This window comes from Ochlerotatus camptorhynchus, unplaced genomic scaffold, assembly GCF_037179485.1.
Source record: "Ochlerotatus camptorhynchus isolate MF236.1 unplaced genomic scaffold, CSIRO-AGI_Acam_v1.1 ptg000211l, whole genome shotgun sequence".
Taxonomy (NCBI): Eukaryota; Metazoa; Arthropoda; class Insecta; order Diptera; family Culicidae; genus Ochlerotatus; species Ochlerotatus camptorhynchus.
Window position 1 is genome coordinate 3480739 of NW_027040701.1, and position 144179 is coordinate 3624917.

The 144179-nt window shown below is 40.0% G+C and overlaps 1 protein-coding gene across 1 annotated transcript; it reads right to left on the reverse strand.

Moving 5' to 3' along the window:
* Positions 1-10738: 10738 nt before the first annotated feature.
* On the reverse strand, positions 10739-72324 carry Wnt6 (Wnt oncogene analog 6). Its single transcript, XM_065224474.1, has 4 exons — positions 71107-72324; positions 34710-34948; positions 18785-19350; positions 10739-11531 (listed from the first exon to the last, which is right to left on the reverse strand). Exons 1-4 carry the CDS (start codon positions 71166-71168, stop codon positions 11070-11072), a joined length of 1329 nt encoding a protein of 442 aa, XP_065080546.1. The 5' UTR covers positions 71169-72324; the 3' UTR covers positions 10739-11069.
* Between the last annotated feature and the right edge of the window lie 71855 nt (positions 72325-144179).

Below are 144179 nucleotides of genomic sequence, written 5' to 3' on the forward strand. Positions count from 1 at the left end.
GCAATAAATGCTCTTTGGATAAGTAAAAAAAAAACTGTTGGTATGAAATGGGGCCTAGAACCAAAAAGTACCCACTGGATTTATTTGACGAGTGTAAGACTCAGAATATCCAACGCATCATTGGTTTGTTGGCCGAAAACTAATGAAAAATCGACTTAAAGAGTGTGGGGACTGTAAAGACTTGTTATTCTCTCAATAACTGGGCCAATAAGCAGAACACCGAGTATGGCACAAGGTGCTCTACTTTATCTGCTTCCGTTGCATCAATTTATCCAATTAGAAGCTGAAAGGAGCACTTTAAGGGTTCAACGAACAAAGTACTTCCTTGAAGGTGATCTTAAAGGGCTCCTTAGTTTTCTAAAAATGTTTGATATTGATTCTCTATTGAAAAAATGAAGACTGGATGGAGAAAAAATGAAATGTCGATTGATTATACAATGCAGCAGAATTTGATCGTAATGTTTGGGAAAATGGGGACCGAACATCAGTCAGATGTTTTTTATACAGACGGTTCAAGATTGAGCAATCGTGTGGAAGTAGGGGTAACTGGTCCAGGGATAGATATCTATGGGTTACTGGCCAACCGTGTTCCAAGAAGAAATTCAAGCAATTCTTGAATGCTCTGTAATGTTCTTGCGCCGGAATTTTAAACATCCGAATATCTGCATTATGCACAGCTAAAAAAAAGTAGTGTAAATTTCCGTTACTATGATGCACATAAATGGAGCATCATATATCATACAAATTTAGATTATAGATCGTGTAAATTTATGAGACATGTCATGCAATATCATATATATTGTATGCAACTGTCCACTTTTGTTTGCAACATTTCTTGCAAGTTGCTAATTTACGTGAAAAGGAACTTTACATGTATGAATGTTTGCATGCATGGATGTTTACATCGCCAGTAAAATTCAGAATTTTTTGGTGTGTGTCTGATAGTCAAGCAGCATTAAATGCTTTAAAGTCTGCAACATGCAATTCAAAACTCGTGTGGAAATGTGCAATGTCACTTCAGAAATTGGCCTTTCAAAACCAAGTGAACCTATATTGGGTTCCTGGCCACTGTGGAATTGAAGGGAATGAAAAAGCCGACACGTTAGCCAGGCTAGGATCATCTCAACTATTTGATAGGACCAGCACCGTTCTGTGGAGTTTCTGCTTGTTGTCTTAAAATGGAGATCAAGAAATGGAAAAAATTTCCATTGCTAGGCAATCGGAACGGTTCGTAATTCCGTACATTTCAATCACTAGCAAAATTCTTGAATTATCAACGAAAGATCTCAGTGTCTATACTGGTTTGATAACAGGACATTGTCCATGTGAATATCACTTGAATTTAATAGGAAAACTTCAAGAGGATATGTGTCGATTCTGTGGCGGAAGAAAGAACCAATCACATTTGACTACGAACTTATGGGCACTGTAATCGAACGTGTAAACCATGTGAAAGGCATGGGTGTTATTCTGGATTCTCAACTTACGTACAAGCAGCACATCTCGTACGTTGGCGACAAGGCGTCTAGGATATTGGGCTTTATTGTCAGGATAGCAAAGAATTTCTCCGACATACTGTCTGAAGTCACTGTACTGTTCCTTGATGAGATCCATTCTGGAATACTGTTCTGTGGTCTGGAGTCCAACTACAACAATGGCGCTGAGAGAGTTGAGTCCGTTCAACGCCGTTTTCTTCGGTTCGCTCTCCGGAAGCTGCCTTGGATTGACCCATTTCATCTGCCCAGTCGTTGCCAGCTGATTGATCTGGAGCCTCTCCGAACTAGAAGAGATACCTCAAGGGCCCTGTTCATCGCGGACACTTTACAAGGTATAATTGATTGCATAATCTTGGAGCAAGTATGATGTATGATAATTGCCTACCACTCATTGTAGCACGGAAACTAAGTCCGATAGCAGTGGGCGCTCCTCACTGTTTGATTTGATCAAGCTTAACAACTTCTGATTGTCCTCACCATGTCACTGTGTGAAGGGCCAAAAACGGTTTTGCTGGATCGATAGGTAATTCACCTATACGCCTCCACGAGATGATAGAGAATCTCCTTCCAGCCACTTGATATTACAATTGGTCAAAAAACGAACCGTCCGACAGAGGATACCCCAATGAGTGTGGAGAAGAGCCCACCCTTTTTCCACGAGATGTTAACAACAGGGAGTTGACAATTTCACTCTCCCCATCCAAATCGCTTCAACTGGGTGCGCTGCTGGTCCCTCCCCTTCCCATCATTTATTGGTTCATATAATAATATAATGTTTTATAAGCATATTAGACTGATGCAAAATTTGAAATTTTCGCTCCACAGTGCTTAAGGGGGTATTCCCAATCTTTTGCCTTTTTTCGGCCTGTTTTTCAATTATTTTTTTTTCAAGGAAAATGAATAGTAATGCGCCTAACTCTTTGGGATTATTGTTTATTTAACATAAAAGTTTACAAATAAATTTTTTTCGACATAAAAAAGACATTATTGACGTCACAAAATGGCGGCAAACAGACCCCTGTTCGCCGCAAACGCCTGGACGGGCGAAGACTTTTCTCTGGAACGGCTTCATCTGAAACAGATTTCGTGATGAAATAATAATCTGCATAAGATTCTCTGGAGCTTCTCCCGTTGGCAGCAAATTAACAAAATGGCGGCCATATGAAAAAACAGGCGATTTTTAGCCCGCTTTTTTGCAGCTTTAAGGTGCTTCAAACAATGTTAAATGTTAATATTTTTGGCTGAAAGTGGGAGAAGCTCCAAAGAATTTAATAAGGAACAAAATGCGCAAAGATTCAAGTCAATATCTCTTATAGTTTCTGAGAAAAATCTTCGCCCGATAAAAAAAAATGTGGTTTCGAGAAAAACGCGTTTAAAGTTTTGACTTTAGTTAAAACCATTTGGGGGTTCTTACCATTAGTCAGCTATGCCTGGACACTGAATTCGCTGATCGGAAAACGGCTTGGGGGGATGAAAGTATATAGTCTAAAGTACAAAAAAACGTGAAAAAAAAAAATTTGATTTTTTGAAAAAAAAGATCGGGAATACCCCCTTAAACGGTTTCAAATTGGGTCCTTATCCATAGATTTACTATGGAAAAACTTAAGTTTTTGTTCTTATCTACCTAACAATTCACCACTTCACTATGCACTATGCACTACGCTCACTATGCTTAAAACTGATAGCAGTGATTGTAAATTTACAACTTTGTTGAAAACTACTTTTCAATCAAATGTAAGGAACAAACGTTATTAATGATTCAAGTCACTGATGTCTTATGATTATGCTCATTCAACTAATCAGCAGGCAACATTGGTGTTTCTGGTGCGAAGAATAGACTTGTGCCAAGTCAGTTTCTTACCAAATGAGTTTAAATTTTGGGGGGCTAATCAGGACCTGATTTGAAACCATTTGAGCACTGTGGAGCGAAAATTTCAAATTTTGCATCAGTCTAATGCATATGCTATCATTTTGTGAAATATACGGTGACTTACCTTTGATGATGAAGTAACTTACCCAACTGATAACCATCTTCCTTCTTGTCTTTTGTTGGCCTTCTTGTAGGTGGTTGGCCTAAGGTCTACTCTCCCCCGATGGAACTACCATCTTAGGTGTAGCTTCCGGGGAAGAGCATATCTTATTCAGCTGCTGGATGCCAGTCAGACGCTTTTTGAGCCGCACCTCCGTGGTGGACAGACGCTCGGAGGCGAAGCATTTCCTCTACCGCCGTGCTATGGTTACCGCGCCAGTGTTCGCTTATCACCTCCTCACTTTGCTATTGTCGGTTTGACAACATTGCCCAGGCTACGCCACTCAGATGTGTCCATGTTTCAACTGGTAGTCGTTTTTAATCATATGACTCGTGGAGGCGTGAGGTAGGGACTTGTTAGGACCGGAGCTAGGAATCGCTCTCCTTCCAGGTTATCAACTCACCATTTTGTAGCCCTGCAGTAGTAAGCTGAGATTGCCACTTCAGCGCACAAACTATGGCATGAACGGTGCAATTGGTGGGCTGCAACGAGTGTTCAATCGAATCTCGAGCAACTTCGACTTCCATCTGCTGCGACAGCTGCTACGAAGGCACTTCCCATCGTTCTTTTCTGGCATAGGTAACCGTGAATGATCGTGTGTTTTATTTATGTATTTTATTATTATTTTTTATTCTTTGATCTACCTATATAAGTTACTTAAATCATCATTGGGGTTATACTCAGCCTGTTGATGCAGACAAATATATAAATAAATAAATAAATATATGCGGTGGGTGGTACCGTCCAGTCACCACTATTTATCGGCTGTACCAAGAGAGCTGATTTTCTGTAGATAACTAGCTTATGGTTGACACGAGTCCGCTTGGTGACGGTTTCGCGGTCGGTTGTTGTTTTACGTGAATCCGATGTTGTTGATCTCATTTTGAGTGTTAATGTCGGAATTAAATAGTTAAATTGGCGATAAGTGATAGTTTTCCACCTAGGAATGCACAGGACGCTGAAGTTTTTGAGAAAATCAGTGCTTTCCGATCATAATTCGTGTACTTTTCTTCAGTTCGATTTACGATTCGCCATGTTTTTTTTTTTCGTTTGGTTGCGCAGGGCCTTCATTGGATCGCGTGTGGTAATGTGTGTGAGCGTCGATGTCGCAAATGCACACATTATTGAATGATCAGAGTTTTTTTGAGGACTGAAGGCAAGCATCAGAAGATTTTGCGCTATCTGCGTGGTTCGATTTTTTCTCCCGGACCAGAAATTTGTGGCATCGCGAGTGAAAATTTTTAATTTCAGTTTATTTACGCGGTGATGACAACGGCGCTGATCTATTGTTAGGGTTTTGCAATGTGCATTGCTTTTGTGCGCAGAGTGACTTGAAAAAAAAGCGAAGAAAAGTGATAGGTTGTTGTGTGGTTAGAGTCGCTGGAGAAGGAATTGTTTAGGGATGACTAGAGAAAAATATGCTTGGAAGCATCGGGAATAGGCTCCCGGGTGAAGTGATTTGGAGAGTACGTTCCAGTTGAAGATTGTTGACAAGTGTATTTGTGGTGATGCAAATTATGGTTTAGATGACGCATGGCTTCAAACATTTTGTGTATCCAAATAAAACATATTACATACTAAATATGCACAGGGCATCGTCTGCTGACCATTGCCGCGGGTATATCGTGGGAGTCCCAGGTACCCGGTTCAAGCTTTAGTTGGCGGCGGTGGCTCTTCTTGACCATCTACCCCCTGAGTAGTTAGTGCGAATAAGGGCGTCTATGTGATGTTTTGCTGTACCTGTTGTGGACATCTAGTGCATTCTGTTCCCTTAACTTGTTGAGGACACCCTGTCTTGCCTCAAAAGTTACCCTTTTTGAAGTACTAGTTTTCACAACATAAAGGGCACCATTACGGAGCATGAGATTTGATCAAATTATTCGCAGTTCTACTTGTCCAACGCCCCCGGCTGGGTGAGGAATAGAAGATGAGACACACACACACATAACTAGCTTATGGTTGACACTAATCACGTACACAAAATAAGCGTTAAAGAACAGCCGAGAAACAGCGCACAGTGGGCAAACATTTACAAAACCTCGACTAAATTGAATATCTCGGCTGCCAAACGGTTTCAGTCAATATGTTATACGTATTCTCAAAGAAAAATTCTGCTAAATCGATTGGTGGTAGTTTCATTGGCCGGAGACTTTTGCGTACTGAGATAAAGGGTCGGGATCAACCCGAGTTCCCGGTAAAGTAGGAAATGCCACTATCTATTGACAAACACTTTACTTAACTTATATTACTGGAAATTGATAGTACTAAGTATATTTGGTGAATGACACCATAGACGCCCTCAGGAAAACTCTACTGACCTAAAGGAGGATCAGGAAAGACCAATAAAGTGGCCACATTATAACAAATGTTCTAGAACCTTGCGATCTTTTGTATGTTTGTTCAGAATCATGACATCAAAGCGAAATTAATATGGAAACTATATTTTGGGGTATAGTGGCCATATTCTGGTTCTCCGGATAATGTGGATTGACCGAATAAGTGGTCACATCATAAAAATTGTCCTAGAACCTTGTGATGTTGTCTATGTTGTTCAGAATCAAGAGATCAAAGCGTACAGAATATGGCACTATACCCCAACATATAGTTTCCATATTAAATACGCTGTGATCTCTTAATTCTGAACAACATAGGAAAAATCACAAGGTTCTAGGACATTTTTTTTATAATGTGGCCACTTTATCAGTCAATCCATATTATCCAGAGAACCAGAATATGGCCACTATACCTCAAAATATAGTTTCCAAATTAATTTCACTTTGATCTCATGGTTCTGAACAAACATGGGAAAAATCGCAAGGTTCTAGGACAATTTTTATAATGTGGCCACTTTATCGGTCGTTCCGGATCCTCCTTTAGGCCAGTAGAGTTTCTTTGAGGGCGTATATGATGTCATTACACCATATATACTTAGTACTATCAATTTCCAGTAATATACGTTAAGTTAAGTGTAAAATTATGTCGATAGATTGTAGCATTTCCTACATTACAGGGAATTCGTGTTGATCCCGGCCCTCTATCTCGGTACGCAAAAGTCTCCGGCCAATGAGACCACCAACAATCGATGCAGCAGAATTTGTATGACATGTTATTCATTCCTTTATTTAACGTCGGTCTCTGTTCCGCAATCTAGTGCCAATCACCGACGGACATCGATTGCCATCCATTGCCGACAATCGAATGTGCAGGAAGGCAGCTTCCACACCTGCGTAGGATATCGCACCCATTCAACACACATGGGCCGGGACCAACGGCTTTACTTCCCTTCCGAAGGAAGACGTGACCAGAGATTTTTATGCCTCAGAAAAATCCCACCGACCTCGGCTGGGATTGAACCCAGACTCATTGGGGTGTTAGAAAGCAGTCACGCTTACCACTACACCACCAGCGCCGGTCTGTATGACATGTTGATTGAAACCGTTTGGCACCCGAGATATTCGATTTAGTCGCGGTTTTATAAATTTTTGTCCACTGTGCAGCGGTGGGTCGACGGTACTCAACACCGCATATATGAAGGGGTTACTGTAATATTTATTCATGTTTAGATTTCACCGGTCTATTTTCCAAAATCGAGTGCAAATCACCAGCGCCAGGGAGGCAACTCCATTTCTGGACCCTAGATGTTGAACTCATCAACTTATGGATCGGGACTAAGGGCAGAACGGATTGAACCCTGACCCACTGCAGTGAGTCATGCGTTCCACTCAACCAGCAGCGCTTTTTTTAAGTGGAAGCTTACCGCCAAAACAAAAAAAAAATCTGGCTCTTTCTGTTGTTTCTAAATATATTGAAAAGTATTAAAACAACAAGAAATTATATTCTAGAGAAAATTCAAATGTAAGCATATATATTCTATCTCATAAACAAACAAAAATTTGACTCTAAAGGGCCACCCACATTAGATCCGTTTGCGTTGCGTTGACGTAAATTTGACAGTTAGACAATATGAAGAGCTTTGAGTGGGTTGGTTTATTTCCTTTAAATTCCGTTATATTTGCTTATCTTTTGACAGATACGCGTATTTCGTCTACTACTTGCAGACTTCATCAGTGTCAAGTACTCAACACCACTGAAGAATCCATCTTTTATCTACGAGTTATATACTAATCAATAGGTACTAAAAATCAGCAGGTATCCACTGCCATGTCAAAATTTACCTAAACATGTACCTAAATTCAGTCTCCAACAGGTAGATGTATGCTACGATGTGTTGTTTTAGGTAGCATGCTAAAGAGTCTCGAGTATCCGGTTCCTTGATCTCTATTAAGCAATGTTGATGGATTATGTTTAAATATTTCTAGACTTTCAGCTACGTCTAGTTTCCAAGGCGAAGATACAGTCCGCAGGATATTAATGTTTTCCTTAGTCAAATTGTGCCCCTTTGTAACGATATGTTCTGCAACCTTGGATTTAAATTCATAATGAAGTCCTTTATCCATCTCTTTGTTAGTCTTTTTTACCTCTGCGATGTGTTCCTTAAACCTTGTTTCCAAAGTCCTTTTCGTCTGACCAATGTAAATTTTATTGCAATCTGGACAAGAGATTTTGTAGACTCCGGCTTTTCCTAAGACATTTTTGGAATCTTTAGTTGATCCTAACAGTGACTTCAGCTGATTTTTCCTACTGCTGAATACTAAATCTAGGCCAAAACTTCTAAACTTTGAAATCAATGGTTTGGTAATGTTTTTGTCGAAATTCACCGCTACCCGTTTTAAACCCTCATTTACTGGTGTAAGAGTGGTCGAAATACGCCTAAAATGATCCCTTGTTCTTTTATCGATTACTGCTTGAATTGTTTTTTTCTTGATACCCATTAAGTCTAGCGATTTAAAAAATGTGAGCTATTTCCTTTGATTTGCCTGTATCGCTAAGAGGAAGAGTTTGCATCCTGTGAACCATGTGGTGAAAAGCGGCCATTTTGTGTTGATGGGAATGGTTTGAAGTGCTTGGTATTACTCTCTTTGTGTTTGTTGGTTTCCTATAGATTTCGAAATTGAACGAAGACGTTTCCCTGATGATGAGAAGATCTAAGAAGGGGAGTTTGCCGTCTCCTTCTTCGTGAGTAAATTTGATGTCCTTGTGAACGTTGCTTAGAAATTACTGCGGATAATTAAAGGGGTATTTTGAAAAAGGTTTTAATAAACTCGTAGAAATGGCAAAATCTCATGGAATTGTGAGAAGAGAACTTCCAGAAACTTGAACAAGTTCATGATGAACGTTCAGAAATTCAGAGCAAACTTCAAACGCAGTTCTGATGTGAATTGCAAGGGAATTTCTGTAGAGATATTTAATACAAGGTAATACTAAAGAGTTTACCACGAAAATTCTAAGTAATGTCCCATAGGAATTTTGATGAGGATCCTAAACTATTGACGTAAACCTAACGGACGATGGACTCGAAGGTGTACAAAAAAGAGTGTCTGGAAATGCACATTCTTCTGTCCCTTAAGACTCACAATAGAACTGAAAAGTTTCTGCCATATCAGGCAAGATGCCACTACAACTGCACCCAATCAAGAAATGTTGAGTGATTAGTTATCTAACAGTAGTTGAAGAATGCTAGCACGGTTAGTTGGGATGCTGCAATGCTGCATAGATGGCCAGATGTTGGAACAAACTGACCGCTGAGATTAACCAGTAGCGACTTCAACGGATGATGGCGTGAATTTCAAACAAAGTTCGCAATTTTATCATAAACTTGTCACAAGTTCTCAGAATAATTTAGTGAAATAATTCGATTTGACTACTTCATATTTATCGGGGCCTCCCTTATCTCAGTCGGTAAAGGCACAGCTACAAAGCAAGACCATGCTGGAGGTGGCTGGGTTCAATTCCCGGTCCGGTCTAGGAATTTTTCGGGATGGAAAATTTCTCGACTTCCCTGGGCATAGATATGATTGGACTTGCCACACAATTATACCAATGCAAAAATGGTACAGGCATCGAAAACTCTCAATTAATAACTGTGGAAGTGCATCTAGAACACTAAGTTGAGAGCACGCTATAAACTAATATGCGATTTGCAATAAGCTTGAAATGTGAAGAAGAAGAAATAGAAGAAGACGAAGATATTTATCGTACGTCATAATAATTCCGTCCTAGAGCTGAGCATTAGGATTAGATACTCTTGAACTCCAGAATAAATGTCCAATAAAATCATTAATAATAAGAATAAGAATATGTTGTAGCACTGCAGGAGCTTATTATGTTTCCATTCCCCTTCTTCAAATTCTTCAAATTCGTCCCAACTAGTGGTGTAAATTGGGAATGCTCATGTCCTTTTCCGGTATGAGGCGACAACGTTCCTGACGACACAATGCAATCCAACGACATGACACAGTGTCGCGGAGGTTCACCGACTGGGTGGTGGGAAATTATTAATGATGAAAATTAAATATTGAAAGCACTTTTATTTGGCATTGATTAATTGGGTTTTGATGCTAATGACAGTGAGTGCGTAACTTCTCATGGTGGCAATCCGGTGGCCTCCTCCACGCGCTTTTGGTGCGCCACACACAAACCACACTGACTGGCTCGTATCGTGACGTGGAATTTTAATTAATAACCGCACCGCACTCCAGAGACTGAGCTGGGCGCATTCGGTGGCCAACCTTGCCCACGGGCAGAGTGGAGTGCGAGTGCGCGAGTGCAACCGCGGAGGCTTTTAAGAGTTGAAATATGATTTTCAGATAGGATTCACCTCAACGATGATGACGACGACGACGACGACGATGACGACGAGCAGCAAGCAGCAGAGTGCGGGTGGTTGCCATACGCAGAGAGAAAGAAGGAGGAATTAAACATCATTTTCCTTTGGCAAAATATTACGACCATAAATTGTGATCACGAGAGAGACGCCAGCCAACCAAACGGAAACAAGACTGGAACAAAACTGCACTGGAGAGCAGACTTACAACTAAATTAATGTTGTGCCGGTCTGAGTGAGGGAGGGGGATGCTTGGGGGGTGCAAAACTGGAACAACTTTTTTTTATGCATCGATCTTCAGGGAGGCATTTTGTGCAGCCGGGTGAAGACAGGGTCGTATAAAAACGATATTAATGGTTTGATTACACTCGAGCGTTGCTGTTATCACGCGATATTATAAATGTTCCTAGCAGAGGCGTTGATGGTTTCTTGTGTACTCTGGAAGCACATTGGAAGTTTCTTTCGAATGAAGACAATTCACGCAGCAGTTCTGTTGAAAGCACTGGTTTAACCACACTTAACAATAAATATTGCAAGCCTATTCTACTTATTAGTAAACTGGTTTTTAGTAATATTCAATTCTTACATAATGTGTTTAAAGCTTATTCAAAGATCTGGTAAGTCACACTGCGCCGAAATACAACAATTTTCTGATTCATTTAATGCATTCAATTTCAAATTCTAGATTGCTAATTTTTTACAAAACGTTACAGCCAAAATCACTTATAGAACAATACTCGTTTCTTCACTGCTTGTCACTTGGATCAGTCTTGCCGGGTTGCCACCTAAAGAGTTTCCATTCCTTCTTGCCCCATGCCATCATTTACACGTGTAGACTTCCTTCACATCGATACATGTGCTGCACGTCACCTCACAGCACCACTTGAAGCTGCACTTACAGTTTCTTTTGACCTCGACCTGCTTCCGAGTCTGTCCTCGCTCACAGCACATTAAATTGCACCCATCAACCCCGTTGGAAGTGATGTTGCACTCCCGGCCGTGTGTCCCAAGGGAACCCGTTTTCGAACTCGGTTCACAGAACTCATCCGAATCCTCGGTGTACACCAGATCCCGTTTGGTTGGGAGCTTAATCGAAGGATCATCCGGCATGAAGCTGTGACCGTCGTTTCTCGCTATCACCTTGGTAGCACCGTCAAAGTGCTCCTTGAGGCGAGCTCCGACCTCCGAGAACGGGGGCATCTTCATCCAGCAGGTTCGCATGGTACAGGAACCGGACAGTCCGTGACACTTGCACTCCATTCGCATGAACTGCTTTACGGCCTGGGAGGGCGAGAGAAAATCGGGGTTTCGGTTAAGTGAATGTATCTGAATTTAGTGTTGTAGCGATGCGTTGCATTTCATTTGAATGGTGGCATTCACTGTCGGTATTTTGTGTCTATATTTTGATACATTTTTTGATGCTTATCGTTGGCTATCTTGCTTGCGATATTGGCTGCATTGGCTTTCAGATATTTTTTTTATAAGTAAAAAAAATGGAATTCAGAGAAATAGTCCAATGAAATTCTGATGGGAATTTCAAGGTAATTTTGGACCAATACTGCGGTGAATTAGAAGGGCAGGAGAGTCTTGAGAATACTCTGATATTCTAGGGTTTTTAAATTATAAAGGGCATACCAAGAGATTTCGCAAATTCTAGCGAGAATTAAAAAAAAATACATATATTAAGTGGATTTCAAGAATTTTCATGTGGGCAACCCTGAAGTGTTCTAAACCGAATTTCAAGATTGTTGTTGAGGGGAGTTTAAGGGAATGTCCAAGATTCAGCCATTCCATAGCAAAACGATATAATGGTTTTCAAAATTTCATAAAAAAATTTATTTCTGTTCCCTATCGCATAATATTACACCCATATTTTTTATTTTGTCGTTATGGTGACCATTTCCATGATGGGGTCGTCCAAAAAATCGTTTTTTTTTCAAAAAATACAGTATTTTTAATTCAAAACTTTTGAGCCCTAGTTATATCATAGATCCAAATATCAAATGAAATATTATTAAAAATACTTTTTTAGGAAAAATATAATGATATTTAAAAATATGATTGTGTATTGATAAACATTGATTCTATTTGTTTTTATGGTCTACATGGCTAGTAGATAGAAGCCGGAAGATGTTTTTATACTTTTCTTTGAAACCTAAGGCTTTTTAAACATTATATCACAAAATGAGCGATGTGTGTGTGTGTTTTTTTTTTTCATTTTTGAGTTATATTTTTTTTAAGTTATCAAGTTTTGGGTTCTCGCTCAATACTCCTATGTGATTATACAACCATGCGTCGTGATCATGTTACAGTCGCTTTAAATCGATGGAGACGCATGGTAGTCTAGTCGCATAGGAGTATTGAGCGAGAACCCAAAACTTGATAACTTACAAAACATATAATTCAAAAATTACAGGAAGGAACATCGCTCATTGTTTTAATATTATTATTAAAAAAAAAATGGTTTTAATAACCTCTCAATTGTTATTCTGATCTTTAAAATCGGCCCAGTGGTTCACTCAAATGACAAAATAAAAAATACGGATCTAATACTAACAATTTTTACAAAATTCTGAGAACCACTTTATCGCTTTGCTATGGAATGGCCAACCCGCCAACCCGAGCGTCTGTTCACCATGGAGGTGCGGCTCAAACAGCGTCTGACTGGTATCCAGCGGCTGAATAAGAAATACTCTTCCCCGGCAGCTACACCTCAGATGGAAGCCCCATCACGGCGGATAGGAGACCTTAGGCCAACCACCTACTGTCTCTGAAACCTTTACAATTGTTACAGAAACCAACAGAGAAAGACATCGAACTGATATAACCGACACGAATTGGATCATAGAATGTATTGAATGACGTTAGCCCAGCAGGGTAAACTGGCACAACTCGCCAACGAGGCGCGACGCATGAAGCTAGAAATCCTGGGACTGAGTGAAGTTCGTTGGCCAAACTTTGGAGAACACAAACTGCCGTCAGGACAGATACTACTATACTCTGGTATTCGAGGTGAAAACGTTCCCCGCCATCGTGGAGTTGGTCTCCTATTTAGCGTCCAGGCAAGTGCTGCGCTCATCAAGTGGGAGCCTGTTAATCGTTGCCAGATTTAGAACACGGGTTCGTAACCTTACCATAATCCAATGTTATGCGCCAACCGATGCTGCCGAGCTACAGGACAAGGAGAATTTTTACAGTCAACTGAATGCCGTCGTGAATAAGGTTCCAAAGGGTGACATCAAGATCTACACTGGCGACTTCAATGCGAAGATCGGCTCCGACAACACGGACTATGAGCGTGTCATGGGACGCCATGGTTTCGGCGAAATGAGCGAGAACGGTGAGCTGTTTTCAGAATGTTGTGGCAATAACGACATGGTGATCGGGGGCTCGCTCTTCCCCCATCGGCCAGTGCACAAAGTCACGTGGGTTTCCCGTGATGGACATACCGAAAATCAGATCGACCACATCTGCATCAGCCGAAAATGGAGACGGAGCCTTCTTGATGTCCGGAATAAACGCAGCGCCAACATCGCGTCTGACCATCACCTTCTAATCGGCGAAATCCGCCTACGCATGGCGCGGATCCAGCGACGGGAGGAGAGACTCGGGCGGCGGTTCAACCTACGCCGACTTGAAGATCCAGCGGTAAAAGGTCTTCTGTTGAAGAACTTGAGACTCGAGCTGCGGACGTTCCAGAAGGTGGCAGCGTAGAAGAACAATGGACGGCCATCAAGAATGCCTTCATAGAAACAAGCGAGAACAACTTGGGTGAGCTGCGCAGTGCGCAACCAGAGCAAAGAGTGGATCACAGATGAAACCTGGCGGAAGATTGAGCAGCGTAGAGAAGCTCAGTGTTGTCGAAAGCAGGCCACTCTCGATGTGTGCTACGCGATCGTCTGTTTTCTCGGCAGCAACCATTGTGTGGTCCTCCTCATTGTTCTTCATCAGCAGTTCTTTCGGTCGATGCGTCGTCGACTTTGGAAAGCAACCGTTTCGTGATGGGTGTGTGAGTGCTGACCACGTTTTGCGTCCATTGCTGTAATGGACGCGCTCTGACCCTCGTTGGTGTACAACAATTTGCCATACAATGAAACCACTGGAAGCGGCTCCAGTTCTGATGGAGGAGGCTTTTTGGATAGCGGAAGATAAAGTGTTTATTGTGTTGTAACTTTTGACTATAGTTTTAAGATGTAGTCCTCGGCTCTGTAAAGTTAATTCGGTTGAGCCTTATCAAATAAATTAATAATAAATAAAGCGTAGAGAAGCAAAAGCCGCGATAGAGTGGGCGAGAACCAGAGGAGCCAAGAACGAAGCCCGTCAACGGTACTCGGCTCTAGAGAAGGAAGTCAAGCGCTCTTGCAGACGGGACAAGCGAGCGTGGGTGAACTCCCTGGCCGACGAAGGGGAGAAAGCCGCAAACACTGGCGATATACGCCTCCTCTACGATATCTCACGACGCCTGAGTGGAGCAAAGATGAACCCGAGGATGCCAGTGAAGGACACGGCTGGACAATTGCTTACCGACCCCACTGACCAGCTGAAACGCTGGTTTGAGCACTTCGAACAACTTCTTTAAGTTTCGACGGCCAACCAGCCAGCAACGTCTCGGCATGATCCGCCTAGGGTGCGGCGCATCACTCGCGTCAATTCCGAGGCCCCATCACTGCAGGAGATTGAAGCAGCTATCCGAAGCATGAAATCCAACAAGGGTCCATGGGTCGATCGCATATCAGCAGAGATGCTCAAAGCTGACCCCATGCTATTCGCACAAATGTTGCATCAACTATTCTGTAATATCTGGGACACCGCGACTTTTCCGGTCGACTGGATGCAGGGCATCTTAGTGAAGGTCCCAAAGAAAGGGGATCTGACTGTGTGCGACAATTGGCGAGGCATCATGTTACTGTGTATTGTTCTCGAAGTTCTGTGCAAAGTTATCCTGAATCGGATACAGGAGAAGATCGACGCGACTCTCCGACGGCAGCAGGCAGGATTCCGTACCGGAAGATCTTGTGTGGACCATATTGTCACGCTCCGCATCATCCTGGAGCAGGTCAATGAATTCCAAGAGTCCCTTTATTTGGTATTCATTGACTACGAAAAAGCTTTCGACCGTCTCAATCACGAGAATCTGTGGGGCGTCCTGAGACGCAAGGGAGTCCCGGATAAAATCGTCAATCTCATTGAAGCGCAGTATGACCCTTTTACGTGCAGAGTTCTGCATAACGGAGCCTTGTCCGACCCTATCCGGGTAGTCGCTGGTGTGAGACAAGGATGTATACTATCACCGCTACTGTTTCTCATCGTAATCGACGAGATCATGGTAGGTGCAATTGACCGTGTACCGAACCGTGGGCTGCTTTGGCAGCCTATCACCATGGAACATCTCAACGACTTCGATTTGGCTGATTATGTTGCTCTACTAGCACAACGGCGCTCTGATATGCAGAGTAAGCTCAATGACCTAGCCGAACGCTCCTCTGCGGCGGGTCTCACCATCAACGTCAACAAGACCAAATCGTTGGATATCAACACGAGCAACCCTTCCAACTTTACGGTAGCGGGGCAAGCAGTGGAGAAGGTCGAAAGTTTCCAATATCTTGGCAGCCAAATAGCGTCGGACGGCGGGACCAAGAGCGACATAGGTGCACGAATCAAGAAGGCTAGGGCTGCCTTTGCGAGTTTACGAAACGTATGGAGATCCAACCAGATAAGTCAACGCACCAAAATCCGAATTTTCAACTCGAACGTGAAATCTGTGTTGTTATACGCCAGCGAGACGTGGTGTGTATCAGCGGAGAACACTCAAAAGCTGCAGGTCTTCATCAAACGATGCCTGCGGTATATAATTCGTGCCTGGTGGCCTCACAACTGGATCTCGAATGCCGAGCTCCATTGTCAATGTCATCAGAAGCCGATAGCAACAAAAATTCGAGAGCGAAAGTGGAGGTGGGTCGGCCACACACTTCGACGGGGCGGAAACGAAATCTGCAAGCAAGCGCTGGATTAGAATCCGGCATGACATCGCAGCAGAGGCAGACCCAGGGGCTCATGGCGGCGGAGCCTCAATAAGGAAATTAAGCAAGTCGATAGGAATCTGAACTGGGCCCAGGTCTAGGCAAAAGCGAGCAGCCGCCCAGGATGGAAGTCTTTCACGTTGTCCCTTTCCACCGCTGGTGGTGCATAGGACCCTTAAGTAAGTATGGAATGGCTGCATAACATTATTGAAGCGAAACCTGAAAGTAACCTTAAAGACATTTAGGATGATTCTAATAAATCCTTGAGAAAGTTCCAAAGATATGCTGAGATAAGTTCTGAAGAAATAATTTAGTTGATTAAGACATTGAATATGACTTGAGTCAAAATCTATCATTCATGAAAAGTCAGATCTTCCGGAAGTGGAAAAATTCCACTACCTCAAGGATTGCTAAGCAGGTGAAGCTAAGGCACTAGTGGATCCGCTAAAGGTCACTAGTAACAACTATCCGATTGCTTGGGAGCTATTGCGAAACGATACAACAGCAGTAAGCTACTGAAGAAGAAGCAAGTGCAAGCGCTAGTTAAACTGCCTTCACTTGGCAAGGAATCGATCACAGATCTCCACAGACTGGCTGATGGATTCAATCGTGCGATTCAAGCGTTGCATCAAGTCATAGAACCAGCAGAATACATGGATGCTGCTGGTGGAACTGTTAAGTTCTCGTCTGGATCCAGTCACTCAACGTTGTGAGAAGAACGCTTCCGCTATGGAGAAATACACGCAAAAGGGCTTGCAGGAGTTCTTACAAATCCTCGAGCGAAACGGAAACCGTTTTCTTCGAAGGTAAGGCACAATGCCATGCAATGGAATACCAGTAAGTGCCCATCATGTACGAAGAGTCATGGGCCACACACGTGTTCTGCCTTCCTGGAAATGTCGCTGTATAGCAGGGAGTCGTTGCATTACTGGTCACATCAATAATCTTAAATCCTCTCTTAATATAGTTTAATGGGTGTTACATACAAAGAAATGAAACTAAATAGTTGCACCCAAATCGATCGAACCATCTCCTCGAGCTTAGTTGATTGGTATATGGCAATCAACCCACCGGGCCTTTTATGAGATTAGCTCAAATTTGAGTGATTATATTATTTAAATTTGGGGAATCTTAGTGTGTAGTTGAATTCGCTTTACAGAATGTGGATCTGGCTAGTCAATTTTACATAATGTGATTTGATTTGGCCCAATTCAGGTTTCAAGGACACATCATGTAGACAGTTTTGGTAGCAATTTATGACTGCAAATAATTATATAATTGAATTCTGTGATTTTATGTGTCGCATGATAGATTTGCACTCAAGTCAGATTTTGGTCACTTCCCCCAGGATTACTGAAACATGTCCGATATGGTCTTGGCTACTCAAATTGACCACCAATGATCTTGTTTTGACATCCTCATGTGATTCAATGCGTCGCATGCATGGTTTCTAATAATTTTTGGCGACTCCCCGGGGTATAAAAAAAATCCTGTTTTGTTCATATCTCCGGACCAAATGTCCGATCGGGATGATATTCAGTAGGGTTCTATTGAAACCAGATAAACATAAACTAGAACTTGTTCCACTCAAATCCGTTTAGCAATTGCCGAGAAAATCGAGTGAGTTACACACACACATACACACAGACATTTCCGAACTCGTCGAGCTGAGTCGACTGACTTGACTGTCCGGGCCTGGGATAGAAAATGTATTTTTCAAATGAAATTATAGCCTTTCAGTACAACTCGGTGTACAAGAAAGGCAAAAATGGAGTTGAGGAATTCGTGATCAGAAAAACGTGGACCTAACTTAATCTACACACTTAGAAAAAATCATGTAAATTTAGGTGCTCTGAGGCTGACATATACGAGCGTCAATTTTGACATAGAATTGAGTCATAATAGACGTGAAGTTCATCTCAATCAAACGTATTTTTCGTCGAGTAACAAACTTTCAGTTTCGGAGCACTTAATTTTACATGACATGTTTGCTTACGTCTCATCCTTTGTGTCAAAGATGAATTCTGTCACGTGTAAAATTAGGTTTTTCTAAGTGTGTATGATTGTCTCTTACTTTTCCCATCAGCAATCATAACAAGATCAACAAAGTTGATACATGCCAGCTGCAATTACGAAATTTCCGAATTACTTCGTTGCCAACACAGTTAAGCTTCAGCAAAAAAGCAAAAATGCAAAAATTTAAAATTTCACCCAATAAAACAGATATTCAAACGATCAACAAAAACACCCACACAGCAAAAAAATAATTTTGATATCACGTCAAAGTGGATGCACTACAATCATGTCGAAAATATGGTGTAATATTACTTGCTAAAAAGGACAAAATTATCATTAATACAATGCATGAACTGACACTACGCTGCTTTTACTGCATTTGTTTATTTATGTGGTCATAAAAATTACATGAAATTTTCGACATGATTGTAGTGCATCCACTTTGATGTGATATCAAAATTATTTTTTTGCTGTGCACCCAAATTCCCAATAACTCACCAATCGTCCCGCATTGTTGTTGTGCAGCTTCACCAGTGTCCGGATGTCGCTCTTCTTCCGCAGCCGTGCGTCCAAGAAATCTTTCGACTTCCTAAACCCAAAGTTCACATTATCGTCGCATCCACCCCACTCCCAGCTGCCTTCTTTCCCACCGTTCCCAGCAGGTTTAGTCGGACTCGGCACCGATTTCACAACATCCCTTTTATTGGCTCCCGGTGCGGCCAGACTATTGTAGTTGAAATTGCTATTGACGTTCCGATACGAGGTAATCAGCATGGTGTTGCGTGTGTTTACCTTTCGACCGGCGGCTGCAGCACCACCACCGCCGTTCTTACCCTTTCGGGCGCCATTTTTTCCCCCACCAGGTCCGGGCCCAGGCCCGTCGATTCCTCCGGCCAAACCGGCAACGCCTCCTACCCCGACGCCATTTGGGTAATTCTGGACGCTCTTTTTGACGTGGTTCTGGCAGGAACATTCCACTAGGTCCCCCATCGTACAGGCCTTCGTAACGGCGTACGTGATTCCGGCTGCCGTGATTGCGTGTACGAACGCGGTCTCGCGGGTATCTGCAAAGAAGGGAAACGGAGAAACCAATTCCAAATGTTAAACATTATAGCGTGTGAATTCGAAGGCCCCGAAATCCTCCGCCCGGCGATAAGAGTCGAATTGAAAGTCAATATAAATTTCCAGTTGAAGGGTACTGATAAAATAAATATCGTTTAATTAAATTATGTGCTGGCACCACTTTACGCAGCTCACAGCTCGGTGGGAGAAATCTCCGAATTTGCATAAATAAATACGGTCGATTGCGCGGGGTCTGTTCGGGTCTCGCGGGTGGCGCTAATTGATTTCAAAATACGCAACCGATGATGGCCAACATCATTTGCATTTGCTAAACGATGTTGCCACTGGACGTCTACGTCGTATTCGTCGTCGTCGTCGTCGTCCCTCTGGGTCAGTTGGCTCTAAACAGTAAATATTAGTTCGCTATCGACGACAATTTGATGTTCCTTTTTTTTTGGAAGGGAGGGGGGGGGGACCTCTGCAACGCACCCGAAGTGACAAACCATTTAACAATCTCGTCAAACAGATTGTTGAGGTTTTGTTTGTTCCTCTACCGATCCCAGTCATCATGACATTTAACGGCGAAGGGGAAACGACGGAATCTGATTAAGTCATTTTCGATGTTGTTTCGTTTCGTTTGATTTTAGAGTTTTGTAAGTTGGTTCCAATAGCACCGTTTATGTACACGACAAATCAACAGCACGGTGTTGTGTAGGTGGAGGCGCCAACGCCATCGTTTGCATCGTCGTGTGGATGGGTGAATCCAGGCAGTCAAAGACACATGAATTACTTCACTAGAAAATCAACAAACAATTACGCCCGTGGAAGGCACCGCCAAGTGTGCTGGCAATGGAAAATCGAATACATTTTAGCGAGAAGAAATGATTTATAAACACTCGGAGGCGGGATGAGCCGTAGTAGGGTGCAATGAAATGGTTCGCATTTTCAGAGGCGGTCGGTTTGTGCTAGTTTATAGCTTATTTTCATTGCCATGGTGTGTTATTGAGGGGACGACGGGGGCAGACGGCCGCCCTTTGGATCATTGAAACAATCAATTCTTGAAATGTATCTAGAGTTGTTTGTTATAGTATTGTGGGGTGAAAAACTACAATTTTCCCCTACTTCAGGTTCCCCTATTATGTAAGATAATATGTTGGTACTTGCTATTTTGCTATTATGTAAAAATACTAATTGACGTAATTGTATGCCATTTGAGTTGGTCACATGTGTCGGTTTTAGGAGACTTAAAATTTCATGAAGTCTTCGAAGAGTGTATGTAATAATAAAAGATTCAATTGATCAAGGGTTTGTTACAAATACTTGATGACATTCTGAAATGCTAACCAGGTTGGTACATTTTCTCACTGCAAAATGATTAATATCAAACAATCTAAGCGTGGATCTGGCATAGTGGCTAGCATCCAAGCCTCTCATGCTGAAGTTCACGAATTCAAATCTTATCCCAGGAAATGACACAAATGTCCTAAAACGTTTTAAAATTGCTATATTGACTCATTTAGTCAAGACTATTTTTTCACACAGATGACTCTGTTCCATTGGTAGTAAGTAATAAAAACCCCCATAAATAAATTTGGAAAAGTGAGAACAATACGACTTTGATGCATATTCAGGTCAAAACAAGTTGGGGGGAAACCAAAGAAATCATTCATGGACTTTTCCGTTCATTTTTTCTGCAAATTATTATTAAATATTCAAATTATTAATTGATTATCTAACTATCCCGTTCATTTTTTATATAAGTTATTTTAGTTTTTCTTAGTTGGTAATACCACCACTTGTGGCACGCATGATCAATTCTCTTATGTATGACGTTTACAAACCACAGTCATCTGTTGAGTGCATACGACAGATGGCGGTAGAGTTTACAATGAGAAATGTTCAATGTGTTGCGTCTGTTTGTCTGTGTTGTAATATTGAGGTATCGTTAGAATAAATTCAAAACATTCAGAAACATAGCTCATCATTTTCAGAAATACTTCACTTCGCAACCGATGAACCATTCTGACGACCATATGAATACCCAAGTAACCATATATTCGCAATAAAGTTTGTATATACTTACTTTGCTTGAGTATGGTTAGTTGGAGAATCCGATGAAACTGTCGCTTCTTGAAACTAATCCTTTTCATATTTCTTTCATTCTATTTTCGCACTTTGCATATAACACCATCTCATACTAATCTCTACATTGGACCAGCTACTTTAGACTAGATGGCCATGGCAAAGCAAGAAAATTGGTTTTCGTTGAAGGAAGTATCACAACACAGGTAGGGTAGAGAACTACTTCGGCCTAATCGCCCATTTTGGGCCTATCGAGCAGCAAACTTTAAATGAATCCTTAATTTCAGAGTTAACAAGTCAATTATGCGTTTGGTACAATACTTTAGTTAATAAGCTACCGAACGAAGTCAATGAGAACGCGTGATATGAAGGTTTGCAGCCATTATTCCCAAAAACAAAAGAAGTGTTCCGACCGAATCAATTTTTATCTTCATCCGATTGGCCGAAGTGAATTCATTGGCGTTTCAATGGCGTTTCAATGCGTTAGACCGAGTTTAGAATCCGTAGGCCGAGTTTGACGTCAAGAAGCAGTGTTAGACTTTTGACAATATCTCAACGATTGGTTTCTGTTTATCAAATCTTAAGGTACATACGGAAAGGTGAATAAATGTGGAAGCCATCAGTAATAATAACATTCCGTTTTGTGCTAAACTGCGCTAGATTAAGAAAGACTAATTTCAGGTTGAGCTTAATAAAGGGTGATACGGTCAAAATTTGGTCAAGGGAAAACGCGTGTAAATCTGTGAAATCGTTTATTTAAAAAATCAAATTAAATTTCTTTTTCAAGTTCAATTAGTATAAAATTCAGGAAAAATATTCAGTTAGGCTTCCGCTTTTCCAAATCCGAATTGCCGGGCCTTACGCTTGACCCCTGCCATCAGATTTTGTACAGCCACCTTTTCCACCTTCTTCGCCGCAGAAAGCCAGTTTGCCTTGAACTGCTGCTCGCCCTTAGCAGTTTTTTTGGTCTTCTTTAGGTTCCGCTTGACAATAGCCCAGTATTTCTCAATTGGGCGGAGCTCTGGCGTGTTGGGAGGGTTCTTGTCCTTGGGAACCACCTGCACGTTGTTGGCGGCGTACCACTCCATTGCCTTTTAACCGTAATGGCTAGATGCCAAATCCGGCCAAAACAGTACGGAACAACCGTGTTTCTTCAGGAAAGGCAGCAGACGTTTATTCAAACACTCTTTCACGTAAATTTCTTGGTTGACAGTCCCGGAAGCTATGAAAATGCTGCTTTTCAAGCCACAGGTACAGATGGCTTGCCAAACCAGATATTTCTTTGCGAACTTTGACAGTTTCATGTGCTTGAAAACATCTGCTACCTTTCCCCTTCCTTTTGCCGTATAAAACTTCTGTCCCGGAAGCTGCTTGTAGTCGGCTTTGACGTAGGTTTCGTCGTCCATTACCACGCAGTCAAACTTCGTCAGCATCGTCGTGTACAGCCTCCGGGATCGCGCTTTGGCCGTCGTATTTTGTTTATCATCGTGATTTGGAGTCACTACCTTCTTGTAAGTCGATAGTCCGGCTCGTTTTTTGGCTCGATGCACGGTTGTAGACGATACACCCAGCTTATTTGCGGCATCTCGGAGAGAGAGGTTAGGGTTTCGCTTGAAACTACCGGCAACTCTCTTTGTCGTCTCAGTGGCTTCCGGTTTTCGATTTCCCCCCGATCCAGACTTCCTGGCTGTCGACAAACGTTCCCCAAACACTTTAATTACATTTGTAACGGTTGATTTGGCAACTTTTAGCGATTTTGCCAACTTTGCGTGCGAGTAGCTCGGATTTTCGCGATGCGCGAGCAAAATTTTGATACGCTGCTCTTCTTGCTTGGACGGCATTTTGACAACTGAAGAGTGAATTCCAAAATCAAAATAGGAGCAACATTCTACACACACACACACACCTTCAAAATGAGGGGTGTTCAGGTTTTTTAAATGCAAAATTGAAAGAAATACGTCAAGTTGATATTGACCAAATTTTGACCGTATCACCCTTTAGGCCGGAAATGGGGTATTTAACCCTAATTGTTATTAGATATTATTGAGATACAGTCAGGAGTCCTTATTTCCGGATTCCTTATTGCCGGTATCCCTTATTGCCGGTATCCCTTATTGCCGGATCCTTATTGCCGGGCTATCCGCGAAAAAGGATACCCTCAGCTTATGGGATTTTCACTAATAGGGGCTGTGGTGGATTATCTCATTTGTTTCAATATATAAAGCTATACTGTCTTGGACAAATATGTTGTACAGGGATAGAACAACAAGCCTGTGTCATTGGATTCAGGTTTAATTGGGAACTACGCCGCTAGAGGCGCTTCACTTTTATGTTACTTATGACGAGCGGTATAATATATGGATCTTATAGAATATTTCGTGATCCTGGCCATATAGAAAGTTACTGTCTTTAGCAAAGTTGTTCAAGTGACCAATTCCTTTCGGATTGTGGTCATATTAGTTCAGAACTCCTTCACTGCGCAGCGCTAGTGTGCATGTGAACTTCTTATATAAGCTGTATCTCAAAATCCTGGCCATATAGAACGTTGCTGTCTTGAATAAAGTTGTTCAGGTGACCAAGTCCTTTCGGATGGTGGGCATAATAGTTAAGAACTCTATCACTACGCAGCGCTAGTGTGCATGTGAACTTCCTATATAAACTGTATCTCGAGAACCTCCCAACAAACAATTTTAGCTGCAGCTTAGCTTATACAGGCAAAAATTAGCTGCATAAGGCAAATTTTGGCTGTATAAGCTAATCTACAGCTAAAATTGTTTGTTGGGCTGGCCATATGTCTTCAGCAAAGTTGTTCAGGTGACCAGTTTATTGACAGTTTTTCTCGAACCGATTGTTTCCATCTTGGATTACAAAATGGCGTCTAGCATCGATTTACAGTCTCTACCCGTCATCCCCTATCCAGAAATACCCATATTGTAGAGTATTTGACATTTTTTTTGTACTGGTGGTCGACATCTTGGATTACACAACGCCGTCTGGCATTGATTTCTGGTCTCTACACGTCATCCCCTTTTCGAAAATACCCATATTGTAGGGTATTTGACAGTTTTTCTTGAATCGATCTTGGATTTTAAAATGGCGTCCGAAATCGATTTACAGCCTCTCTACACGTCATCACTATTCCGTTTCATGTCCTAGCATTGCACAGCGACATCTTCTATGGATACCCGAGTGGCACACTTTCATCACAATAAGTTATAGCAACTTGTTTATGACTGAAATAAGTCGTATATAAGTTTCTACAATTGATTTGTGACAAGCGTGCTACTAGGGTAAGCTTTCCAGAAATAACATATTAAGGAAGTTCATGTGCACAGTAGCGCCGCGTAGTGAGAGAGTTCTTAAATAATATGACCACCACCCGAAACGACTTGGTCACCTGAACAACTTTACTGAAGACAACAACGTTCTATATGGCCAGGTTCTCGAGATACAGTTTATATAGGAAGTTCACATGCACACAAGCGCTGCCTAGTGAGAGATTTCTGAACTAATATGCCACCATTCGAAAGGACTTGGTCGCCTGAACAACTTTGCTCAAGACAATAACCTTCTATATGGCCAGGATTTTGAGATACAGCTTATATAGGAAGCTCATGTACACACTAGCGCTGTGTAGTGAGGGAGTTCTGAACTAATATGGCCACCATCCGAAAGGACTTGGTCACTTGGTCAACTTTTCTCAAGACAGCAACTTTCTATATGGCCAGGATCACGAAATATTGTATGTTGGACCTAAGATCCATATATTATAGCGCCTGTCATAAGTAACATAAAAGTGAAGCGCCTCTAGTGGCGTAGTTCCCTATTAAACCTAAATCCAATGACAGAGGCTTGTTGGTCTATCCCTGTACAACATATTCGCCAAAGACAGTATAGCTGTATATTGAAACAAATGAGATAATCCACCACAGCCCCTATTAGTGAAAATCCCATAAGCTGAGGATATCCTTATTCGCGGTTCCTTATTCACGCCCCCGTTACCCCGGCAATAAAGATTCCTGACTGTACTCAATTTCCCTGAAGGGATCGTTTTTGCAGAAAATCATGGTCAGTACTATATTCTAATATTCTACATATGTTCTTATAAATATATAAATTCATTGGGTAGGGATGGGACCGATTTGGATGGGGAGAGTGGAATTGCCAACTCCCTGTTGTTAACATTTAGTGAATTTAAGGTGGGCTCTTCTCCCCACTCATTGTGGGAAAAAAAAACGTGATGGAAGATTGCACATGAAACTGATTTACAGTTCCTCCCAGTTTTTGGCATCACGATCTCACCAGTTATTTTTTTTTTTTCGTTTCCAGTTTTGAAGCAATGCTTCAGAGTTGGTAGTAAATGCTATACTAATATCAACATAAAGCTTTAGTGCGATAATGTATTAGCTAGAGAATATTCTGAAGAGAATAGATGATATTTCCGTTAGAGTAGAGCAGTGTACAAATTGAAAAGAAGTTGAAACATCTTTGTTTAAATCACTTGATGGGTAAGGGGATTTTGAGATATTGGCTCATTATCAAGTGAGCTAGACAAAGAAGTGCTCATTTGAATAGCATTGTCACATTATGACCCTTCGCTCAATTTCAACTTCTGTTCGATTTTCACACGGCCGTACTTTAACGGAACTATCAATCTATCCTCTTCAGCACTTTATCTAGCTAATAAATTATCGCAATAATGCTTCATGTTGGTATTAGTATAGCATTTCCCTCCAACTCTGTAATCGTAAGCTGCACGTATGAAGTAAGAAACACTTCGATTGAATTTAATACATTAGTCGACCGATTTTTGCGGAGTGAACGATGTGTGGTTCTTCCAGTAGCTTGTTCAATTCGCGGTTAATTTGCCTCCTTCACGTTTCGTCATTCATCTACACTTCACCTTAGGCCGCTGTTATTTATGTTATTGTTATTCCTTTATCGGTCAGCTTGGTCCCAGCTTTCACTCTACCAGCAGCCTTAGATGGTACGCAACACCTTTCGTTCAAAATCACCAAGGGCGTGCAGGTCCTTCACGATCATAGTTCAGGTCTCGTGGCCATAGAGAACTACGATTCTAATCAGATTCACGTTGCTGTGAACTTTATTCAACATCAGCGTCTTTTGAAGTCCAAAGCAAGCACGATTCCCTGTCAAAATGCGTGTTTGAACTTCTCTGCTGGTGTCATTATCGGTGGTCACCAGTGAGCCGAAATACGTGAACTCGTCCACCAGCTCGATTTTCTCGCCATCAAACTGATCCCGAGGTGAGCTGTATTGTATTTCAACCTACCGATATCCTTCCCGACTTTTTGGGGGTCTGGGGCCGAGAACCTGGTGCGGATATTTTGGATTTCACTCCTTTTTGATCTTTGCTTATTATTTTAATTACCTAAGCCTAATACTACTTTGATACTAAATACGAACACTTTAACTTCAATTCCAACCCAGGGAGCCGAACGTGAGAAAATACCCCGATGACCCCTGGGAACGAAGATAAATTGCATAATTTCGTTTATGTTTATTCTTCCCTTCGGTCTCCGCTCAGTCAACGACAATCGTGAAAAATGTCCAAATGTTTCATGTTAAATTACCGATAATTGACGGCCCGAGGGCACTCCGTCGAACGATCCAGATTTCCTGCAAAATGTCACCTCTGTCCTCCGGCTGTCGACTTTTCCGACGGGCTGATCGTCTTTTGAATCGAAAAATTTAAATCGAATGTAACGATATTGTCATTGCAATAAATAACATCTACCCCGGGATTCATTGAGCACTGCCTGCATTGGGGTACCATTGTAACTCTCTTCGGTTGATTTCGATGTATCTCTCCCGGGAGAATGCGGTTACTTTTTGATGGAACGTACATATAGACTCAGTCAAGCGCTACGCCAAGTCAACGATCGGATCGTGCCCTTCGTCGTCGATCAGTTCCGAAAAAAAGGAACAGACTACCGTCATGCACTTGCCCTTTATTAGCTACTCAGTTGACGGGGTGCGGGGAATGAGGAAGACGTGGCAAACACACCGGTTGGTGGTAGGTACTGTGAAATGCTCTGACTTGGCCTGTCGGAGATTTGTTCGCGATCGGATCAATAAAACAAACAAACAGCCTACCTTGTCTTGAGAGCAGAGGTCTGTTATTGTTTTTGTGTTCCACCCCTCGGTTCCTCTGGGTCTGTTCGGTCCATGTCACCATCCAGCGACTGACAGTTGTGTGTGGAGGGAGGGTAAGGGGAGCATAGTGAAGTGACAGGGAAGGACAATTTTCTCTTTTACATCAGGACCTGGCAAGATGAATGTTAGCCGTTTGTACCACGCGTAATGCGGCAGGCCTCCATCCGAGCAAGAGACACGTCACGCTGCTCCTATCAAGCCATTTTTGGTGGAACTTGAAGGTGATCTTTGTGGAGGTCAAAAAGAGACCGCATGATCATTATAATAAACGAATGTATGTATATTGAGCGCTGTGGATTATCAGCGCATTCTCACCCATCCATCTGTGCTTCCTGGAGCAGGAATGTTACCCTTTCGATACGGGAGGACGGTTGTGTTCGAATTTTGCTTCCCCTCATAGCACATTGAACAACTTGCACAGATACCCAGATCTGAAGGGGTCAACCTTCTCCCGGTAGTCAAGTTGTAACGAGAAATGTCCGTGCATGTTTGCATTTGGATCACCTATGGGTTGCAAAGCCATACTGCCAGTTCGGGCTGTAAATCACATTCCACCCCTTTCAACCGCAAGTCAAGTCATCGTTGATCCCAATTGCAGTCCGATGTGCCTTTCAGATTCCATCTCCGGTCGTCCTTTTTTTTGCCTTTCGTCGACCGCAGCTCACTATATTTGAAGATAAACAATCTCATTGAAATTGTCAAGATTACATCACTTAAATTCAATAAACATTAACCATGATCCGATCGCATAAAGTTAATTTAAGGTATTCACAAATTGACAGGTAAATTGTCCCCGCATGGTTTCAGATTGGCTAGAGTTGGAAATTGGCTAGGGGTCCCCTGAGTTGGACGGATGGTAGTGAAGAAGGTGATGGTGGTTCTGTTTGATCCTATTTCGAGTCGGACACGACACGCCAATCACCGGGCAAATAGTGACTCCCCAGACAAGCTCCTAACTACCTACATCAGCAGCTGGCACGCAGGCAGGCAAGCAGGCAAAAGGCTAAATGGTAATACGTCTCGATTCGAGGTAAGGAGGCCACAGAGCTAGAGGATCACCCCGCGCGTGATCGGTTAGGTACAATCAATTTGGTTCGACGAACGAGTGATCTCCCCAACTCCTTCTTCTCGCCACCGGACGGACGGATGGCTACGACGGATTACTGACGGGTGAATTGACTGGTTGACACGAGACTGAAACTTGATCAAATTTGTTGCGTTTTGCGTTTGCCAAGTTGACATCGATCTGCGGGTGCGGGTTCTCTAGTATGTATGTATGTTTCGTGATGGTGGTAGAACGGGGAGTGCGTAGATCGTTACCAGAACGGACGTAAATTAGTGTCTCTAGTATGTTCTACATTTGATTTTCGATTGATGTCGGCGGACGTTGAACCTATCGTAATTAGTGTCTGATTGGTTGTATGATATTGACTACATAGTTGTTTGGATTTGTTTAACAGATGTTTATAAAGCTTTTTTCATATAGTCTTGCTGGTGATAATATTTCAAAATTCGAAGCTGAGGCAAATGTTCACACATACTGGGACTTGAATTAAGGGGCAATCAAGTTGTTGATGATGAATATGAATCTTTTTTGAAACCATTCTCTGTTTGACAAAAGTGCACAATTGATCTCAATCAAGTAAATCACGACAGCGGCGCCGGTGATGTAGTGGTAAGTATGATTACCTCTCACCCCCGCAGGCCTGGGTTCAATCCCAGTCGGCGCCGCCGGGATTTTCTGAAGCTTAAAATCTCTGATCATACCTTCCTTCGAAAGGGGAGTAAAGCCGTTGGTCCCCGGTTCATGAGTTTATGGGTCGATAGGTACACGGGAAAAAAAGAGTTCCCATATTCGTGAACCACAGCCGTGAACCACAGCCGTGAACCATAGTTCACGGTGTATATTTTGAATTTTTTTGTTCTGGATAGCTGGCCGTGATTTTTAGTTCACGGTCCGTTCCCGTTTTCGGGAACGGATTTTTTTCCGAGTAGGGTCCAGGTGTGAGAGCTGCATCCCTGGCATCGGTAGAATTAGTGCTGGCACGGCAAACAAGATCGACGGAAAACAAACCAAGGAAAAAAATCACGTGAAACCCCATAGCAAATGCTATTTTAGGCATAACATTTGATAAAGGCACAACAGCTGTTGTAAACAAACTTTTAAGGGCCCTTTACACGCCAATCGAAGTACGCTCACGCAAACCAACAACATCATTGGATAGGGGCAACTCTCACCTTTTCGAAAGTGGTATTGGTTAGCGTGTTTGGAGTGTTAAGGGCCTTAAAAAGTTTGTTTAAAAATGCTTCTATGCCGTTATCAAATGGTACGCCTGATTTGTTATCCACTAATATAACTGATGTTTTTTACGTATCCGAGGCACCCGTTCTCTTTGAAAAAAAAAGTGTTCCACACTGGAATTGAATGTTCCATGAGAAACCCGCAATTTTGACAAATAATTTGTATTTTGATTTAAGCAAAGCAAACTATGAACTTATCAAAAACAAACTGAGCTGTATCAACTGGCATGCTGTTAAAGCTGCGTTTGTCAAATAATCCAACGCTATTTTCTAGTTTTTCTCTTAAGTCTCTGAACCATTTGGTAGATTATTTTAACTTTTAGTTAAAATTTGACAGATGGAAAGTTATCGATTAACCCTGCTATCCGAGCGTGGTTACTTCTTAGAAGTTAAATTTTGACAACCTTGGCTAAGTTCTTCTTGAAAACCGGTCGATCGACAGCACAGGGATTTTTGAACATAGAAAATCACTTTCGAAATGTCACTTTTCACCATGAGTTAAATTTAACTCGGCAAATGGTTCACAGCCTGAATTGGCAATAACCACACATCACATAAGATTGAACACACTCAGCACCGTACTCAGGAGGTGGAGAAGGGCAAAAATAAAATTGCTTGGATTCTACCAAACCAAATATAAATTTAGTTGTTATTAATGTCACCATTGAAAATTAATTTTAGGAACAATGACCAGTTTATGTTCGAAAATCGTTAAGCTTTAGTTTCATGTCAGTTTTTCGGTGGTAAAAGAAAGCGAAAACAAATTTTCGTGCTATAAGTGCTTAACAAGTGTTGCTTAATCGATATTACCCAAGTAACAATTCAAGCTGAACAGTAAGAACAGAAGCTGATTATTGGTTGATTTAAGGTGTACGAAGCTGATTAACACCAGGCTGAATAAAAAGTTGATTAGTAGCGCATAAAGTGAATTGTATCTCCATAATTCAACCTCAATAAGTTAGCTGAACTAAAGACTGAACAAGACTTATTTAAGCTTAACACTACTCCCAAATCATCAATGCACTATAAATATTGTAAAGCCTGATAGAATAATTTGAATATATTGCACAATATTGTTAAATGTCAGTTCTACTCGTTGCATTTCCGGAATTTTAATGCTTTTTAATTCACTATGCCTACCTTACTAATTCCAAGCAGCACCAGCAGTTAAGGGGTTACGCCTACCTGCAGACTTTCAAAAATCGATTTTTTTTTATTGTCCTAATCGAAAGTATATAAAGTCAAGAATATTTCCTCAAAAGATCAAGTTGATCCGATGAAAATTGTGAAAGTTATGCGACGTACACAAATATTCACTTATAGTGGACTAAACCCAACTTGAAACTTTAAATGCTCTTATCTCGGAATCATATTTTCAAAACCGGTGCCAAAAATTTCTCGAAATGTATGCACATGCTTAACGATTTGGCATGGTTTTTTTTTTTTTTTTTTTCAGATGATTACATCACGAACCGCAGTTGGCACCGCAAAAAGCGTTTTTTAGAACATCGTCCACGGGGAGCAGCCGTGCGGTTCACCAGGACCTCTTTTTTTACAGCATCGACTGATAAATGTACCATTTAATGTGTGTTAAATAAACGGCAGAAAACCGATTTTCAATATGTTGCGTCGTTTTCGAGAAAAAAATCCAAACTTTCGCTTTTTTTCGGTCTTGCAGGTAGACGTAACCCCTTAAGACAAGGAAGAGTAGCTTTTGATGATAATCTTCAGATAGAAGTGGACTGCAACGACGTATTCCTGTGTTTTGACTTGGTTGATACACTCACTGCACTGAATTTTCAGACCACATTCCAAAAATATAATCCAATTATGGCACTAAATCAGCATCCAAACGACAATCGAAATAAATCGCGCACTTGTTTACTGCACTTGAAATTGAGAGGAATATTTTACTGTCCTCATTTGTTGTTTACAATTTTGCACTGCTGTACAATACTCTTTCGGTTGCTATTATTCAACTTATATTTGACGACCTTCAAGTTAACGATCATACCTTCTGACACACATATGCTTAAGTGGTACAGTAGGTATGGTAGACGCCTGTAGATCAGAGACTGTCGGTTCGAATTCCGAAATGCAAAAGCAATTTTAAGACTTAGACAATATAAATATTTATGTGAATCCAATTTGTCAGCATTAAGGTAAAACAGTCTCATAACAATTAAAATATATCAAACGGCCTTGCATAATTTTTAAAAATATAAAATAGCAGGCTGAACAAGGGCTTTCAAGCTTTAAAACTATATTACTATAAAGCTTTCGGTTGATTAAAATCACCAGATTTAGATGTATAAAAGCTGAACAAAGGTTTACGTGGTATAAGTACAACAATTATTCAAACTAAGGCTGAATTAAAATCGTTGGAAGAACGCTTGTTAAGCATCGAATTGTTACCTGAGTAATTTATCCTTAGATGGAATAATTGCTATACATAGATAACGTTAACCTTTGCTCACCTTTTAATCACATAAATTTGGTGATGTTAATCAGCCAAAAGCATAACAGTAATGTATACATTATAAGCTTTTTAAGGCATTGAATAAAAGTCTTTTCCAACAAGGGTTGCAGCTTTCTAGTTTTATTTCAAAAATAATAATCGAAGGCTGCTTCAAATCTTATTTTATAAGGGGAATGCTTTAACTTTTTTTGCTGGCTAATTGGATTTACATATTGATAATATAAGTCGTAAAATTACCTTTGCATTTCGGGATTCAAACTGGCAGTCACTGATTCACAGGCGTAAACCATACCGTTCTGGACCAATTAAGAATATGTGTGGCAAAAGGTATGATCATTATCTTGAATCACGTCAAATTTAAGTTGAATAACAGCAACCGGAAGAGTATTATCAACTGGTGGTAACTAACGATTTTAAATTGACTCACTACTTGACTAGTCTATTGTCCCAAGTACATCTATAAGCGTACCCTATTTTAGTACTACACTGGGTTTGTTTTGATTCGCTATGCAAGATGGACACGTGAATTTTCCTATGTTTCGAGGGGTGCATCGATTAGCTTGGGACCGAAGATAGTTCCAGAGCTGAGTCAAAAAGTTGTACACGTTTCTTCGTGACCTTCTGGTCTTAGAGTTACCTCTATTGGTATTATACAGCAATGCAGAATTGTAAACAACAACTGGTGACAGTAAAACATTTCCCTCATTTTCAAGTACAGTTAACCCTTTGTCTGTACCTCTAAAATAAAACTGAACTTCATTACTAAATTTCTTCAAAATGGGTATTAAATGAAATTCGAAACATGTCTCAACTACGAGGAAGCCATATCAAGAAGACTTAAGCATGGAAAAATGTCAGAGAAAAAATCGTTTTGATGGATCATAAAGATAGCTAACATAGCCTGAGGTCATATTGACCCCAAGATACAGACAAAGGGTTAACACAATGTTGAAACAAGTGTGTGATTTATTTCGATGGTCATTTGGATGCTAAAACCATAACTAAGCAATATTTTTGGAATGCGGTCTGAAACTTCAGTGCAACATAACAGACAAAGCACAAGAATACAAATGTTAATTCTTCCGACGTTGTCGCAGTTCATATCTACCTGGGCCTATTCCTAAAAATCTTCTATTCCTTGTCTCAACTGCTGCCACTGCTTGTAATTAGAAAGGTACCCACGTAACATTGAAAGCTTTATAGAGGTTTTATATCATTCTACAAATCCAAATCATGGTCTACAGAACCCTCGAAAAACCAAAATTGTTACTTGGGTAGGCAGTGAATTTAGAAGAACTAAACTGCCGGAAATGCAACGAGTGACATTGACGACATTTAACAAATCAAGTTATCAAAATATGTGTAACACTTTGCTGATTTGTGGAGTTGTGGTTTGTTCAATCTTTAAATCAACTAACTTATTGAGGTTGGATTTTGGGGATACAGTTCGCTTCATGCACTACTAATCAACTATTCAGTCTGATGTTAATCAGCTTTGTACACCTTAAATCAACCAATAATCAGCTTCTGCTCTTACTGTTCAGCTTGAATTGTTACTTGGGAGAGCAGTAGAGAATGCACATGTCTGATAACCGCAACGTTCGTGGTTGGAGTCCCAATCGGCATCCTTTTTTTTCGGCATGATTAATTTCAATCACTAATACACTGCTTTCTTTCTCTATTTTATTGCATTGGACCGCAGCTCGGCATATTGCATCCTCCGTTCATGCGGTCTCCACTAATATCCTTTATCGAACGTATCCTAATATGGTTACCTTCAAACTGCTGTGACACTTATGAGAGGTCATAGAGTTCTCTGCATTCGTCCAACTAACATTCCTTCCTATCCCCAGCAGTTGCAAAGACGTGTCCAGGACAGTTCTCAATTGTAGGAGATAACTATACTTCCATCTAAAAAGCCAAGATCAATCCCAAATCTCGGTCAATACAGTAACGGATGGAGGTGGCAATACTCTCAAACTATGGACTTGAACCACTTACGAGTTTATGCAACTTACTCAAATTATTATTATCATTAATAATTATAAGGGAAGGTCCATTAATGATGTCACGCAAATTTTGCCCCTTTTTCAACCCACCTCCCCCCTTTGACGCATTTTTTATATGGACCCTATTTTTTTTTTTTTTGTATTGCTCGTCACAGTTTTCAAACAATAAAAGAGTGACATAATTAATGGACGGTCCCTAATTAGGGGATAACTAACGATAACTGATCGAGCGTTGAATTGACCTGATAACCGGTTTTCAGATTGACCATTCCTAGTACAACCAGAACAGAAAAAAAAACCGACCCCAACTCACCTCTGGTCAGTATCCGCCGCATGCTGCGCTTGATCGTCCACGAGCAGTTCCACATGTTGTTCCGGAACTGGTTCTCGCACTCCCGGAAGCCCAGACTGATGCCCCGTTTGATTTCCTTCATCAACGAGGTGTCATTTTTGCAGATTTCCGCCAGCTTTCCGGTCAACCGCTTGGCCTTCTTGTTGTTCCTATTCTCGCAGACCTGCGCAGGATCCAGCAGAATGTTACTGCCTTCGGCCCTGAAAAAAAAAGAAGAGCGAACAAAATAGGGTAATCAGAATCAATCAGTTACCTCAGCGCTACTGTACTGTGCTCATCAACAGAATGCGTTTGAAGTCAGTGTGAGATGGATTTATAAATAGACAAGTGGCAATAATCGTTAAATTGTTGTAATAAAATTTAAATTATTTGCTCTTCCACAGCAGGAGTTGCTGCTGCGAGTGCGCCGGCCAGGGCGAGAGTGAGAGAAGTAGATTATTACGAGATGTGGTGTAATTATTGATCATTAACCGGCAGTTTGCTCGTTTATTCCAGCCCAGTGATGCTATGGGATATCAGAACGGAGAGTGAAATTGAACTTGCTCTGGAATGGCGCGCTGAGTGAACAGCAATAAAATTCTATTTTTTCGTAGTTTACTATAAATAATCTCATTTTAAGAGGAATTTGTATATTTTCCAGACCCCAACGAATGGAATGAATGGTTTTTTTTGTGGGCAACGATCTGCATCGTAACTTCTTATAAAGATCGAAAACTGATGAAGCAATACGATTCAAGGGGTACATAAATAACAGATTTAGTGCATATGCAAAAGGATAATCCGGGTTAAATTGATACTGGAATAAAGTCGTACCGCAGTCCAAACGCACACCGGCGATCGCTTGAGGAATGCATTATAAAGATAGAGCATTTAAGATGAATAATTTATTAACATTTTTACGGTAACAAAATTAGATATGCAAAACAAGTCTCGGTCGTATGAATGGCTCCGGTTCTCGCACTTGACCCTTGGTGGCGGCAGCATACCCAGGGACAGACGAGCAGACGTGCGGTCCTTTGCACATATTCCGTGTTCGTATACGACGTACGCGGTTTCATAATCCAAATCTGAAACAAAGCGATGATGTTCCTGCGTTGCTGCGGAGTCGAGACCAACCTCAACATATGAATATGCTGCTGCTGCTGCTGCTTTGATCGTTTTGATCGCATCATTTTTGATCCCCCCACTTCTGCTTCCACGGTGGTGTTATTCCTTTTATTTCGTAATAAAAATAATAAAGATTTAGATAATGAAAGAGAATATCGCTGCTGCACAGCTCCCTTTAAGGTAGAATGAAACTCCCAGGGATTCAATTTCGGAGTGAAGGTTTTAAGAATCTCACTTTATGGGTCCATAAGTGTCCACCAACGTAAATTCAGCTGTAGGACAGTCTGAGAGAATGGAAAAGATCGTGTCATAAAACGTGACTGTCACGTGGCGCTTCCCAACATGCGATCGGTTAATTCTAAGAAAGACTTGGTTGCAGCCAAAAAGATACAATGTAGCGCAATTTTAAAAACCTTTAATCAAATCCAAATCTGATGGAAACAACAATTAAATGAAGCTAATCACACACTACTGATATGAAAGTGAAAATATAGCCAAGTACACAGACAATAACAGACGACTTCCAATGGAAGCAGACCCTCCTAATGGATTAGCAGCCTCCGTCTGGTTTCTTGGTTTCTGCTCTTCCGATTCGATTTGCTAAATTTATTTCGGTAAAAACCTTCTCAAACCTCTAATGCACTGAAAAACACCGCACATACAAATACAACTCACCGATTCCGTGGGAGAACCCTGATTCGTGCCTTTTGGGCAAACTTTTATTGCAAACAAGATGTGTTAATATGTTAAACAAAATGTCAATTTATTTTAATTAATATTAAATGAGTCCGCAGCAGAGGCGCGCATCTTCAGCTGACCAACAAACGGCATGCTGCATCGCACAAATCGGGTTGTTGAGTCATGTTCGTGTGTGTTTGTGTGTGTGAAGTTGAACGAACAGCAGGAGGAAAGAACGAATAAATATTATTGGTGTCAATAAAAAGCGCTGAGGTGGTTTTCCACTAATTCAAATTTGCTTCGTTAATTGATCCATTCGAAGGATGTGCGTTAGCACGCCGTTGGCTGCTGTAGTTTCACTGGTCGTAAAAAAAAGAAACAGGCAGCCGATGCAGGCTTGTGGGATATTCTCGTCCACTGGTATTTGCAGGAACTCATCGATTAGTGTAAGTTGCTAATGTTCTTTTAGAATACTGGTTTGAAACATCAGAATCATGAACATGATAAATTCAACCGTGCAAAAATATTACTTTGTTGCATTCTCATGTGATAAGGTAAATTCATATTTTCGTATTTAATTTGTTCAAAATCAAAATTAATAATCAAAAATCTTGATCAAGAGATTTGACGAAAACACGTGAAATTTGACCTACCCATACGAGAATGGCACGTGTTTCGCAATTGAGTGCCAATCACCGACGTGCGTCGATGCCAAACTAACAATTTTCACAATGTAAACTTCCTTCTTTCCTTTATTTAACGTCGATCTCTGCACCGCAATCTAGTGTCAATTACCGGCGGACATCGATTGCCATCCATTGACAACAATCGAATGTGCAAGAAGGCAACTTCCACACCTGCGTAGGATATCGCACCAATTCAAGATACGTGGGCCGGTACCAACGGCTTTACTTCACTTCCGAAGGAAGACGTGACCAGGGATTTTTATGCCTCAGAAAAATTCCACCGACCTCAGCTGGGATTGAACCCAGACCCATTGGGATGAGAAAGCAGTCACGCTTACCACTACACCACCGTCGCCGGCTTACACATTGTAAACGCTTTACTCATTTCATTTATACAGCTTCAAGCTGTGTTAAAATGCTATACGATATGAGGTAACCTTTACTCAACCTCCATACAAAGTAAATCTAGCGAACTTAGTCAGCTACTCCCAATCAGGAAAAAATAACTAATGAATACCTGATTGTGATCTGATACCAAAATTTGATATTGACCAGCATGACATAAGAGGTAAAATAGCAAAGAATAATACCAAAAAATTACATGCTAAATACTTTGTAAATATCAAAAATTGGTATTTAGATACCAAAAGAATACCTGGGTGATATTGTTTTGGTATTGTATTATCATAATTTGGTATTGGAATGGTATTGTGGGAACATTTTTTTGGTATTATTTTTTGGTATTTTACCTCTTATGTCAGGCTCATCCATACCAATTTAAGGTATCGAGATATTCGTTCCTGCTCGGGCATATGGCTGGTTGGGACAAGCTCTTATTGCATATCCATTTACGCTTCTATACAGCTGTTATGCTGCTGTTCAGTTGTGTGTGAACTTGAAAGGCCCAACCTTTTCCCGATTATTCAATAATCACTACACAGCTTTATCTTCAAGCCGGGTTGAACAATATTTACAACAATTTTACTCTTTTTAATGAGGGAATTTATTGATTTTATTTTGCTGCGAAACAAATTACTAAAAATAAGTTATAAGCACACCACTAAATTTTTACCCTGCACCGGAACCTGAACTCGAACACAAGGCGACCCTATTGGCAAACCTTGACACTGCCAACACATTGAACTGACGTAAACAAATCTACATGACCTTCTACAACAAGATCGCTGAGTAGAGACTTTGCAATAGTGCACATGAATCACTTTTCTCGACTAGTTAGTTCAGCTTTGTAAAGGAGCGGAGTAAAAGCTGTAAAACTACACAGGTCTAAAAAAATGACTTACAAAGTAGCGCCAACACAGTTTATTAGCTGAGTACAGGTTGTGAAGTTGATTTTTTTTCCTTTAGTTTGTTTTTTCCGTCGATCTTGTTTTCCGTGTTGAGCACCAATGCTACCGACGTGCCAGGAAGGCAGCTCCCACACCTGGACCCTACCCGAGCAAAGTCGATTAACAAAATGAAAGCAAATCGATATTAAAGTTTGCAGTTCCTATCATAATGAAAGCTTATTTTGATTTCAATTGTCACGACAGAAGTCTGATATCTTATTGTGCTTTCATTATGCAGACAAGACTTTTTAAATCAAAGCAACTTAACTTGAGCATTTCTTGTTTAAAATTTGATTTAAGTTCATCTGTCGTTGAACTAACCATTATTGTTTATTTGTTTTGTTTAACGTATTTTAGGTCATTCGTGACTAGCCCGAGGTGATATGTTTTAAACGTTAAGTCAACCTAAATGAGATCAAATGGAGTATTCAAAATAAGTTACATCATAACAGCAAATTCTGATTTCAATTTGATCTCTAACCTTTGCTCGGGTACCTATCGACCCCTCAACTCATGAACCGGGGACCAACGGTTTAACTTCCCATCCGAAGGAAGGCGTGATTACAGATGTTATGCCTCAGAACATCCCGGCGGCGCCGACTGGGATTGAACCCAGGCCTGCTGGGGTGAGAGAGAGGTAATCAAGCTTACCACTACACCACCGGCACCGTTGAGGTTGTGAAGTTGATGAAAAAGCTCTTTTGATGTTTATGCTACTCAGCAAGAGTTGAAAGTTGATTAATATCGAAGTGATATTAGGCTGCTGTTATTCAGTGCGACTGACAAATTTAACAATAGTTGTGAATAAGTGGAGTAAACGCTTTCCAAAAATGTTTTGCTAGCTTCTGCTTTCAGCTGTATCTACAGCTTTTTTTTACCTACTTTACAGCACAATGCTGAAAAAGGTGGCATTTGATGAAGAAAATGTTAGTTGGGTTGCCAATTGGTGATTAATCACCAAAGGAAATCGAGTGCCAGGGAAGCAACTTCCACACCTGGAAACTTTCGAGTCCATCAATACATGAGCCGGCTTTACTCCCCTTGGGCGGTGACCAGAATTTCCGCCACTGAAATTCCAAATGAGCTCTTGTGAAATTGAACCAGGGCATACTGGAGTGAGAAAGAAGTCATCCACTGGTGCAGTCAGTTCAAACACATTGCATCACACCATGAGAGCTGTTCTGGAATAAGTCCGAAAAATCAACACGGTTTATTCAAAGAGTGCAGTTTCCAAGTAACCAAAACTTCCACATTCAACGATAAAACTCACTTCCAAGTTCCATACAGTTCACATAAAGTTCCAACAGAACCTTCAAGTTCCATAAAGTTCGGACAGAACTTTCAAGTTCCATAAAGTTCAAATAATGTTCCGACAAAACTTTCAAGTTCCATAAATTTTAAATAAAATTCCGTAAAAACTTTAAAGTTCCATAAAGTTCAAATAAAGTTCCGACAGAACTTTCTTTTCAAGCAACCAAAATTTCCGCATTCATCGATAAAACCTTTTTCCAATTTCATAAAGTACATATATAGTTCTAACACAACATTCTGGCTACTTTAGAAGCTATAAAAAGCGCACGAGGAACTTCAGACTCAAAAAAAGTTCCGATGCGTACTGCGATGTTAAGTTCAAAAAAAAAAACTTCAAAAAGCATCCCTACGCTTTTCTTAAGAACTTCAGGCAAGGCTGAAAAGATGGCCACAACAAAGATCCGAACAAGTTCCCAGCGGAACTTTTCAGCAACTTTAAAGTATCTCAAAAGTTCACTGCGGACCTTCTTAGAAACTTGAAGCTCTGTCATAACCCACATGAAGCAATCCGCACAAATCTTTATTATTAACAAAATGTACGTGAATATTGAATAACTCAAATAAATCATAATTCTTATATTTATGCAGTGCATCAAAGTTCTATAAAAAAGAGCAATTTCCTGGATTCGAACCCATGTATTCGACATGCGAAGTTCGTAGACAAACAAACATAACACTCGCAAGTTGTTCATCGAACAAGCATTTAACGATCAATTTAAAAGTATCGTAGTTGGTAGTACCGCCACCTGTGGCGCGCATAGTCAATTCCCTTGCGTTTGACGTTTACACATTACCGCCATCTGTTCAGCGTACTACCCACCACATTGTATTCAACAGATGGCGGTAATGTTTTTGCGACGATGTTTTACAGTGAGAAATATTCAATGGGCTATGTCTGTTTGTCTGTGTACGAACGCTAACCACTGTGCCACAAGTGTGTTGGAAAACCATGCAGGCAAACACCAATTTAAAGTGTTGTATTTCGTATTCAAGTCAGCCAGCTGGCTCTTAAAACTCTAATAGTAGGCGGGATAACAATACACGTTCATACCTGCTTTTAGAAATGACTTTCATTAACCTGACCTTAGAATTAACTTTCATAAAAGTGCGAACTAAATATAGAATTGGTGTAGAGGACAAAAACCTTTTTCTAACTTTTTTCTAAAAGTTCCGTTCAAGTTTCGATAGAAGCTGCTTAGAATGCTCTTCAATTTGGGTACCGGAACTTTCAAGTTCTTTTAACGACAAGCTGCTTAAGCCACAAATAGCCTTGTATCTGAACGTTTTGTTACTTGGGTTTATTAAACGATGTACCTCTTTTGGAACAGTTGCAAAACATTGTTAACAGCTAGTGGCCTGTTGTGCGTAACTTTGAAAATAAGAGGTCAATAAATATGTTCATGTCTAGAAAATCTTCGAGAGATTAAAAAAAAATAGCTACAGTTCACGGACACAGCAGACATTGATAATTCATGACAAGGATGATTAACTCATTCGAATTGAAGACCTTGATCAGCATTGATACAGAAAAATGTGTGAATTGTACAGCTTGTGCAGCACAAATGTCAACTGAAACATGTCTCAAAATTATCAGGCTCTTTTGCGTAAAATTTGAGGCACTGGACGAAATAATAACTTTTATAAGATAGCTTCAGTAAAAAAAAAACATGGTTTCAGGAACTCATAAAAAATCTAAAGTTACTGCCCTAATCAACGAGTGTCATCTTGGAGCGCCTCACTTTTAGAATGCCTATTTAATATGAAACAAAAAGCATTTAAATTTCGTCATTTGCATCAACCATTTATATAGTCTTATTAAACATCCTATTTCTAAGAACACAACAATTCATCCAACAGAAATAATAGATTGAACAACAATCATTAACTTCGACATGATAGGTACTCAACACAGTAATCGATCGACAGTGACAAATTAACAAATCAGAACACATGCATGTGTATAAACAATAATTTTAAAGTACAAGCTTTGATGTCTCGTTGTGTCCTTAATGAACTAGTTAAACTCAACACTTTTAGGCCATGCCAAGGGATTTATCGTTTTTGTTTTCCAACGTTTATCAAAAACAATTTTGAACGAGATCCATTGCTTTACGACTTTTCCAATGTGATACTAATTTTACAATTACGATGTATTTTGGATGGAGAGTGCCAGTACTAAACGCTTGAGCTACCAGTCGATGAACATCCCATTCAGCAATGCTCAGCTATGTTCGTTAGAAACAATAGTACCGCACGCATTGGTTCCATCTTAACTGGTCAATAAATTTACTTGACTTGAATATCCTGAAGCACAAGTGAGGAGGCTGTAGTTGAGTGTAGCAAAGGAGGATCGACCGAAGAATCATTAGGAATGAAATTAGCCAGAGTGTCCATGATTTCAGTAACTGTATCTTTCAGTTCACTTCATCGTCAATTGGCAAGTCAAAGTTGGCACTCGTGGAGAATAGAAGAACTATAAAAGTGATGATGGTTTTAAAATTTTCCACGGGGAAGTATACGAGTGCAATCTTAAAATGCATTTATTTTGCAAATGGAACATTTTATTTAAATCTGGTTGCTGCTACAGTGGTAGATAAGCTCAAATCTATGTGTACACCTAAAAATCTGAAAAGAAATTAATTTTTCTATATTATTTGTCTATTGAGTAGTCCTTGAGTTTTCTACTAACATAGCACCAACCAGATTTAAATAAAATGCATCATTTGCAAAATAAAAGCATTTTAAGATTGCACTCGTATACCTCACGGTGTAAAATTTTGAAACTATCATCACTCTCATAGTTCTTCTATTCTCCACGAGTACCAACTTTGATTTGCCAATATAGGCCTTTTAATAGAAACTAAATTATCGATTCAACCTCTGGTGGTGAATAGGAGAACGCCAAAAAGAGTGTTGTGAGCATAAATTTTTGCCTTGAGACATAGGAAACGGAACACTTTTTTACTTTTCCTGATAAATTGATTCATCTGAGATGCTGCAAAACTTAATCTACAGTTTAAAAATTTAATTATGTAACGTTTTTGAAAAGATCCTGCTGGTGTTCAGGAATATTTTTGTTGAGAAAAATGGAAAATTAGAAAAGTGCCTCAGTGGTTAGATCTTCCGGATTTCTTGCGTGTGAATAGTTAAGGTGCAAATCAGTTCAGATTTGTGGAAAATTGTACAATAAAACAATTACCGATGGAAATTGGCAAGATTTTAAATGAAAAATGCTGTTATTTGCGTTGGGAAAAATACTTATTCTGATGTAAACAAACGGTTTGGTTGCCGTTTCTTCTCGAACTTGCGTGGCGCACTCTACGTTGGTGGTGCATTAAAAAGGCGTATGGCGTCTCTATTTATCCTGTCGTCTCTCATTCTCAGGAATCTGTCCATACACTCGTCGCACAGCCAAGTGGGGTTCAACGAGAGAACGATCACATCTCTTTCGATCAAATCTACGCAGTCAGTATGGAAAAAGCACCCTCGCAAACGGTGAATAGCTCAACTTCGATACTCAGAGAGAATTTCTTACACACACTGTCTCTAGACATTGTACAATAATGGAATGGCTCAGTGAAGGTTTTCAATTCTGCCAACTGAGGTTCCAGGGAGCTTCGACGAAGTTTTCACGCGTTCACGGTGGAGAAGCTTCCGTACGATTTTGGTGGAGATTTTCGGTGCTGCCTAGTGCTGTGGAAGTTTCAGAAAATTCCTACGGAATTTTCTCATGTTTTCAGTAGAGGAGATTCCGGTGGAGATTTCCATTGCTGTCTACGAAGGTTTTGACGTAGGACTATGTCTTTGTTTTCTATATGGGGTTACACTTTGAGAGTACGAAAAACGAGCATGTAACGAAAGGGTCAGGTTTTGAACACATATATCTCCAAAGCATTAGAGTGAAATATGTCATGCAATATGCCATTCGACGAGGGCTTACTCCATCAATTTTGTGTCATATAGTACAAATAGTGCAAATAGTTAAACAACTAAGAAATTTAACTAAAATTTGTAGCATCAAAATTTCCCATACATTTGCCTACACCATAAGGTGTATTTCCTAACAAAGACATCACATAGTTGGTCCCAAACGAATTAAACCGTTACCGCATTTCCTTTCGAACTTCAGACGTGTTGAAAAGGCTCCACAAGCAGCTTGCTGTCAAGGCTGCCTGCAAGAGCGCTCTAGACAGAGTAGTAGTGATGAAGTGTGTGTCACTGTTTGGGTACAGTTGCTCATCGTGAGAAAGCATTGTGGGTCACCGTCATCAAGCACGTTATCGTCATGTCGAAGCTCATCCAAGCTCAAACTAGCTCACCGTATCCGTGGAGGTCTCAGAATTTTATTACTTACTACCAATGGAACAACGCCTTCTATGGGAAAAATAGCCTTGACTTAATGGTTCATTTTGTCAACATCCTAGCGAAGCACAACTCGCATGAAAAATTCTAGAAGTTACCACAGTGTTGCTACCTGATTGGATAATGCAACTAACCAATCACGTGTCAGCAGCCACTATACAAGATTGGCGTCGTCGAGCCGATCCTCATTCTTGTGCTTTTGTGATTACATAAGCGTTGGATAGTCCTTACTTCTTTTGAGGGTCATGCAACATCAAAACGGCTCTTTTCAGAGCCACAAACCATCAAAACGGCCCTTTTCAGGGCCACCACAATTTTCAAAGAAAGAGTTAGTTTGGAATATTTTCTAACCACTGGCGTACAGAGGGAGGGTGGGGGTGGGTCAAGGTGGGGCAATTACCCCACCTTTTATAAATAAGATTTTTATTTCCACGTTTAAAAAATTATGATATAAAAGAACTTTCTTGATAACTTGATTTGAAGGTAAAATAATATCATTTCATAATATAAAGGCACTGGAAACCTTTTATTGCGTAAATTCCTTTGGGATGGTGCCTGAAAATTGCACCACAGTGGTGCATACAAAAAATTACTGCTGTAATCTTTTTTTCAAGGTCGTTCATGGAGGGTTAAAAAAAGAGGGTGAATTTAAGATTGAATAAATTCACCTTCGTGGTGGTGAATCGAAGAAAAAGCTATTAATTGAATATTTGTGGTGTAAAAATATCATCAAGGTGGTGCATGGAGGGATTAATCAAAATGAACAACTCTGGTGGAAAAATTGAATCACGCTAAAAATTTGGAGGTCCAAAATTTAACTGAAAATTTCTGGTGGAAAATTCGCAACACTGTAGTGAATGTAGAAGCAGGGTTTCTTCATTTTTCTGGTGCATAATTTGCATCGTTCTGATGAATGCAAGCTTCATTGAAAATTTGTGGTGGAAAATTTGAACCATTTTGGTGCATGAAGAGGCAAAGTTTGAAAATTGCACCACAAAGGTGCATGGTGAAACAAACTTCACTGACAAGTTTTGGTGCACCGTTCTGGTGAATGGAGGAGCATGCTTTATTGAAAATCTCTGGTGCAAAATTTGCATCGCTCTGATAAATGAAATGAACAAAATATTTCTGGTGGAAAACGTGCACTGGTATGGTAAATGAAGGCACAAGCTTTATTTAAAATTAAACTATATTAAAAATTCTGGTGGAAAATCTGCACCATTCTGGTGAAAAGATGGGCAAGCTTTTCGGAAAAATTTTGGTCTTAATTTTGCATCCTTCAGCTGAATAGAGAAACAAATTTTAATAATAATTACTGGTGTAAGATTTGCACCATTTAGAAGATTGGAGTGAAGCTGCTTTACTGTAGATTTATGATGAAAAATCTGAAGGTAGGGGCAATCATTATTTAGTGGAAAACCTGCAACATTCTGATGATAGGAGAAGCAATCTATATTGAAAATGTCTGGTGGAAAATGGAAAAAGGAAATCTGCACCAATCAATTTTTATTGAACATCAACGGTGGAAAATTTGGATCGTTCTGGTCAATTGAAAATGTCTGGTTAAAAATTACCTGAGGGCAAGCAGCTGAATTGAAAATTCCTTGTGCAAAAATTGCACAGTTCTGGTGAATGGAAGGCCTAGCTTTATTGAACATTTCCGAGAAGAACCCCAAGTAACATTTCTGGTTTTATGAGGGTTCTGTAGACAATGATTTTGACTTGTAGAATGCTTTAAAACCTCGATAAAACTAGAAATGTTACTTGGGACCTCAAGGGTATTGAGCTCTGAGGACAATTTCAAAAGAAAAGATTTCTGGGGATGATTTCATGAAAATTCTGCGAATAATTTCTAGTGAATCCTGCAGATAGCTCCATGATAATTTAGAAATGAATACCGAGATAATCAAATTTTAAATGATATTCCAAAGGGATATTGAGGAAAAATTCAAGGAAATTTCGAGGGTAATTTCAAGCTCATTCTGGAAAGAATTTCTGGAGAATACAGAGGAAATTTTTCTGAAACATTAAGATACTTTCAGTTCCTAAGCGCACTGAAAAAAAAAAGTTCAAAAATATTCCGAAAAGAACCTCAAGGATATTGAATTTTTAGGACAGTTCCAAAATATTTCTGGGGAGAATTCAAAGAAAATTCTGCGGATAATTTCTAGAGCATGCTGCAGATAGTTCCAAGATAATTTCAAAAAGAATACCGAGAAAATCAATATTTGAGTGATATTCCAAAGGGATTTTAAGCAAAATTTCAAGCGAATCCCGAGGATAATTTCTAGCTCATTCTGGGAAAAATTTCTGAAATTCTAACGGAATTTCAATTTCAAGGTGTTCTGAGAAAACATCATGAAGAGTTCTTAGTATAATTCCAGTGGAGATCTGAGAAGAATTTCAAAAGAGCTCTTAGGAGGGTTCTAAAAAAATCCGACAAGAACCTCAAGGATATTGAATTCTGAGGACAGTTCCAAAGGATTTCTGGGGAGTATTTCAAAAAATTCTGTGAATAATTTCTAGTGAATCCTGCAGATAGTTCCTAGATAATTCCAAAAAGAATACAGAGAAAATTAAATTTTGAGTGAAATTCCAAACGGATTTTGAGGAAAATTTCAAGGGAGTACCGATAATTTCTAGCTCATTCCGGAAATAATTTCTGGATAATACAGAGGAAATTCTTCTGAAACTCTTAGCGAATTTTAATTCCAAGATGTTGTGAGTAAAAGTCAAGAAGTTCTTAAAATAATTTACGATTGAGAAGTATTTCAAAAGAGCTCATAGAGTTCTAAAAATTTCGAAAAGAACCTCAAGGAACTTTTTGGACTTTTTCGCAACTGTTTAAAGACAGCTTTTGGATTCCCTAATTGTAAAGTGGGTATTAGTTTGCCATTGAATCTTGGTCTGTTGTTGTCTTACTAAAAATTCGTGTAAGAATCTTCTCTGAAAATTTCAAGTCATTTGTTACTGTGGTTAAAAAGTTACAGCTGTTTATGTACGTTGCAATAAATTCGGGTTTGTCCTTTGTAGCATCTTTAAAACATGTTGAATGTTCGGCATCATTTTCTTTCACCCCGACTGGTGGTACTTTGGGACGGTTTATCATCGACATAGTCAATGGGATTAAATTGCCAATTTCCATTGGTTGTCTGAAAAGCAGTTTGCTTTGAAGAAGATGCTAAATTAAACAATAGGGACACAGTGGTGGTTGGACAGCGCCATCTCCCACGCACTTTGGAGTACTTCTCACCCCAGATTAAATACACCATAGAAAAAAAAAATTGCCCCTCCTTAACAAGATTCCTGTGCACAAGAATAATTACACATGAACTGAAAAAGAATCTTATTAGTATTAAACGGAAAATGGACACTGACCAATTATTACGCTTCGGAAGAAATTCACGGAATTTAAAAAAAACGTTCGTTCAAAATAGTAAACATATGTGAGCGTAGTCCTACGTCAACTGTTCGTACAACTTCATTGGGCTGACCCTTGTGAATGTTTTCTATGATGGCAGCAGAAGATCCGGAGGAGGTTGCAGGGAGTTTCAACGAAGTTTTTGTGTATTCACGGCGGAGAAGATACCACACGATTTTGATTGAGATTTTTGATGTTACCGGCGGAGGTTCCGGGTAGTTTCGACGGATTTTTCTCGCGTTTTAGGTGGAAGAGATTCTGCATGATTTCGGTGGAGATTTCCCATGCTGCCAACGGATGTTCCAGTAGGTTTCAACAGAGACCATTTGTATTTGCGTTCTCAGTGACCTCCACGGTGCAGATTCCTTTTTTTTTCTTTATTAAAGAGACTTTCAGCCTTGGGCTGGTTCGTCTCTCGGTTTCGGTGCAGATTCCCGATGCTGTCAGATGAAGTTTTAATGAGTTTTCTCGCATAGGACTACTTTGGGTAGAGCACTACTTTGGCCTCATCACCCATTTTGGACCTATAGAGCAGAAAACAATAAATAAATCCATGATTTCAGAGTTAAAAAGTCAATTATGCTTTTGGTACGATACTTTAGTTAATCAGCTACCGAACGAAGTCAATGAGAACGCGTGATATGAATGTTTGCACCCATTATTCTCAAAAACAAAAGAAGCGCTCCGACCGAATCAATTTTTATCTTCATCCGATAGGCCAAAGTGAATTCGAAAGCATTTGAATGGCGTTACAATGCATTAGGGCAAATTTAGAATTAGGCCCAAAATTAGATCTAAGCTCTTCTGGGGTGCAAATCAAAAAAAAAAAAAAGTGACGAAATAGTGTCAGGTTTTAAACGCTAATAACATGGTCAATTATGAATGAAATTCAATTTTAATTACACCATTTTATTCACATGTATGTTAGATTTGTTTGGTAGAATATGGAAAGTAAAATAAATTTGAAAGCCATCCAAACTTAGTAGAAGCATTCCATTTCTTGCTCAAATCTCTTAACCCAACACAGAAATATAACAAACAAAACCCAAATTAAGTTCTATTCACTTATTTTTCAATCTTTTCGTATTGTGCAGTGGCCAAAATCTGACCTATAGGTGGATTAATTATGGTTCCTATTAAAAATTAGAAATCAGCCATATAATTTTCTGCCAACACAATGAACTGCAACTAATTGGGCAGGGATGAAAGCTTTGACAAATTTTTGGATTCGACTGGATCAAAAACCGAATTGCAGTTTGTAAAACAAATAATGAAATAATTCATTCATCTCCCCTTCCAGTGTGACTTACGGTCCGCAAAGGGTTAACATGCATCTAAACCCAAATAGGTGCATCTCCCATGTGTGTGCTTCCCGATCACCGTTCAGAATCAAGGAAGACATAAAAGATCAATATTTCACTTCGCCACGCAAACATGCATTTTCTCTCTCCATCACCCAGAGGATCGCCCAGCCTCCATGCAACGCCTTCACCGGTATTAACGAGGCGGAAAACCGTCACACTTTTCTTTGATCACGGCCGTAGTGTTTTACCATCTGAACCATCTTGGCGGACTGCTCGAATGGTGTTTAATCGTGAAGACCTGTTGGCTAAACCTTCGAGAGTAAGGGCAGAAAACGACGACGACGACGACGACAACCAGGAACACACATCGATCGTTTGCCGCCTGCCTGCCTGCCTGCCTCAGATCCCATCGAGAAAGGCTATCGCCGAGGAAAGGGGAAGGGAAAAGTGCATCTGAAGATGCTTGCCTATTTATTCGCCGTCAAGCTGAAGAACCCTTGGAAAGTTTGTTGTTTTTTCTCCTTTCCCGCTCTCGAAAGTGCACCGAAACATCATCATCAAATATTTTAATGCTCATGCGGCCTCATCTTTCTTATTTGGCATTTAAAAAAAAAAGACGAATGAGGGATACACACTTGAGTCGCAGTGGACAACGAAGGGATCACATACACGAAAGGACAGGTATAGCTTTTCAAATAAATTCACCGATGCGAGTAATTTCGAGTAGTTGACCATGCAAATATTAACCGCGCCATCATCGATCGGTCAGTGTGTATGGAAGAAGACGGGCGGCCACGGAGCCATGTGGGGTAAAATCAATCACCTATGGAGTGAAGCCAGGGAACCCTTTCGGGAGCTCTGCCGGTGGTAGCGGACGGTGTCGAAGGAATGTCCTCCGTAAGTGATTTCGCAACCGACGTGACCGAAGATGAAGAAGATGACCGGGGATGGATGGATGGCACGCATTCCAGAGGGTCTCTGGACGACGAAATCCGATACTTTTGCTCCTTTGGTTGGCTGTTTGCTGATCGATACCTCGTCAGTCAGCAGCGCAAAAGCAGAACGGAACTGATACTCTTGAGAAACATGACATGCTTCGGAGCCTTTGAAGAACCTGACTCTCTCTCTCTCGGTCGATGATGACGGTCAGAAGTCACCGGCTGTCCTGTTGAAAGTCAATTAATGGACATGTCAGCAAGTTTATATAACAAGACTTCCAGATATTGCGCGAAATGTTCTCCCTCATTCCACTACATATCTGCGGTGCACATTTACAGCAATTGTTGCTTTTCTTTGGATCACCTAAAATTTATCCTCACTTGCCATTGACACCAGCAAGCGAGGGCAATCTCCTTCACCCAAATACTCCCCATTAAATCATCCCCCATTCGCACTACTGTGTGAACGGAGCGGAGCTGAGTGGCCGGCGCTTGATTACGACCAGCTGGACAGATTCCGACGCGCATGTGCATTGTGGAGCACATTTTCCCACACAATTGAAAGTGCATATCGTCGTCGTTGCCGTCGTTTCGAGGTCGATTCGTTGAATCTGATTTATTTGCCATTTTATGGATTTCTTATTTTCGTTTAATGAATTCGAAAAATGATATCGTATCGCCTACAAGGATCTCTCATTAAGATGGGACCATCGATTGGTAGCCATACGATAGCTGTATAAATGAGTGCAATTTAACGGTGGTAAATATGCTGCTGATGTCATATCGGTATCAGTGGATGTCTAAGACTCCTTTTTTTATTTTAAAGACATTGGATTGAACTGGTTGAAGAATGCATTTATGATAGCATTGTTGATTAGAGGTGATCAAATTGGATATTTTAAAAGTTGCATTACATTTATATAAACTAATAAATTTGGAGGTACATCTAGGGGATTTCTGAAAATTTCTCAGGATCCGGAATATTTTTTAAAATATAATTGAAAACAAGTTCGGCAATGGATTTTAAATTCCATATAAAATATGTTATTGTTTGTGTATTCCATTTTTTTTTTTTTTTTGAAGAATGGAGAAAGAAAAATGTGTAGTGGTGTGAGTGAGTGTGAGTGAGTGAAATGAATGATTTCGAAAAAAAAGGTTACCGACTGGGACTCGAAACACAAACGTTGCGATTAACAGACCTGTGCTTTCTCCACTGCTCTCTCCATGCTTCGGACTATGAATAAGCTAAACGCGAACAAGAAGCGCTCATAGTACGATAATTTGATTTTGAATGCTTTTACTGCTGAATCGAAGCAAGTGTATGCGTCGTTCTATAATGTTATGAATAAAATGCTTGGTGGTATGAGTAGGTCTCCTTCCACCTGCTTGATCCAATTCTAAAGAGTCACAATCCAATATTGTTACATACAAAATGATTGGTGCAGGGACCAACTTGCAATTTCTCTTTACAGCTAAAATGTCATTATTCGGAATTATGAAACTATGAGATAGTATAACTTTATTTTTTATGTGTAAGATAAAGGAAAAGGAGGTAAGGTTTGTGTAAGACACATAAAAGCTGTAAATTTTGCTCCCAGAGTGTCATAATATGCGATTATCTATAACCATAAGCACTCACTCATCGTGATTGCTCATTGTAGCTTAAATCTCTAATTGTGACCCTTTGAACGAAAAATTTACAGGTTTTATGTGTCAAACACAAACTTTACCTCCTGTTCTTGCATCTTACATATAAAAAATATTATTAAATGGTGTCCACAGTTAAATTGCAACACTTTAAAAAAGATGTTACATTTTGCCCTTTGGGATAATTTTAATTAAATTTTCTGTGAGATGGTTTCAGTGTGTTTTGTTTACACTGCGAGAGATTTATTGTGAAATTTTAGTAGTTTGAAAATGTAGTGGAAGGATTATCGCGTGCGCGGGAAAATTTTGCACACTCACCTCAACAACCCACATCTTTCGCACCGAGCCATCAGAAATATGTTGGGAGTTCAACAATCTACACAGCAAAAAATAAATATTAATATTACATCCAAGAGGATGCACTTCAATCATATCGAAAATCTAATGTATTTTTTATGGCCACAACAATAAACAAATGCAGTAAAGGCAGTGTAATGTCAGTTCATGCAGTGTATTAATGATAATTTTGTCCTTTTTAGCAAGTAATATTACACCATATTTTTGACACGATTGAAGTACATCCACTTTGATGTGATATCAAAATTATTTTTTTGCTGTGTACTGTTTCTCGTATCATAAAACGTTTCGAAGAACGTTTAACTGTCGATCAGAAGCAAGTGTGTGCAAGAAAAAGTGTTTTGTACTGCGTTGAAGACCACAAGCGAGTCGTTGTTCCTTTCAAACGCAAACCCAACTATTCGGTTCGGGATATCGCGAAAAAACTGCAGTTGACAAAAAGTTTCGTGCAGAAAGCCAATAAACGAGCAGGACTACGTTCATTCAAGGTTCAGAAAGCACCAAACCGCAATGAACGACAGAATAGGACAGCTAGAACTCGGGCACGTAAGCTGTACCAACAAATGTTGACAAAACCACACTGCTGTATCCAGGACGATGAAACACATAAAAGCGTACTTCAAACAAATTCCGGGAAACCAGTATGTGACTACGAAAGACAAATTCGATGTTTCAGAGTGCCTCAGGAAACAGCAAGTGCCAAAGTTCCCCAAGAAATTCAATATTTGGCAGGCGATTTGTTCGTGCGGAAAACGGAGCAAGCCTTTCGTAACAACCCATGTAACATTGCAGGTTTTATCGCGGTTTTATAGCATTCTACAAGTCTAAATCATGGTCTACAGAACCCTCATAAAACCAAAATTGTTACTTGGGAACTACAACCGTAAATGGTCTGAAGAAACAACTGCTTCCGTTTCTCAAAGCACACAACGTTCCTACATTTTTTTTGACCGGATCTAGCCTCTTATCACTACTCCAAGGATGGAATGGAACTAGATGAATAGGGCCAATTTCATGTCAAATGATCTCAATCCCCCAAACACACCGGAGTTGCGGCCGATCAAGAGATACTGGACTATAATGAAGCATGAATTCCGTAAGCATCCTAAAGTTGTCACTACGGAGCAGGAAATGTTGAAATCATGGTTGAAAGTCAACTCAGAATCGTGCTCTCTTGCCGTTCGGATCTATTTATTTGCTTTTTCCTGAAGGAAGTGTTACTACTACCTTAAGCTACAACAAATTTAAACAACACTTTTCAGTGCTCAATAAACCTGTAAATTTTCTACCGTTTTTGACTCTTATTTCTCTTCGATCCTTTTTTGAACCCTACCCGAGATAATCCTTCATGGATATCGATTTGGAAAATTCCTCTTCGATCCTACAGAATCTTCTAGTAATCTGCTTGGAAGTAGATTTTTATAAAAAAAATTACTGCTGCCATGGCGCCTAAGCGCAAAAGAAAAGGAAGTCTCTTGATCCCCCTTCTGGTGAAATTAATTTGAGCAATCAATTTGATTTGCGCACGGATGATGAGAATGATCCATCATCCAGGAAAAATTCTAGTAAACTTTCCCGGCTTAATGCCAAGAAGGAAAAGATTCCCCCTATTGTGATTGTGACTTCCGATTTCCATGCTCTTTGCACGGAACTTTTGAACTTCGTAAAATACTGCAAATTGACCGCCGGGGTGAATGCCGTGTATTGGCTGAAACCTTGGACGAATTTAAATGTCTTCTCAAGTATCTTACTGAGAAGCAGCATATTTTTTTTACTTACGACACCACAACTGAACGTGTGTTCAAGGTTGTCATAAAAGGACTTGTGCCACTCCAAGTAATCAAAATGAAAACGAAATCCCGTCCTGGCGATTCGCGCAACGGTATTTCTAATGATTTTTATTTAGTTCACTTCAAGTCTAGTGAACTAAACAACCTTAAGGCCTTGGAAAAAGCTAGCCTTATGCTCCATGTCCGAGTGAAGTGGGAACACTTCAGGAAGACTGGAGGAAATTTCCAAAACCTCACCCAGTGCCGTAAGTGCCAGGGTCGCGGAACTAAACATTGCTACATGCCAGCTAAATGCATGAATTGTGGTGATTCCTCTCACTCAAAGGACGACTGTCCAGTGAAGAAAAATCCTAAGAAATTGAAATGTTCAAATTGTGGTGAAAACCACAAATCCAATTTTTAGGAATGTTAGACTCGCAAAGCGATCCTACAATCTCGTTCTAAGCTACAAGTAGGAAACGTTCCACGTTTACGACCAGGTACAAATTCCTCTGCTGTTAACAACGGCCAGCGAGGAACAAATTCTACATTCGTACCCATAGGTACAAATTCACCCCTGCTTCAAATTCTTCATCTATACCTGCTCCCCTCGCTGCTAACAATGTTCAGTGAGTTAATGGAGCTACCTATGCTGCTATTGCAGCGGGTAGAAATCAAAATACTAACCAACGTAATTCTAATGGAAATTTTGACAATTTTGACTTAGGAAGCATTACTGCCCCTAAAATGGAATTTTTACAGAAATCAATAATTGACATGATTTCTGATATGCTTAAATCTAACTCCACGTTTGATGCTATTCAAACTGGAGTAAAATTTGCAAACAATATTGTCATGACTTTAAAATCAGGAATGGATTTAAATATTAAATATTTTAAATTGGAATGCTCGATCTCTTAAAGATAATGAAGACGAGCTATTTAACTTTTTGAGAGTTCATAACGTACACATTGCCGTTATAACTGAAACGTTCCTTAAACCTGACCATAAGGTTAAGAAGGACGCAAATTATCAAACATAACATTCTTTTTTTCATTTGAAACCAAAGTTTTTGAAATTTTGGGAGTTTCTGTCAAAACGAACTTTGGACAACTTACGTTTATAGCTGCCTACTTGCCATTCCAATGCGTAGGCCAGCAAAAGAATTTTATCAAGGGTGACCTTCAGAAACTTACCCGTCATATGTCTAAATTCTTCATTATTGGTGATTTTATTGCAAAACACCGCTCATGGAATAATGCTCAAAGCAATTCCAATGGTAATATTCTGTTTGATGCTTGTTCTGCAGGTTATTACACTATTCAATATCCAAACAGCCCAACATGCTTTTCTTCTACAAGAAATCCTTCAACTATTGATTTGGTCTTAACTGATTCATGTCGACTTTGTAGCCAATTGGCTTTTCATGCTGACTTCGGTTCTGATCACCTTCCAGCAACTTTTGAAATATCCCAAGAAATAATTTCGTATCCCAACATCTCTACTTACCAATTACCATTGGGAGCACTATCAAACATTTATGGAATATATCTTTGATCCAAACATTCCTTTGCAAATCAAAGATGAAATTAATTATGCTCTTGAATCTCTGACTACTTCTATAGTACCAAAATGCGAGGTTAAATTCGATTCAATTATAAAAGACGACGATCTTCAGCTCTTGATTCGTCTGAAAAATGTCCGTAGGAGACAATTTCAATGAACACGCGATCCTGCCATGAAAGTTATGTGGCGAGATTTGCAAAAACAAATTAAAAAGCGATTATCTACCCTGATGAACAAAACTTTTGAAAATAATGTTTCTAAATTGGACCCGAGTTCCAAACCCTTTTGGAAACTAACAAAAATCTTGAAAAAATCTCAAAAGCCTATTCCAGCGCTGGTAAAATTTTGATCATAAATTTGGAAAAAGCTCAGAAACTTGCTTAGCAATTCGAGAGTTCCCATAATTTCAGTTTGGGTCTGACTAGTCCTATTGAGAATCAGGTTGTTCGGAATTATCTGAATATTTTTCTCTCTTGAAATATTTTTCTCTCGGGAAAATATTTTTGATGAATCTATAACTAAAAAGTTTCATAATATGAAAGCTCCAGGTGATAATGGAATTTTCTGTATCCTCATACAAAAACTCCCAGAGAGTACCTTGTCTTTCTTGGTAAAATTATTTAACAGATGTTTCCATTCGGCATACTTTCCTGATAAATGGAAAAATGCAACAGTTGTTCCAATTTTGAAGCCGGATAAAAATCCAGCTGAAGCAGTTTGGAGTTATCCATGGGCATTCAACTACTCATCAATTCTTAAGAGTTACCAATTTAATTCGTTCAAACAAATCTGAAGGCTGTTCAACTGGAGTTGCTCTTCTAGACATAGAAAAAAGCATTCGACAGTGTTTGGCATGAAGGTTTGATTGCTAAATTGATTAAGTTTAATTTTCCACTTTACATTATGAAATTAGTTCAGAATTATTTAACTGACAGAACTCTGCAGGTAAATTATTAAAGTTCCAAATCGGAACGACTACCTGTTAGAGCAGAAGTTACTCAGCGTAGCATTCTTGGGCCTATATTGTATAACATTTTAACTTCGGACCTCCTTGAATTGCCTCAGGGTTGCCACAAATCTGTGTTCGTCAATGAACAGGCATTTCCGCTAAAGGAAGAAGTCTTCGTGTTATTTGCGGAAGATGGCAGAAAAGTTTAGATATTTTCTCTTCTTATTTACAAAAATGGAAGATTTCTCCTAACGCTTCCAAAACTCAGCTCATAATATTTCTTATAAGGCTAGAAACCTAGTAGTAGTCACATAGTCACTATGAACGGAGTACCAATTTCCTGGTCAAACCAAGTGAAATATCTTGTATTAGTACTTGACCAAAAATTAACTTTTAAAGATCACATTGAGGGCATTCAAGTCAAATGTACAAAAATATATAAAATGCAAAAACAAAGTTGTGAAGATGATTTTGAAGTTGTACTACCGAGGTACATAGAATTTCGAATGTTGAGACTTTAGAACAAATGTTGTTGGACATAATTATTAATTTCAGGCAAAAATCGTTGCAATCCTTAATTGCAACGATTAATTCCCTTTATACTTAGGTAAGATTTAGTTTAAGTATTTAGTTTTAAGATGTAAATTGTTAAACTGACAAGCAGGTTAAAAAAAAACCAGTTTAAAATACTGAATTGCCAAGGCAGGAACAATGTGCACACAATTTGATATATGTCATAACAATTAAGGTTGGTAAGTTACTATAATAACTGGAGCACCCAGGTTAAAATGAAATGTAATTTATTTTAAATTTGGAACAAATAAAGAGTTAAAAAAAGAAGAAGGTTCGTTCATTTGGATTTGGTGAAGAAATAAAACGAACTAAAGATATGTAAACTAGGCGTATATATAGCATTACGTTCCATGAAAATTTCATGACAATCGGTTGAGCGACTTATTTTTTGCTAGTACTTCTAAATGATGCAATTAAACTGTGGCCACTCTTTATAACATCTCATAGTTTCACGCACAGCTCAAGAAAGATTGTGTTGTATGCTATTAGTCTCCTTCACTCGATTTTTTTAGATTAAGAGACCAGAGAGAGTACGAAAAAAAAAATTGAGAGGCAAAATAGGCGCAAGATAAACTTATTCCATTAAAAATCGTTTCAAAATCAATGTAAACATAAACATTATTTTGGATATTAATTCCATAGCAGCTTAAAAATTAGTTATGTTTTTGAAAATAAGCGTGAGTGCACATTTTTCATTAGCACAAACTCATAGCTTAAGGTCATTGTACGTCAGATGCATGTTTTTATTCGTCTGTGCTTTGTGCTATTCCCTGTCCCTGGATTGATGTCTCTGAACCGGGGCCAACTCCAAATTGGGGACCCTGGCTATAGCCCACCATCGTCCAACCGTTTATACGCCACTGGGTGGGATTTGAAGAATACAACGGCTAGCGACAAGCTACGCATAATACTCGCTTTATGACGTGTAGACAACCATCATGTGCATTTTATTTCTCAGTATCTTCTTCCCAAAAAGAACTTTAAAGTTTAGCGATAAATAGGACAGTCGCTTTGACTTTTCACTAGAATTTCACACGGTAAATATTTACTCCACTAGAGGAATGCCAAGTCCATAAATGCTGTACGCTGTAAAGTGTGTGCACAAGCCATTACCAGCTGTAAACCGTACAGTGCATCCTCAATGGCAACAGCAAACTGTTTCCTTTTCTCACGTGTCACTCAGCTCAGAGCTCATGGGCAAATTTGCACATCGCCACTCCACAGTTGCAAGCTGCAAACTGCACATTCAGGAAAATCAAACAGAAACCAAAACCACCCGCAGGTTTTTCTTGACGGACATCTAATCAACCACCGTTTGTGCTCTGCCTCACGCTCCAGATGCCAAGCCATCAGATGAGTTGAGGAGAATGGTTTCCATCATCCTATTAGAGTGGCGGAAAATCGCAGTGGCAACAGGTGCTAGCTACCGAACTGACCTCCTCCCACTCGCGTGCTGGAGATCGTGATCATTGCACTCCAATTTGTACCAATCAACTTGGTGGAACGTGCCTCGATTCCGATTCTAGTTCGAGCCAAGTGTTAATTGATCAAATTAAATTTTATTTAAAATCGAAAAATCTCACCCGTTTGATACGAAAAGATCGATAAACTGTAAAATCAACATGTTTATGATCCAGAAGGCTTCAACCCAGTGACTCTGTGCTCGAGCGATCCCAGTGACTAATTTATGTCTTTATTAACCGGACCACTTCGGGGTGTTCTTTGGTGGCCGACCAAAGTGAACAGGGGAAAATTTAAATTTCTAGTTTCTATCTCACCATCAACACAACGCAAGGAGGACCGACGCGATGAGGGACCCCACCGTGTAGATTGGAAAGATTAGGGCCGCTGGATCGGTTACCTGCGTGGCTCGTGGAGTCTCTAATAAACACGGTGATTAGAAAATTAATTTCAAGCGATTAATTTGATGAGATAAGATTGATTTTATATCGATAGTAACTGGAAGTGGAACGCGAACGCAAGCGGGACGTAGATTGGTAGTCATAATTTATTGGCACTAAAACGTTAATTACAAACGGTGACGAGAAAGGTTGTTGCTTTCGATGCAGCTTCATAACATTCAGAAGTGGTTGGAACCCCCGCGGTGATGGACACGTTCCGGTTTGGATTACTATATAGTAATAGTCTTTGTTATTACAATACTTCCCAAATGTACAGTCACTTGATTAGAACCCTCGGATAAAGTGCTCTTTCGTATTCCCAATGTGTTGAAAATTTTGCTCTGGCGAGTAATTTCCACCACCGGTAGCATGACGCACAATTTTCCCATGGTTAATGAGCGCGGTGACTTCGGGTGAGTCAACCCTCGTCTCAGCCGTGAACATCACCGAAGTAAATCAGTTAAAAACAGCAAAATGCTTTTAACTCTTCGTCATCGGCAGTCTACTCGAAATGGCCTTTGCGAATCCAACCCCGGCCGTAGCCACCTGCCATTACTGATAACAACGGCAACCGCCAGCTTCAGCTTCCTCGGTTATGATTCATTAAATCAGTATCTTCGAGGTACCGAAGTGCGCCAGCGCTTCTGTGTTCGCCAAAGACTAATAAATCCAACACTTTATCTTAATAATTTCATAATTAACCGCTTTATGGAAGCGAAATTGCGCTGCCACTGCAGCATCAGCAACCGATCATTAGCCTATCTCATCTCCACGCTCATTCAGCTTTTGCCTAGTTTGTGATGTCGAACATCTACAGTGTTGCACATTCACCTTCCCTTGCAACCACCCGGATCGGGTGGATCTGGCCGTTGGTTGCGATAAAAAGACATATGGCCTCCTGCCATAGAGTTGACTGTTGACTCGTCTCGGCTCAGCCAGCAGTATGTGGTGGTCATTAAAAAGCATCCGTAATTGCATTTACGCTTTTAAACGCGATTATAAATATTACAAACTGCCTACTACCCTCGACAAAACAACCTTGCCTCTCAGCTACCTCTGGATGGTTATATCATTAGCGTCATGACGTTGTGTGATAAGAGAGTGTTCTCTCTCGGTGGAATCTCGGTCTTGTTTACTTTTCTTGAAGTAACATCGTCGAGAGCCTAGGAGATGCATCGCTCTGTGCTAGATGTTGATCAACACATCATCATTATTGTGATTATTACTACAGCTGTGTGACGGTGTGGCTAAGTAAGGGTTGTAGTCTTTACGGGCGTGCTGCCTCAATGATACCAAGATCGCAAACAACTACTATCACTTCATATTGTAATTTAGCACTTACGGTGAGCTTGTTTCGTAGCGGATCTTTTCATTAAGAGGGAAGTATTTAAAGAGGGATCACTAAGGAGTATTTCTAGATCTTGGACACTAAAACTGACATCTGATAATTATGATACTCGCGTGGTGAAAAGGTGCACTATTACTCACTTTTACGCTGCAGGAGATGGAAGAGCTTATGGAATGATCTAGCTTAACACGATAAGCAAAACACTGGACGAGAACCAGGATGCAGGTCATTGGTCTATCGGGTACACGACGTTAGGCATACGGTCGTTAGGCATACGGACGTTTGGCATACGGACGTTAGGCATACGGACGTTAGGCATAATGTACGATAGGCATAATGGACGTTGGGCATAAAGGACGTTAGGCATAATGGACTATAGGCATAATGGACGATAGGCATACTCTACCCGATGAATTCCAGAAGGATGATAATGGGGACCGTCTATTGATTGCTGACTTCAGTGACAATAATGAAAGAGCCTTAATTTTTGGAGCTCATGAAAACTTGCGACGTCTTGGACAGGCAAAGTATTGCGTTACAGATGGTACGTTTGCCACAGTTCCTTGTTTGTTTCGGTAACTCGTCACTGTTCATGGAAGTATCGCTCCCTCACATCAGCAGACGGTTCCGCTGGTTTTTATTCTGATGACAACAAAAACAGAAGCGTTTCATCGAAAAATATGGCAGGAAATCCTGGAAGCAACAGGTATGTTTTTTTGTTATTGAATGAAAAACCACAGAATTCACCATGCTTTATTTCATGAGCTGTTCTTTGGCTTCATATTTTATTCAACCTTAGCTGTTTTTTTGTAACTGAGTTAAAAATCAGAGAATTCACCATTCTTTATTCTTTGACAATTGCAATATGTGTGTAGGAATATATAACTACAAATGTGTGATTTTTTTTTATTTCTATATGCGATTGATTTCAAGGTATAGTTCAAAACTATGCTGAGTTTTCATTGCCAGATTACTTAATCACTATCGCTACTAATCTTGGATCTAAGTAAATATGTCGAAACAGGTTTCTAGAGTTGCACAGCAGCAAGGTATTTTATGCCTAACGTCCATTATGCCTAACGTATATTATGCCTAATTTCCATTATGCCTAATGACTTTATGCCTAACGTCCATTATGCCTAACGTTCGTATGCCTAACGTCCGTATGCCTAACGTCCGTATGCCTAACGTCCGTATGCCTAATGGGGTACACTCTTGGTCTATCAGTTATTGTACGATATTACAAAACCGGAAGTGGCGGGCTCGATTATCGGTCCGTGTAGAAAATCATTCATGTTGGTAATTTCATCGACTTAACTAGGCATGGACCCAAGCAGCACACTTTCTTCAAAATAAGTTGCTGTAACTTGATTGTGACTGGAATAAGTTGCACACAAGTAACCACACCTGTTCAGTGACAAGTGTGCTGCTAGGGGAGTATCATTGTTCATTTACGTTCCAGTAAAGACATGATTATCATTAAATAAAATTATATTATACAAATTATAAAAAACACCATCGGTAGTATAGGGGGATTGACAAAATGTCTTCACTTCTACATTTAAACATTACGGGTGGAAAAAGGTGTACCGTAAAACGGGGTATCGTTGATAATGCGGGTAACTTTGATAGTAGAATACAATGATTTTCCAAATTGGAAACATTGGTTCCATATTTTCTTGACGAAAATGTTTGAAAATGCACTCAAACCATCTCTTATGAAATGTATTTACGATATAGCCATCACAAATTTAATGTCGTATTCATATTACCTATAATGTTTTCTGATTATATACTCATTCAAAGTATCTTATTTTTTTTAACTAGGTTGTTTGAGTTTCACACACTTTTTTCCTAAATTCATTGAGGATTATCAAAGTGACCCCAAATCAAAATACGGATGTTAAAAACAAATAATGCAAATGCTTTAATTCCCGTTAAACATATTACTAACAAATTAAATCTACGATCCTCAGCACTTGTTTAAAAAAAAATAAATAAAAAACATTCATTGCTGTATAAAATATTAAGAATATACTTTAAAAAACTATCAAACTTTTAGTTTTTTTAAAACAAGTTTTTACAGAAGTTCAGGGAAATTCTTAGAAATCAATGAACATTTGTAGAAGTTATAACTGCCCTAATAAAAATAACCATAAAAGATAGCTAAACGACGTGTTGGGGTATTATCCATCCGGGAAACAGTTCGCTTATGGTATTTGTTTATTAAGGTGGAGAGATTGATTTAAACTTTCGTTACTCGCGCCAACTTTTGTAACACGCGTGAGTACTATGTACAACAGTGCGAGTTTTCCATTACCATTTAGCTGCCGTGCTACCAATCGATCTAAAACCAACGAATACTGAACTAAACAAGCTAAACTTTGATTGTAGTAAATCCCCAAAAAGAAAAATGCGGATATTTAGTAATCGCTAATGCAAATGAAAACCACGTAAACGGTGCCCATTAGACTGATGCAAAATTTGAAATTTTCGCTCCACAGTGCTCAAACGGATTAATATTGGGCTCTGATTAGCCTCCCAAAATTTGAACTCATTTAGTGAGAAACTGACTTGGCACAAACCATTGGAATTTTATATGGGAATAACTATGGAGAAAACCATAATTTCGATTCATATCTATCTCAAAATTCACCAGTTTACTCTACTTTAGAAAATGATAACTATGCCTGTTTCTCAGCTACAACTTTGTTCGAGATCAGTTTTCGATCAAATGTAAGGAACACAAGTTTTTAATGCTTCAAGTCACTGATGTCTTATGATTATGCTCAATCATCTGTTCAGCAGGCAACATTGGTGTTTATGGCGCGTAGAATAGAAGACAAAAAGCATGGCTACTATGTCACACTGCAGAATACAGTATTGCCCACAATACAGTTGCTTAAACTTGCCATAAGATTATCAATCTCCTAAACAATTAATAACTATTTAATTTGACGTTTGGCTAAAAAACGATTTTCTACAAAGTTTTAGCTGATCGAAATTCCAATAAGAATAACAATAGAATTGGTTAACAGTACAATATGTAAAAAGGCTAAAAGACAATGAACAAACAGTTTTGTTTTCCCATAGTAATTTCCATATAAACTTCAAATGGTTTGTGCCAAGTCAGTTTCTTATCAAATGGGTTTAAACTTTCGGAGGCTAATCAGGACCCGATTTGAAACCGTTTGAACACTGTGGAGCGAAAATTTCAAATTTTGAATCAGTCTAGTGGCCATACTACGTGGGATTAGACTTAATTGGTTACAGCATAGAATAACTCGAGATTCTGACTAGATAAAAAGCTACTATTTTCAACAAAGTTGTTGAGGAGATCATTACCTTTTGGCTGAAAGACGGTTGTTCCGAATTTTCTCACAACGTATAGCGCTAGTATACATGTTAAATTTTCGCATGTGATATATCTCAAGATCCTGACCAGATAGAAAGTTATTGTCTTCTACAAAGTTTTACAAGAGGTCAAAGCCTACTGCCTGGTGCACAATACTACCAAATTTTCTCATTACGTAGCGATAGAATGCATGTAAAAATATGCATGTGATATACATCGCGATTCTGACCAAATAGAAAGTTACAGTTTTCGGCAAAGTTGTTCAGAAGGTCTAGGCCTTTTTGCTAAGTTGACAGTACACACTTAGAAAAAAAATCATGTTAGTTTAGGTGCTCTGAGACTGACATATACGAGCGTCAATTTTGACATAAAAACAGGTATAATAGACGCGAAATTAAGCTAAATAAAACGTACTTTTCGTCGAGTAACGAACTTTTTAGTCTCGGAGCACTTAATTTTACATGACATGTTATTTTACGTCTCATCCTTTATGTCAAAGATGGATTCCGTCACGTGTAAAATTAGGTATTTTTAAGTGTGTAGTTCAGAGTTTTCTCACTAGTATACTTGTTAAAATCTCGCACTAGTTCATTATTCTCGAATATACAATAGCTCGAGATATTGACCAGCTAGAAAGTTATTGTGCTGGGCAAACTTATTCAGTGTGTCAAGATGTTTTGGCTGGTGGACAGTATTTCAGAATTGTATCACTACGCGGCGCTAGTATACATGTAAAATTCTCACAAAAGCTATAGGTCGATATCCTGAACAGGTAGAAATGTACTGTCTTGGACAAAGTTGTTGAGGAGGTCAAATCCCATTGCTTGGTGCACAATAGTTCAGAATTTTCTCACTACGCGTTAGTACACACGAGATTCTTGCATATAAAATATCTCATGATCGCAACCAGATAGAAAGTTACTGTCTTCGGCAAAATTGTTCAGGAGGTCAAGGCCTTTTAGCTGGTGGACAGTAATTCAGAATTTTTTCACTCCATGGCACTAGTATACACGTGCAATTCTCGCATTTGATATATGTATCGCGAGACGTGCTAAACAGTTACTATCATCGGCAAAGTTGTCCAGGAGATCAAAACCTATTATTTGATGGACAGTACATAATTTTCTTATTACGCGGTGCTAGGATACACGTGAAGTCCTTGCAAATATAATATCTCGAGATCCTGATCAGCTAGAAAGTTACTATATTCAACAAAACTGTTAAGGAGATGAAAACCTGCTGGCTGGTGAACAGTAAATCAGAAATTTCTCAATGCGTTGCGTGCTATTTTTGCACATAAAATATCTCGAGATCTTGATCGGATAGAAAGTTACTGTCCTAGGTAAAAAATAAATGACTATAACTGAAAAACAAAATTAAGTAAATCTTTCAATTTTTTCTTCCTCTGTTCGCGACATAAAACTACTACAACCAGTAATTTGATCTATTGTAGTATATCCCGTGTCCTTAGTTTAGTGCAAGTCGTGTTACTTCATCACTATTGAGAAATGATGAAGTATTCGGTTTTGATACAGTTGTCATTCTTGCCTTCATCGCAAAGAATCGATTCTAATTGAAAGGTCCCGCTATTTATACCCTTCGGAGTGTTGGTACACCCTCCAAAGGCGCGCCACTTTGTCAGTCAAAATTGGATTCCTTAGCAACAAAATTAAAGAATGACACCGATAGTGACCATGCATCAGAATCCTAGTCTTAACCACTTCAAACTAGGGAACAACGAATAGAAGATTAGGAATCATATAGATGAAGGCTAACTAACTAATGTTTTCCTTGTTTCAAGATCATCCTCGGTGGACAAAGCCGAGTCTTGTCACTATCAACAAGGCATAAAAAGTAACAAGGACTAAGATGTGTTCCTTTGATTACTGAAAAATCCTGTTCCCCTAGTTTGAAGTAGTCAAGACTAGGAATCGGTGGTAGATCTTACATCCCGTACACAACGAAAAGGTGATCTACGCAGTTCGAAAAAGTAGTGTAAATTTCTGTTCAATATGATGCACATAAATGGAGCGTCACATATCATAAACGTTTACATTATATATCATGTCAAATTCTCACACATTTCATGCAATGTAGCAAATATTGTATACAAAAGCCCATCTTTCTAAACAACATTGTTTGCAAGTTGCTCGGTTGTGTGAAACGAAATACAAGTTTACGTGAATGAATGTTTACATCACAATTAAAATTCAGAATTTGTATCTGTGTACCCACGTTACGGGGCAATCTTTTAATTTTGTCGAACCTCTTAATGGATGATGAAGAGCTTTTGAGTATGTTGATTTATTTCCTTTTAATTCCGTTATAATTGCTTATCTTTTGATTATACGCGTATTTCGTCTACTACTTGCAGACTTCATCAGTGCCAAATACTCAACACCAATACCTACTAGGCACTGATGAAGTATGCAAGTAGTAGACGTAATTCGCGTATCTGTCAAAAGATAAACACTTATAACGGAATTAAAAGGAAATAAATCAACACACTCAATTTTTACTACGAATATGCTGAAATGAACACTTTATCATTTTTAAAATGGCTACTATTGAAAATTACACAAATGTCCAATGGTGAACAAAATTATCACCTGCGAAAAGTTCTTTTTCTAACACAGATTGCAAAATCGAATTCCAACCGGTCTCGCTGAACGGTGTTTATTAAATCATCGCGTTTGGTGATTGGTGGTGTCCGGTCGTTATCAGCAGCAGCAGCAGTGCTTTCGGTGCGTGGCGTTATACATTTTTCTCCAGTACACAACGATAGGCTCCCCGCAAGCAGCTAGTTATCAACGCTGCCCTTAAGAGCCCCCGATTCACCGAAGAAGGAGGAAGAAGCCGCACCGCTACTGATTGGATTCAGTTGCTCGACGTGAGCCACTGTGGGCCGTCAAGCCAAGCACGTCACCTTCGTTAGAAACAACATACATCTCGCCAGTGTTGAATACCCTAATAGCTCAGCATTACTCAACCATCACGAAAAAACGGATCTTTTCAGGACTACCATAGATTCTTGTTGCTTAAGGTTCAATTTACTTTGATGCTTTTTGGAAAATTTCAAAAGCAGTTTTTTCCGACGCATTATTTCAGATTGCAAAAAGCTCGCACTATTCGATTCCTTTTGATATTTTACACAAAATGACGCGAGCTTTTTGCAATCTAAAATAATGCGTCGAAAAAACTGCATTTGAATTTTAAAAAAATGCATCAAAGTAAATTGAACCTTAAGAATTAATTTTCATTGAACGTTCGCTCGTTTTGCTGGAGCGTAAAGATACGACTTTTACTGTTTTTTTTTATCTGAAACGGGCTTTTGAAACAATTTCTAGGCCCTTATTGTTAAGTACAATCAAGCGCTTTGGAATTATGAGTACTGCATGTAAATGGATTGAAAGCTAATTATCTGACATAAGTTAACGGACTGTTTGTAATGATTATATTTCCAGTCCCGTGAGAAATAACGTAGGTGTGCCCCAGAGAAGTGTATTAGGGCCCCTTTTATTTATTATGTATATTAACGACTTGCGACGTGTTTTACAATTTTGCGACATTAATCTTTTTGCAGATGATACTGTGTTTTTCATTGCAGCTAAGGATTTAGAAGTTCCCGTTTCACAAATGATTGAAGATTTGCGATCTCAAAGTAGATGGTTGAAGTGTAAGCAGTTGAAATTGAATACAAGTTAAACTATAATTTTGCGGAATCGAGTAAATGATAACGTCTCTGTTGTAATTGAAGATGAAACAATTGATCGCAGTCGGGACAATGAATATCTTGGCGTGATTATTGATGACAAACTAAAGTTCAACTCTCACATTGAAAATGTCATCATGAAAATTTTGCCGATTGAAAAACGATTTAACTATTGCCAGTAAAATACAGCTATACGACTCAATCATCTCTCCTCATCGAGACTTTTACCCTTCCATTTTATTTTTGGCCAATGCAGCACAAATATCGAGATTACAGCGCTTATGCGTTTGATTTTGAGATGTAATAGATTCACTTCCTCAACTTTGATGCTAGACGCTTTAAAATGGTTGTCGGTGTAGCAAAGAATTGTAAATTTGACTATGGTGTTCATTTTTAAAGAAGTTAACGGTAGCAGGAGTTCGACGATTTGCTGCCGAACAACCGATGCCATCCAAGGGTATTTTTCTTTCTTATATAACTGTTCAGCCCAACGATGAATTCAAAAGCGATGATGGGTTGATCACAGTGCAGTTTCTGTCTGCCAACGTAACCGCTTTCATTCAGCCGATGGATCAAAATGCGATCCAAAATATTAAACTAAATCTCTTGCTCTATGTGATGGCCCGAGACAAGGATAATAACACCGATGAATGTTTGAAGCAAATCTCGTTAAAAGAAGTATATTTTTGGGTACAAGAAGTCTGGGCAGAATTACACGACGATGTGGTTCAGGAATCATGGATAAAAAATGGACTATTGATTGGAGGATTTTTTTTTTCATGAACGTCCACAATGTGGTAGAACGATATGCTAGTTAAGCTCATACAGATGAAGATATTTTGAAACTTGTGATGGATGATCAGCAGGTGCCGAAAGCCAAAAGATCCGGAGCAAAATTGGTCTCATAATTCCAAATTCATCAAACCAGCAAATCCAGGAGAAACCAGCAAATATAGAATCAAAAAGAATTTTCGGTAAGCACTTAACAACGATAACACTAGTTTACAAATAAAAGTAAAAAAAAAAATGAACTTGAATCTTTGACCAGTGATTCTTCCATTCGAAAAATTTAGTCAAAAAAAAAATACTCGCTAGGATAGTTTCGAGATACAGCTAAAAAAAAGAAGATTCACTTTAAAAAAGTGTGTTAACTAAAATTCAAATATCTCCGGTTGTAATGAGACTATTTCAATTATTTTAACGCCATATTAAAGGTTAGAAAATTTTCTTTCAATCAAATGTTCAGTGTTAGAGAGATTTGTGACATTGTTGATAATTAATAGTTTCTTTATTATACTTTATTATTTTGAAATTTTCCAAGAAAAAATTAATTTCTGATAATATTTAAAGCAGTGTAATTAAAAATGTTTGTAGTGGTTGTACCACTAATCTCACTGAAAAAAAGTTTCCAAATAATCCAAAGCACATTTTATCACCTTCAGTTTGACGTTTAAATAATTAATATAACTTCATTACAACCGGAGATATTCGTATTTTAGTAAACACATTTTTATAAAGTAAAATTTCATTATTTAGCTATATCTCGAAAACAATCTTATTGAGATTTTTTTAACAACATTTTTGGATTCAGCACACGATTTTACATTGGAAATGACCATCAGCGTACGAAGTTCAAATGTGCTGTTAACTAGTGTAATTGTTCAATATACCCCGTATGCCCATTGTACCCCCACTTCCCCTAGCCAGGCATGGAAAATCATTTGTATTCATTTCGTGCATTCATTTACATTCATTTGCCTCTAACTTTTTTCTTCAACAGCATTACGCAAAATGATGTACGGAGCTTTTGTAGGTTTTGTTATTAGCTACAAACTTTTGTTAAAAACTTAAATCCGTATCTCTTATTCATGACGAAGCAGAGCGAACAGAAGCCACTACTGTTTTTCAGTGAATGTATTTTACATTCACTGAAAATTAGTAACAAGTTCTGCCCGCTCTAGTTCGTGATGCATAAGAGATACAGATTTGAATAATGAGCAAAACTTGTAGCTTATGATAAAACCTACAAAAGCTCTATACATCATTTCGCAGATTGATGTTGATGAAAAAAGTTAGAGGCAAATGAATGTAAATGAATGTATGAAATGAATGCAAATGATTTTCCATGCCTGCCCCTAGCATTCAAATTTCAGTGCCGGGAAAGAATAAAAATCGTTCTGAGCAAAAAGTTTGAGAATTTATGTTTAAAAACCTAAAAATTTAGTGAAACTGCAGACTGACAAAATCGGGAAAAAAAGCTGACAAAATCGGGGGCAGACAAAATCGGGAGTTGATAAAATCGGGAAAGCACTGTAATCGATTTTTACACAGTCCATTTAACATACCATTAATTAATTGTCAACAACCGTTTCTGATAGCAAGGGTGAAAACCTAGGGCTCATAGAAGTAGTGATTAAACTGTTCCAGCGTAACAAAAAGGGAATATGCCTTTTAGATCTTATCCAGCCTTGATAATCGTTAAGAACATCGATTCTCTACGTTGGCTGGTTGGTTGGTTGGTTGTCTTTATTAAGCAGATTTTCATTCTCAACGTTGCCCACCGATCAATCTCACTCTTTCTTTGTATGTGCTTTTCGTTTAGTGGGGCTTCGCGAATCCCAGTTTGAAAATCGATGGTTTAGAAGAAGAGCGTCGATGGTTCCAAATACGAAAAAATATTGATCACTTTTAGATTAACACATTCCTTAAAGAAAGATGCGAATAGTGTGGATTGTGACACTGTCAATATTATAATTTTCACCACCAAATTAACGAGGAACGGCCATCACCTAGACCAGAGCGTGAAATGTTTGAGAGCTAGCATAATATACGGCATCATTCAATTTGTTCTCAAAATAGAAACCATAACCGGTATAACATTCCGTTTCTTTACATGTAAGGCATATCAATAAGGATTGGATTTCTTGCAAATGATAGGTACTACTTCGATGAACTGGACGCAAGTTTCCAGCAAATCGCAGAACTTTTCACAAATGTGGGGAACTTCATAGAGGCTCAGGGTTGGGAAGAAGTTCAGAAAGCTTTATTTGAGATTATGGAATTGAATTAAAGAGACTTTTTTAGAAGTACAGAAGCCTTCGTATAAATTGAATAGATCTTAATTGACATCCATGAATTTCCAATATGATTTCAATAAAGTTCTCTGGATATTTTTCAAAGTCGTGAAAAATGAAAAGGTTTATTCAGTATTATTCTAAAGATCAGAACCACTTCTTCACAGAATTTAAAATATTTTTAAAAAATTCAGATATATCTTCAAAACAAATGAAGAGATTCAACTTTTATATGAGAAGTTTACGTGTTACATAAAAAAGGTGATAACCAATCATCAGCTGTGAATAAGCAAATAATTAAGAAATTCAAAGTTACAGAACAGTTTATTTTAGATACTCTAAAAAAATATCACAATTCCTCCATGCAATACATTACATGGTATCATTGTTCCGGTATTTTTTTTTTAATTTTCTGGGGTGGGCCAACTTTAGGTCAGCTCCCCCGTTCTCACCATGTTTACGCCAATGCTTGTCTACCAACGAAAACTAAATCAATCATTTATCCGTCATCATGTGACATGGCCAATGAAAGCATAGAAAAGGGAATCTAAAACCCTTTCCAACAAGATGAAAACATTAAATAGCCGACCCAATGGAAGGTTTCCCAAAATTTCGATTAAGGTTTGGGCACGAATATTTAGACTCGAAATTATAAATTGCTGTAATGATCGGAATGCATTGAACCCGAGTTCCATAGCCTTAGTCTTACCTTGAATTCTTTTTATGCGAATCAATCCCTCTTCAATACATCTCAAACCAAAGCAATAAATCACAAAACCATTCCTTGTAACATTTCCGCTTGAAAGGAAGGACGATCATATGAAGAGCAAATAATAATCAATTTATCACATACTTTGTAGCGAACAACCTGCAGTAGAATGAAAACTTTCCTAAGCCAATAAATTAACCTTCACCACTCAAAAGGCTGCACTTACGGCGCCCGGAATTACTTACCACCATGATCCAGTGATGGGCATAATTAATATCAAATAAATTGCAATCAGCACAAAACGCATGTTGCTACTTGCTAGGGCACCAGAGTTCCGCTTCTCGATGCTGCAGTTGCTGTATGTCACTTGGTGGAGATCCCGTCTCTTCTTCCTCCAATTACCCCCGGCAGCTGAACTTCCCTTATTAACTAACCCACGGCGATCGCAACAAAATATCACAGCCCGTTAAAAGCGATTATATCGAGAGTTCCTCCCGTCACCACTTACTGCTTCCTCACGACGACGCGTCGGAGTTGAGTTCACTCGTGCACCTGAGATTTTCACTGCACCGTTTTTTTTTCTCTTATTAATTTTATTGAATTTTAATTAAGTCGTGCCCCAATCGAGGAACTGTTTTTTGGAGAACTTTTTTTTTTGTTTGTTTGTATGTTGGTTCGTTTCGTTGTTCAAAAGCGTCACTCTGTTCGAGTCATCAATTACGAGACGGGGCCCCAAAAACGACCAACCACGAGGAGCTGAAACTGTTTTATTTTCGCGTAATTCGTACCCTCGGGCTAATATCACACGCACTGCTTCTGATGGCGAGGCTGCTTTCCCGTGTTCAGGACTATCTTTCCCCGTCTGCGTCGTTCCCGTTGGGCCCGCGGTGGGGAAGCTGTTCCCGGACTTGGCCGCCGTCGTCGTCGTTGTAGTTGTTGTTACTGCTGTTGGCCTTAATTATGATTGCAGCCCACCAGCACCAATCGCTCTGTGTCAATGAGTAATTATTCACTTTGGAAGTCATTTTCGGTGAAAAGGAAGACATTAATTTCTGCTGCTCGCCGCTCGGATAGCTTTCGAAAAGGGTTGACCTGGACACTTGCGTGTGAAACCGAACCGGGGGAGTTTCCACCGGTCCCCCGGGCCCGCAGCCAATTGACAGCCGAGGGTCTCACCAAACAGCAGCGGCACCGGCGATGGACCACCACCATTTGCAGAAGGGACCACCTGGGCGCAGTCTCCGGCACGGGAGGATTTCACTTGACCTAGAAACGGGGCGGAAAAACTTTCACGCACTCCAAGTTCTGAGCGCAGCAAGATCACCACCACTAACTGCACACTGCAAACCGTTTCCGAGCAATACCGCGGTAGTACATTTGGCCGGCTCAAGCACACTTCCCGAACTAAATACTAATTATCTTTCGGATTTTATCTGACTGCGGCTTATTTTCATTCGGCGCACCGGCTGCGCTCTCAGGAAACGACACACACTCTCACTATAACCTCTTCCAGCAGGAGAATCCAAAACAGACCATCCGAGGCAAAACTACATGTGGATGTACCACGTTGGGGTTTTTCCTTAGCTGAAGTTTCGCTCCATATCCGACGGTGGTCGTGGTGTGGTGTGCGACGGCGTGGTCGGCGGCGGCGTCGTTGGCAGCAACAGCAGCGCAGCGGCGGCGGCGAATCTTCAAACACTACTAGTGGCCCGCTCTCGTTCGGGTTGCAGCAGTTCTTCGCGCATCTGCTCGCCACTAAGCAACTTTATTGCTTGCTCCCTTTTTTGGGGGCTTTGCGCTGCTGTTGTGCTAATGATGATGACGATGGTGATGATGATGATGGTGATGATGATGATGGAGGCGCGCGGAGGCGGCCGGTGATGATGATGATGGGCATCCCCCGCAAACGAAGCTAACCGGCAGTACATGCGAGAGTGCGCGAATGGCGAACTTTTTGGCAATGGCTAATTTTTTGCTCTGGGTTGCACGTATTGCTACACTTAAAGTACTGCATTAAAATGGATGTTTTTTTTTTGCAGGCTAGTACGTACGCAAATTGGAACCGTGTAGTGGAGTTATCTTGGATCATGGGGAAAACAATCAGACTATAATGAATGTATGGATTATGAGTATCTAGCATTTTGATGAAAAATAAGTGCTTGAATAGCAAAGTAGTTGTCTACGTGCGTTATTCGGATGTCCAGATATAGCATCCGTCAGATATTCATAATCCGCATTATTTGGATATGCTGATAAAAAGACAGGACTTTCGAATTTTTGTTCTAATTTGCCTAACCACTTACGAATAAATTCAATCATACATTAACATTTAAGTTGTTTACCAGTAAATTCTATCGAACAAGACCAATTACAACTCATCTATATTGGATTCAAGGATAACATTGTTCAAATACTATTGAAACTTAGGAGAAAATACATATTAATGTAAAGGAACAGCTGTCAAATAAACAAGGGATCCAAAATAGGGCATGATTCGTTTAGAGGATCATTTTATTTTGATTACAATTTGTTTGCCAGTTTTCGGATTGTATCAAATGTAATTCAACCCCATCTTATGTTAAATGTGAATTTATTCTAGATGGTACTTTATATGATGTAAATAATCCTATAATGCAAAGTTTCTCAATGTCTGGGTTGCGACCTGCCAGGCTGCCCTTTCCAAGTAATATAACAAGTTTTATCAAGGTTTTTTCTTTTTTTCTTTATTTGTTTCAAATTCAAAATAAATTACATTTCATTTTAACCTAGATGCTCCAGTTACTGCAGTAACGTACCAGCCTTAATTGTTATAATATATATCTAAGTGTTTTTACATTGTTCATGTCTTGGCAATTCAGTATTTTAAACAGGTTTTTTAACCTGCATGTCAGTATAACAATTGATATCTTAAAACTAAAAACTAAAACGCAATCTTATCTAAGTATAAAGGGAATTAATCGTTGCAATTGAGGATTGCAACGATTTTTGCCTGAAATTATTAATTATTTTGTTGGACATTTGTTCTAAAGTCTCAAAATTCGAAATTCTATGTACTTCAGTAGTATTGTACCAAGGAGGCAACTTCAAAATCATTTTCAGAACTTTGTTCTGAATCCTTTGAAGTGCTTTTTTCCTGGTAGTGCAACAACAAGACCATATTGGCACAGCGTAAAGCATGGCAGGTCTAAAAACTTGTTTAAATATTAGAAGTTTATTCGTCAGGCAAAGTTTGGATTTCCTGTTTATAAGAGGATACAAACATTTAATATATTTGTTACATTTAGCTTGAATGCCCTCAATGTGATCTTTAAAAGTTAATTTTTGGTCAAGTATTAATCCAAGATATTTCACTTGGTTTGACCAAAAAATTGGAACTCCGTTCATAGTGACTATGTGACTACTACTAGGTTTCAAAAAGGAAGCTCTGGGCTTATGTAGAAATATTATAAGTTGAGTTTTGGAAGCGTTGGGAGAAATCTTCCATTTTTGTAAATAAGAAGAGAAAATATCTAAACTTTTCTGCAGTCTGCTGCAAATAACACGAAGACTTCTTCCTTTAGCGGAAATGCCTGTGTCATCAGCGAACAAAGATTTGTGGCAACCCTGAGGCAAATCAGGGAGGTCCGAAGTGAAAATGTTATACAATATAGGCCCAAGAATGCTACCCTGAGGAACTCCTGCTCTAACAGGTAGTCGATTAGATTTGGAATTTTGATAATTTACCTGCAGAGTTCTGTCAGTTAAATAATTTTGAACTAATTTCATAATATAAAAAGGAAAATTAAACTTTTTCAATTTGGCAATCAAACCTTCATGCCAAACATTGTCGAATGCTTTTTCTATGTCTAGAAGAGCAACTCCAGTTGAGTGGCCTTCCGATTTGTTTGAACGAATCAAATTGGTAACTCTTAAGAGTTGATAAGTAGTTGAATGCCCATGGCGAAATCCAAACTGCTCATCTGCAAAAATTGAGTTCGTATTGATGTGAAGCATCATTCTATTTAAAATTATCTTTTCAAAAAGTTTACTTATTGAAGAAAGCAAACTTATTGGACGGTAGCTAGAAGCTTCAGCTGGATTTTTATCCGGCTTCAAAATTGAAACAACTTTTGCATTTTTCCATTTATCAGGAAAGTATGCCAAATGGAAACATCTGTTAAATAATTTTACCAAGAAAGACAAGGTACTCTCTGGGAGTTTTTTGATGAGGATATAGAAAATTCCATCATCACCTGGAGCTTTCATACTTTGAAACTTTTTAGTTATAGACCTTACTTCGTCCAAATCAGTCCCCCAGGAATCATCAAAAATATTTTTCCGAGAGAAAATATTCAGAAAATCCCGAGCAACCTGATTCTCAATAGGACTAGTAAGACCCAAACTGAAATTATGGGAACTCTCGAATTGCTTAGCAAGTTTCTGAGCTTTTTCCAAATATGTGATCAAAATTTTACCACCTTCTTTAAGCGCTGGAATAGGCTTTTGAGGTTTTTTCAAAATTTTTGTGAGTTTCCAAAAGGGTTTGGAACTCGGGTCTAATTTAGAAATATTATTTTCAAAAGTTTTGTTCCTCAGGGCAGAGAATAGCTTTTTAATTTGTTTTTGCAAATCCCGCCAGATAACCTTCATGGCAGGATCGCGTGTTCTTTGATATTGTCTCCTACGGGCATTTTTAAGACGGATCAAGAGCTGAAGATCGTCGTCTATTATAATTGAATCGAATTTAACCTCGCATTTTGGTACTGAGGCAGCTATTGCTCCAACTATAGAAGTAGTCAGAGATTCAAGAGCATAATTAATTTCATCTTTGGTTTGCAAAGGAATGTTTGGATCGAAGTTATATTCCATAAATGTTCGATACTGCTCCCAATCAGCTCTATGGTAATTGAAAGTAGAGCTGTTGGGATTACAAATTATTTCTTGGGATATTTCAAAAGTTACTGGAAGGTGATCAGAACCGAAGTCAGCATGGGTAACCAATTGGCTACAAAGTTGACATGAATCAGTTAAGACCAAATCAATAGTGGAGGGATTTCTTGCAGAAGAAAAGCATGTTGGGCTGTTTGGATATTGAATAGTATAATAACCTGCAGAACAATCATCAAACAGAATATTACCATTGGAATTGCTTTGAGCATTATTCCATGAGCGGTGTTTTGCAATAAAATCACCAATAATGAAGAATTTAGACATATGACGGGTAAGTTTCTGGAGGTCACCCTTTAGAAAATTTTTATTCTGGCCTACGCATTGGAATGGCAAATAGGCAGCTATAAACGTAAGTTGTCCAAATTTTGTTTCAACAGAAACTCCCAAAGTTTCTAAAACTTTGGTTTCAAATGAAGAAAGAATTTTATGTTTGATTCGTCTATGAATAATGATGGCAACGCCACCACAGGGTCCATCAAGACGATCATTTCTATAAATCAAGTAATTTGCGTCCTTCTTAACCTTATGGTCAGGTTTAAGGAACGTTTCAGTTATAACGGCAATATGCACGTTATGAACTCTCAAAAAGTTAAATAGCTCGTCTTCATTATCTTTAAGAGATCGAGCATTCCAATTTACAATATTTAATGCTTTAAAATCCATTACTGAATTTTAAAGTCATGACAATATTATTTGCAAATTTTACTCCAGTTTGAATAGCATCAAACATGGAGTTAGATATAAGCATATCAGAAATCATGTCAATTAATGATTTCTGTAAAAATTCCATTTTAGGGGCAGTAATGCTTCCTAAGTCAAAATTGTCATAATTTCCGTTAGAATTACGTTGGTTAGTATTTTGATTTCTACCCGTTGCAATAGCAGCATAGGTAGCTCCATTAACTCTCTGAACATTGTAAGCAGCGAGGGGAGTAGGTACAGGTGAAACATTTACGGGTACGAATGTAGAATTTGTTCCTCGCTAACCGTTGTTAACAGCAGAGGAATTTGTACCTGTTCGGAAACGTTGAGCGTTTCCTACCTGTCGCTTAGAACGAGATTGTAGGATCGCTTTGCGAGTCTTACATTCCCAAAAATTGGATTTGTGGTTTTCACCACAATTTGAACATTTAAATTTCTTAGGATCTTCCTTCACAGGACAGTCGTCCTTTGCGTGAGAGGAATCACCACAATTCATGCATTTAGCTGGCATGTAGCAATTTTTAGTTCCGTGGCCCCAACCCTGGCTTTTACGGCACTGAGTGAGGTTTTGGAAATTTCCTCCAGTCTTCCTGAAATGTTCCCACTTCACTCGGACATGGAGCATAAGGCTAGCTTTTTCTAAGGCCTTAAGGTTGTTTAGTTCACTAGACTTGAAGTGAACTAAATAAATATCATGAGAAATCCCGTTGCGCGAATCGCCAGGACGGGATTTCATTTTCATTTTGATTACTTGGAGTGGCACAACTCCAAGTAATTTTGCCAGTTCATCTTTGATCTGATCCAGGGATTCACCACTGGGCAGTCCTTTCATGACAACCTTGAACACACGTTCAGTTTTGGTGTCGTAAGTAAAAAATTTGTGCTTCTTCTCAGTAAGATACTTGAGAAGACATTTAAATCCGTCCAAGGTTTCAGCCAATACACGGCATTCACCCCGACGTCCAATTTGTAGTGAAAACTTAACTTTCACGAAATTCAAAAGTTCCATGCGAAGAGCATGGAAATCGGAAGTGGTTATCACAATAGGGGGAATCTTTTCCTTCTTGGCATTAAGCCGGGAAAGTTTACTAGAATTTTCACTGGGTCGTCGTTCGTCATTCTTACAAAGTGCCCAGCCTACCTCCGTCACCCAATTTTTGCAATGTGGCGACGAATGGTTCTCCCAGCAGCTGGTGCAATTCATGGCTCGTTCGCTTTCTCCACGGTCCGTCATCCTTCTGTACTCTACCGTAAATGGTACGCAACACCTTCCGTTCTAAAACACCAAGAGTGGTCCTCCACGAGCATAGTCCAGGTCTCGTGACCGTAGAAGACCACCGCTTTAATGAACGTCTTGTAGACAGTCAACTTCGTGCGGCAGCGAATTTTATTCGACCAGAGTCCAAAAAAGGCAAGATTCCCTGCCATAATGCGTCTTTGAATTTCTCTGCTGGTATCATTTCTGGCGGTCATCAGTCAGCCCAAATACACGAACTCATCGATCACCTCGGTTTCATCACCGTCAATCTGAACTCTGGGTGGGAGGCGAACCTTGTCTCACCTAGAACCTCTTCCTCTCATGTATTTCGTCTTCGATGCGTTGATGGCAAATCCAATCCGCCAAGCTTCAGCCTTCAGTCTGATGTATGTTTCCGCCCTTTTCTCATAGCTCCGTGCCATGATGTCGATTTCATCGCCAAAGCCAAGAAACTGGATGGACTTCCTGAAGATCATGCCACTCGTGTCTATCCCAGCTCTTCTTATCACAGTTTCTAACGCGATGTTGAATAGTACACCTTGTCGTAACCCCCCTCGAGATTCAAAGGGACTCGAGAATGCCCTCGATACTCGAACATGGCACATCACTCGATCCATCATCACCTTGACCAATCGCGTCAGTTTATCGGGAAATTCGTACTCGTGCATAATCTACCATAGCTGATCGCGATCGACTGTGTCGTATGCGGATTTGAAATCGATGAACAAATGATGTGTGGACACGTTGTATTCACGGCATTTCTACAGAACCTGCCGAATCGCGAAAATTTCGCGCCGTAGTTGCAGCATTCCAACTTGTCGCCCTTTTTGTAGATTGGGCGTACAACACCTTTCATCCACTCCTCCGGTGATATATCCTTCTCCCAAATCTTGGCAACTACCACCATATTTTAATAGCTCACTTGGTAGTTGATCTACACCAGTTGCTTTGTTGTTCTTCAGCCGACCGATCTCCTCCTCAACTTCTTGAAGATCAGGGGCCGGTAGCCTGTCGTCTTCTGCGCGTGCTCCAAGGTCTGTTGCCGTGCCACCTTTGTTTTCTGCTGCATCACCGTATTGAAGTGTTCGTCATAGTAGTGCTTCCACCTCTCAATCACCTCACGCTCGTTCATGAGAAGGTTACCGTCCAAGTCCTTACACATATCGGCTTGCGGCACGTAGCCTTTGTGCGAACTATTTAGCTTCTCGTAGAGCTTCCGTGTGTCGTTTACGCGGTACAGATTTTCCATCGCCTCGTGCTCTCGGTCTTCCTGCTGACGCTTCTTTCTTCGGAAAATCGAGTTTTGTCTGATCCGTGCTTGTCTGTATTGCTCCACAATCAATCTCGTGCGATGTTGCTGCATTCGCCGTCAAACCAGTCATTTCTTCGGTCCATGATCGCAGTACCTAGTGCCGCTGCAGCAGTACTACCTATGGAGGAACGGCTCTCCAGCCATCTTCAAGAATAGCTGCGCCAAGCTGCTCTTCCGTGGGTAGTGTAGCTTCCAGCTGCTGCGCGTAATCCTGGGCAACTGCAGCGTCCCATAATGTTGGGTCGCGGCGTTCGACTTCGACGGGTGTTTTGCATCGTCGAGAGTTTTGAGCACATCCCAAGCAACATTGCAAGTTTTATCGCGGTTTTATAGGTATCTACAAGTTTAAATCATGGTCTACAGAACCCTCATAAAACCATAAATGTTACATGGGATACATACTGCAACTAAGTAGTGACCCTAATCTATGTTCGCACTGCGGTACATGCGGACGTTAAAAATGTCGGAGAAGAATTTCCCGTCGATTAGAATGTGATCGGTTTGGTTGTTGGTGTGTTGGTCAGGTGGTCTCTAGGTGGTTTTGTGGATATCCTTGCGGGAGAAAATGGCACTTCGGACTACCATACCACGAGAGGCTGTAAAGTTCACGCATCGTTGGCCGTTTTCGTTCGAAACGGCATGCAGGCTGTTTAGCCCGATCTGTACATTGCCGGTCTGTACATTGCCTGAGCGTTCATGTCGCTGATGAAGATTTTGACGCTATATGGCCGCTAAAACATTGGAACCTTTCAACTCTCTCTGCTGCTTGTTAAGCTACCGAAAAAATGGAAGGGTTGCCCACAACCCAGTTATCAGGCCTATACACTGAAATTTTTTATTCGTAAACTCTCTTCTACTCATTTCGTAAAAACGGGTTTCGTAGATAAAACAATTATTTCGTTTGATCTGCGAAACATTCCTATTGCATATCATCAGGTAAAATGTCAACATTACATTTAATTCTTAGAATACACGAACTGAATTTCGTACGGATATTAAAACTACCTTTTGATCGTCAGTGCAAATCAGTTTATAGCTTAGAATTTAGTTCCTTGACAGCTAGAGGAACTCGGCCATCATCATTAGACAGCTATATATAAAAAACGGTAAGTACATTGAATCAATGTCATTGATGTGTTGTGATGTGATGTGTTGATGATACTATTTCGGGTAATAATCCAATTGATAATTTGCAGAATGTGGTTCCCGTATGGCATCCGGTTTGGAGCTAATCCAGTTGAATTTCTTTTAAATTCCTTCATCGCAGGATCAAACTGTGTGCATCGATGTTTGTGCAGCCCACGGTGGATGGATGCAAGTGACGAAACTAAATTACCCAATGGATTTGTTCCCAATTAATCAGCGTTAGCGGAAATCCAGTGACAAAACAACCTACGGAATTAAAGATGTGCTGAGTGATGGTGCCCCGAATATGAATGAAAAATACTTGTACGATGCGTATCAGCGGGTTTGTTCAACGCTGAGTGATAGTGCGACGAATAAAGAAGTTAAATTTTAATGATTGTGGTTTGATTTTTTGTATTTTTGATGATGATCGTTTGTTCCACCAGTATTCTGCAGTTGTCCTCCCAGGTGTCCATATTCATATTATTGCTGTTTCTGCTGGCACTGATTGTTGGGCAGATGTACTAACTTTTTCGTAATACAACAATGGCTAGAAATTCACTCTTACTTGTCAACGAATCTTTCGTAAGTATGTATTGTTTATCGTACAATGTATCAATGCTGTTTTATGGGTCTACGAATGATTCGTACTCTTTTTCGTCATTAGCATTTTTACATACGAATAATTCGTAGCGATTCGTAAAATGCAAGAATGCTACGAAATCAATCAGGTTGGTACATTAAACGAATCTCACTTCATACATAGTACGAATATATTTCGTTGCAGATAACAACGAATGAATTCGTGGCACAAACTAACGTTTTCGTAGAATAAACGATATTATATTTTCAGTGTACCAACAACAGCAGGCAGCATGTCCCGGTCTTCTATCGGCTGGTTGTCAATGATGACATCCAAAACTTCGGTTTTGTTCTCATATTATGATGTTTAAATTCAAATATAATCAGTGTTACGGTTACACGATCACAGCCTCTGAAAGTGCAAACGTTGCTTAGTTGAAACTTCTTCTCATTAACCGATCACATTATTGCACAAATTATACGCCTCAAGAGAAATCACAGATGTGCACAATTTATAGCAATGTTCTTCAAAATCAGCATATATCTTTGATCTCGTTTATCTACTACAAATTGAAAAGAGCTAGCAACAGAATTGGTGTGAAATATCAACAAATATGGCGGAATATTGATTAGATAGATCAATGATTCCCATTGATATCGGTGATTCAACTATAATCGAGCAAGGGCGATATAAAACTTGTTGCTATGCGAGGTTCAATTCATTCAAAAACTGTTACGCCACTCAACACCCCCATCTCCAACTCATCATCATTCCCAGAGCCAGACAAGGTTACTCACCGTTTTCAATCTAAACAAAACCACCTCGTAAACGTGAGCCACCTTTTTATTACTTTTACCTATTTTTATCAGAGCAAAGTGGTGTAATTCTACCGTCTTGGTGTTTTGGTGAGCACACCTACGCTCGCTATTCTATCCGGCAAATACTTGTTAAAGGTATCGTTTTCTTTAAGTAGTAGTAAAACTTCTCATATACACGCATCCCACAAACTGTTCTTCATAGCCAGCCTCCAAATGTGAGACCTAATCTGTCATAGCGGAAGACACATACGTGAAGGATTTATGACATCCATAGGGTTACACGCGCGCATCAGCCACAGCACTCGCATCCAGCAGATCTGGCTTTCAATATTTGTCTGAGCCCTCGCCGCAGAGTTTTATGACCACGTAAATATGTGGATGACAAAACCCGCCACTAACAGATTTTCGGGTTATCTAAGAGTGATTTGAATTAACGACAAAAACAACGAACAGTGAAAGCGTTCCTATTCCATCGCTTCCAATCACTTGGAATATCGCTCACGGTTGTGGACTACCTATCGAAAGATTAGTGAATCACATTATTATTTCCCATCCAGAATGATCCATTAAACTGCAAATAAATTTCAACGAGAAATTCTTTATGTTAAAGTACCAATAAATCTTAACCCTTTGCCTTTTGCACTCCACCTCCGGCAAAGGGCAGCCCATCAAGAAGCCCTTTCCCTCCTGCCCTCACACTCAGAGCGACTGATCCCAAACGGTTGGCGAGGTGGATAAAAACCGAAAGCCAAAAAATCAACCGAAATGATCCGCGAGCAAAAACGCGCATTCATCGTCGTCCCTCGTCGTGTGGACTTTGCAATGACCGGAGGAGATATAAAACAGTTATCTGTTCTTTCCTCCCTGTGCCCTGTGTGAGCTCTGCGGGTCACACGAGTCAAAGTTGCCAAGATTTGAACCAAAGGAACCAGTGCGCAAAAAAAAATACCGACGACGACTCACAAAACGAAACAAAAATCAACAGAGAATCCGTCGAGGCGATGAACGAAAAAACATTTAGAATTACATTTTCAACCTGTTGGATAGTCTTTGAAATCTCTACCTGCCTCTCCCCCTCCCCCTCCCTCGACCACGCTGCTTGCCGTCATCGCCACCGATGATCTGGTTTCCCCTCCCAAGAGAATTCAGTAGAACACCATCTAAAATGACAACAAAGGGATCAGGGTGGAAGTCCCTAGCAAAGTAAGATCTAGATATCATTGTTCCAGATATAATTTTGTTTTCAGACGTTATCATGAATGAAAATACTATTTGTTTACAAATAAAGCAAGGTTAGTTCAAAACTCAAAATATTATCTCCATGGTAAAACAAATTGTGGTGCACTGCTAATTATATTTCAGTTATTAGCGTCAGGCTGTTATCAAATCGATAACATAATTTTAAATTGGTTCAAAACATTTGCATAGATCACAGGATTTGTTATGAAGATACTTTCAATGATATCAAAATAAGTAATTTTAGTGGTATCAAACGTAATAATTTTTGTTATGTTGGCTGTTTATTCAACCACAATGATAACATATTCAGTTATCCAACCTTGACAACTGGGTTACAGAACTTGTTGTCAATTTAGGATAAAAATTTACTCGGGTGTGCAGGGTTTGGTTCTCCGTTTCTATCCCATTCATAGTCATTGATCACGTATCATACCCGATTATTTTAAGCTTCCCTACATACTTTATCATCCATTCCATAGCAAAACGATATAGTGGTTCTCAGAATTTCATAAAAATTTGTTGTTTTGTTTCCAGGGTTGCTTCCACTCACTTGCTATAAAACAATGTTTTTCGGAATTATGAAATCATTAGATGATATAATGATACTTGTAAGTAACGAGAAGAGGGTGTGAAGTATGTATTTGACTCTTAAAACCTCTCAATTTCGCTTTCAAAGCGTCACAATCATCGACTTTATGATTCGCGAGCGTTCACTCAGGTTTTATGTGTCAAGCACATACTTATCGACTTCTTATTGTATCTTACAAGAACTAATTATCATTGTAACATTTAATGTTTCCATAATTCGGAAAAACAATTTTTTATAGCAAGTAAGTGGAAGTAACGTGTTTGTTTCTTATCGCAAAATATTAGACCCGTATTTTTTATTTTGTCATTAGGGTTACAATTTCCATGTTAGGGTGGTCCAAAAAGTCTTTTTTTTCAGAAATGACGTTTTTCAAAACATTCATAACCAGGGTTGCTTCCACTCACTTGCTATAAAAAATTGTTTTTTTTTTCGGAATTATGGAATCGTTGGATGATATAATGATATGTTGTACTTGCAAGTAACAAGAAGAGGGTGTAAGGTGTGTGTTTGACTCATAAAACCTGTCGATTCCGCTTTGAGAGCATCACAATCAGCGATCTTAGGTAACGTGAGCGTTCACTCAGAATGGCCGCTCACGAATCGTGAAATCGCTGATTGTGACGCACTGAAGGCCATATTGACATGTTCTATGTGTCAAACACATACTTCACGACCTGTTCTTGTAACTTACAAGTACTAATTACCATTATAACATCTAATGCTTTCACAATGTCTAAAAACAATATTTTATAGCAAGTGAATGGAAGCAACCCTGTTCATAACATTTGAACCACTGGGCCGACTTCAAAGATCAAAATATCAAATGAAAGGTTATTAAAAATACTTTTATAAAACAGCAAAAGGGTTTCTCTTCCATTTAATTCCACTTAATTAATTTTGGTATCCATGACACTTTTATGAACAATATATACTGAAGTCTTTTGACGTAGAACTACGTCTTTGTCGACTATACTGGGGTGCAAATCAAAAAATATGTGTGGTGAAGGAGTGTTAGGTTTTGAACGCTTGTAACTTTGTCATTTATAGATGAAATTCAAATCCATCGATAGGATATTACATTACGAACCTGCTGAAATAAATATTTTTACAACTTTTCTGTAATTAAATTATTGAAAATGTACAAATGATAATTTTATCACTGTTTTCATGAAATAAGCCTTTTTCCCAAACCCAGTCATCATAAACGAATGCCACTTGGTTGCACATCATTCTGCTTGAACATAAAAAGATATAAATCAGCGCTGCTCTCTTGCCTCTGTTCATCTCAGATTCTCTGCTTTAACGTCAAGCAGTACAGTTCGGTCTTTGCTCGCTCTGTCGAGTTGTTCTAAAGTTTCTAGTTTGTTCCAAACATTCGCAGTTTAATCGCGTCGTCAGTAGTGTCGGTCGCTTCGTGTGATGGGAAGACAGCGCTCCCGGAGCAGGCTCCGAGAGAAAACAGAGAAGAAGAACAGCGGTGAGGGTAGCTTGAGTGTACCTATTTCGAATAGGTACGCTACTCTTCCCACCGATGTAGGGAATCCCACCTCAGCCACGGTGAAGCGGTCTAAGAAGAGGAAGAAAAATCAAGGCCAGTCCGATGGCGCGAGTGGACGGGACGATGCCACCGCGACGAACGTCAGCGTCATTGGTGATTTCGGCGACGCCGTCGACAACGAAGCTGCTGCCAGCCCGAGTGCAGCAAAATTGAAGCTTCCTCCACTGGTGGTGAAGCAAGTCCCACTCAACACGCTGATTGGCGATCTTTCATCGCTGGGCGTTGCAGCTGAGTTTAAGCTCGGCAGGATCGGCACCAAGGTGATGCTCCGAACCAAAGCGGAGTACGAAGTGGCCGTGAAATATCTGAAGGATACCAAGGCGGAATTCTTCACGCACGACATTCCCGGTGAGAAGCCCTTCAAGGTAGTCATCAGGGGTCTACCAAACTTCGACCCCAAGATGGTCGAAGCTGAAATCAACCGGTACAAGCTTGCCCCAATCGCTGTCTTCCGAATGACAAGGAGAGACGAAAACGTGAAGACGTACCCGGATTGTCTTTTCCTGGTGCACTTCCAGAAAGGGACAGTGACGCTCAATGCGCTACAAGCCATCCGATCAATCTGCTCCATCATCGTACGGTGGGAGCCATACCGTGGCGGCCATCGTGACGTAACGCAGTGTATGAGGTGCCTCAATTTTGGACACGGTACCCGCAACTGCAACATCAAGCCACGCTGCAGCAACTGCGCTCAAGAACACGCCACTTCCAACTGCCCTGCGGATGGAGCCGTGGCGATAAAATGCGCTAACTGTGGTGGTGCACATCAAGGTTCCGACAGACAGTGCTCCAAACGCGAGGACTTCAAACGCATCCGAAAGCAGGCGTCAAGCAACAATCAACCAGGACGCAAGAAGGACAAAACCCCATCATTCAGGACGGAGGATTTTCCGCCTCTTCGTGCTCCCCAGCAAAGGCAAGCGAATTCGCGGGTGCAACCCGCCCCCCCTCAAGAAGCTTCCGGTGATTTTGCTGGCCAAAGCTCTCCATCCCCCCCTAGATTCTGGAGACAACCAACAGCGCAAAACAACAACCCCGATCTGTTCTCAGCGGATGAACTGATGGAAATTTTCGTCAACATGTCCGGTGCTCTTCGTAAGTGCCGCAATAAGCCCGAACAGATCCAGGTGCTCGGTAAGTTCATCATCCAGTATGGCGTCTAAACCGCTAACTATCGTCACCTGGAATGCTTGCTCTGTAAGAGCAAAAGAGATTGAGCTTGCCGACTTCCTCCGCAAGCACAGCATCGACGTGGGCCTTCTAACCGAGACCCATCTAAAGTCCGGCGACAGCTTCTGGTTGCCTGACCACAACATTATCCGGCTTGATCGCACCAGCTCCAGGGGTGGTGGTGTTGCGGTCGTCGTCAAGAAAGGAATAAAATACCACACTCTGTCCCATATCCGCACCTCTATCATCGAGGCCCTTGGTGTGGAGGTGGAGTCGTTGACTGGATACGTCCAGTTCATCGCCGTCTACTGCCCTCGACAGTGTGCCGCCAGCAGTGGACTAGCGGCTAAATTTAAGAAGGACCTGTCCACCATCACCCGTACCGGTTCCCGCTTCGTTGTTGGAGGAGATCTGAATGCTCGTCATGAGGCATGGCGGAACTACCAGCAGAACCAGAACGGTCGTCTGCTGTTCGACCATTCGCAGCATGGGCTGTACTCCGTTTGGTTCTCGGACGAGCCAACATTCATCTCACCGGCAGGCAACCCATCGACGCTAGACCTGTTTCTTTCAAATACCGGCTTGTCCAAGCCGGTAGCCTTAAACGAACTCAGCTCCGACCATCAACCGGTGGTGGCTGAACTGGGATACAACGTAGCTGCTGCTCCAAGCCTGCGCAAGGACTACCATCGCGTAAACTGGGCCCAGTTTGGACGCGTGGTAGACAGGCACATCATCGACAACCCGCCGCTTGATTCCGTGGAGGACATCGACCGAGCGTTGGAAGAACTCCACCAAGCCATAACCGTGGCTGACGAGGCGTGCGTCCGACGAGTTCCTGTGAGGGGTAAGTTTATTGCTATTGATTCCCACACCCAACTCTTAATTCGCCTGAGAAATGTTCGTAGACGCCAGTTTCAGAGAACTGGAGATCTAGCGAGGAAACGTGAAATGGCCAATCTGAACAAGGAGATTGCTTCCAGAATGGTCTCACTCCGGAACGAAAGTTTCGGGCGGCTTGTCCAGAATCTGGACGACCGCTCCAGACCATTCTGGAAAGTTGCCAAGGTCTTAAAGACGCACCCTAAACCCATTCCGCCACTAAAAGATGAAAATGATGACGATCGGCTCATAATCACCCCTCAGGAGAAAGCAAATGCGATTGGTGAGCATATTGCCAAATCGCACTTGCTTGGCTCCAACATCCAAAGTCCGCTCGAAGTTCAGGTTGAGCAATGCGTACTCAACCTTGATTCCTCCCCTTGTGCCATCCCTCTGGAGGATAGAATCACAGTGGAACAGATTTGCTCAGCGCTGAAATGCACCAAAAACATGAAGGCCCCCGGGTTTGACGGAATATTCAACCTAGTGTTGAAAAATCTCAACATGAAGGTTCACTCTCTGCTGGCTGCTGTCTTCAACAGATGCTTGGAACTGCACTACTTTCCAAGTATCTGGAAGACAGCGAAAATCATACCTATCCGCAAACCCGGGAAGGACCCAACGCTAGCTTCAAGCTACAGACCAATCAGCGCTGAGCAAATTGTTCGAGAAACTCATTCTCAATTGTTTGCTCAAGTTTGTCGAGGAAAATAACATTCTCCTTCCGGAACAGTTTGGGTTCAGAAAGGGGCATTCCACCAATCACCAGCTAGTGCGGGTGATGAATAACATCCGAAGTAACAAAGCTGTATCCAAGTCCACAGCCATGGCATTGTTAGACGTTGAGAAAGCGTTTGATAATGTCTGGCACAATGGGCTTGTATACAAGCTTTGTAACTTCAACTTTCCTTTACATCTTATTAAAATCACCCGTAACTACCTCCAGCAAAGGTCGTTTAAGGTATCGTTGAATGGTTGTCTTTCCGACACGTTTTCCATCCCAGCAGGAGTCCCGCAAGGCAGTCTGCTGGGACCCTTGATTTACAGCATTTACACTTCCGACATTCCTCCCCTTGGAGACGGTTGCGTGTTTTTCCTGTTCGCAGATGATACCGCAATAGCCGTCAAAGGAAGGATGCCTCGCGAAATAACGAACAAACTTCAACGATGCCTTAACGCCTTTGCTGATTATGCCACCACGTGGAAAATCAAAATCAATGCTTCCAAAACACAAACAATCATGTTCCTCCATCGGCAATCACCCAAACTAAAACCGGCTCCCTCTTGTACTGTAATCATGGATGGCACAAGGGTTGAGTGGTCCGCCGAAGTAACCTATCTCGGGATGTTGTTTGACGAAAAGCTCCTATTCCGCTCGCATGTGGAGAAAACCGTAGTCAAGTGTTCCGCCTTGGTTAGGAGTCTGTATCCGCTGATTTGCCGCAGATCCCGCCTCTCAAGGGTGAACAAACTGGCCGTCTACAAACAAATCGTAGCACCTGCGATCCTCTACGCAGCTCCGGTGTGGGAATCATGTGCACAGACTCACAGGAACAAAATTCAGGTAGCTCAGAATAGAGTGCTGAGGATGGTTCTTGATCGTCCTTTCGACACTAGAATAACAAATTTACATGAAGAGGCAGGCATTGCCAAAATAGATTCCAAAATTAACGAAATTAAGACTAAATTTACACAAAAATGTAATTTATCAGAACATGCTTTGATAAGCAATTTGTATATAGTAGGTTAGGTGTACATAGTAGTTGTAGGTTAGTTGTAGTTGTAAATAGTAGTTATAAGTAGTCTCCTTTTTCCAATTCAAATCAAACCAATCCCACCAAGGTGGTCATACTTCAAAATAGGCCTGATAGGACTAGGAACTGTAAATAATAATTAAAATCTCAAATGTACCAAAGTTGAAAAGACGCATCTGTGTCACTTAACAAATTCATACATGTAAACCACACAATCACAAGAAATAAAGATCATTTAAATGGCAAAAAAAAAATGCCTCTGCTCATTACCGCTTCGGACGGTGTGGCACTAGGTCATGCAGAAAGCAGGACGAAGTCAGCGGTTAAAGGTGGATCACGGCGTGTCCACCACAATGAGGAATGAGATTTGAAAAAACGTACATGTAAAACCCACTCCCCTTTAACAACCTCTCCCCCTCCCCCCTTAACAATAACCCGAAAAAGACATGGACTTTGACGATCATTTTTTCCGGGAAATAAATTTTAAGCAAACCACAATTATGTATAAACAATTTATTATGTACATGCAGAGCCAACATTTTCAAAAAACAATTACTTAACAGGGACATACACTCGATGGATTACCAACAACTGACTGGTCTTGCAGCAAGCAGGCGGTGAACCTCAGAATTTCGGGTCCTGGACTGTTTACACGAAACGAAAATCAATTATTTTATTTATGTATTTCACTTACACATTTTTGCCAAAATATCAGCCTTAAACATTCCGTACGACAAACCACATAGGTCCTATAAGAATGCATAAAAGGTATGTGTGATCGCTTATACATTTCATTTGACACATGATCTTCATTAACTTTTTTCAAGGCGTCTGCTTATTAGTTGACTTATACATTTTATGAATAATCAACAATGGAAATTTGCCAAAAGGTATAAGGAGATTTCTATCCGTGTAGGATCATCCTAAGGATCTTGTTCTGGAGTTTTTATGTGTTCCACACATGAATTGTTGCAACGTGATCAACAAATCAATATCTATGTGTCGGCCACATACTTAATATATGTACATATAAAAACCATGCGTGACCACACATACTATTCATTTGCATATAAATTTCATGTGTACTTCTGAGTGGATTCTGTTTATGTGTGGTCAAATGAAAATCATGTGGAATTTCACATTAATATATTTGTCAAGAAAAATGTTTAAATTGTTTTGAGTGAACCATAACCGATACATTGAAATACTTGAAAATTTTAAGATAAAGTATAATAGTGAAAAATGCATGAAAAACATCAATTTTGTGTGGTTCTACGTCATACTGCGGTCGTGCACAACCCTTTAATTTTTTTTTTCATGGTTTTTTTTGCGCGGTTTTACACTGTTTTTTGCGATTTACACGGTCCGTTTTTAACGATTTCTCGACAACGATACAACATATCGACTTGATTTTAATCACATTATCCGTTTCAAGCTATAGGTAATCGAATGGCATACTTAAAAAATCACAATTTTTGGTGTAAATACAGAAATTTTTAAAATATATCTATATGGACCATAGCATGCTATAATTACAAATGGCATCCAATCCATGTGAAAAATCAAAATCTCATAGGTTTTTTTTTACACGATACATATCCCCCGTGTAAAAAAAGACCTGAGTGTATTGATATTAAAAAAATGTGATTTGGTATTGAAAAACATTGATTGTATTTGTTTTTATGGCTTTCATGGTTTGTGGATAGAGACCGCAATATGTTTTAATAGTTTTCTTTGAAAATTTTAGATTTTTACATATTATATCACAAAATGAGCGATGTGTTTTTTTCAGTTTTGAGTAATATTTTTTGAAGTTATCAAGTTTTGGGCTGGCACTCAATACTCCTATCCGACTAGACAACCACGTGTCGTGACCATGTTACAGTCGCTATAAATCGATGGGTACGCATGGTAGTCAGGAGTATTGAGCGAAAACCCAAAACTTGATAACTTGAACAAAATATAAACCAAAAACGAAAAAACACATCTGTAGTAGACATCCCCAAATCTTGATACAGTACACGAATTTACTACATCAGCAGAAACGTGTCGTACCAGCATACCAATTCATCAGAATTACAGTTCGACTTGTGAATCCGTAATATGACCGATTCACACGGTAAATACAGCACAGACTTAAGCCAGGCTGCGAGGATCAAATTTGCAAACGCAGCATAAGCTGTATATGCACTTTCCTTGTCTTTATATAACATACACACATGTACACTAGCTGACTCCAAACCTAAAAACCTAATCATAAACACTCTCAGTTGAATCGTCAAAGCGTTCGGTAGTTTTATCCGAAAGTCCGAACGTATCATGGTCCTCACATCGTATCACATCGCTGATTTTGTGATATAATGTGTAAAAAAGTCTACATTTTCAAGGAAAAAATTATAAACATATTGCGGCCTCTATCTACAAACCACGAAAGTCATAAAAAATTCAAATACAATCAATGTTTTTTCAATACAAAATCTAATCTTTTTTCAATACCGTTACATTATTGTTAAACAATATTTTTATATTTTAAATAACCTTTTATTTGATATTTTGATCTTCGAAATCGACCCAGTGGTTCAAAAGTTATGAATTTTTGAAAAAAAGTCATTTTTGAAAAAAGTCCACCCTTACATGGGAATGGTCACTCTAATGACAAAATATAAAATGTATATGTGTATTCTTGACCCACCATTTAGAAGGGATTATAATTTAGAATATGATTGGTTTGTTTTAATTAGTTTAATTAAATTTAAACCTGAGAAACGATACCGATTGTTGGGTGGTATCAAAATTACTAAAAATGGGCCCTTTTTTATTTCACTCGGATTTCGTTATATTTTTAGATTGTGATCTGAAATTTCCCCCACATATTTTAAAACCAGTGTAGTCCAAATATAAAATGGTTTTAAAATACAGTTAAAGATATGACCAGACCAGGCCATTTACAACCGGAAAATCACTATAACTTTATAGGTTTGTAATATAGGTGTATTCTTATCCGGTATTCTTCACCATAGTTGTAGAAAATGTAAATCCACTGATTTAGCTCTTCATTTGACCATGCTAGAGAAAGTTTTCGACATTCAATTAGGGTGCTCCTAAGAAAATCATGTTCTTTATTTAGTATGAATTTGTCTCTATTATATTCTATGAAGTGGTCTTGAGAAGACTTGTCAAGCAAATAATGGTGCGCAATGTTGCTGAACATGACCAGGGCTGTAGCCTAGAGGGTACCAAGTACTTAAGAACAAAATCCAGAAAGGTGTTTCATAGAATATCAAAATAAGCATTTTGGTAAAGATTTGTTAAAATCGGTGACATTGACCAAAACTTTGTATTCACTTGAGCTGGAATGACCCATATAATATTAATATAGTTTCTAGTCTATAATTATTTATTATTTATTTGATATATTACCAAAATTCACCTCATCTTTATGTTGTCTCATATCCCATTTTATAATTAGTGTATTTTTAATGACAAAATATATGATGTTATACAGCTTCAACAAAGTTTTGTATGGTGTATAGATTTATCATACAAATCCATGAAGCTCTGTAGGGTCTCATCAAATCAATTAGGAAAAGAAATTATATTAACAAAATAAGTTCCATTCTCCAAACTGTTCTAAAGTTCAGATCTTAATATTCTACTACAAATTCAACGAGGTATTGTACGAGGTTTTGACTAAATTTGTGAATCCAGCTTCATGGAGCTCCATATTATCATGTGGGTAGCTATAATAACAAAATATGTAGGTGTCTCCAAGTTATTCTGAGGATTGAGTCCTGATGTTCAAAAGGCTCAACAAATTCTAATATGGTGTCCAGATTTATTATATGAATCCATAAAGCTACGTGGGACCTTATCACATCAAGTGAGATAAGATGTTGTATTAACAAAATATGTGCCTTTTTCTAAATTGTCCTGGAGTTTCTTCTTCTTTCTTCTTCTTCTTCGCATTTCAAGCTTATTGCATATCGCATATTAGCTTATTGCGTGCTTTCAACTTAGTGTTCTAGATGCATTTCCACAGTAATTAATTGAGAGTTTTCGATGCCTGTACCATTTTTGAGTTAGTATAATTGAGTGGCAAGTCCAATCATACTTCTATGCCCAGGATGGACTGGGAATCGAACCCAGCTAACTCCTGCATGGTCTTGCTTTGTAGCTGCGCTTCAACCGACTGAGCTAAGGAAGGAAACGATGCCTCGACTATATGTGTGGACTCCAAATTCTTCGTGGAACCCCATATTATCATCCGGGATATATAATTTTAATGCTAATTTTTTTTGGAATCTGTAAGCTATGCAGAGGTTTGGATTTTGATGTTCCAAAGGCTCAACAAAGTATTGTATGATATGTATCCAGATTTATTATACAAATCGATGAAACTCCATGGGAGCTTTTTGCATCATATGAGATATGAAGTAGTATTAAAAAAATAACCTTCATTTTTCAATTCATCTTGGCGTTCAAATCTTGTCTACACAAAAGTTCAAATGTTCTACAGATTCTATTACAAAATTTCGACTAAAGTTGTGAACCCAAATAGCATCGTGGAGTTATAGCTATTATATTATGTGAGGTTTATAGTTATGATTGCAAAGTATTTTTAGATATCCATTCTCCTAGATATACGGAGGATTGAATCTTGATTTTCTCCAGTTCTACTGGCTGTACCATGTATTTACGCACGAAATTGTTCTCATAGATCTGTGCAACTTTATTCTGAATCGGATACAGGAGACGATCTACGCCTAGCTTTGGTGGCAGCAGGCAGAATTCCGTGTTGGAACATCTTGTGTGGATCATATTGACTACTGACCACTCCGTATCATACTGAAGAAGATCAAAACGCTTCCGACCGACTCAATCACGAGAATCTATCAAGCACCCAGAGGCACAAGGAAATTCCACAGTATGAGGCAATTACGCTTAGGGAGGATGCTCATACCCAGACAACCAGAAGTCGTATAACAATGTACAGACAGTATCGTAAATAACCACCGTTTATGTCAACTTCGCATATAAGTATGACATACTTGGCATTATGTCTAAGTTTAATCGTATAGAATGCAAATTTCCGACTTATATGCGATGAATCATTTTTCCATCGTACTGTATTATAAATATGGGGCTGTCCATAAACTACGTGGACAGTTTTTTTTTTGGGATTCTTGAACCCCCCTCCCCTGCGTAGATAATTGCCATACAATTTTTTTTAAATTTGTGTGGGCCGTGGATAATTCTACACCCCCCCCCCCCTCTAAACTTTCTACGTAGTTTATGAACAGCCCCTAAAATCAGATTACATCGTAAGTTTTTTCAAATTGGTTTTGTTATTACAAATGTAGTCGTATATGATGTCACATCAACTCGTTTAAAAAAATAAAATAAAATTTGAACTTTTGTAGGAATAAGCCCTTCTTTTGCATGTTATACGATTTGTTTGTTTGAATATATGTTTGTATATCACAGAAACAACTTTAAATATACGTACATTCTGGTTGTCTGGGTATTATGTCACGCTTTAAGGAGGGAGAGAAAGTGTTAGATTATGTGACAATCCATTTATTAGGTATAGGAAAAACGTAACGAAAGAGGGGAGGGGTTAGCATTTTCCTCAATTTAGCGTGACATATAGTAATTAATGCAGATTTCTGCATAACAGAGGCTTGTCCGCCTACTGTTACCCATCTTAATCGACAATATCTGGTGTAATTGATAGTGTACCAAACTATAGGCTGTTTAGGTAGTCAAGTTAAAAACTTGACTGCCGGTGGGTTTTGACATCAATGTCAATGTCCCACATCGTATATAACCGAAAGTATGTCGAATCGGGTTCAAACGGACGTTTTTTATTCAGACCTATCCGCAGCATTCGACAAGTTTAACCATGCTATTGCGATTGCTAAACATGGCAGGCTCGGTGTATGCGGAAATCTTCTGAGTTGGGTTCGATCATATCTTACCGGTCGCCAACTAAAAGTTGCCATAGAAGATTATTCTTCGTCACATCAGGTATATCTCAGGCAGGGCCCAACGAAGTCACTTTCAATCGAAAATCATCAAGCGACGACGAAGCTGTCAACCATCACTTTCAATTGAAAGTCATTCCGTCATCTTTTCGATCAGATCCCCTTCAACATCAACTGAACCACTTTCGATCAGTTTTCATGCTGTTTGTTTTGGCTTGACTCGTGTTCATTTCGTATTTCATTGTCAAATGAAGTTGCTTTCGATCCACATTCGCGCAGATTTTCTGACTTTTGTTGATTGTTCACTCATTTAAGCGCATGTGCACGTGGATGTAAAATTTATCATTGACGGGTGGTTGGTTTTCCCATCCATATGTGTATTTTTTTAATCGGGGTGACGTCTAGAAGCCGGAAATCGATATCCGATGGTGGCTTTCGGTTTAAGAAAATGTGGAAAATACTGTCAAATACTAGAGCTGCACCGAACAGTGCTATTTGGCCTGGTATTCGGTGAATACATGCGAAGTTTCGCTAATATTCGACCATTTTCTTACAAATGCGTGGTTGACAAAACGATTGAGTGAAATTTTGTTAGTTCAACGCTCTATATTCGGCCGAATACTATGACGGCCAAATATTCGGTGAAACACTATCAAATACCCATCAATATGGGTATTTTTGGAAACGGGATGACGTCTAGAGAATAAAATCAATATCAGACGCCATACAAAATGGCGGCTTCAGATTTCTAAAAAGCTGGAAATACTATAAAATACCCATCAATATGTTTTTTTTTTAATCGAAGTGACCTCTAGAGGCCGGAAATCGATATCCAACGACATTATGAAATCCAAGTTGGTGGCTTCCGATTTCAGAAAAAGTGGGAAATACTGCCAATTGCCCATCAAAATAGGTATTTTTGGAAGCAGATTGACGTCTAGAGGCCGGAAATCGTTGATTTTTTAAATAAAAGTGCGAAATATAGCTGCCGACCCATCCATATGGGTATTTTTGGAATCGGTATGACGTATAGAGAATGAGAATCGATATTCGACGCCATTTTGAATTCCACTACCTTATTTGCTTTTCCTTGACAGATACGCGTATTTCGTCTACAATATGCAGACTTCTTCAGTGTCAATATTTTTGCACTCGGGGTGGCTAAAGATTGGAAAAAAGATATGCGACGCCATTTTTTAATTCAAGATGGTGGCTTCCAGTTTAAGAAAAAGAGGGAAATACTATTAAATACCCATCAATATGATGACGTTTAGAGAATAAAAATCGATATCCGACGACATTTTGAAATCCATGACGGCGGCTTCTGGTTTAAGAAAAATGAGAAATTATATCGAATACCATACATATGTTTTTTTTTAGAATCAGGTTAACGTCTAGAAGCCGGAAATCGATATTGCCATTTTGAAATCCGAAACGACGGCTTCCGATTTGAGAAAAAGTATCAAATACTCTAAAATATGGGTATTTTCAGAACGGGGATGACACTTAGAGGCAGGAAATCGATGTCAGATGCCATCTTGCAATCCTAAATGGTGATTTCTGGTTTCAGAAAATGTTTGAAATACTATCAAATACTCATCAATGTGGATATTTTCGAAATCCCAGTAACGTCTAGCGGCCAGAAACCGATGTTTGATGGCATTTTAAAATCTTATTCATAAAAAGAGTAAAATACTGTCAAATACCGATCAATGCGAATATTTTTGGAATCGAGGTGACATCTAGAGGCCAGAAATCGATGTCTGACGCCATCTTGAAATTCAAGATGGTGGCTTTCGATTTCTGCAGAAGTGTTAAATATCCTACAAATGGCATCGGATATCGATTGTCGGCATCCAAGCGTCGTTCCCGTTTCGAAAATACCAATATCCCAGGGTATTTGACACTTTTTTTGAAAACCGATGGCCGCCATCTTGGATTCCAAATTGACGTCGAATATCGATTTTTGGAATCTACGCGTCGTCACCGTTCCGAACATAATTATATTGTAGGATATTTGACATTTTATTACCAAATATAATCCGAATGCCTTCCCTATCGGCAACCGATATTGGCTATCTGGATACTATATTTTGATGCCTGCTGACGTGACGCGTGACAAGTCGAATGGGCCCCAAATTGATGTGAAAGTGGAAAAAACGAAGGAAGCTGTTTTCGAGACATTCATTGCGTCAGTTGAAACAAGTCTTTGCTTCAAATGAAATTAACTGATGCACTTGACGAACGAAAAAACCGATAGTCATGTCATGAAAAATCGTTCATCGTGACTCTATAACAAGAAACAAAATGACTTACACGAAAATGATATTGCTCAAAATGAAGCGATTCTGCGGAAAGCTCATTTTCTTTTCTTTGTTTCGAAAATGCAGAACCCTGATCTCAAGGAAGCCACATGGGACCGTTGATGTTTATACTGTACTTCAACGACGTGCAATCTGGTCATCGAAGCTCCTCGGTTATCATATGCAGATGACTTTAAAATCTTCCTACGAATCCGCTCCATTGCTGACTGTCACTTTCTGCAACGTCAGCTGAATGTATTCGTTAGTTGGTGCAGTTTCATCATAATGGTAGTGAACCCAGCCAAATACTTCGCTATTACGATCTCACAAAAACAACAACCGATAATATTTAGCTATGACCTGCTTGGCTCGACAATCGAACGCGTGAATCAGGTGAAAGTCTTGGGTGTGATCTTGGATTCGCAGCTATTGCATATGTTGTCGATAAGGCGTCAAGAACTTTGGGGTTTATTTTTAGGATGCTAAAAACTTCACCGATATCTATTGTCTAAAATCTCTCTATTGTTCGCTTGTTCGATCGACGCTTGAGTATTGTTCAGCGGTTTGGAAGCCAAACTACAGCAACGGTGCCGAGAGAATTGAACCTGTTCTACGTCACTTTCTTCGTTTTGCGTTGCGTACATTGCCTTGGAATGATCCATTTCGATTACCCAATTGCGAAAGCCGTTGTCAACTTAACAACCTAGAACTTCTCAGGACTAGAAGAGACACAAGCAGAGCCCTATCCAAGCCGATATCCTGCAAGGGTATCCTGAAAGTTTCCAAGAACGGAAAATATGTGGAAATCAAGTAGGCTAGGGATGCATTTGAGAGTTTACGAACCTGTGTCACCGCACTAAAAACCGAAATTTCAATTCAAACGTAAACCGGTGTTGTACACTACATAACGTAAACGTAAACGTAAACCGGTGTTGTACACTACCCGAGCAAAGTCTGAGATCAAATTGAAATCTAAATTTGATGTTGTGATTTCGCTGATAATGATTACTCAGGTTGCTGTCGTTTTGGTCGTTTTAACGGTTAAAATATCAAAATTGAGAGCAAACAAATCTTCCTGTGACATCACATTGAAAACTGTTTCTGCTATCAGTGAGAGCAAACTGAAAACTTAATTTGATATCATTTTTTCCTGTTGATAACAAAACAAGTATTCAATTTGATGTTATGCTAAGGCATTGAAAACAAACCCGCAACAACATATTTTTGAAGAGCAAATGTACAGCAAAATGAAAACAAAATTTGGTATCAAATTTGTCAATTGCGTAAACTGAAATCAAATTATGATTTCAGTTTGATGTTGATATCAAAACTTGATTTCAATTTGCTGTCATTTTGATGCTGGACTTTGCTCGGGTAGCGAGACGTGGTGCGTATGAATAGAGAACGTTCAAAGCTGCAGGTCTTCGCCAACTGATGCCTGCAGTATTTACTTCATGCAAGGTGGCCTCACAACTGAATCTCGAATGCTTGAGCTCCATCGACGATGTCATCAGAAGCCAATATCAACAGGAAATCGAAAACTTTAGTAGAGGTGGGTCGGCTACAGACTGACACGAAATCTGCTCAGGGCCTCATAACACCAGTAAATTACTGAAAGACGATTGACGATTTTGCCCTTAACTTTTTCTCCTAATTTAGTCTCAAGTAATATTTATGAGTTGATCGTGAGGGTTCTTTCAATATTTCATATTTTGAAACACTTGAAAAAAAACCTTTGAATCAATGTGGCGAACACACGAAGTCAATGCAGATGACCATTTAAAACAGTCAAGTATTCAAACAATCAATCGTGTATAGTTAATGATATGTTTTGTTTTTGTAATAAAAATTACTATAACATGTTATAACTCTGCAGTTCAAGCATAACATAAGAACAGTTCCCAACTTCATCCCTGCTCCCATTTCTGTTGACTTACTGGCGTTGATTCCCATTCACGGTTATACAAACTGTCTCGGAGTAAAATACGAAAAGGTCACCGGGATGAGACGACGACGCTCCGGTCCGGGTGGGAAACGCGGATAAAGGCTGGCGGTGGAACATTTTTCTGTGAGACCATGCCACGAAAGTGGACAGACAGACAGACAGACAGTGAACGTTCGTCGTTGCTTGGGCCGAAAAAAAAAAATAAACAAATGAAACCAAGATAACAAAAAAGCTTTATATGTATAAAAACCCGAGCAAAAAGTCTCTATATAAGCCTCTCTGTCATCCTCTCTCTCACGCTGCTAGCTGCTGCTTGCGACCATTATAGTAGGGTCTACTGCTTCGCTTGTGGATCATCGTCATCTTCAAACCATCTCACTCGGTAGTTGCATTTTTAGGTCCCCGGATAAAAAGATACTTTTTGATTGCTCGGCTAAAAAGCTGAGCCGAAATGGGGGAAAAAATGCACCCGTTTTTGTGGTGGTACTTTTTTCTTCATGAACACAAGAATGAAAATCACATGCTTTTTCAGCCTTCCCCCGTTAAGCAATGCACAGCATAAATGCCCACTTGAGATATGGAATTGGTTTTGGCATTGGTCAACTGACTTTTTATTTCCACTGTGGTTCATGTTAAATCAAAGCTCGAAACGAGACAGTTGAACTTTTGAGACGTCTTTTTTTGTGTTTTTAAAATTCCTTAAAAGGCGACCAGCTGAAATTACTTTTTTCGCTTGGGGACTTGTGTGATTTGTGGGCAAAGATTTTCTCCCCTGGGTAGAACAGGCAAGCGATCGAGGAATTTTCCCATAAGATTTTGCCGGCATAATTTTCGATATTCAATGAGGCATGTGATTTGAACGTTTTCGGGAGAATGAGTATAATTCCGAAATGTGATGATGGTTTTTCAAGGAACAGTTCGGTTGAAATTGAATTCATATTAAGAATTCTCATGAACATGAACATGAAACAAAACATTCAATTCGATGTAATCCATTCAAAATATACAGATGTAAACAGATTCTGAAAGTGGAAGGTATAAAATTGACCACAGGTAGCGTTTAGATTCCAAGTATGCCCAACAGAAAGCAGAGAGATAGAGTGAGAAAGAACGAAATTGGAAAGAGTTTCGACCGGTCTGTGGTGTGGATTATTGCTAGTATTGAAAATGTTTCCCGTTTCCCAGTGGTAGACTATTTTAACGATCAATTAACAGCTCTAAATCGCCAATTACGAGCCGGGTTTTTATGAGTACCGCGGCCCGCTTTGAAGTGGCGCAACTTTGTAAATCTCAGCTTGCACCCGAAGGAAAGGTGCACGCACGGAGAGGCCGGAATAAGGTGCAAAAATTAATGTCTATTTGAACAACCCAGATATTTGTGGATTTATTAGCAGTGCCATTAAAATCGATTGCAGCCGAGAGAGGCAAACTACGCACAACCAGTTTTCCCCTCGACCTTAACATTCACCCGGCAGTAGCATACGTGCAAAGCGAAGGAATGCAAATATTTCCGACCGAAAGCCACAATGACAAAACCAATTCTGACAGCGAACAAACCAAACAATGAACTCCTCCATAAAACTGACATAATAAATTGTCATCTCATTGCCGCCACCGCCACCACCCGATGCTCCAACGAGGAAACTGATGGCGAAGAACTACTCTGCAGATGTATGTTGTTCAGGAGAGTGACAAAAAGGAGTCAATTGTATCTCACCCGAGTTGAGTTGAGGGTCCAAACCGCAAAAACCGACATACCAACAGCTACTCGAATGGTTTGTTCTACTATGCTGACCGCTGCGGCGTTGGTTGGTGCCTCTAAATGTGACTGATTGACTGTCACCCTCACCCAAGGATCCGATGGTTTCACAGAGCATTCCAATGAAATATGGAGAGAAGACGGGAACAAGGCAAAACCATCCATTCGAAAGTGCATTTCATGTTCATATCATTTATAATATTTTTCACAGTCAATTTCCTCAATCGTTAAGTGTGTAACTTTGTACCGAAGGTATGTTGGCTTTGCTCTGTCTCGAGTTTATGAGCCGTTGTCTGTGCAGCAGCGAGCGAGGTGTTTAACGTGTGAATAGGTACATGAAGCCTGATGCATATTTTTACAACTTTGAGTTTGTTAAAGGTGAAAAGCATTTCGTTGAAAAATCATGACCTCAGAAGGTGAAATTATGAATGTGACTCTAATAATATATATATATAGTTTGTTTATTTTATTTCAATTCAAGCAACAATTAAAATGGTGGGACGGGTAAACAATTGTTAACTAATATTTAGTGTATTTCAGTTAATGGCATATCACGTCAAAAATGGATTTCATAACGTGTAAAACTAGATACTTCTACGTCTGTAAAGGGCGAACACGAAATTATTGCGACACCGAAAATGTCATGCCAATTTTCTTATAATGTTTAGAATCAAACCAAAATTTTAGGGTAGTTTTATACATATATTTACTTCAAAAATCAAAAGAAAAGTTAATCGATGGAGCCTTGAGTGTAAAATTGAACGCATTTTCGCTTGATGCCCTCCATCAAAGTCTTTACAGTGTCATCCGGTACCAGTTTCTCAGTTTTTTTTCCATTTTCTTAACATGTCCTTCTCGTCTTTGACTGTCTTCTTGCTCTTCCGAAGTTCCCGCTTCATTATTACCCAGTACTGCTCCACCGGGCGCAGCTCCGGACAGTTTGGCGGATTCATGTCCTTTGGAACAAAATTGACAGAATTGGCCTCATACCACTCCAGGACACTTTTAGAATAGTGGCATGATGCCAAATCTGGCCAAAATAGCGAAGCTTCGTCGTGCTGCTGCAAGAACGGCAAAAAACGCTTCTCGAGGCACTCAGATTTGTAGATCTCGCCATTTACTGTGCCCTTTGTCACGAAAGGCTCACTCCTCAGTCCGCAAGAGCAGATGGCCTGCCAAATGAGATATTTGGAGGTGAACTTCGACATTTTCTTCTTCTTAAATTTGTCGTCCACATCGAACTTGCTCTTGCCGGTGAAAAACTCCAACCCCGGAATTTGCTTAAAATCGGCTTTTATATAAGTTTCGTCGTCCATCACACAGCAGCCATATTTTGTCAGCATCTTCTCGTAGAGCTTCCGTGCCCGAGTTTTAGCCGTCGATTGTTGCCGCTCATCGCGGTTTGGGAAGTTCTGTACCTTGTATGTATATAGTCCAGCTCTCTTCTTTGCATTCTGGACGTAGCTCTGCGACATGCCGATCTTTTTAGCCAAATCACGGCTTGAGACGTTGGGATTTGCTTTAATCATCCGCTTCACCTTTCCCTCCGTCTTTTTGTTCTCCGGTCCCGGTTTTCTTCCAGCTCCTTTGCCGTGGTCCAACGTCAACCGCTCCTGGAACCGCTTCAACACTCTGGAGAGGTTGAATGGTGAATGTTCAACATTTTTCCCAACTGCCGGTGCGACAGGTCAGGAAATTCCAGGTGTTTGGAAAGAATTTGTTCTCTCAACTCGCGTTGGTTCACCTCCATTTTTGTTGAATCGAAAAACACGACTTCGAGTTTGACAGCATGTACACAATACACATCAATGAGAAAGTGTGCAAAATTTGGTTGATTTTTACCCAATGGTAAAAAAGTTATGCCCTGTTGAATGTGTCGCAATAATTTCGTATTCGCCCTTTACTATTTAACTTGAACATTGCCTTTGAAGAACTGTGTCTGTCATTCAGGCATTCTTGCTTTTACGAATTCCCTCGACAGTACTAATCTTATTTTTTTTTTATAATTACTTTATTTGTACAGGCTCAATCGAATAAACTTTACAGAGCCGAGTTATCATTTTCGTTATACATTATTGAAGTCTTATATTTAAAGTTAAAGGAGCTGGACCGGATACTCGCGGTTGTCTCGCGGTTAGTGGAGATTTACAATTTTTTTGGATGGGAAAAGGTCCTCCATCTACCTTTGAAATGTGGTTTACGAAACAAATATTTAATTAATCCTAAAACATGAACTAATTTCTATTCATCTTGAAAACAAACATAAAAAAAAAACTCACACGTACAAAATACAAACTAAACACAAGGTTAAGCAAACTTACAATCTAATGTTAATATTCTTAAAGTAAACATATATGAGTTTCATAAACTCCAGATCACGTCTAGCCAAAATATCCCGAACTGGAACATTAGGTTGTCTACCTCGAGCCCGAAGGGAATCGCACAGCTCAGATCTGACTCCACGATGCTCAGCACAAGACCAAAGGATGTGATCGGCGTCTTGGTAACTTTGTCCACATTCACAGAGATTGCTGTCTCCCAGCCCAACACGAAACAAGTGAGCGTTTAACGAATAGTGATTGGACATGAGGCGAGACATCAGACGAATGAAGTCTCGACCCACATCCAACCCCTTAAACCAAGGACTCTTCGACACCTTAGGGATGATCGAGAATAGCCATCGTCCCAAACTTCCTTCACTCCATTTATTTTGCCAGCTGGCGAGCGACTGTTGACGATAAATGAAGAAAAATTCATTGTAGACGATTTGTCGATCGTAAATATCGCCTTGCATAGCGCCCACCTTAGCAAGTGAGTCAGCCATCTCATTGCCCGGAATCGAGCAATGAGATGGGACCCATGCAAAGGTGATGACAAAAGATCTTAAAGATAGCACTCAAAAGCTCTCGTATTTTCATGAGAAAATACGAGGAGTGCTTTACCGGCCTCATGGAGCGAATAGCCTCGACAGAACTGAGACTATCTGTAAAAATAAAATAATGATCTGTGCAAGTGAGGCGATTGTTTCTAGCGTATAGTATATTGCCGCCAGCTCAGCAACATATACGGAACAAGGAGCTTGAAGCATTCGAGAGGCGCTATGAAATTCGTTAAAAATACCAAAACCAGCGGACGACTCTATTAGTGATCCATCTGTGAAGAACGATCTTGCGGAATCAACTTGGCCAATCTTTGCAGCGTAAATTGACGGAACAATCATGGAACGATGATGTTCTGGGATTCCACGAATCTCCCGCGTCATAGATAAATCAAAACTAACTGAATTGCCGAAGTCGGAGAAGCATACACGATGGGGATTATGCTGTGAACGGCTGACATCCTGAGTTATGTACACGTAGTACAATGACATAAAACGAGTTTGAGGGTTTAGCTCAAGAAGCTTCTCAAAGTTTTCGATTACCAGTGGGTTCATAACTTCACAACGGGTGAGGAGCCTGAGGGACAATTCCCAAAACCGATCCGATAGTGGCAACATGCCCGCCAACACTTCGAGACTCATCGTATGAGTCGAGTGCATGCATCCTAACGCGATACGAAGACAGCGATACTGGATCCGTTCCAGTTTGATGATGTGCGTTTTAGCCGCCGACTGGAAGCAAAAACTACCGTACTCTAAAACCGATAAAATCGTTGTCCGGTACAACGTTAGAAGATCTTGCGGATGGGCACCCCACCACGTTTCTGTAATTGTTCGAAGAAAATTGATCCTTTGTTGGCATTTTCGTCTCAGATACTCAATGTGGGATCTCCAGGTGCATTTGGAATCGAACCAGACCCCAAGATATTTGAAAGACATGGAATGAGTGATCGGCCTACCCAAAAGTTGAAGCTTCGGTTGTGCTGGGATATGCTACCTAGAAAAAACGACCAACTCAGTTTTCTCCGTGGAGAATTCGATGAATAGCCCAAGTAGACAAATTGTCTAAGGTATCCTGTAAGGGTCCTTGCTGGTCGGTATGCTAATCTTAGTACTGATTATATGATCACCGACTGCAAAAATATATCATGATTCAAAATTTCTAAACCATTTTCATAACCATGGATTTTTTTTCTTTATTTGTTTTCCGTCGATCTTGTTTTCCGTGCTGAGCACCAGTGCTACTGACGTCAGGGAGGCCACTCCCACACCTGGACCCTACTTATCGACCCGTCAACTCATGAACCGCGGACCAACGGCTTTACTTCACTTCCGAAGGAAGACGTGATCAGAGATGTTATGCCAAGAACATCCCGGCGGCACTGACTAGGATTGAACCCAGGCCTGCTGGGGTGAGGGGCATTGCTATAATCATGGATGCAAAACATAATTTAAGAACTAAAACTTGGAAAATGTATGTGGTCTTCACACTTAGAAAAATTCATTAACATTTTGGTGCGCTGAGAGTGACATATACGAGCATCAATTTTGACATAAAGTTGAGTCAAAACAAACGCGAAATATAGCTCAATCAAACGTATTTTTCGTCAAGCAACGAACTTTTCAGTCTCGGAGCACTTAATATTACATGACATGTTTATTTACGTCTCATCTTTTATGTCAAAGATGGATTCCGTCACGTGTAAAATTAGTTACTTCTAAGTGTGTATGATTTTTCCGATTTTTCACAGCGGATTCCTCGTTTTTTCAAGAAGAATGAGAAAAATTTCTAGTTTACTATATTTATCAGCAGATTTTTCCTTTGAATCAGGAGTGGTTATTTCGCAGTATGCTGTAACAATGGTTTTGGCATCTTGGATGGACTGTGCAACGACATAATTTTGCCTTCTTTGTTGTGAATAAACTTACTTCTCGGCGAAGACGTGCACATCACCTACACGCATTTTACAGGCTAGGTAATCTGACTATTAATCTGGCATAAAGGGTGAAAACTAAAATAATGCCACCCACATAAATACCTGTAGCTAGTGGTGCCGATGGTGATGTGGTAAGCGTGATTGCCTCTCACTCCAAAGGGCCTGGTTTCAATCCCAGTCAGTGTCGGCAGGATTTTGTAAGTGTCAGCCACCTCAGTCAGGAGCACTTTCGAGACTCCCTGACTCCAATGGCCTCAGGGTCGGCACGCTTACCGATTGCAATTACGCGGACAGGGAATGATCGCACGTGACACACAGAAAAAACTCCACAAGCACTTCACTACTCAAGAATAGACATTTATTTCACTTTCCTGAACTTTTATTCTCCCTCTTTACTACCTTATTCTCCCACTTTCTTACAATCTATCTGACCTGGTTTCTTCGTCGGGGCCCCTCGCAACACCTCCACTATGTGTCTTCGATTGTCGACCGCTTGTCCTCGGTCGACGTCCGCTTCCTCTCCACTTTCTCGTCGTGTATCTCGTTCGCGCGCTTGATGTACGGGGTGGCGATGACGAGCACCAGGTTACACTTCCTGGGCCTATGAGTTGGTGACGAACTCGGCCGGCAGGCAATGACGGTGTAACCTTCCGGTACGTCTACCGGAACTTCACTGCGTACAGGTGATCTGTACTAAATACAGCGGGGTCCTGCTGTCCTTGACTCTCTCCTCACACTTTTTCACTGTTTCCACTCTTACTTGCGTCAATTTAGCTGGCTTGCTTTCTTGATAAACCGTTTTCGCTGGTGGTCTTACGATCAGTGCTTATTAATTTCAGAGTTGAGTGAGTCATTGGGTCACTGCTCCAGGCTGTCGGCCAGTGACTTGGGCCATTCGTCATTCATCGCCAGTTTGTCGTGCCCGTTATCCTCCATTCAAAATGGCCATCTCTATCGCCACCCCCCATGGCCTCCCAACAGGCAGTTGTTTGTCCATCTGGTGGCGGGTTTTTGCAATTCTCGGTGGGGTGGATTGTTGTGTTCTACAGTAAGCTGTCCTACCTCTGCCTACTAGGGAGTTTGACAACGGAGAAAACTGCACAACACTCACGAACATTACCTGCCATTATTTTTTTACACTTTAACGGAACTAAACAAAAAACCACGATAATCTAAAAAATACTTGAAACAAAGACACTAGCACTTACAATTTTATAAGGCATTAAAATCTCTGATAAAACCGTTGGTCCCCGGTCCGTAAGTTGATGGATCGATAGGTAGGATCGAAGTATGGGAGCTACCTCCATGGCGTCCATAGCATTGGTACTCAGTACGAAAAACTAGATGGACGGAAAACAAATCAAGGGAAAAAACACCTGTAACTTTTTAAGCACGTTACCAAATAACTTGAAATATTCAGTGATGATTTTCATGCAATTTGTAAAGCGGGCTTGGAGATTTCTTACCCCGAGTTATGGTCGAGTGAACAGACTGCTCGAAAAAAAAATTAGAACTGATTTTAAATCAGCAAATAAGTAAGGAAATTTGTTAATCATTATTGCTTTTGATTCTCGGCCTACCTATTTTTTTAATGCGAATATTACATCTTTAAACATTGTGCAGTTTGTCAGATACAACACTCCAAAGTATCAGTTTTGCCAGCACTGAAACATTGGAGAAAATATTTAAGTAATTTCAAGTAAAAACCCCAAAAAATTGATAAAAACCTAAAAAATATCTCAAAATTTTCTTGACGATTTTTTTAATTTTGTATAGAAAAAAATCTCGTATAATTTGCGATTTAAAAAAATACAAATAAGGTAGAGAACTTATTCGGCATATTCGCTCATTTTGGGCCTATCGAGCAGAAAACATCAAGTAAGTCCATGATTTCAGAGTTAACAAGTCAATTATGCGTTTGGTACGATACTTTAGTTAATAAACTACTGAACGAAGTCAATGAGAACGCGCGATGTGAAGGTTTGCACCCATAATTCACAAAAACAAAAGAAGCGCTCCGACCGAAACAATTTTTATCTTCATTCGATAGGCCGAAGTGAATTCAATGGCGTTTCAATGCGTTAGGCCGAGTTTAGAATCCGTAGGCCGAGTTTGGCGTCAAGAAGCAGTTTTAGACTTTTGACAATATCTCAACGATTGACTTCTCTTTATCAAATATTACGGTACGTACAGAAAGGTAAATACATTTGGAAGCCATCAGTTATAATAACATTTCGTTCATTGCTAAACTGCGCTAGATTAAGAAAGACTAAGTGCGGGTTGTGCTTAATAGGCCGGAAATGGGGTAATTAACCCTACTTATAGATTAACAAAAATCATATAATATGAAATTTTGATAAAATTTTTGAACTTTTGGTTACTTTTTTGAAGATTCTTTCTGTAATTTAGTCTCATAAACAATGTTCGAGACACTTTAAACTATTTTCTGTGGAAAAAAAATTACACCAACAAGCGTTCTAAGTTATGAAATTTGACAAATAATTCAGGTGATACGATTTTTGTCAGTTTTTGTTTGAATAAAAACAAAAATATGAATGTTTCATGAGCTTTTTTTTAAATAAAAATTCCAGCAAGGACATTTTGAGATACATATTTGGGATTGTGACAATGTTTTGATTATTTCTTCTTAAAATAAATAAAGCATTTATTGTTTATTTTTCCTATAAACTATTTTTTCTTCTTCATAGCTTTGTCCCAGACGTTCAGACGGTCAGAAATTTCGTTTCCGTGCTACAAATTTTGAAAAAAATATAAGGCACCATTATGAAAATTTAACAATATCCTAAATTGAAGAATTTTAGCACATAACAAACAATTAAGTAAAGGTACATATAGGTCAATTCAAAAACTCAATATGTTTGATTTAGTTATTTTGCCAGGAACTGCTCTGTATTGTTACTGAGGACATCGTGTCAGCCCTATTTGATCTAGTAGATCATATAATGTGAGCTCTTAATGAGATCTATTGTAATAAATTTGGACATTCAGCAAGATTTTTATACCATCATTTTCTATATTAATTATTTTGATAAGATCGGATTCATAAATCCTTTTCTATCTCGATTGATGCTTTCCTAGTGGATTCAGCATGCGGCCTGGGGGAAATGGCTCGGAAAGGGTTTTTATTGATGCTAAATAGCTTTTATTGTAGCTTTCAAATGGTTCTCAATGCGTTCGTCATACAACCTTTTGCAGTAAATCAATCTTGAAGAGCTTCGAGAATACACCCTTCAGAACCTTCTCCAGGGTGGGCCAACTAGACATATTCTAGTCTTAATGAGGTTTTGGTGGATGCATTAATGACAAAATAACTTTGACCAGGGTTTTATGAATGTTGTTTTATAGTTGCTTTGTAGCATTTCATAAAACTTAAAATGTTACTTGGGGTGCCTTCGAAATAATAATTCTTTAAATCGAAAATTTGATGATTTCATTTTATTATTCATAGTTATTACATCCCAACTGGAACCAAGCATTTTTCTACAACTTTTATTTCAACTGCTGTTTTGGGACTGCTGTCGTTACTTGTGAATTGAAGATTACACGATGCATTAGCATGTAACGTATTGATTTATCAGTCTACGATTTGCAACATTCACGGCATACATCAGCGAAACAAATCACCGCCGCCGGTGGTGTAGTGGTAAGCGTGACTGATTTCTAACACCCCAATGGGTCTGGGTTCAATCCCAGCCGAGGTCGGTGGGATTTTTCTGAGGCATAAAAATCTCTGGTCACGTCTTCCTTCGGAAGGGAAGTAAAGCCGTTGGTCCCGGCCCATGTGTGTTGAATGGGTGCGATATCCTACGCAGGTGTTGGAAGCTGCCTTCCTGCACATTCGATTGCCGTCAATGGATGGCAATCGATGTCCGTCGGTGATTGGCACTAGAGACCGACGTTAAATAAAGGAATGAAGAATCAGCGAAACAAAGACTTATAAAAAGGGTACCATATTTTTTGCAAATTTAAAAACAGCCTTATGCCTTGTACAAACGAGGAAACATCAGTTCAAACTCTCAAAGATATGTTAATATGAAACAATGTAATTGACGTAGAATTTATTGATTTCCATCTTGTGCTATTTGATAGATTATTGATTGAACACAGATAAAGGACAAACTCAAATGAGATTCAGTTAATCGGTCAAAATTTTGAAACAATCCAAATGTGATAATATGGTATGACATGCTTAGTGTATTTAAACCGGTTTGTTATATGACATGCATTTTAAGTGGCGAATTTTCACTCCGGTTACTGTAAATAAACATTATTCAGTAGGTACCTGAAAAATGGTTGTGCATGTTTGGAACCTAAATTGAAATGGGATAGGAACAGGCATGGAAAATCATTTGCATTCATTTCGTGCATTGATTTACATTCATTTATCCCTAACTTTTTTCATCAACAAAATTCCACAAAATGATGTATTGAGTTTTTGTAGGCTTTGTTATTAGCTACAACTTTTGTTAACAACTCAAATCCGCATCTCTTATGCATGACGAACCAGAGCGAACAGAAGCCACTACTGTTTTTCAGTGAATGTATTTTACATTCACTGAAAAACAGTAACAAGTTCTGCCCGTTTTAGTTCGTGATGCATAAGAGATACAGATTTGAATTATGACCAAAACTTGTAGCTAATAACAAAACCTACAAAAGCTCTTTACAACATTTCGCGGAATGCTGTTGATGAAAAAAGTTAGAGGCAAATGAATGTAAATGAATGCATGAAATGAATGTAAATGATTTTCCATGCCTGGATAGGAACTTAATTTTGAAATATGAAAATTGAATTATATTAAGGATATTGCATGTGCCCTAATTTCAAAACTTCTAATGTTTGTTTATTTTATAATAAAATTTATAAACCAATTATTTTGCCATTTTGAATTAATGTATTAAGCAAAAAGACAACCTCGTTGTCCTACGTCAATAATCAATTTTCTCACAGTTGATTGAACAATTTTCAATCAAAATTTGCAGGGTAAAAACTAGAACTCAAGAGTTAAGTGTGGTTTAAATTTCCAAAAAATATGTTTATCGAATGATTTTGTAAACTATTTATTTGAAAACTTAGAAAACTAGCGTACATTTGACGGAAGGCTTAATTATGTTTTGTCCCAATTTTTATTAAATTTACCCCACCACAAGGTGGGTTTGTGCAGAAGAAGGTTAAATACAATGGCTGAATTGAAATCGTCGATCCTGGCCCAAATGTATAAATGAGATCCATGAAAAATGATCTGATTGGCTCGAATCCGTTTCGGTAGAAAATTTCGCGAATATTCTGGGCATATAACATCACTGTGCTAGCCACACAATATACGAATGCAGAAATGATGCACGCTTAGGAAAGCTCTCTAAATATTATCAACAGAGAAAGTGCTCAAAGAACGCCAAATAGAGACGTTGGGACACGATAGCCAACACCTCTGAGTCTAGTCATACTTTCTACACAACATTCAACAGCTTCGCGCAGCATCATCACCGAGAAGGGTCGTACTACAGGCGCGTAGCTTCCTGACACAGATCTTACCCAAGCAGAAGAAAAACCCACCAAAGGAAGAGACCTCCGAAGATGTTTCTTCTCTATTGTTCAGACTGCTGTTAATATAATTAACACCCGCTGCGTAACATTTTTCCCTCTGTGTTCATCCCGCCGACCGGGAGCGGCTCCGGGGGATGACACACTCGACGCATACCAACATAGAAGCATCGGACGGATGGATGGAAGGAAGGTATGAATAACACACATCGATTGGTGATGGGCCATTCTGGCTGCTGCTGCTGATTCTTCGATTCCTGCGGACATACCCAGGTTTGGTATAACATAGGAACATTGATGGTGAATGGGCTGTTGTTTCATTGTAATATGTATCTTCTTTTTTTTTTTTCGTTCTATACAGCATCGTGTGCAGTGGAAGAAAGGAAGGAAAACAAATTAACTACAAAGATTTCTGTTCACAGTCCATTCTAAGCCTTGAGAGCTTTGTTCTGAGTTTCTGAGCCCGCTAGGGATCGAGATGATTTTTTTGGTTTCCCGTGGAATCTTCACTGGAGCGTGCCTAATTGTATTCTCACCTTGTGTGCTTTTCAGTGTGTTGCGCCCAGTGACAGCTTCATTCAAGATTACTTTCTCATATGCCACCTAAATCGCGGTTGAAGAGATCCGAGATGAGATGACAAACCAGTTCCGGAATGGCTGGCATAGTTGAGCTGCAATCTGCTCCGGCGATAGTTTATCATATGAATCAAACTGCCCGTGCCAACCTAGTTGCACGCTGATGATGTTGATACCTTGACTCAACAACATCCATCAATCTCTCGCCTGAGTTAATTTTCTCCGGCACGGACTGGTCAACTGTAAGCGCTGGAAGGGGGATGCATGCCGATGAATAAGATAACGATTTATTAACATGTAACAGTTTAACAAAAATGCAAATGTGAAAACTGCACGCCACACTACTCGGCGTATTGGCTATGGGTGCGAGGCACTGGACTGGCTGCGAGGCGACCTCACACGGAGCTATGGGCCCTTGGCACTAAGCAAGGTACTATGATCGAGGAGGGGTTCCATGGGTGGAATATTGCTGTGGCTGTTGTTCTCCAATTATCGCCAATTTGCACACTGGCACGATATGTGGCGTTGTCTACTATTAGCCAGCAACGGTGAAACAAGGGTGTTTCTTTCGGTGCATATTGCGCTGGGATTTGTTGTTCTCATGGGGGTTTCACTCGAAAGGTATAGTACCAGTTGTTGGTTGGTGGAATATGCGGATGTGGTTTGATACGCGTGTCGTTTAATAGAAAGTTATGCATGTAAATATTGAGTCGTAATGTTGCGAGTAGAAGGTGCTCCTTTATTCATTTGACTAGGTCAAATGGTGTCTCGTATAGCTGTGCGATATAAGCTGCATCTAAAAAGGGAGGTTTTCAGATTTAGAACAATCTAAAAACTGTTTCATCCAGCAGCGTGTTAACTATCCATGGATTTTTTTTTTAAATTAAATTTTACTGTTCTCAAGTATGAATTCATCAACTTTGAATCGTTTGAATTCGCATGACTTTATTTAATTTTAGATTTTATATCGGATTTTGCAAATAGCATAGCATAGCATAAACCAGGTTGCACAATGTCGTAGGTGGTACGAGCTACAAACTGTAGTTAAGGAGGAGCCCCACCTTCATCCGTTGCTGATAGATAGTAATTTGTGATTAACCACTACCTCTTAGATACAGGATGAGTCTCCATCCATCAGACTAGAGCTGTCCTGGCCACGTCCTTGCATCTGGTGGGGATGGGAGAGGAATGTTATTCCGATACTTACTTAAGAGAGATGCAGAGAACTCTACGACCCCTCATAAGTGTTACGGGAAAGGTGGAATTTCGTTAGTAGGGAGAGAAAGCCATAGGATACGCCCAGCCGCGTTGCTGGCAACTATATAAAGTATTTAATATATAAAACCTCTAAATCATTTGTTCGTTTACCGTTATTGCTGCCCATTACCTACACCCATTATTCGATACAGTCTTCAGATTCCGGAATTGCGAAACGTTAACTCCTCGATCGTGTTGCTCCTTTGGCCCAAAAATTCGGTTGTTCCTAAACATATGCACAATCTATTTTGATCGATAAGATGCGTAAAATGTTATTTATAGTGTGTGGAATCGTAGATTAGAATAAATATTCGTCCATGGTTGTTTCAGTGTTGTGAGAATTATTATGCTGAGGCTGAGAATATGTTTAACGGGTTTCTTTTTATTTTTTGAATGATGAAGGGCAATGAAAATTCTTCTCCCGTAGGCACAAAACCTTCACGTCTTTTCAGATTGTCAATAATAATACATTCAAACATTTTAAATACAATAACAAAAAATCAGACAGTGAACTCAATAAAAATACATTCAACTAAAAAATATTAAATTAAGATAAAATAATAAAATATGTGAGTGATAATCCACTTTCATGTACCAGGTGCTGCATCGTCTCTTGGCCATCCTGGCTTCTTGCGGTATGAAGGAGAAAATATATAGATTGTTAGTGTCATCTGAGAAGCGATCTGAGATCTGAGAGCTTAATAATCATTAGTTTTTGTAGAAATAAGTTTCTCCGTCGTTTAAATGCCATTGGTATCAGGATTAACTGTAATAGAATTATTAAGAAAATTTCACAAGAATACCGCACGCTATATAACAAATAACGTGAACGAAAATGTAAAAAATACAAATCCAGGATCAGTGATGGAAAAGTTCGCAAAAACTCACTATGAATCGCGAACTTTTCCCTTGGTGAATTTCATGAAATATCGCGAACTTGTCCAACACTGTCCAGGATATAGCTATGTTCGGGATATCCTTATTATAATATAACAAACCTCCTACATACATACATACATACATACTAGATTGATGCAAAATTTGAAATTTTCGCTCCACAATACTTTAACGATTCCAAATCGGATCCTGACTAACCTCTCAAAATTTGAACCCATTTGGTGAGAAACTGAGATGGCGCAAACCATTTGAAGTTTGTATGGGAATTACTATGGTAAAACCAAGATTTTTGTTCATGTCCATCTAATAATTCACCATATCGGTCTGCTTCAAAAGCTATCAACTGTACTTGTAGAAAATTTTCACAGCTACAACTTTGCTCAAAACCACTTTTTGATTAAATGCAAGGATCGAAAGTTATCAATAGTTCAATGCGCTGATGTTTTATGATCATGCTCAATCAACTGCTCAGCAGGCAACATTGGTGTTAATGGGGCGTTGAATAAGACACAAAAATCATGGCTACTATGTCACACTGCAAAATACAGTGTTGCCTACAGAACAGCGTTTTACATAGAAACGATCTTGAGCAAAGTTGTGGCTGAGAAAATTTTCTATAAGAATGACTATCGAACTGTTTCGAAGCTCAATATGGAAATAGACTAGAAGGCAATGAACAAAAAGTTGAGATTTCCCATAGTAATTTACATGTAAACTTCAAATGGCTTGTGCGAAGTCTGTTTCTAACCAAATGAAATGTAACTTTGGGAGGATAATCAGGACCCGATTTGAAACCATTTAAGCACTGTGGAGCGAAAAAGTCAAATTTTGCATCAGTCTAATACATACATACATTAGCGGGTTTTGCAAATATGAGATAAAAGTTCCTAGCTCCGTGGTCTACATACAAAAAATACGACACGCTCTAAGAGTTAGTAAGGATTCAGTTTGTGACATGTTATGCATGAGATATACATACCTTCAAACGAATTCCAGCCCGGAAATGTACTCTGCCCACTGCCCCACCAGCTGTTCGAAAGGTTTGCGATGAATTTCAAGATGTTGACGTTGCTCTAGCTGGCGCTTCGACGACGATATCAACGGTCAACGCCTCAACAGGACAAGAACTTACGCTAAGCGAACCGATCTTCGCATGCGGTTTGGTTTAGGTTAACTCTTTAGTGAACTCTAATGACAGGATTCTTGATCTTGCATTCGTCAACACTCCGGACTATATTGAACTAGTTGACCCTCCATTGCCGCTCTTGAAAATTGACACCCATCTCAAGCCGTTCGTCCTACGACTTGATACTAAATACACAATGACGAAACATGCCAGCGCCCAAATGTATGTCACCTATCTAGACTTCAGAAGATGTGACGTTAATCTACACAGATAAAAATTCTGAATTTTAATTGTGATGTAAACATTCATTCACGTAGACTTGTATTTCATTTCACGCAACCGAGCAACTTGCAAACAATGTTGTTTACAAAGATGGGTTTTTGTATACAATATTTCCTACATTGCATGAAATGTGTCAGAACAAAAACAAAAGAGAGTGTTGCTCAGAGAAAGTTAGAAAAACTCCAAAGGTTAGCAACTCTCTCAATAACAGATGCAATGAGAAGTACACCATCGAAGGCATTGGATGCTTAGCTTTATAAGCTACCATTGCATCGATTTGTACAATGAGAAGCCGAAAAGTGTGCTATAAGGATAACAAGGTCAGTGAAACTCTTTGAAGAAGACCTTAGTGGACATCTTAGGATTCTAAAAACTGTTAGTTTCAACTCTCTAGTAAGGAACAACGAAGACTGGATGGATAAAAGATACAATTTCAAGTTTTTTACCCTGGGCATAATTCATGGCAATTTGATGGTCCGATTCATTGTCAAGGATCGATTGTTTTTTATACAGATGGTTCAAGATTGAACAATCAAGTGGGAGCATGAGTAACTGGCCCAGGGATAGGCATATCGGTTCCCATGGTCAGATGGCCATCTGTGTTCCAAGCTGAAATCCAAGCATCTTTAGAGTGTTCTATTATATGTTTGCGTAGAAACTATAAGAGTTCAAATATATGCATAATGTCCGACAGTCAAGCTGCTCTAAATGCTTTAAAATCGGCGACATGTACATCAAAACTTGTCTGGGAGTGTGTTCAATCACTTCAAAAATTGTCTTGTCATAATCAAGTCAACTTCCTGGTCATTGCAAGATTGACGGAAATTAAAGAGCTGATGCACTAGCAAGACTCGGATCTTCTCATGAGTTCATAGGGCCAGAGCCCTTTTGTGGCTTATCGGCTGCATATTTTAGAATGGAGCTAACGGGAATCTTCAAAAGTGGGGAAAACTGGAAGAACACTTCTATTGCTATGCAGTCGAAGCGATTCATTAATCCAAACATTTCTGTAACCCACAAAATCCTGGAACTTCCTAACAATGATCTTAGCATATATGTATACAGGTCATTGCCCGAGCCGTTATCACTTGAAGCTGATGTCACTTCTGTGGAATAGAAAAGGCAGACTCGGAACATTTGCTATGCCATTGTCCGGAAATTTTCAATATTTCCAAGCTGATAGAACCCTTTGACATTTGGAGAACAACTCCCAGTACGCTTTTTATTCACTTTATTCGAAGTATAATGCCTTGTTGGGATAATGCTATTAGTCAAACGATGGCAATCACTCCTAATAATAGTGATACGGCATCTTGATATAGCTAAAAAAAAATGGGGAATATATCACAATAGATCAGAAAAATGGTCGCAGTGATGAATATACCCGACAAGTATTAAAAAAGAGATTTGAACTCGTGACTTTGGCGTGAGAGGTATGGATGCTAACCACTACGCCGGAGTCGCCCACCGGCTCTCAATCATGTCTTCAGTCTGAGATCTATTATTCCCTTTTACAAGTATGCAGGCTCGCGGCATAATCAATATACAATTCAGCTAGACCGATAATATGTGAGTTCGAGCATGGTTTCGTCGAACGACGATCAACAACGACTTCCCGATCTGGATCATTGTGTAGCTCAGATCTTATGTAACAAATCGCAAATCATTTGTCCAAATCAAAACTGAAGACTCGTCAGTTTTTGGCGCAACCTCTGGAGTACCACAATAAAGCGTTCTTGGACCACTTATTTTCATTCTGTTTATCAATGACTTTGCTCTCCGCTCATCATCTTGCAATTCTTTCTTTGCAGATGACTTTAAATTATTCCGGGTAATTACATCGGCTTTGGACTGTCTGCTATACAAAACGACATCGACGAACTATTGATTTGGTGCGAAGAGAACGTGATGAGCGTTAATATAAAAACAAACTACAAGGGACAGCCCAATGGGGTTCTACGCAATGGTGTCGTAGGACTACGTGGTCTTATATAATAAATCTTATTTGTTAACTGCAGCAGCCGCTTATGTTTTGTGTAGGAATAGGAATTTGAGCGGAGTTCTCTCTGTTTATGCTCTTTAGTATGACGCACTTCTCATAGATGGAAATTAGCATCTTCAACTATGTTCCTCTTAATGCTATTATTAGTGCAGTATAAAATCAGGAATATTCTAGTCATTTGGTTTTCAGTATTTTTCTTCAGTTCGGGACATAACCACTGGCACTGCGAGTCCTACGTTGATTGATTTTTACAATCTTATAATCACACACCAACGTGATTAAGACATTCACCTTTGATGTACAGTGCTGTTCAATATCATAGCAGCGCACGCCTATTTTCATACAAAATGGTCAACTTTGACATGATGTAACTTTGTTGTCCTTTTTATCAACTGAGCTGAAACCTCACAAAACTACACATATGTTCAATTTTACGATTGCAAAATACCTGCCGGAAAGTGAGATACAAAGATTTTCGAAAAAATAGTAGCTTTAATAATTTGCATTTCAGCTTAATTTTGAAATTTATATTTTAAATTTCTCAAAAATAAAAAAAATCCCCGCCCAATTAACAAATCTACATAATAGTTAAAAATGTTTACAATATTTGTAATAGGTACATACATTTTCAAATAAAAACTCCTAAGAGGTGAATTCGATAAAAATGGCACACCGAAAAATTTCTGTTACTTTTGATCCATATGATGAGCAAAAAATCCTGAAAATTTGAGCTAATCTTATTTATAGTGTATTGTTCACATCTGTCAAGTTTCAAACTTTTTCAAACAATAGAAATGAAAAATGTGTATGCAGTTACAATCAAAATCTAGAAGCGCCACACCGGTGGATCGCTAAAGGGCTTGGAAATGCAAATACAACTGTGTCTCGTGTGATAAGAACCTTCAAGAAGCGTCTGAGTGCCCGAAGGAAGGAAGAGAGTGGTCGTAAAAGTGGTCCAATGGACAGTCAAATGGCCTGGAAAGTGGTGCAACAGTTCAAGAACCGTCCAAACATGTCAATGCGAGATGCCGCTAAAAAGTCCAAGGTGTCAGTAGGTTTTGTGCAGAAAATCATGAAGCGTGCTGGGTTACATGGTGAAAAAAGCCCCAAATCGGAATGAAAAGCAAAACATCACTGCGAAATCCCACGCCCGGATACTTGACACGAAGTTGCTCACCAAATCGTGTTTCATCGTGATGGATGAAGAAAATTACGTCAAAGTTGACTTCCACCAACTTTCTGGTGTGGCCAAAACGTCGCCACATGCCTGTCAAGTCAAGTCTAAGATCGATGTTTTATTATTGAAATTTGAAAAGAAGTTCCTGATCTGGCAGGCGATTTGCGGATGTGGTGAAATAAGCGCTCCCTTCATCACATCCGGAACAATCAACGGTGCGATTTACACGGAAGAATGCCTCTCTAGCCAATTATAAGGAATCACAAAGGATCAACTCTATTTTGGCCTGGTCTATCATCTAGCATCCTGCCATTACGCTCGAAACGTGTTGGAGTGGTGCCGAGCCAATTTTGTGTCAAAAGGTATGAACCCACCAAATTCACCAGACCTTCACCCAATTGAAAATTGTTGGGCAGTTATAAAGACGGAACTTCGCAAACATCCCAAAACTATTAAAACAGAGCTGGAGTTGAAGAAAATTTGGGTTAACAACAAAAACAGTGGGAAAATCGGTTGTACATGGGTTATGTGAAAAGCAAGGTGCAGGCATTCGGGATGGGAGACGAAATTGAATAAAACAAATTTTGTAAACCATAGCTCATTAGTAATTTTTCATTCCCTGAAAGTTTGAAGAAAATCCGATAATCGGTTTAATTTTGGTGAGTATATATGTGTGCCATTTTTATCGAATACACCCTTTGTTATTTCTAAAATTTTACCTAGTATCTCCCTTTTCCGGCAGGTGCTTCCACAAATTTGGTATTTTGTAATCGTAAAATTTAACATATTTGTAGTCCTATGTTTCAGCTCAATTGATCTTAAGAGAACAAAGTTACAACACGTCAAAGTTGTCAATATTATATGGAACACAGTGCCAGACAAAAACAACGTCATTTCGTTCTTAACCGCTCCAAAACGATCATCGCGATGAGTCATCTCTATACCTGCAGTCAATTTCCCACCAACTGTTATTTTTATCCGAAAGATTGTCTCAAGAAAGCACAAATTTCAACAAGAAATGATTCTCACGCGATTCCAACCACGCTGGAAGTGAGCAAAGACCCCTAACTCACGGTTCAAACCATTCAGAAGAAGACTGTTGATGGGTAGCCTTCTACCAATTTGGAGCTATTTTACCACCAACATGATGGCAATCGCTTTTGCTTTTTCCCCATTGTTGTTGTTCCGAAGTCATTGATGGTCAATGATGATGATGATGATGTTGATGATGATGACGCTGCTAATGTTGTGCCGAGATTCGGATAGCCCAATTTGGCTCCACCCATGATGGCTACAAAAGTATACGTTCGGGAACGCTCAAAGTTCAACCGGTGCAGCACTCGCGAGAAGCCCTTGATCACTCAGTCAGTCACTCAGCCACGGCAGAGAGTGAGAGTGAGCGCGTGTTCATTCCGTGGGTGGACGGTTGAGTGCCGAGAGTGGTTGTGGGGGAAAGCTGAGAACTTTCAATTTGCTCACTGCCGGTGCTGAGTATTGAGTCAAGTCTCGCTGTCTTTACGGTTGGATGGTTATCTGTTATTAACGAGACTTTCAGCCAAAGGCTGGTAAGTTTTGGGACTGTTTTCAGGGGTTGATTTATCTAGTAATATAATGAAGAAGAAACACAGCAAAAAAATAATTTTGATATCACATCAAAGTGGATGCACTTCAATCGTGTCAAAAATATGGTGTAATATTACTTGATAAAAAGAACAAAATAATCATTAATACAGTGCATGACCTGACATTACGCTGCTTTTACTGCATTTGTTTATTTTTGTGGCCATAAAAATTACATAAGATTTTCGCGACATGATTGAAGTGCATCCTATTGGGTGTAATATAAAAATTTATTTTTTGCTGTGAAGTACATAGTAGGTATTGTTGATTGTAACATAAACTGGAGTACATCAAAAGTCAAAAAGTTGGTTAAAAGTGCACGTTTCCATCAGATCGTCTTGGTATCTTCGGTGCACTTTTTTTTGCTTCCTAAAAAATAGGTAAGTCGAAGACACATAAATTAATCGTAAACTCAATAAGTGCTTATATATCATGTTTTTAGAGAAGTGCTTCTGATTATCTGAACAATACTCAAGTCTTGAAACATAACTATCCTAAGGGAGTTATTCTTAAATTTATGAACTAATAAGCTCTATGTGCTAAATGCAATACATTCAGTCCTATTTCTGACGAATTGGTTTGTCTAATATGTCTCAACTGAAGATTTGCTTTTGATTTCCACGTATTATTCATTGAGCACTTCCAAATCCTAAACATTGGTTGACAGTTTTTTTTTCTACGCATTCGACTAAGACATTTCCCAAAAGACTCACTATCAAAAAATTACATGTTTCATTGAATGTCATTCAGCAGGATTGATCACTAATAAATAATCATACGACTTTACCACTCATAGAAATGCTCTTCCGTCGATCTTGTTTTCCGTACTGAGCAGCATTGCTACCGACGCTAGGGAGGCAGCTCCCACACCTGGAGCCTACCTATCGACGCATCAACTCATGAACCGGGACCAATGGCTTTACTTCCCCCTTCCGAAGGAAGGCGTGTTCAGAGATGTTATGCCTCAGAACATCCCGACGGCGCCGACTGGGATTGAACCCAGGCCTGTTGGGGTGAGAGGTAATCACACTCACCACTACACCACCGGCGCCGCAAGAATCCATCTTTGACATAAACGATGAGACGTAAACAAACATGTCATGTAATATTAAGTGCTCCGAGACTGAAAAATTCTTTGCTCGACGAAAAGTACGTTTGAATGAGCTCTACTTCTCGTTTGTTATGACTCAAATTTATGTCAAAATTGACGCTCGTATATAACACTCTCAGAGCACCTAAATTTACATGAATTTTTCTAAGTTTGTATTTAACATTTCATTTGGATTGATCAACCGCTCTGGCTGTCTGTGTTTGTACAAATTGTTGTGAGCTTTAACACAACAGTTCGTATTAAGCAGGATGAACTGTAAAGCTAACGATCATTTAAAAACGTAATCAGAAATTATACCATTATATTTTAGATTAAACTGGCATAAACGAACACGCTAAATATAAAATGATTAGAGAAAGAAAAAAATCGATGTTGCTGTTTCAATCGTCAGAGTAAACACTTTCTGGATCAGCGTTTGCATGAAGTGACTGTTTTTCTTTAATAATAGCCTTATAATCGGTCTTTGAAAGTTTTAAGTAGCTCTCCCAAGTAATATTTTAAGTTTTATTTAATACTACAATGCAGCTATAAAACAACATTCATAAAACCCTGGTCAAGGCTATTTTGTCATTAATGCATCCACCAAAACCTCATTAAGACTAGAATATGTCTAGTTGGCCCACCCTGGAGAAGGTTCTGAAGGGTGTATTCTCGAAGCTCTTCAAGATTGATTTACTGCAAAAGTTTGTATGACGAACGCATTGAGAACCATTTGAAAGCTACAATAAAAGCTATTTAGCATCAATAAAAACCCTTTCCGAGCCATTTCCCCCAGGCCGCATGCTGAATCCACTAGGAAAGCATCAATCAAGATAGAAAAGGATTTATAAATCCGATCGTATCAAAATAATTAAAATAGAAACTGATGGTATGAAAATCTTGTTGAATATCCAAATTTATTACAATAGTTCTCATTAAGTGGCCTAGTTTTATATTAAATTTTATGTGAAATGTACGTGAAAACATCGGAAAAATTTAGTAAAACGTCGATTTGACTAATTATTCAACATTGAAAAAAAAAATATGTATTCTGCAGATCGAGCTTGGCCGAGACTTTTTTTTATTATTTTCGCATTTAAATGTTTGCTCATTGCTAAATTTACCAAAATATAGTTATATCTAAGAAATATGCTTGAAAATCGAAGATTGTAAAAAAAACAAGCAAACTAATTGTAACATGGCGTTGGCATAAAAGATGATTTTCATGGATCATTTGTGAAAAAGTTTTGTTTTGTTTTCAAGAATTCCTTAACAAATTAAAAAGGTTTTAACATGGTTTTTGTGAAGAAAACTTGCAGGCTGAATTGTATTTATTTTAAGCCATTTTGGTTGATAATAACCCTTCAGATTTATGGCAGGATTTATGGAGGCAAAGTTGCCTGCCAAAATTTAAACGTCAAAGTTTGTTTATCTTTCGATAGTTGCGCTGTGAGATCCAGGATTCTTCCAAGCGGTTTTCTCCCGATGGATTGGGAGCAGTTACTCAGATAGTTTGCGATACTGTTTTACAACATTTCGCATTTCGAACAGCTGGAAGCGCAATCGTTCCCGAAAAAAATCCCCTTCTTCCGGATGGTTACAGAAGTGCACCATCTAACGATGCAGGGATGTACGCTTGAATAAAATTTTCGAAGAGTTGATTCTTTCGCCGAATAAAATCGCTACTATGGATCGGAAACCAGCTAATCTCCGCTAACTAACAGTTTCAGTGGTTTGTTGTTGTCGGTTGTTATTTCGATTATCATCTTTTCGCAAGATCTGGAGAAGGCTGGTATATTTTTAACTTTCGACAATGTTTTATGAATTCGAGGGCCACGCTCACTTTACTCTTCTCCGCCAGATGGTCAGTCGTTGATGGTGTGTTGGTTCTTCTAAAGAAGTAAATTTTGCTGAAATCGACTTGATTTTTTCATCCTTCTTCGTCTATCCTTCGAGATTTCCTTGTCATAAATTTGGCATTTATTAACTATGAGGAACCATATTTTAAGCTCAATTTGTAAACAGAGTAATTGGGGAGTTAATGATTCACTTTAAAAAGCCTAAAAAGCAACAATAAATGTTTTTTGTTCTAATGCAAAACCTAATGGTTTTATGGCTGCTTTTATAATGATAGGACAGGTTTATAGAGTATTTTATCAAGACATTAATAAGCAATTGCTAATGACGTTAATGCTTGAATAACAGAACAGTGTTAAGGAGGGATTGATAACTGTTTTAAATTTATTTTTAAAACAAGACAGTTTTTGACTTTCTTGCCAGACTATGAAAGGTTTTTAAAACATTTAAAAAGCTGAATTACTAAGCAGGAATTTGTTACACTTTGAAATGCTATATTTAAACTAATTGGACTGTTCATTGCCGTTATAAAACCATCATAAACCAGAGTGGATGCTAAATGGTTACTGGATTGTTACTTGGCCTGTCAAATATCACTATCAATTTTCATGCTCAAATACACAACAAACAATTTTACCTGCAGACTAGCTAATACAGGTAAAATTAAAAAAGTAGCTAAAATCATAAGCTGGGTATCTAAACTATTAAACCTCAAAAAAAAGGTCAACATGTTCACGTCACTTTTGCCATTTTGTAAGAACATAATAAGTCGTGCATTTCCGTATGATACAGTTAAATACTCGCCAACCACGATAAAAATGTCAGATCGACACTGATTATCCTGTAAATATCAGTATTTTTTCAAAGTATTCCAATCAAGCCAGAATTGGCTTTTCATAATTGATAAAACATAACTTTCTCAGCTTACTTCACCATTAATGTTGTGTTCATGTTTGGAACGGGTTGATTCCCTTGAAACGATTTCAACCTGTAACCTTTTATTGCCAATTGCATTCCCATTTCGTACGAAGGCAGGACTGCGGCTAATGATGATAATGGATGAAACTCGCATCGTCACGTGTAGCCACTACTGCTTTTCGACCCTCGGAGACGACGGGAGTCATCGTTGGCATCGTCGGCAGAGGCTGGTTGTTATGTTCGGCACGAACATCAGATCTCGAGTTACCAACCAAGCCAGTATGTGGAGCAAACAAACAAACCGCCGACAATCACACTCGAGGGGAAGCGGCACAGGAAGGCACAAAACGCAAGTGCAACTTATTAGCCATAGAGACAGCATAAAAGACTCAATAATCGTATAAATAAACCATATCACGAGTCATCGAGCTCGTAGATCACAGGCACACAGAATGGTCGCATTGTTGAGCAACCCCTTTCGCCTGCCATGGATTGGATGCTCTGCTCTCTGCAGGGGTTCGAGCGGGGGTGCAAGCAGCGAACCACTTGTTCAAGGATATTTTCAACCGCACATCAGTAGCTAGAGGCTGCTGCAGTCACAGTGGCATTCTCGGACTCGGTTGTTTGAAAGGAGGAGGAAAAACCTCATCAACATGCTGCACCAGTTGTGGTGGCGCTGCTCATGGCCCCTGTGTGTGTAGTGGATAGAGCTTCGACGAACGCTCTAACTCAGTTGGAGGTTGAAAAATTTGAAATTCCTTTGATGTTTCGTCAAGTGCGATTATAAGTGGATTTATTCCGTGGCAGGTTCTTCTGTCTGTCGTGTTCGAGTCAGGGGTTAATCATTCAACGGTGGTGCAGCTCAGGCAGATGAAGCGCGAAAAAGAGTAATTTTCCTCGCGCGCCTCAAAGTGGTAAACCATGGCTGATGTTGGTAGATGATGGATTAAAATTCAATTTAGAATCTCCGTTCAAGGCTCAGACTGATGGTTTGATGTGTTCCTTTCATCGTGCGAAGAAATTAAATTTTTCGATTTAATCTAGAGGTGCACTGAACCAGCCCCATCATTTGCTCAATAAATCACTGATCCTATCAATTTTTCAGCGCAACATTGTCGAACTGCTGCAATTACCAGTGTAGAACTGCATGTTCCAGCTCGAATGAAGCAAATTGCTTCCCTCCATCGCTCTCGCACTCAATATGTATGTTAATAGGCACTTTTCCACTTGTGGGGTCTCCCGAAACGAAGCAGCCAAGCAATCACGAACCCACAAATTACACGTTGTTCCCTTGTCCATTTCTTCAACTTCTGCGGAAACCCGTCTGGCTGGATGCAGCTCTGCGCCAATAAAAACGTACGACCCCCGGCCATCTTGGGTGCAAACCGCAACAGACCCCCAGCCAGGGGCTTCTCCATTTCGAAACGAGAAAAGAGGTCCTTCCACAAATTGAAAGAACCGAAAACCAGCTAATAAAAGGTGAGAATGAAAGAATGTTCCTGCTGGAAGAACTCAAAGTTCAACTGATTACAGGTTATCACGCGGCGCATCCACACCGCCGTTCGGGGGGTCCATGTTTTTCTGGTATTCGCTCATTTACATTTTGACACGATTTTTCCACCACATTCAGGAAAAGGAATACCACGATAATACTCAAAAGTGTCCATTGTGGTAATTCAATATTTTCCACATCTTAACGCCCACAACTCGCGCCCTTGTGGGACGATGATGATGGTCAGTAAGCTTCGCACTCGCGCGCGCACCTTCTCCGGTCGTGGCAATATAATTTATGCGCCCCCTTCGGGTAAGGCCCGAACCGGCAATAGGTAGGTATATATGGGCAGTGGCTTTTCGGAATTAATATTGTACGGCCCATGGCTGGTCCCGCTGGAGAATAAAGGCCTCGATTGTTGAACGTAAAAGGAGCGGAGGATTTCTGCAGAATCAGAATTAAATATCCTGATGAATGTGGGCGTCTTAGTGGAATACCTGTATAATGAGAGAGAGAAGGATTAGTATTTTCCATTTAATTCCACTACTTTATTTGCTTATCCTTGACAGATACGCGTATTTCGTCTACAATGTGCAGACTTCTTCAGTGTCTTGTACTTATAGTCGAGTATAAGTACAAGACACTGAAGAAGTCTGCACATTGTAGACGAAATACGCGTATCTGTCAAGGATAAGCAAATAAAGTAGTGGAATTAAATGGAAAATACTAATCCTTCTCTCTCTCATTATACAGAATTAAATAGCCATCGGTGGCGGAGGTGCGGAGGTGTAGGTTCTTTAGATTGGGTTGCTAATAATTCACAGCTTTCGGGGAGGTGGCGAGCATTGACCGGTGAGGAATTTATGATTCGGTCGTGACGCGGTGCGAGATTATGCCGTTGTTGTTGGTTGCGGGAATTCAAGCTAATTCAATTATCGGGTGGTGATTAATGTTTCTGTTCTAGGTAATGCGCGAGAGGTGCCGATTGGTGGCGAGTGCGTCAGAGCTGTTCTAGCGAAAACCAATTAAAGTCTACGGTAATATTCGAAGGGTTCTGTGCACCCGTAGCCGTTAATCGAGTGGAGAAAAATGCAGTACTCTGAAGGAAGTTTTTTCAATTATCCAATGAAAATAAAGGGTGATACGGTCAAAATTTGGTCAATATCAACTTGACGTATTTCTTTCAATTTTGCATTTAAAAAACCTGAACACCCCTCATTTTGAAGGTGTGTGTGTGTAGAATGTTGCTCCTATTTTGATTTTGGAATTCACTCTTCAGTTGTCAAAATGCCGTCCAAGCAAGAAGAGCAGCGTATCAAAATTTTGCTCGCGCATCGCGAAAATCCGAGCTACTCGCACGCAAAGTTGGCAAAATCGCTAAAAGTTGCCAAATCAAGCGTTACAAATGTAATTAAAGTGTTTGGGGAACGTTTGTCGACAGCCAGGAAGTCTGGATCGGGGGGAAATCGAAAACCGGAAGCCGCTGAGACGACAAAGAGAGTTGCCGGTAGTTTCAAGCGAAACCCTAACCTCTCTCTCCGAGATGCCGCAAATAAGCTGGGTGTATCGTCTACAACCGTGCATCGAGCCAAAAAACGAGCCGGACTATCGACTTACAAGAAGGTAGTGACTCCAAATCGCGATGATAAACAAAATACGACGGCCAAAGCGCGATCCCGGAGGCTGTACACGACGATGCTGACGAAGTTTGACTGCATGGTAATGGACGACGAAACCTACGTCAAAGTCGACTACAAGCAGCTTCCGGGACAGGAGTTTTATACGGCAAAAGGAAGGGGAAAGGTAGCAGATGTTTTCAAGCACATGAAACTGTCAAAGTTCGCAAAGAAATATCTGGTTTGGCAAGTCATCTGTACCTGTGGCTTGAAAAGCAGCATTTTCATAGCTTCCGGGACTGTCAACCAAGAAATTTACGTGAAAGAGTGTTTGAATAAACGTCTGCTGCCTTTCCTGAAGAAACACGGTTGTTCCGTACTGTTTTGGCCGGATTTGGCATCTTGCCATTACGGTAAAAAGGCCATGGAGTGGTACGCCGCCAACAACGTGCAGGTGGTTCCCAAGGACAAGAACCCTCCCAACACACCAGAGCTCCGCCCAATTGAGAAATACTGGGCTATTGTCAAGCGGAAACTAAAGAAGACCAAAAAACTGCTAAGGGCGAGCAGCAGTTCAAGGCAAACTGGCTTTCTGCGGCGAAGAAGGTGGACAAGGTGGCTGTACAAAATCTGATGGCAGGGGTCAAGCGTAAGGCCCGGCAATTCGGGTTTGGAAAAGCAGAAGCCTAACTGAATATTTTTCCTGAATTTTATACTAATTGAACTTGAAAAAGATATTTAATTTGATTTTTTAAATAAACGATTTCACCGATTTACACGCGTTTTCCCTTGACCAAATTTTGACCGTATCACCCTTTAACACATAACCAAACAGCTTTGGGCAAATATTTTTTTATCATTTTGCATGAAACATTTGATGAGAAATGGTAATGATTTTCATGTAATACCTTGTTCATGGTACAGGAAGCACAATGGTCATCAACGCATGATCAAATTTGTAACTCGAAAATGTTTATGAATTCCTCCGAAAACTTGACAAATCGGCTTCTTTTTTGGCTACTAGTCCATTTAAGTTTTGTGATAATCATGAATTCAAATGTCCCGTCAAGTATTTTCAAGTTATTTTTTTTTTCATATTTTTAACTCCAAATTTCGAGTAGATTTACATAAGTAATGAAAAGTAATAGTATTTAACTAGCAGCGTCGTAGTAAAGATTTACTGCAAGTTATAAATTTTTTGACTTTTTCCAATTCATTTCAGGTTTTGGATATCAATTTCCGGGGCAGTTTTCTGAATTCGTAATATGTGCTAACGTCTACAATTTTTTCAGCCTTCTTATTGAAAATCTTTTCTAATTTTCATCGAAACTCCTGCGCTTTTCCAGTGGTTATGTTGCACCAAAATATTCCATAAACACCTATCTTGAAGATGAATGAAAAAGATTTGAAATTACGGTTTTATTAAATTATCGAAAGATAAAAGACTGATGCCCGCAGGGACTGAAAGAATCAGGTACATTATTACATTATTACACAGTAATGAAAATAAAAAAGTAAACATCTCACTTACACATACACCAATGATAAAAATTTGATCATCCCTACGTAGTTCTGTGACAATATACTGATGCTACAAATACAACTATAACACATTTGCACGCATACTTCCAGCGCTAGTGAAGGTTGTTGGAGACGCTGTTGATTTACTGCTGGAAAATAGAAAGTAAACGCTTCTTTAAGCTTCTGCACAAAAGTTAATCATGTGCTATTTTCACTAGATTAACGCATTTGGTATTGTGAAAGAGGTAGAAACATATGTTGTCAATAGTCAGTGCACATTAGACTGATGCTAAATTTGAAATTTTCGCTCCACAGCGCTCAAACGGTATCAAATCAGGTCCTGATTAGCCTCCCAAAATTAAAACTCATTTAGTAAGAAACTGAGTTGGCACAAACTATTCGAAGTTTATATGGAAATTACTATGGGAAAACGAAACATTTTGTTTATTGTATTCTGCCCATTTTCCATATTGCTTTTACGAACATTTCTATAACTATTCTATTTTCTAAGCTACAACTTTGCAGAATACCGTTTTTCAGCCAAATGTCAAATTAAATTCTTATTAATTGTTTAAGATATTGATAATCTTATGACATGATCAAGCAGCTCTATTCTTCGCACCAGAAACACCAATATTGCCTGCCGAACAATCGAATGAGCATAATCATAAGACATCAGTGACTTGAATCATTAATAACTTTTGTTTCTTACATTTGATTGAAAAGTGGTTTTCAACAAAGTTGTAGCTGAGAAAATTGGCTACAATCACTGCTATCATTTTTAAAAGCATAGTGATGTGGTGAATTGTTAGATTTATATGAACAAAAACATAAGTTTTCCCATAGTAATTCCCATATAAACTTGAAATGGTTTGTGCCAAGTTAGTTTCTTACTAATGTAGTTCAAATTTTGGGAGGCTAAGCAGGACCCAATTTGGAACCGTTTAAGTACAGTGGAGCGAAAATTTCAAATTTTGCATCAGTCTAGTGCACATATTGAAGAATATTAACTTTGAGTTCTAGATTGTTTCTAACGAAAAAAGAAACGTTAGCTACCGCGAAAAGATACAGTATTTCAATTGGAGCAATTTAAAAAAATTGTGAAAAACTACAAAACGCCGGGAACAGTACAGCAGAGACCAGGAAGTGGAAAGCTACGGAAAACTTCAGTTCAGACAGATCACTGTATTCGTCATTTGGCTCGATTGGATCCCGACAAATCATGCCGAGTAATCCAGGAGGAACCAAATCTTGAAGTAACCAGCAGAATTGTGAGCAACCGATTGCATAAATCTGGACTACACAGCTTCTTCAAAAAGAAAAAGCCATTACTAAGGAAGGTGAATATTAAGAAGCGCCTGGAATTCGCAAAGAAGTATGCTTTTTTGGAAGAAGACTGTTTGGACCGAAGAGAGTAAATTCGAGTTAAAAAACACCAAAGGCCATCAGCAAACACGTTGCCTGAAGTCAGACCGACTGCAACCCAGATTTACGCAAGCAACGGTAAAGCATCGAGGAGGATCATTTCTTGTTCAGAGCTGTTTTTCCTGGAAAGGTGTTGGAAACATTGTTCGGATTGATGGAAAGATTACTGGAGAATAATATGTGAAGATCATAGACGAAAATTTGAATCCGTCGCTCAGAAAAATGAACATGAATGATGAAGTAATGAAATTGGGTTGGTAGCGGAATGCTTAAATAAAACAGCAAAAAAGGTTATCTTCCATTTAATTCTATTTAATTAATTTTGGTTTCTATGAATGGCTACATATTCCAGCCCCAAACACACATCGAAGGTTGCGAAACGCTATTTCCAGTCGAAAAAAATGAGTGGCCACGCCAGTCCCGAGATCTCAACCCTATTGAGTATCTGTGGACAATCCTGGATGACAATATTTCTAAAAACTCACGGAAAAACCTAAATGACTTCTGGTAGGGTATTGAAACAGCATGGGACGCAATTCCTCAAGCAATGTTGCAAAAGTTGGTTGAAAGTATGCCCAAACGACTGATGGCTGTGACGAAAATAAAGGAGGTCATACAGAATATTGAGATAACTGATCCATGACCCCCGATTGTTTTGAAATTCTTTCTTTTGAATATTGTATACTTTTTATTTACCAAGACGAAATTTTGCTGATTTACACAAAAGTGATTTGTAGCAAAATAATCTAATTAAAATACAAAATGATGGATTTGGAATGTTCTCATCATTGCTCTGTTTACTTTAGATTTTGTGTCATACTTTTGTGGCATACTTAATATAACAAAAATTTCATTTCCAACACTGTACGTCCTAGATTGTGATTTGTCCAATATCTTAAGGAATCTGAAACAAAAGAAAATATTTTCAAGCACCAAATTCCCAAGCATCACTGGTGGTAAAGTGATCAACGTGAATGCCTCTCACTCCAAAAGGCCTGGGTTCTGAGGCATAAAATCTCTGATCACGCCGTTGTTTCCCGGGCCATGAGTTGATAAGTCGATAGGTACGGTCCAGGTGTGGGAGCTGCTTCCCTCGCGTCGGTAGCATTGGTACTCAGTAGTTGTTGCGCAAGCAACCGACAGATAGAAGAAAAAGTTCCGGTTTCGTAATACTTTATTGTGGCAGGGTGTTATAAAATCCCTTGGGGAAATCAATACAAAGATCAATTAGGTTAGGTTCTATGTGTAGGTTTTATGCTTAGTATTAGGAATTTTAATCAGTTCAATTTACACGTTTGACATTCGTGATTGATCTACTCTAGCTTTAGTTCATAAGGATGTACTTACGTTTAGTGTTCTTCTAAATTATCAATCTGTCCGTACTTGCAGCAACCATCCGTACTATTTCTGTTAAGTGTACTGTGGGAAATCGTTTTAGAATTAGGTTAAGTTGTGCACCTTTTTACATCCGTGTTTACCTGTTATTTCTGTACGCTTCGTAAACTAATCGATAGGATAAGTAAGTTGGCACTTGCCAGAATTGTTTTAAGCTAAATTCAAGAACAATAAGAAATTAATTATAACTTTTTCCTCACTAGAGCTAGCTTTCTCACCTATGCACTTCAACTTTCTATTTCACTTGTTTTCTTCTGTTTACTTACGGGAAAGTGCCACGTCACCCGGCACCCGGTGGGGTAGTTGACAGTTCGAGAGCCAGGGTCGGACCGAGTGTACGTGCTACGTGCATCAAGGTGATATCACGAGAGGTTCATCACACGCAGCAGGGGTGTGACACTCCCCCCCAGTACGCCGCTGGTCTTGAGGCGGCTTACTCCTAGCTGAACCGACATCCAGAACCGCAATCTTGATAGCCGGTCTCTCCAGTAGCCCATGCTCCGTTTGCACAGTTACCCGACGCACCTGTCCGTCCTTGGAGCGAACCACGTTTACGATGCGACCCCTTGGCCAGCAGTTTCTTGGGAGGTTGTTGTCCACGATCAGGGCTAGCTCACCTTCTTCGATGGGCTTCGTTGGCTGAAACCATTTGGATCGCCGGGTCAGAGTCGGCAGGTATTCCATCAGCCACTTCCTCCAAAACTCGTCGGCATACAGTTGGGACATCTTCCACGACTGTTTCAAGACAGCTGGTCGGTCGTCGAAGGCGATCGGGGGCTTACTTCCATTGGAAGACCCTAACAAGAAATGGTTAGGTGTCAGAGGGGGCTCGGTGTCGGTATCTAACAGTAGGTGAGTGAGCGGTCTTGAGTTAATGATCATCTCGATCTCCGTCAACATCGAGCGGAGTATTTCGTCGGTCGGAAGTCGCGGGGGATCGAATTCATTCAGGATCTTCTTGACTGACTGCACTAATCGCTCCCAACAGCCTCCGAAATGCGGAGCTGCGGGTGGGTTGAACGTCCACTTCGTGTTCGGCCCGACAAAGGTGGCCATTAGCTTCTCCTCGTTGACATTTTTCGAAGCTTCTCGTAGCTCCCGTGAAGCTCCAACGAAATTGGTTCCTCGATCGCTAATGATCTCGAGCGGTGATCCTCTTCTCGCGATAAAGTTTCGTAGAGCGAGGATACAGGAATCCGTCGTGAGTGAGTGTGCGAGCTCGATGTGGACGCCTCTCGTCGTCAAGCAGGTCAGCAGAACACCCCACCGTTTCTCAACTCGTCTTCCGACTACTACCAGCATCGGGCCGAAATAGTCTATCCCGGTGTACGAGAACGGTCGCTGAAACGCCGCTAGGCGCGCGGGAGGAAGGTTTCCCATGGCAGGGGGCTGCGGATTCACTCGACGTACCTTGCAATGTTGGCAATTTTTACGGACACGGTTGTACTCTGATCGAAGCCGGGGAATGAAGTATTTCAGCCTTACTTCGTTCATCACCGTTTGATGGTTCTGGTGACGATACTTGCCGTGATAGTCGGCGATCACCAAATCGGTTACATAGTGACCCTTCGGCAGCAGAATCGGATTCTTGACGGTTTCATCTACCCATTCGCAAGCTTCGATTCGTCCGCGCATTCGTAGTACACCGTGTGCGTCGATGGCTGGACTAAGTTTGTATAGCAGGCTGGTCTTCGGGAGGATGCGTTCCCAGGGCTGTTTGTCCCGATCCACGTTGCTCAGCATTTGAACCTCGTCCGGATAGGCTTGCCGTTGAACTTGACGGTAGATGGTTTGTTCAGCATGATTTAGCTCCTCTTGCGTAAGCGGTCCTAGCTCGACGGGTATCTGGTTGGTTCGATTCCGGAGGCCGGTGATGAATCGGTGAACATATGCAACCGCTTTCAACAGCCGCTTCCATTTGGAGAAACGTTCGAAGCACACCAGCGGTTCCGTGATCATGTGATGAAGAACGCTGGGACGAATCTCTTCTGCAGTCGTCCCCGGATCTCCGCCTTCACCTGGCCATTCGGTTTCCGGTTTCCATAGGAAGTCTGGTCCGCGGAACCAGCGACTCGTAGGTTGTAAGTCCGGCAGCCTCTGCCACTTCGTTCCGTCATCAGCCACATTCGATCTCGTAGACACCCATCTCCACTCATCCCCTCCAGTGCTTTCCAGCAGCTCACTGATCCTGAACGCTACGAATTGGCTATACCGTCGGTGATCGGATCGTATCCAGCATACCACATCGCGGGAGTCCGTCCAGAATATTCGGCGTGAAATCTTCATCCGGTGTGAGCCTGCAATGCTGTCTGCCAAACGCGCTCCGACTACAGCAGCTTGTAGTTCTAGACGTGGAATTGAGAGGAATTTCAACGGTGCTACCCGTGTTTTCGATCCGACCATGGCGCATTCTATCACTCCAGCTTCTTCGAATCTAAAGTATGCCACGGCAGCGATTCCATTTTCGCTTGCATCGCAGAAGACGTGCAGTTGAACAGTGTTTGTGGCTTCAGCAGTCGTGATGAAACGGTAACACCGAGGAACGCTCACCTTACGTACGTCAGGCAACACTGCGATCCATATCATCCACTTCTCAGCCAGCTTTCCAGTGATTTCATCGTCCCAAGCACACCCAGAGCGCCAAATTTCTTGCAGGAGAATTTTCAAATACATCAAGAAATTGGCGATAAGTCCCATTGGATCATATATCGCCATCAGCGTTCTTAAAACTTCCCGCTTCGAGGGCATTCTGACTCCGGACAACAGCTCCGCATCATGTTTCGATGATAGCTTGAACGTGAACGTGTCGGTGGCGGTATCCCACCACATTCCAAGCACTTTCTCCGTTGCCATCTCCGTACATAGGCTCATGTTCTTCTCCGTGGTGGTGCCGTCTTGCAAGGACGTCGTGACTTTGCTTGAATTCGATAGCCAGTTTCGAATCTCGAAGCCTCCTTGACAATGCACGAAACGCACTTCATTGGCTAGCTGCACGGCTTCCTCCTCGGTTTCCACACTGGATAGCATGTCGTCAACATAGTGTTCGTACTTGATGCACTCGACCGCTCGAGGGAACTGCTCAACGAATCTATCTGCGTTCAGGTTCTTCACATAGTGCGCGGAACTTGGAGAACACGCTGCGCCGAACGTCATAACATTCACTACGTACACGTCCGGGTCTTCATTGGGTTTTCCGCTGCTCCACAGGATCATTTGACTTCGCTGGTCTTGCAGTCTCATCAGCACTTGGAAAAACATTTCGCGGATATCCCCAACTACGGCGATACGGAACTCACGGAATTTGAACAAAACTGTAAGCAGCGCTACCAGTTGATCCGGTCCCGTAAGAAGTAACGAGTTGAGGGACACGCCGTTCACCTTTGCAGCTGCGTCGAAAACGATCCGTATCTTCCCAGGTTTGTTCGGGTTGGTGACCGGGAAGATCGGCAGATACCAATCGTTCGGATGCTTTTCCGCCTTCTCAGCCGCTGAAAGCTTTCGAATGTACCCCTTTTCTTCGTACTCTGACATCTTAGCACGTATTGCTGCTGCTAGTTCGGGATCCCGTCTCATCCTCTTCTCCAAGCATGCTAGACGCTTCAACGCCATTGCTCGGTTGTCGGGCAATTGCACCTTATCGTACCGCCACAACAGGCCAGTCTCATAGCGGTTCCCTTTCAGGTGTGTTTCAGTGGATAGAATCTTCAGCGCTCGTTCTTCGTCCTTCGAAACTAGTGGTTTGGATGATCCAGAGATTCCCAGCTACTCAATCGAGAAATACTCCTTCAAAGCGCCGTTCAGGTCCTTATCCATTTCCGTACTACACGGGCAAATGTGAAAACTGTGGTAGCCGCTGTAACCTGTATTTGCTGCTCCAGATATCATCGAACACGGTCCGCACACGAGCCAACCGAGACGGGTCTTCGTTGCGACCGGTCCGTTCACGTTTCCTTCGGTGCTTCTCAACGCGTGACCGAGGCGGCAATTGTCCATCCCAATCAGGATTCTTGGAGACACGCTTTCGTAGGATTCGACTGGCAATCCCTTCAGGTAGTTGTATTTGGCTGCCAATTGTTGTACTGACACCGACTGCTTCGGTAGAGAAAGGTTCCGTACCGTGTGAACCTTCGGGAGTTCGTAGACCTTGCTGGCGTCGTGTGTTCCGGAAATCTTCAGCGTTAGCTTCATCGATTCCTTTTCCTCCCTTTGTTGACCTCCCGTCCAGTTGAGGCACAATGGATGCGATGTTCCTTCAAGATCCAGTTCCTTCGCCAGGCTGTGCTCCATAAATGTAGCCGACGACCCATCGTCAAGAAAGGCGAAGGTTTTCACAGACTTCCCTTTTCCGTAGATGATCACAGGCACATATCGAAACAGAACCTTCCCAGCCGTATTCGAATGAGTGTTACAGCTCTGCGATGATGAATTTCCGCTCGTAGACGCCGTCGGTTCCGAAACTGCGGGCTTGTTGTACCGTTTGTCGTCATGCAACAATTTGCTATGCATAAACAAACAACCATTCTTTCCGCATGCTGTTTTAACGTGACAGGCGCCGAAATGCTTCCGCAAACACTTTCGACACAACTTCTGCTCCTTTACAACTGTCCAACGGGCTCCGATGTCCATGTTGAGGAATTTACGACACGTCTCTGGACCGCTGCATTCCTCCAGACATACAGCGCAACCTTTCGGAACTGGTAGCGAACGAGTCTTCGTGGCGAGTTCTTCGGTGGGGTTGCTATCCGAGTGTACGTTGAGGTAGTTATCCTCCTTTCGACCACGTCTCTCCGATTTCGGGACACCGATGGATGGAATCGTGACTACGCTGGCTGCTTCCACCAACTTTCCGAGCCAATCTCCAAAGTCCGACAAGGTGACCCTATCCAGCGTCTGCCGGTGGTACGCCCAGTTGAGCCTAACAGCAGGTGGCAATCTTTCCGTCAACTCTTGCAGTAAAGCTACGTTGCACAAATACTCGTCGAGACCCGATGCCTTGATGGTGGCACAAACGTTTTGAACAGCAACTCCGAAATCGATCAATGTGTTCAGCTTTTCTGCTTTCGGTGGTGGCATCTCCCGAATCTTGCTAACCAGCGAATGCACGATGATCTCGGGCCTTCCAAACAGCGTCCTCAGTGTAGCGATAACACCTGGCAAGTTTGAAGGATGCAGCAGTCGACAACGCACTGCTTCCAAAGCTCTTCCTTTAAGACATCGTTGAAGCCGTAGAAGATTTTCTTCGTCGCTGTATCCACAGATTCGAGTAGAGTTCTCGTAGCTTGCGAAGAATAGGGGCCACTCTTCAGGATTTCCTGTGAAGCTCGGAAGTTCCTTACTAACAGCTTGGCGCGCTGAAACCTGGCTTTGGTTGAGTGTAGAGACACCAAACAGATTGCTCCGATTTGTTGGATGAAACGCGTTCACCTGAGGGTTGAGTCCGGATGCACCTTGAGCTGCACCTCCGTCGAACGCTCCAAACCGTTGAAGAAGCTGACTTTTCTCCTCCAAATGTCCCCTTTCTAACGCTTGCTTCTCCTCAAGCAACTGTAGCTCCTGTACCAGAACATTTCCCGCTTGGTCGGTACCGTTCACATGAACTTGCGGTACCGGATTGCCCGTTGAGCTCGCTGTTGGTCCTCCTTCGAACGCGTCCACTATTCGATGACGAGCCTCCATCCGTTCCCGTACACGTCGCTCGGTATCCTCCATTTCCTGTTCGTATTTTTCGCGTTGCTCTCTGAGGGCCCTGTATCGGTGCTCGTCCTTCTCCTTCATGACCCGTTCGAACTCCTTCAGCTGGTTATTCAACTTCTTCTGCATCGCCGCTAGCTGCCGTTGAAGACTGTCGTCCGGACCAAGCTCATGTAGCTTTGTTTTTGTTGCCTTTGCTGTAGCTCCTCCGGTGGTGGATGATGTTGAATTTCCGGCTGGGACTTGAACTGCTGCTCCGGCTCCGGCGCAATTCTCGCAGCTCCAATCACGGTCCTGGACACCATCATCAACTTTCACACACGCGAAGTGGTACCACTTTCCGCATACATCACACGCTACCATCCGACTATCATCCGGCATCTTGCAAATTTCGCAGCTGACATCGGCGGGTGGATTATTTGCAGGAGACGTTCCCCGCTTCTGACCGTCACCCTTTCTCGACATACCGACCGACTCACCAACCGACTAGCGACTTTGCCTCCCGATCGCGTAAACGGATTTTATAAATTGTTGCGCAAGCAACCGACAGATAGAAGAAAAAGTTCCGGTTTCGTAACACTTTATTGTGGCAGGGTGTTATAAAATCCCTTGGGGAAATCAATACAAAGATCAATTAGGTTAGGTTCTATGTGTAGGTTTTATGCTTAGTATTAGGAATTTTAATCAGTTCAATTTACACGTTTGACATTCGTGTTTGATCTACTCTAGCTTTAGTTCATAAGGATGTACTTACGTTTAGTGTTCTTCTAAATTATCAATCTGTCCGTACTTGCAGCAACCATCCGTACTATTTCTGTTAAGTGTACTGTGGGAAATCGTTTTAGAATTAGGTTAAGTTGTGCACCTTTTTACATCCGTGTTTACCTGTTATTTCTGTACGCTTCGTAAACTAATCGATAGGATAAGTAAGTTGGCACTTGCCAGAATTGTTTTAAGCTAAATTCAAGAACAATAAGAAATTAATTATAACTTTTTCCTCACTAGAGCTAGCTTTCTCACCTATGCACTTCAACTTTCTATTTCACTTGTTTTCTTCTGTTTACTTACGGGAAAGTGCCACGTCACCCGGCACCCGGTGGGGTAGTTGACAGTTCGAGAGCCAGGGTCGGACCGAGTGTACGTGCTACGTGCATCAAGGTGATATCACGAGAGGTTCATCACACGCAGCAGGGGTGTGACAGTAGTGAAAACAAGATCGACGGAAAACAAATCAAGGGAAAAAAATACCAAAAACCTGGCCTCAAAATTTCGATCATTTTCTGGAGTCTGGAATTTTACAATTTTTCAGAAGTCTTTATAACTATAATAATTCAATTGGAATTGTCCACAGGTTTTAATTTGATTTCCTAATAAGTGAGAATATACTCATCCCGTGAATTAAAAATAGTATCATCCCGAAATTTTCTCAGAGTGATTGTCAAATTCTCTCCATAATAATCTAAAGATTTGCTCTATTTTTTAAAGCTTTATTTAGGAGATTTTAAAATTTTCTCATGTATTCTCTTAAAAGTTTCAATATAGAGTTCATTATGGGGACCCCTTCAGGTGTCCCCAAAATTAGTCGAGAGATGAACCAGCCTATGTCTGAAAGTATTGATAATAAAGGTAACCTAACCTAACGTCAGTATAATGCTTTTATCCAGTAAACTTTTCGAATCCACTCTATAATTGTATTTCTCGTAAGATTTCACTTAAGTTTTTCTCCGTAATTATCTTTAAATTTTCCAAACGAATAGACCTTCTCCGATTTATATGAAATTTTACGTACTTGTTTGTTACGGGCAATGTTTCATTATTAAGGTAAAATTTGACTATTTTGAATCTCGTAAAATGTTCAAAATAAAACATTGAAATTTTTCAAAAAAAAATGTTGTTAGAACGGCACTTCTAATCGGAATGTCGTATGAGAAAAAGTTTTAGTCTCCAAAAACAAAGTTCACTCTAATAGGGCAGAGAACTACTTCGGCCTAATCGCCCATTTTGGGCCTATCGAGCAGAAAACTTCAAATAAATCCATGATTTCAGAGTTAACAAGTCAATTATGCGTTTGTTACGACACTTTAGTTAATAAGCTACCGAACGAAGTCAATTAGAACGCGTGATATAAAGGTTTGCCCCCATTATTTATAAAAACAAAAGAAGTGCTCCGAACGAATCAGTTTTTATCTTCATCCGATAGGCCGAAGTGAATTCTTTGGCGTTTCAATGGCGTTTCAATGCGTTAGGCCGAGTTTAGAATCCGTTGGCCGAGTTTGGCGTCAAAAAGCAGTGTTAGACTTTCGACAATATCTCAACGATTGATTTATCTTTATCAAATTTTACGGCACAAACGGAAAGCTAAATAAATTTGGAAGCCAACAGTAATAATAACATTCCGTTTAGTGCTAAACTGCGCTAGATTAAGAAATACTAAGTGCGGGTTGTGCTTAATAGGCCGGAAATGGGGTAGTTAACCCTATGCCTTCCCTACTCCCATCTGATTGCATGGTCGTGGCCAGCACCGTAACGGATCTTTAAAGTATGGAGTCACTGAAGCTTGTGCATTGAGAATTAATGACCAGCAGTAGCAACCAGGCATGGAAAATCAGTTACATTCATTTCATGCATTCATTTACATTCATTTGCCTCTAACTTTGTTCATCAACAGAATTCCGCAAAATTATGTATCGAGCTTTTTTAGGTTTTGTTATTAGCTACAACTTTTGCCAGTAACCTAAATCTGTATCTCTTATGCATCACGAATTAGAGCGGGCAGAACTCGTTACTGTTTTTTCAGTGAATGTAAAATACATTCACTGAAAAACAGTAGTGGATTCTGTTTGCTCTGGCTCGTCATGTATAAGAGATACGGATTTGGGTTTTTAACAAATGTTGTAGTTAATAACAAAACCTACAAAAGCTTCAGACATCATTTTGCGGAATTCTGTTGATGAAAATTTTAGGGGCAAATGAATGTAAATGAATGCACTAAATGAATGCAAATGATTTTCCATGCCTGGTAGCAACGATTAAAATGTGCAGTAAGTCTAAGCTAAGCTATGATTCCTTTGATATTTTCCACATCATTTCTGTGGAATGCTTTCGAGGATTCACTGAAGATCTCTCCAGCATTCCCTAAATATTCTCCCACAATTCCATTAAAAATTATCCTCAAAATTAACTTGATTTGCTCCCACAATTTCTGCGATATTAGCATTAGCATTAGCATTAGCATCGAACAAGTTGCACAATATCGTAGGTGGTACGAATTCAAAACTATTAAGGGCAAGATGGATTTCTGTAACTGGACAGATAGTAAGTAGGAAATAAATACTATCTCCCAGATAAAGAAACATCCCGCTCCAACAGTTAAGGATTGTCCTGGTCACGTCCTTACAACTGGTAGGGATAGGAAAGGTATGTTAGTCCAACATTTACTTAAGAGAGATGCAGAGAACTCTACGACCCCTCATAAATGTCTCAGAAATTTAGGAATTATGTTAGTAGGGAAGGTAAGCCATAGGATACACCCAGTCAGTGTTGCTGGCATATGTAGATTTTTTTTTATAAATTTGAAATTGCTGTCTGCTGGAATAAAACGAAGATATAACATGGTGAACTCACCATCGTTGTTACATTCGTAGCTGAATAATAGGAACGAATTATGATGTGTTGAATATATTTTTTTTTTATTGATAGAGGGGAAAACCCGCGGGAGTGAAAATAATTTAACTACCTCTTCTCCCGTAGGCACAAAACCTCTATGTCTTTGCTCCCACAATTTCTGCGATATTCTCCTAAAATTCAATTGTAACCTTCCTCGCAATTGTGCAGGTCTGTAGGTCTGTGCCGATTGTTCCGTTCCGTATTTCTTTCTTCAGTATTTGCAACTTTATGTTTTTTCCAGGGTGGCTTGTTGGACCTGCCCCAATCCTCTGTCTCGCCGGGGGACCATCGTGCATAGCTCTGTTTAGAGTCCTACGCTGGTACTAGGACGGTGATCAGCCGCTCCTAACATGGAGAACATACGCCGTTTTGAGCCGCTCCTCCATGGTGAACAGACGCTCGGGTTTGGTGAAGCATTTCCTCTATCATCGTACTATGGTTACCGCGCCAGTCTTCGCGTCGCACCTCTTCACTTTGCTATTGCCGGACTGGCAACAATATCCACGCTACGCCCACCCAACTGTGTCTATGTTTCAGCTGGTAGTCTTTTGTTATCATATGACTCGGGTAGGCGTAAAGTAGGAACTTGTGAGGACCAGAGCTAGGTATTTCGCTCTTTTCTGGTGGTCAACTCACCATTTTGTAGCGTTCCTCAAGTAACCATCCTCAAATTCAGATTACCTTTCAGTTATGTCAAGAATTCACTTCGAATTGAAGATTTTGTCAGAATTCTAAATGACGGTCAAATCACAGACAAACAGACGTAATGCTTCATTGTGTATCTTCGTTCACGTATTTAACGGTTGTTTTGAATATTATGAGTTCCACGAACTACTCACCGCAGCGCTGGCATCGGATCACTTTGACGTTTCTATACATTCTATAGAACTTTGATGCAATATTGTTTGCGAGTTAGCGATGAAGCTTGTTTTCCGCGAGAAGCCAGAGAGATGTCGTTACTGAGGTCCTTTGTTTTGAGATACTAGGTTTTCAAGAAAAACTTTTTTCAAAGAGTTACGTCTGTTTGTCTGTGGTCACGCATCAAAATATTTCTAAAATTATCCTGAGAAATTTTTGGGAATTCTCTTTGAATCTTGTCAGAGTTGTCCTCAAATTTCCGCTGAATGTATTCCCAAAATTCTGTTGGAATTCTCCTTAAAATCCTCCTGGAATTTTCATCACGATCCCCATGGAATTCTTCACAAAAGTTTGGAGTCATAAAATTTGATAAAAGTTCCAAACACCATTGAAAGCTGAATTAGAGCACATTCAGGTAAAAAAAATCTTCTTCAGCCAAAACATGGCTTATTTAGCTTTTAATCAGCACAAATTGTATGTTGGGTTATCTTCCCTTGAAATGCCATGTAAAAATTAAAATTCTTATCAGAACTCCTGTGATCAGATAAAGATTGGTTATATACATTCATAGGAATTATTTTTGGATTAATGTCTGAATTTCATTGCAGTTCTTGTATGCATTTTCATGGGAGTGTGGTGTAAATTTCACTTAAATTTATCAACAAATTTGTTTCAAATTTTATCCAGAATTTACTTAGAATTTTTTGAATATGATTGAAGTTCCGTTGGAATTTGTATTTTCCAAAGAACTTTAGCTCCCAAAATCTAAACAAAACACATTCAATTGACATAGTTTACTTTATCTATCAATCTCATCACATTGGGAGGTTTAAACATTTCAATGTATTAATACATTAAAATCTTTAAACCTTTCAATGAGATGAGATTGATAGATAAAGTAAGCTACGTGTAACATTTAACATAGTAAAATACGCTACTGGGATGAAAGGTGAGGTCTAACATTGTCAAAAATATTTTATGTCATTTATAGATGCTCGAGATGATTTTCTAGACACCATGCAGCTAACGTAAGGATTACAAAATTATTTTATAAACCATTCTACACAGATAAAAATTTTGAATTTTAATTGTGATGTAAACATTCATTCACGTAGACTTGCATTTCATTTCATGCAACCGAGCAACTTGCAAACGTTGTTTACAAAGATGGGCTTTTGTATACAATATTTGCTACATTGCATGAAATTTGTCAGAACTTTACATGATATATAATGTAAACGTATATGATATGTGACGCTTTATTTATGTGCATCATATTGAACATAAATTTACACTACTTTTTTGAACTGTGTACGACCACATTTCAGAATCTGTTCATGACGCGAAGCATTGCAAATTTTGCATACTTTTTATACAAATCTGTAATAGAACCTTAAATTTCCCGGTTGCAGTGACTACTGATTCAAATTATTCGGATGATGTCCATAATCAAGAGCACTGGATATGTTTATAATTTACCCTGAACTTGCCGACCGAATTCTACAGCTATATACTATAAGCAGTTCATGCACTTCTTGTAACCTACTGCATCCTTCTTCCTCGGGCCAATTTCTATTTGTTTCCACACTGAAAGTTGTTGTTTCCCATGGACATGCCCGAGCATATCGACTCTGTTTGAGTAACCCATTATTGACGGTACACATTCTTGAGCTATTAACACCGGAACGGCATACGCGCCAACGGCATTTGAGACACCAAAGGTAGGACTAGTGTGTTAGTCATTCTTCCACATTCAATTTAAAGGAGAGAAGAAACAAAATTGATGACCAAAGCTGTAATTTGTTTGCGTTTCTCATTAACCGCAGCGCTTGCTGACTGAGACTGAGGGGGTTTATGACGAGCGCCAGCCAGCTAGAGCCCCAGCTAACAGGTTATGCAGTCACCGACAACGACGACGACGATAGACGCAGTTCCGGTCGATCGGTCCGATCTGTGAACAACGTTATTTTCGGGCTGGGCCTTTGTTTGATCCGCTGAATATGAGATATCCCAAGTGCAATGATACGGATGGATAGGCATCGGGTTGGAAAGAACCGCCGGACTAGCTTTTGGTGTTTCCCGCGGAAAGTGTTAATTGTGATGGGCGTGTAATTGCTTTCGAGCTTTGTTTGAACTTGGGAATCGAATGGTTGTAGGAGTGTGTGTGTGTGTATTTGAAATTTAAGATATGAAAAATTCTGAGCTTCCTTTCTGAAACGTAATCATTTTATTCGAGTTCATACATGTGTTATGGATTAAGCGAGCATAATTGTTGTCCCCGGGTCAGAATTATCCTTCACAGAACGGAATGAGAATAGGGTGAGTCGGAGCATCCTGCTGTGTCCCATACCCTTTGCAATCTCCCTTTGGCAGTAATGACGATTGAATTGTATATCTTCGTTCACCCAAGCCCGGGGTGGGTATGAATTACAGAGCACGTTCTCATCCGCATGTACAATCGTACTTGTACGAAGAAAACAAACCCGAAAAAAATGACAACAATTACCCACAAAGCAAAGGAAGTGGGACGGGTAAATCGGTTAGTATTATTAGCAGAAATG

Coding starts and splice junctions, on each gene's coding strand:
- Wnt6 (XM_065224474.1), bottom strand. CDS start 71,168: ATGCGTTTTGTGCTGATTGCAATTTATTTGATATTAATTATGCCCATC. Junction 19,351..34,709: donor GCGGCGGATACTGACCAGAG/GTGAGTTGGGGT, acceptor CCTTCTTTGCAG/ATACCCGCGAGACCGCGTTC. Junction 11,532..18,784: donor ACAACAATGCGGGACGATTG/GTGAGTTATTGG, acceptor TCGCCCTCCCAG/GCCGTAAAGCAGTTCATGCG.